The sequence below is a fragment of the Barbatula barbatula genome, assembly GCF_947034865.1.
Source record: "Barbatula barbatula genome assembly, chromosome: 16".
NCBI lineage: Eukaryota > Metazoa > Chordata > Actinopteri > Cypriniformes > Nemacheilidae > Barbatula > Barbatula barbatula.
Window position 1 is genome coordinate 14,556,118 of NC_136779.1, and position 121,896 is coordinate 14,678,013.

General features: G+C 37.8%; 6 protein-coding genes across 12 annotated transcripts; 3 read left to right on the top strand and 3 right to left on the bottom strand.

Annotated features, from left to right (window-relative positions):
- The first annotated feature begins 22,600 nt into the window (after positions 1-22,600).
- On the top strand, positions 22,601-32,089 carry gsg1l2b (gsg1-like 2b). The gene is made up of 5 exons (XM_079477325.1): positions 22,601-23,060; positions 23,519-23,566; positions 25,461-25,613; positions 30,240-30,351; positions 30,504-32,089. The coding sequence occupies exons 1-5, from the start codon at positions 22,760-22,762 to the stop codon at positions 30,802-30,804; spliced, it is 915 nt and encodes a 304-aa protein (XP_079333451.1). The 5' UTR covers positions 22,601-22,759; the 3' UTR covers positions 30,805-32,089.
- A 295-nt stretch (positions 32,090-32,384) lies between these two features.
- Positions 32,385-43,821, bottom strand: hs3st3l (heparan sulfate (glucosamine) 3-O-sulfotransferase 3-like). Its single transcript, XM_079475769.1, has 2 exons — positions 43,079-43,821; positions 32,385-33,661 (listed from the first exon to the last, which is right to left on the bottom strand). Exons 1-2 carry the CDS (start codon positions 43,513-43,515, stop codon positions 33,043-33,045), a joined length of 1,056 nt encoding a protein of 351 aa, XP_079331895.1. The 5' UTR covers positions 43,516-43,821; the 3' UTR covers positions 32,385-33,042.
- A 15,015-nt stretch (positions 43,822-58,836) lies between these two features.
- Positions 58,837-65,981, bottom strand: dhrs7cb (dehydrogenase/reductase (SDR family) member 7Cb). The gene is made up of 7 exons (XM_079475789.1): positions 65,732-65,981; positions 63,722-63,878; positions 62,279-62,391; positions 61,013-61,223; positions 60,820-60,912; positions 60,306-60,467; positions 58,837-60,050 (listed from the first exon to the last, which is right to left on the bottom strand). The coding sequence occupies exons 2-7, from the start codon at positions 63,873-63,875 to the stop codon at positions 59,839-59,841; spliced, it is 945 nt and encodes a 314-aa protein (XP_079331915.1). The 5' UTR covers positions 63,876-63,878; positions 65,732-65,981; the 3' UTR covers positions 58,837-59,838.
- Positions 65,982-66,731: 750 nt separating this feature from the next.
- LOC306906175 (myosin phosphatase Rho interacting protein) lies at positions 66,732-102,449 on the top strand. Of its 5 annotated transcripts, none has more exons than XM_079477320.1 (25): positions 66,741-67,630; positions 73,678-73,755; positions 74,004-74,069; positions 80,373-80,524; positions 80,994-81,078; positions 81,187-81,361; positions 81,526-81,970; positions 83,230-83,359; positions 84,485-84,592; positions 86,983-87,039; positions 88,436-88,504; positions 88,627-88,716; positions 88,961-89,070; positions 89,703-90,237; positions 90,330-90,467; positions 92,000-94,612; positions 97,629-97,776; positions 97,892-98,009; positions 98,545-98,704; positions 99,233-99,337; positions 99,491-99,577; positions 99,655-99,817; positions 99,904-99,989; positions 100,327-100,390; positions 101,458-102,449. In XM_079477320.1, the coding sequence occupies exons 1-24, from the start codon at positions 67,508-67,510 to the stop codon at positions 100,357-100,359; spliced, it is 5,874 nt and encodes a 1,957-aa protein (XP_079333446.1). In that variant the 5' UTR covers positions 66,741-67,507; the 3' UTR covers positions 100,360-100,390; positions 101,458-102,449. The 5 variants fall into 5 exon arrangements, with proteins under 5 accessions (XP_079333450.1, XP_079333446.1, XP_079333448.1 ...); XM_079477322.1 differs by having other exon boundaries at positions 92,000-92,053; XM_079477324.1 differs by lacking the exon at positions 92,000-94,612 and having other exon boundaries at positions 66,732-67,630.
- Positions 102,450-102,619: 170 nt separating this feature from the next.
- Positions 102,620-113,356, top strand: LOC306905756 (uncharacterized protein). 3 transcript variants are annotated; one of them, XM_079476634.1, is made up of 6 exons: positions 102,620-102,860; positions 105,127-107,642; positions 108,688-108,781; positions 109,339-109,388; positions 111,236-111,273; positions 111,373-113,356. In XM_079476634.1, exons 1-5 carry the CDS (start codon positions 102,842-102,844, stop codon positions 111,251-111,253), a joined length of 2,697 nt encoding a protein of 898 aa, XP_079332760.1. In that variant the 5' UTR covers positions 102,620-102,841; the 3' UTR covers positions 111,254-111,273; positions 111,373-113,356. The 3 variants fall into 3 exon arrangements, with proteins under 3 accessions (XP_079332760.1, XP_079332762.1, XP_079332761.1); XM_079476636.1 differs by lacking the exon at positions 102,620-102,860 and adding an exon at positions 102,869-103,325; XM_079476635.1 differs by lacking the exon at positions 102,620-102,860 and adding an exon at positions 102,869-103,168.
- A 671-nt stretch (positions 113,357-114,027) lies between these two features.
- bsk146 (brain specific kinase 146) lies at positions 114,028-121,498 on the bottom strand. The gene is made up of 4 exons (XM_079477270.1): positions 121,270-121,498; positions 117,927-118,149; positions 117,483-117,685; positions 114,028-116,975 (listed from the first exon to the last, which is right to left on the bottom strand). The coding sequence occupies exons 2-4, from the start codon at positions 118,096-118,098 to the stop codon at positions 116,184-116,186; spliced, it is 1,167 nt and encodes a 388-aa protein (XP_079333396.1). The 5' UTR covers positions 118,099-118,149; positions 121,270-121,498; the 3' UTR covers positions 114,028-116,183.
- Between the last annotated feature and the right edge of the window lie 398 nt (positions 121,499-121,896).

Below are 121,896 nucleotides of genomic sequence, written 5' to 3' on the forward strand. Positions count from 1 at the left end.
TACAGTCTTCCAATCTGATGTGCACAACTGACAGCTCTTGGTCACTCTTCAGTCCTTTTGAACTCCTCCCCCTCAAATTTCCTGCAATAGGACAAAAAATATTGAGTACACCATATTGTCCTTGAATACATATGCACACAATTAAACCGTAGCTATAAAATAAAGAGAATACATGTGAACTACTATTGACCTCTTTATTATATAATTTAGTTTTTTAACCCCAATCAATACTTCCCCTTAAGGCAAGAAAATTTGACTTGATATCATAGCAGGTTATTTTTGCAGTATATAAAAAGACTTATTCAAGATATATTCAAGTATATTAATGATAGATAATCCGTGCAAGAATTAATACATGAGTATACATGAACGTGTAAAGAGGCAGATCTGTGCAGATTACAGAACTTCAGATCACACCGTTAATGTGACATGTGCTAGAAGTTTCAAACTAGGCCTATGTCTCTCTGCACTTTCTATTTTAAAACGTTTACTTCCAGCATTTTAAATGGCGTGGTCAATAGCTTAGTTTTATTCACAGGGCAGCTAAACCTCTGCAAACCAACAATGTGCATTGTGTACCAATGCACAGCAACGTAAACGTATATGTGAAGAAACATTTTGTTGCTGCGGTCGGCCAGGGACTATTTATTCCAGCGGAAGGATCGCCACTAGTTATTTTACTAACTGAGAAAGCAAAGGAGTTGCAGGCGCGACGCGAAGCGGGAAAAGCCCTTCAAACATGATTTATTCACGATACAACAGAGCCTCTCCTAACCTATTTGCTTACTTTAATGCTCCTTACCTGATCAAATGTATTACTGGATGATCGATCAGAGGCTGTGGAGGCCGTATAGTAGGAAACAGTTAAGCAGCGCAGTCAAGTTAAGAAACATGTCAGAATATCCCTACACGCGGGTTACTGCGCAAGGCACACCGCATTAACATTAATCGGTTAAACAGCAACACCTAGCCTAGCACACTCAAGTAACGGTAATAAGGAGCGAGAGGACGCGGAAGATAAAAGGTCACACATAAAAGTTAGCCTATCGTCAATTTTCATATTCAAAAATACAAATGTGACGCAAAATATAACGTTACTGTTGCTCATCACTGCTGTTGTTCATTCAGTTGTCAGAGTGAAAATAAAGAAATGCTTCTGAAAAACATTGTCGAATACTTAAATGTCGAAAAAGACAACCTGTCAAGAAATACACGACAACCTAGTAAATTAGGCTACTGAACACTGCAAAACAGTTCTAAAATACAGTGACATGGACCCTAACATTAGCTAAACATATATGAACGAGAAATAATAATAAATATATAATATAAAACATTTAGAAGACAATTAACTTTAAACATACCTGCTTGTGTGGAGGATGTCCGCTCCCTCAGAAACGATCCCTCATAAACGACCCCTGAAATGGCGGGAGTCACGCGCATGCGCATTGATGAATCCTTAGAGAATACTCTTCTGTAATATATCTGTCTAGAAAATATCGAACTAAATATAACAAAATAATTTGCCATTCACTTGTCTGACCAAAAATTTTAAAGTACATCGAAAAGTATTTCGAAATGGCACCATTTTGGTTTGTTCAGGTGCGCTTCAAAAAGAAAAATGAAAAACTCTATAACACCTTTTTACGTTATTATAAATACTTGAGTAATCAGTGTTAATCCAACAAACATTACATTTTAGTATTTATTTATCTTAATCAATACATGCACAACGTAAACACCACGGTAGGTTTTACTCAACATTTTAAAGTTCACACATCAACTAACTTTTTTATGTAGAAATACTTTAGTTTTTTAAATAAAGTGTACTACCTCAAAAAATCATTTTTATCAGTGTGGCTTGGCTTTAAGCTGATAGGAAATGTTTTGTAGTATTTTATACAGATTACATGAAAATATGTCAAATCAATAATTTGTGTCAAATACTTTATTCATGTGTCAAGTAGCTGTGCAATGTGCATCCAGACAGTTGTTATGAAAAATAATCCTCCCCACCAGATCAACTAATTCCGTATGTTACTTCTATAATACCTTGCTTGTGGTATAGAGTTTTAGCATCACCATTTGGTTCATATCATGATGATTCCACACTTTCCACACTGTAAGTACATCGATCTTGCACAAACAGTTTTTGACAAATACAAATAGGCCTACAATAGAACGTTTTGAAACAAATAACAATAACTTTCATGACAGCAGCTATCAATGGCATACATAATGTCATTATTGTCACTTCTTGGGACTATTTAATATCCTCCAGGGCTGTGATAGGTAGCAAATAGGAACACAACAGAATCATTGCTTTCTGCTGATGGTGCACTGCTGTCTCATAAAAGCACTAAGCTGAGCCACATCATGGTCATAGTCACGGCTTATATGTTGAATGTCACGTCACTAAACCGGTAAACAGGTCTCGTTACATCCGCTTCTTGGTAAAAGTGTATTAACAGTGTTAACTATCAGCGATATCTGAGGATTTTTAAAGCAGCACTACAAAACTTTAGTTTACAGGTTGCCCCATGTGGTTGATAAGCGCAAAAGTCGCTATATAAGCTTCTCTGTGGGCAGCACAATACACCTGAATTTGATTACTTAGCCAATTAAAACCCAGCGAAAAGAAGAAACGTTGTTTGGAAACACGAACACAGAAATACAGAGTGTGATTATAGCCGCTATGAGGCTGATCAGGTAGCAGCGGCATAAGAATTTGTCCATTTAAGAGTTGTTCTACCAATGAAATAATTTTAGAGACATTATGTTATCGTCGAAAAACAACAAAGTGTTGCTTTAAAGTATCCGCTAACCTAGCTAGCTTTATGCTATTTTAAAAATCAAATGTCTGTGAGAAGAAAAATAAAAAAAACTTTTTTTAAAACCAATCTGTTTATGTGATGGGCATGGATTTTGATCATCTTAGGTTCGTAGTTTTAAGGCATTTTGAGTAAAACGTAATGAAGCGCAAACTAAAGACTTAAACCGGATGCGATGAGACTTGTTTTCCGGTGTGATATTCGTCAAAAACCCTATTTAGCACTCCCACACGTCAATACGTACGTTTGACATATGACAATCACATAAAATGTCCAAGCAAATAATGTTTTTAACAGTGGAAATCGTGCTTGTTCTTTGGTGAACTGGAAGCTAATGAAAAGTACTGCATGCCAGAGGAAAAAACTGCTAGACCTCCTATAGGAAAACCTATTAAAAGGGCAGCAGGGTCTACAGTGCAATTCCCTTGGTCAGGTCAGGTGAGTTTGGATCTCGTCTATAGCTCAACTTACTGGACTTTGGCTTACCCGTCCAGTAGACTGAATCATCTCATTAGTGCTCTGTAAGTGACCTTTTATCTCTATCTGCAGGGAGCAGTGACCTACTTCACACATTCTGCCACAGGCCACTGAGCGATGACAAACCAAGAGCAGAATCATAAAGCCAGTCACGTTTGTTAAAACAGGTACTCCTCCATAAACTATAAAGCAAACTTTTTCTCTGCCTTACCTATGGAAGAAAATAGGCAATTATGTGGTGATGTTATAGCACACTGCAAAAATGCCAATTGTTACAATTCCAATAACAATTGTAGCAAATAATCTTGTTTTACTGTTTGTTACAAAGCTTTATAGTGTCCTTCTTAATGCAGTGTACTGTAGCTTTAAGATACAGTATTTACAAAGGAATATAAGTCAGTAATGGCCCACGTTTTAAATCCTTCAAGAAAACAAAACTATTCCTCCCTATTTATGGAAAACAATTTGTTGCACTGCAGGTATTGATAAGTGTTTTGGGGGCATATAGGCCTTGTTCTTTGTTTTTACACAGGGCCCATGTAGAATGGGGCATTCACTTATTTGACATCTTGAAAAAACATTGAAATAAAAAAACACTTTATTAACTTAGATTAACATTTACATTTTTCAAATGGTACATTATTGGGATGAAAAAGACAGGAACCAGTAAAGAGGGGGGTGTCGTTGACAAAATAAACTTTCCCTCAGATCATTTTCCTGGTTGTATTCTGAGTTGTGTTTTTATTGTCTGTGGAGGGTTTCATGAGATTGACATGCGTTCAGCAGTCATCACACTTGCTCGCTGGTAGTTTCTTTTCTTATTTTTTTGTTAGACCCTGCTCAGGAGAAGTAAAGAGTCATTTATTCCTCCAAATAATGTTCCTGAATTAAAATTCTTCCAGGTTCCTGTGGTGCGAACATAATAAAGAGCGGTGGGATTTCGTGCAAATAGTTCCGGAACTACGAAATTATTTCTGCGGTGGGAATGAAACAAGATGAGAATGTAAACAATAAAACCGTGTATGAGGAGGATTCAGATGCTGAGATGTATTATTAAATGCAATTCTTCAGAGAGGTTCACAAAAGCTTTCTGTCCATCAAGAATAAAAAGAGAAAGCATTAGCTATAAATGATTGAGCATGTTGGGAGTTGCCTCTCAGGTAAACCCATCCTCTGAAAACCATTTCCAAAACAATTGTTAAGTGTGCAATAGAAATGACAAATTGAAGCATGAATATGCTTTAACAGATTTAACTAAACCAAATAGAGTTGAGCAATATTTCCGAACAAAAGCAAACAAACCATCTTGAATTGGATTAGTTCACCCAAATATAATGTAATCATTGACTCACCCTCAAGTTGTTCCAAACCTGTATACATATCTTAGTTATGATATGATATTTCAAAGAATGTTGGAAACTAAACAGTTCTCGGGCACCATTGACTACCATACTAGTCTTTTACTACTATAGTATAGTCAATAATGCTCCAGAACGGTTTGGTTACAAACATTCTTCTCTTTTTTGTGTGTTCAGCAGAACAACGAAATGTGTACAGGCTTAACAATTTGAGGCTTAGTAAATTATGAGAATATTAATTTTCAAGTGAACTGTTCCTTTACTTAAAGCAAAGTCCTCATTCGTTCTTCCTTAGGGGTAACGTGTTGGAACAATCGAGCAACAGTTGCTGTTTGAAAGCAAATAATGCAGACAGATTGAATAAATGATACTATCAGTGGCCGCAATTAATTCTTGGTGAATTCCCCCGTGTGTCACAAATGGAGAATTATAATAAGGGTGTAAACAAGTCCACACAGACTCTCGGCAAGATAACACAACTGTGCCTGTTTATTAGACTTGCTGAACATGCCTCAGATATTAAAAAGCTTGTTTTATGTTATTTAGCCCATTTGGTTTACTCGTTCTTGGATCCTGCTCTGGATTGGGTTCAGCACACCATTAGCACAGAAAGGGGAAACTGATGTGGGCCAGTTTGTTTGTGAGCTGATGCAATGTTGGAATGTGAGAGTCTTGTTTTAATTGGGCTGAATGCTGAAGCCCTCACAGGATGTGATCCACATAAAAGACTGCACATGGATCACACATTAAATCTCTGTCCAGCACACAGTAACAAGCAGAAGAACTCACAGCAGAATCTTGCGTTCTGTTTTGTTAAAGAATCAAGCTAAATTACTTAAGCAGAGAATCATATATAAAACTATTCTAGTATGAAATAGCCATTTTGATGATTTATTACCACTGTTTAAATATGTAAAAGTGTTGCAAATGTTTTAGTTTAATTCAGTACTTTTCTCCTGCTTTGACAAAACTAAATAAAACAAACCCCCAGGTTAGTCTTAAGAAATAATTTGTCTTACAGTAATAACGATGGTGAGAAAACAACACAATGTCTTTGATCCTCTGTAAAAGGTAGTATGGCACAATACAAAAGCTGTTACAAGCTCTCCACCGCCGCTAGCCACACCCACCGCATCAGCACCTTCACCCATCTTCACCCCTTCACATTCTCCTTATTTCTGACATCACGGACTACACTCCCGATAATCCCTTGCACCTGATTTCCCCTTGATTCAACTGCATTTAACTCATCTATTGCACTGTAACTCTACTAACTGCATCTACTCATTTATTGCACTGTAACTCTACTAACTGCATCTACTCATTTATTGCACTGTAACTCTACTAACTGCATCTACTCATTTATTGCACTGTAGCTTCAATGACTGAATTACTCATCTACTGCACTGCAACTTTATTAACTGCAGCTACTCATCTACTGCAATGCAACCGTATTAACTGCATCTACTCATCTACTGCACTGCAACTTTATTAACTGCATCAACTGATCTACTGCACTGCAACTTTATTAACTGCATCTACTCATCTACTGCACTGCAACCTTATTAACTGCATCTACTCATCTACTGCACTGCAACCTTATTAACTGCAGCTACTCATCTACTGCAATCCAACCTTATTAACTGCATCTACTCATCTACTGCACTGCAACTTTATTAACTGCATCAACTGATCTACTGCACTGCAACTTTATTAACTGCATCTACTCATCTACTGCACTGCAACCTTATTAACTGCATCTACTCATCTACTGCACCGCAACCTTATTAACTGCATTAACTCATATATTGTACTGCAACTTTAATAACCGCATTAACTCAACTATTGCACCATAACCTTAATAGCTGTATAACTCATCCACTGCACTGTAACTTCAATAACTGCATTAACTCATCTATTGTACTGCAACTTTAATAGCTAATGTCTATAATTTATGCACTTGCACTACTGTGTAGTCTAAATGATTATCTGCTCAAAGCCACCTGTACATTTCTGCTCTTAGTATATAGCCAGCTGTATATATTGTTCAAAGTACAAATCTACTGTCAATTTCTCAGAACATACCTTCTGTAAAGTATTTTCTTAGTCCATGCTTACTGTATAGTATGTTTCTAATATTGTATTCTGTATTTATGCACACTATATATCCTGCACTTGCTAATTGCACTTCTGGTTAGACTTGAACTACATTTTGTTACACTGTACTTGTATATGTGTAATGACAATAATGTTGAATCTAATCTAAAAAAATGATTTCACACGCACCTGACACTCTTTGCCTGGATACTATATATGCCATGTCTTTTGATGGGTTCTTTGTTGAGTTTGTTTGCTTGTTCATACCTTTTAAATATACTTAACCGTGGATGCTATTTTGTGTTTATACCTGTGGGTGTTGTCTGTCGGTTCTGCACCTGCTGTTTCACTTCATTAAAACCTCTTGTTCACTCGAGTTCCCTCGTGGAGTCGTTCATCTGCCCAGAGATGTTACAAACGCAATATTTATTTATTTATTTTGTACACTATAAACTGCTTTTAGTTATTTACCTTGAATCAAGATATGGAGATTTGTGATCTTTTTTTATTGAATTATAAATTCTATGAAGATTTTTACCGTCTTAAGCACAAGCACTAGTTGTGTGTTACATTGATAAATTAAACGTTTCTATGCGTTTTTTTTTGTTGTTGTTACTGGTTACAAAAAGTATGTATTTATATCATGGTATTTGTTTTCACAATATGAACAAATCTAGTGAAATGTCCCTGATGAGACTATTGATGGATTATCTTGTGTCTATTTATACAGTTTTCTTCCCCAAATGCAGCAGCCGATGTTCACTCTCCTAAAAAGGGCGCGACAGAGACAAACATTTTCGGGAAAATAACTTACAGAGTCTGTTTGATGAGAGATGATAGAGAATAATCTAGAATGTCATGTGGATGTATATACTTTTTCTCCAACTGTACACTTTCTTTTCTATCAGTTCAAAAACAAGCAGCAGAATAACACCGTTAATATGCGAAAACACATTCCAGGGCCTTAAGGTGGGATTTACAGGACGGTGACGGCCCATCAACTTCAAAAATCCTGCAAGTGGGACTACACTCTCAGAAAACACAAAATTATACATTTTAAGGTTCAATAGTCATAACTTGGGTGGTACCCTTAAGGTGTCCTTTTTGCATGAACAAATACAAATCAAAATGTTGTACCTTTTTGGGTACACAATTGGACTAAAAGGACCTGCTGTTTATCGCAAACTACATTTAAATGTTTTGTTTACCTACGAACCAAATTATGTCCACCTCTATTATCTTGAGTTTTTAAAACTTTTCAATAATATGTTTTACTTATAATGTTATGGATCAAATGCAGGTTGAGCTGGAAAGGCGATATTCTCTCACTTGTGGAATTAGATGACTTATTAATATGCACAAGGAAACTCAGCACTGCCAAAGACGATAAGACATATGACACGGGGCATTTAGTCTTGCTTCATTAAGATCTCTATGAAAAACTAAACCACACTGAGGCCAAATATATAGAATAATAAACAGAAAGATTGTGATAATAAAACATGATATACTGAAATTAATTTGTAAATACCCATTGCGTTAATACATTCGTTGGAAAACATAAATACTTGGAGTGGAGAAAATCGATTACATTGTTTACTACTTTGCATTTTTAATTAACAATGCAAAAAATACTACAAAACGGTAAAATGCGAGCTAGTCAGCGGAACAGATATCTCTAGATGATGAATGAGCTGTCAGGTCCAATCGTTCCAGACCCTCGATCTCCATGACATCCGTTCCATCTCTTGAGTGCTAAGCCACATGGTGTTGGGTGAGAGGTCATCAGAACATGGTAATTTCAGAGGGGTAGCAGGTGAACACTTGGCCAAACTGAGGTTTTAAAAGGAATTTCTGACTTCGCTTCATTTTGTATTGGTAATGAACCTTCTGAGTGGATTCACTCAACCCCATCACTTACCACCTGTTTATGTTTGTATGACTGCCTGTGTGTCTGTATATCTTACAGTGAATACATCCCCTTTTTATTAGGGTTGCACGGTGTACCAAATGCTACGGTACCATTACAGTGCTAACGCTGGGGATGCCACTCTGTTTTGTTGCCATTTTTGAGTCAGTTGCCTTTCTGTTGTGCCTTTTAAGGATACAAAAGGCTGATGGAATGACACTAGTAAGAGTTTTTCTATCTGCATAATTTCTATAGTAATTGATGCTATACAGTTCAATAAACACAAAGTTGGTTATAATCAAAGCAATATTGCTGTTGTTTCTGAACAACACAACTGTGTTTCGTTTCTAAAGGAATCCATGGTTTGAACGATTCTAGCAAGTCAATGATTCATTGAGTCATTCATAAAAACCTTTCTCAATTCAAAAAACGCAAAGAACGAACTTGTGTTCTCAAGGAGACCGGCAGTGCGTTCCAAATGGAATATATCTTCCTCCGAAGGCCCTTCGGGAAGGGGGCACCATACAAAACTTCACTCCAAATAAAGAGAAAACAACAGTGTTTGTATTGCTCCTTTTGCCAAGTGAATTTTTAGCGGAAGAATCAAGAGATACAATTGCGTTTTTCCCTTCAGAGTTAACACATCAAGAGCTTTTCTCTTCAAAGGGAGTGGGGCATAGGGATGATAACTTCGGAATGGAACGCAGGTCAGTATTGCAAGGCAACATACAACACCTTTCGTGAACAAATCGTGTGAATGATTCTTTGACCTCACGTCACGAAATATTGCCGCCACTTACTGGCTGTTTCAGTTTCATGTTTAAAAGCATAATCAGTTAAAAGCATAACATTTCATAAAAACATGTCATGAAATATCTCACACATTGGACTAGTTCTCAAACCATGAATGATATATGTTGTAGTTTACTTGCTAAGGTAAACTTGAGTGAAATGCTTAATGTTTTTAGTCTTACCATAACAAAGTACAGTATACGTTTCTTGTATCAGATTGGGACTGTTTTCATCTGTGTATTTAGGACATTTTGGTTTATTTTGTAGATCTGTGATACTACTTTGCATTGTGATACTTCAGGTGGTATGGTTTTGCAAGATATGTCTATGTCTGTCGATATGTCCATTTGTCCATCCAGCATAGCATAAATGTTCCACATATTTTAGATGTTAAATCATAATGGCAGGATTAATTACACAAAAAATATTTATTTTAGGAAGTGTGAGAATAAAAGACAGAATCACTGCATTTACTGCCTTGAATATTTGATTTATTATCAACAATGCGGTCATTCTTTCAATTGCTTGCTCTCAGAGAGAAGTGATTCTGCCTACATCATTCCACTGGTGTGAACAGTAAAGAGGAATTGATCCCGAATGGATGCCACAGTCGGGTGATTTTGTGCTTAACCGGGAATTACAGAACACTGCTTTGTAACAGATCACTGGATAGAGCGGTCTCACATAATCCTCACAAGCTGGATTCAGAGCTCACAGCTCCACATTTAATAGCGCAAATATTTTGCTAGCCTTGTCCTGTAAATCCCTCTGTGACAGTTTTTATATTTTTGCATAAGTTGAATGCTGGGACTATTTGTGTCAACTGGGTTTAAAGCAAAGTCTGTAGTTTTCATTACAGGCGGTAGATACTGAATCCTCACATATTCTTGCCATAATAATGTTCTCAATATACTCAATATATTCTTGAAAATGGGATTATGAGAATCATTCTTTAGGCTAATTAGAAAGTGGAGAGTGCATACAGCTACACCTTTGGAACCAGGTATATATGTTAAAGGGAAAATATATAAACACTATATAACTGGACAAGCAGGTGTAAATCTGAAGGTCTTCTCCATATAGTAGAACCAGGTGTCCATATACAGCACATCTCAGTTAGGTTTTGTATGTTGTAACTTCTTGTAACTGTTGCAACTGGTGTGTGTCTGGGTTTAAGTTATTAAAGCAGATATTTCAGAGCTGTTACAGTAATAGCCAGAAAACGCAGTTGTACATTTTTAATCAAAAGATAATAGCAGACTCTTTAATACATTTTCCAGCCTGCTCTCTAATGCCTTTTCTTTTACAGCATCCATGTGTCATTAAGACTCGCTATGATATGGCTTTTAATTTTTATTTCAGTGTATTTGTTGTTGATGTTATTGCACAAGTTTAATCTCACTTGTATGTTGAACCTAATGCACTTGCAGACAGTCTCTTTTCTATGAATGTATTTATTTACATTACATTTCAATAGACAATAACCTACAAATTCAATTCGCACACGCAACACTGAAACATTTACAATAGAGTGCAGCTCTGAATATAGTTAAATATATAAACAGTATACAATAGCATACTGAATTTCAGTTTTTGTTGAAATTTCTTAAGACTACTGAGTCGTGGCTGAACATGTGGCATGAATATAAATAAGTTGTGCTGCTTATCTTTATTGTTGTGAGCTTAGCTTGTTTGATTCTAGGAAAATATTCCAGCGAAAAGGGCTGAAAGATTTCCTCACTGATTTCTGATTACAGATCGTGTATTCGCATAAGTTATAAATGCACACAGTCACAGAGAGAATATTAAATATCTCCCACTATGTCCAGAGTTCATCCTTTATTATATTTGAACAGATTTGGACAGATGCATTCAGCATTCTTTTGTTTTTATTTATTAGAATGTAAACACAAAACGCATTATGTGGTCTGGTAACGCAAGAGAGCTTTAACGTCGCACACATTCTGGTAGCACGATTGAGCAATGTAATAAGCATATGTAATAAATTACATGTTTTTATTGTAAATTTGCAGTTTATCTGTAATTTAACAATTTTACCTGTATTTAAAAAAAAACGCTTACATTTCGCAGTTTACATTTGTTTAAAAATAGTAGTCTGCAATAACATTGTTACATATACTGTAGATTAGCTTATATGTGATCTATAAAGTACAACATTTATCTATTTTTGATCACATGATCTTGAGCATGTCCATATAATTTATCTTATTTTACTTAGTTTCTGCTATTTAAACCCAATGTTCTTTTTTCATATTAGTTTTTTAACGTTTGTTTTAAACGCCACAATGAGTGCATTTGTTAGCTAAAATACTACTTTTGACAATACTACATTTTAATTACTTATATCCTTCATATTGGTATGATGCAATCATATTAACTGTACAGATGTGCTGAAACTGTGTATGTTAGATGACAGACATTTTGTCAATGCTGGAAATTAAAACATGCAACATCCTACCAAATCCAACCTGACATTTTAAAATTAGCAATAAGTGCTACTGTATTATAGATGATAGATTATGGGTTCTAATATCTAATTAATGTCATCTCAAAATAGTTTAAGCAACATACTACATTTATGTATTGCACTTGCTTGATATCTTCAGACTCCAAGAATGATTTTAACACTGCATGTGGATAACCTACAGTCATGCATGACCTATTTTCCAAACAACAGACATCCTGTGATGGGGTAAAATATGGCAGGTCTGAAAAATATGCTTTATGTTATATCAAGGAAGACACTGTTTGTCTTCTGCTGTACCTGTTGAAAGGTTACGCTCCATCGCAGGCTTTTCTAATCAAAATAACAGCCCGGCTCTCACGCTGATAAATTTAGACAGTCTCCTCAGAATGACAATGTTGCAGTAAATGGTGTGTCACGTCTATCTCAAAGTGCTTGATGGGAAAACATCTCTCATGCCCCTCCGGACAACACCTTTGACAGTAATCCTCGCGAGCTGATTTACATGTCTCAGTCAACAGCCCTGCATGCCTTTGTAAATGTCAAAGTTGTCCTATCGATCGCATAACATAATTCAATACCGTACTTAGTATGTACGTGCAAAGTGTGAATTTGCTAACATCCTATATTTGCATTGACGAGAGTGCTTTTTATATATACAATCTTGATGGAAAATTGGGTCTTCATATTTCTTTATGCACACTAAATTAAAACGAGATCTAAAAGATATTGTTGTCCTGTGATTTACTCTGATAATAAACAAGAACAAGTTAACCACAAGAAATAGCTACCAGTAAAAAAATGTTGCGAAGACTTTGCTAACAATCCCATTAAGTTATGAAAACATTATTTCCACAGGAATTTGTACAATTTTATAATTATTATAAAGGAAAAACAACTATATGTGAGTAAATGAACTGCAAATGATAAAGTTGCTTCAACACAAGTATTTTTATTTCCAGAAGAACTGTTAAAGTTCATTAATAATGACCTAATTTTGTCTATGAAGTTTGGAGAAAATGCAGGGTTTTTAGACAAAGTTCATGTGTTGTGTCCCTTGACTCCGAAGCAATAAGTAGGTCAAAGCTCTTTGACTTCAGGTAATGCTTAATGATGTCAGCTAAACTCATTGAATAGTCCCGGTAAGCCAGCAAAGCAGAAATTTGTAGTAATTAGTCTACCAGTTCAACCTAAAAATAACAATGAAATGGAGCGAGGTGGTGGATCATTCGGTCCATGACGTTGAATCCCTGAAGCATGGCTGAAGGTTGGAGAGCAGCAAATTAAAGGTCTCAGGCAATCAGCCTCTCTCCACACACGGACAGTGCCCTCAGGAAGCCATTCCATTCCAGTGATGGAGCAGTAAGCAGCTCCGCTGTGCACTGGCAGATAGCGAAGTGTGATGAAGTGGCTTCCACCAGGCCAACTGTGAACGCTCTTGCCCTAGGGGCGAGGGTTCACGTGCTCCGTGCCCTCACATGTTGTAGCAAGAGTTCGCCTTTGACAATTTTAATATATCATGAGTCTTGACAGTTTCAGCGGCCAGCTCCTGTAAGATCAATGTGCGCAGTGTCCCTGGTGTGCTTTTGACATTCATGTGTTTCTTCTTTATCTGTCACTCTATTTTACACTTGTTCTTGACCCACATCAAAGTTTTGGATGAATTTCTTATTGAAAATAAAGTTAACGGAATCTATAAAAACTAAGCACGTTTCATGTACACAACATGTAGCAAGTGATGTCTAGAGTAACTTGATCTCATCAGTATTTAGATATTCTTATGTAAAGTAAGAATATCTAGCCCACTGCTTTGCGGGGCCTATTGCTTTTATAAAACGGTTATTCCATATGCATACCAAGGTTTCATCAAATAAAGTAAATCAAATGATATTTAGGCTATGTGGTGCGGTAAGCCGTTATAAATCAGGGTATTTTATAACGGCTTAGAACTCCGCTCAGCCAATCAGAATCAAGGGCCAGAATTGACCGTTTCCACTATCAACTATCTTCAACTATTGTAATAGCCTCCTGTACTTCCTTGAGGAGTTCCATTTTCGATCACAGACTTTTCTGAATAGCTGTTCCCTATTAACTGTTATTTCTCTCCCTGATAAAATTCCTTAATCCATCTTTACATTTGACCTTTAATACCTAGCTAATCTAATTTGATTAATAACCGTTCTCTCCTCATCATGTATGCTTTCTCTGTCAAAAAAGACAGCCACTAAACTCTATTTGTACTTTTCTTATTTCATGTTCTAGACACAGATGGATTTCTCCCTCTCCTAAAACCACTCCGCTATTTAAATAAATATTTATTATTTTCCACATAATACAGTAGCCTTTCAATTACCATTTTTCCATTATTTTACAGATATTAGATGTCAAAGCAATAGGTATATAATGTACTGGATTTGTGCAATCTTTCCCTGGTTTGCGTATTGGAACTATCACCGCCTTTTGTGTGTAATTCTTACTTGATACCCAAATCTTATTGTAAAATTTTAATAAAATATCCTTAGATGATTCACTAAGATGTTTTTAGATATTATTTACTAGGTCTTTTTTATAACAAGTTCAACAATTCATGTTCTGGGTTTTACCTTTTGTGTGTATTTTGTTTTTCTCCCCTGTAAAGCTGCTTTGGAACAATGCAAATTGTAAAAAGCGCTATGTAAATAATATTGAACTGAATTGAATTAAAGTAAAATGTACTATATTAACATATTGACATCATTTAAAACAAACTATTTACAAATAAACAGCTTTGACATCAAATTAGTAATGTACTATGTTAAAGCAACAATTTGGAACATTTGCTCACACATGCCCCATGTGGTTGATAAGCGCAATTGTCAGTTACTAGTGTCGTAAATAATGTCGCTGTATAAGCTTCTCCATGGGCAGCACAATACATCTGAATTTCTTGACTAAGCCGATGGAACAGAAAGATGGAACGAATGCAGAAACGTCGTTTGGAACAGAATTTAAAGAGTATGGTTCTAGGTGCTCTGAGTCTGCTTAAGTAGCAGCGGCAGTAAAATTTGTCCGGTTAAGAGTTGTTCTACCACTGAAATTATTTTAGAGACATTATTTTAAGGTTGAAAAACTACAAAGTGTTGCTTTAACACACTGACAAAGTAATCTTAAACAAACCATTAACATAAAAATAGCTTGGCAAGATTTAGTTGTATTTATAATGGACAGGTTTTATATATTTAATGACATTGCATTTATTTAAAGTAAACACATTTGCTTATTTAGTACATTAATATGGTTTCATTCTGTTGTGTGCGACTGTGGTCTTATCACACACGCTCACACATGCTCACACAGACACACACCCACACAAATGAAGACAAGTGAAACACATTTTACGATTTACATTACAATATAAACTGCGTAATGTGTTTACAATATCTAAAGTATTTTACTTATTCCTATTCTGTACACGAAGGTCACTATAAACTATCATTGTAATGGAAAATGTCTCTTTTGTGTTTCACAGAAATAAAATAACAGCATACAGAATGGCACAAGGCTGAGTAAAAAGAGAATTTTCATTTCTGTTGAGATTTTATATTTAATTGTAATATTTTTCTTCATCACAGCCGCTGCAGACATGCCTATCTGGGGATCAGTCTTCAGACTGCCAGCTCCATTCCTTCAATACACTAAATTCCCTCCAACGCTTTAAACATGCATTATTTATTTGCTCTGCCCAGTCCATAATCCAGGATGACTTAAATATACATTTGCCAAGGGCTGATACCATGGGGCTGTCGGCACATTACTGAAGCTGCAGCAGAATAATTACTGCATTGTTTATTATCCATAGAAATGTAAAGAAAGAAAGCCATACTGTTTTAGTTGTTCTATAACTGCACATATATGACTGTTTGTGTCTTTTATAAATATTTTTTTACATTGTTTCATTAACTTCAACTAAACAATGATTTTTGCATTAAGCGTTGTGTTACACCCTTTTCCAACTGCTTACACACAAAATGTTTGGTCACACAATTTCTGAAACCTGACATTCAAACACCAGAGCCACACACCAAATCGGACAAAACCATACACTAATTCTCGACATTAGACACAGTTTTCTGTTTCATAAAACACACAAAAATCTTACAGGAAGTATATTGATTTCATTTTTCAAACACAACCAAACAAAATGCCACACTAATTCATCAGTGCCTCACACTAACTCCTCACATGTGCTAACACTTGTGGCCAAAGGTCAAGTTATAGGTTTTGAACAATTTATGCAAACAATGCAGACAGTGTAGGGGGAGTTGGAGGGCGAGCCAGAGGACGAGCCAGAGGACAAGTCGGAGGTCGAGTCGGAGGACGAGTAGGAAGAGGACGAGGAACAAGAAAGGTGGTCTCGAAATAAGATTAGGGCTACAGTCATTGATCATGTGATAAACCCTGGTTTAACAATGAGAGGGGCTGGGAAGAGAGTCCAGCCAAATTTGAGTCGATTTACAGTGGCAGGTATAATTCGAACCTTTAGAAATGAGAACAGTTATGTAACAATCTACTGTTCTAATGTACACATACTGTCTTTCAGCATAACAGACAATAGGCTATAATACATATTGTATATTATATAGTAGTACCGTTGCATTCATTTACTACAGTGCACTGCATTGGTCACAGTCTGGCGAGGTATCAAACTGTACAACAGTACAGCCGACTGTGATAAGACATTCTGACCATATTGTATAAAATACTATATTACAGTATGTTACCGTTTATGGTACACACTCACACTGTTCCTGAATCTTCTACAGAGTGAAAAGGTGAAGGTTTCGAGGTCACATGTTCACTGAAAATCAAGAGATGGCTAACGTGAAATTGGTTTTGGCCAAAAATATTTGAGAATTTGTTAAATACGCAACCACATCCATGCCACAATTTTTCCGAACATAAATGCTGTGATTTCCTCAACAATACATTGTGTCTGTCATGATCCTGCCTTCTCATGTCTTGATTTCCTAGTCTAGTAGCAGGATCATGACAGATCCACGTGTTTTGTGTGGAGAGAAAATTATTTTTGTCAGTTATGACATAATATGCGTTCTCTCCAGTCTTGTCTCTGGCCTCGCCCCTCTCGTTTCCTTGTTAGCTTCCCCTGAGTAATTCATTACCCACACCTGTCCCTTGTTAACTATCCTCTGTTAGTTTCCCTATTTAATGCCCTCATGTCTATTGTCTTGTGCATGTGCCTTCTATCTGTATCTGTGCTTGTATCTGTATCTGTGCTTGTATCTGTATCTGTGCTTGTGCCTTGTCCAGAGATCCGCCGTGTTCATGTATTCTAGTCTTTGTGAGTGTTCTGTTTAGTCTAGGTGTTTTATTTATCTTGCCTGTTTTTTCCCATCGTGGGAAGTTTTTGTTTTCAGTTTTGGATTCTAGTTTTGGCAGTTTTTTTCCCCATCGTGGGTGTTTGTTTTGTGTTTGTCTTATTATTGAAGCATGTTTAACCCCTTCACCGCTGCCTGCGCTTGGGTTCACCTTCCATCCCCTGACAGTGTCAGTGCGAGTACTGTTATACTGTATTCACAACAACAAATGCTTCCGACAAAAAATATATAACTACAGTAAATAAAAAGTTTGGTTTCAATCTTGCATTTGTTTTTACAGTGAATGTTCTCTCTGCCAACTACCTTCAATCTTATACAGCAATGTACAGAGGATCTCAATAAAGAGCTTTGGGTTTTGAATTATTCTGTGATATTGATATATCCCAAAATATGACATTATGGTAAAGGTGTTTACAACAGAAGACAAATGTTTTCTTGTTAAATGTATTTGTGATTATTTGAATGTAGTGATTCATTTTTATCTGACTGACATCGTATCTGCAACCTGTTGTTTTTATAAACAAGCTGTGTCTCATCTTAACTTCTGATTGGCCATACAACTGTAAATAACACAAGTAAAAGAAATAGGCACTGTGATCAGATGTAATAAGACACTTTATTCACATTTCATTTGAATCGTAACAGTTTTAGTTGTATTATTCAGGGGCATTTTTTGAGGTTTTGAGGATTGTTTTTTATACATTGGTAGCCCCTGTTGAAAAAACAGCCTATGCTTGGTTAGGTATGTTTCAATGCTGGTTTGCTGGTTTTTGCTGGTTTAAGTGCTGGTCATGTGCTAGTTCCTCACCAGCTAAAACCAGCACATGACCAGTAAAGGACCATCACATAACCATCTTTAACCAGCATGTGACCAATTTAAACCAGCACAAACCAGCATCAAAACATACCTAGCCCAGCACTCTTAAAGAGACACCGCACAGACAGTAAATAATGAGAAAAAAAGCTACATTGCTGAGTCTCTTCAGACTTGAACTGATAAATTTCCCAATTCCGGTTTATTTTTGATCCTGCAGCATTAACCCTTTGCCAAACTTACGATGTCATATCAATAAAATCTTGAATCTTGAAGAATATGTTGAGTCTCTTCAGGTTTGTATTGACAAAAACATCTGTTAAAAATGACTGTATAATGATTCACAGCATTAACATTTTGTATTTACTGTAGAATTTTCCAGCCACCAAAATGTACCCACAACACTTTGCAGATCTACAGCAACCTACTGTATACAGGTTCTACAGTAATAATGCTGTAAAACTACAGAAATGTGTTACAGTGTTGGAATTGTCTGTATATTTTTTAAACAAAGAGACAAAGTTTTGAAAATGTGTGCAAGAAGTTGAAATAATCTGTAGCAGATACGCTAAGACTGTAAACGATATTGCTCTCATGGTGTACACACCTATCTTTGCAATTCCAATTTATTACATTTATTATTACAAGGTCTCATCTGCACTAGAAAACTGTTAGTTTTTTTATTGTATTTAGCTAAAACTAAATACATGAAAACAACAAAAACGAGATGAAAAAAGGGAATCTGTGTATCACCAGCACACTGTGTTGAAGCCTACAGACACTAACAAAGAGCCTGACACAATGATCTTCTCGCCACCATTAAGAACGGAGAGACATGAGCTGTCCAAGAAGACAGAATAGTGGCTACCATATTAAATTTAAACCAGATATGTCAATCTGACTTATTTCCTTTGGTATCAATGGTCTCCATTAAAATGTGTTCCTGACATGAATAAACGGAAAGGTTTCTGTATAGACGTCTTCAACAAGACATATATAAATCATGTTGAAGTGTGATCATGGTACAATGTACGAATCCAAAGTTTATTAGGAGCTTTCTGATAGGATTACCTCATATATCTCATTTGATTGGTTATTGTAGTGTGTTCTTCTGGCGGGTTACACACACATTTCTCTACTTTTCCCTGAGATTTTATTTCATTCAGCACGGAGATGGAGAATACTTTTCATTCCCGTTGGGATAATATCTGTGAAGTGATTGGGAAGACTGTTCGGCCACCTGTGGCCCTCTTTCAATCTTCAGCTCCCATTGAAAGAAGCTCCATTCAGACTTTAGAGAGAGATGCATTAACAAACAAAAAACAAACATAATTATTCTCATGAGTATCTGAGTCTTAGATCATATTAAAATTAGTCACCTCAAGCCATTGAGCCTCAGTGATCGCACAATAATAGTGTTTCATATTCAAAAGAATTCTCCAATGCCAGCTAGCAATTGTAACTCGCCATTTCTAAAAGATTGAAGAATGACATTCTATTATAATGAGTTTGCATGATAGCGGACATAATAATGAGTTCCACAGCTTGATTTGAAGGAGACACAACTAGGAGCCCGAAATGTCTCCATTATTGTCAATGATAACGAGTAAATAATGCCCTATTGCCTTTAGGGGACCCAGTTGATCAGAGCGGCGCACAATGATATTGCAGCAGAAGCAATTACAAAAAACAGACTTTAGATGAAAATTCACTGCAAAAGCAATTTGATTTCTTTCCAGCGAGTGATGTGTACCTTATTCTGTTGATATATACCAAATCTCCCCCATGAGGTTAGAAAAAACCTCTGCCCCTCCCATCTTTGTTATAACCTTGAGCTAAATTGTAAGAATTTTTTTCTCAGGATCAGTATTACAGGTGTATCATTAGGAACAGGCTGAAATCATCTCCAGAGACTCGAGGGAAGGCAGAGGGATGGACGTGTAGCACGGAGGACATTAGCACTTTGTGGTTTTATGACCCTAACAAAATCCACCCCCATCTCTGGGCAAAATAACGTCTTTGTGCTGCTAGCAGTCCAAGATGAAACACAAAATGGTGCCAATGTGTTCAAAACAACTACCAGCCAACAAGATGCTTGTTAAACTGGGATGGACAATTAAATATATTGGTGGTGTCCATCAGCAACTAACGTACAAATGTTGTTTTTGGCTCTTTATGCATTCCCCAAAGCATTCAAGTAGACACCAAAAAGGACTTTGTTTTCAAGATGAAGGGTGTGTTGCATTTTCAAGCAGGCTGAATTTTATTTTTAAAGAAGAGATTTTGTTAGAGTTGAAATGAAACATGAACAAAAGAACCTTAGTATGAAGACTGATATTATAATAGTAAATAACCAAGCAGGCAAGCTATAGCTGCTTGTTGACACACACCTGTTGGGTTTCAATGTTTTATGAGGATTTTCCAGGAAAGCGAATTTGACAGAGAGCTGTCAAAATATGAAATATTTGCTCACTTAGGTTGGCCATCCCACCCGTTTTATTGAAAGATGCATTTCAAATGACTCTCAGATCACTTTTAATGACTGTTAAAGAAGCTGATCCTTCAAATCGAAGACACATGAAATCTTGCTTCTCGGGTTACATTCAGATATAGAAATCTTTGCTATCACAATCCATATTCATTCAACCTACTCACAAACCTTCTCATGCACATACATTGCACCTTTCTCCATTACGACTTTTCGTGTATCCTTGTTGATTTCCCAAGGGTACAATAAACAATAGTCTAACCCCAACATTCTTCTACTAGATAGCATTTATGCTATTCATATTGTGCTGGCCTTTATGTTTATCATAAGGTCATAGATACATTAACTTAATGATGTAAATTCTAAAACACAATTATTTTTCCTGCAACACAAGCTGGCATTTGTATGCTACATATCGCAGGCAATTTATTCACCAGGTACAGTGACCGAAATTGGTGCAGCAGTCCATTGCACATTCACAAATCCTAAACTGTTGGCTCGGGCAAACCTCCATTTGATTAGAAGTACACTATATAAAAGATTAGAAAATAATTCAGAAACAAACTATGGTACACTTAAACATGAACAATGGAGTCTATTGGGTGTAGAATAATTGCATCTCATAGGCATGAATTTTGACCTTCGGTGTGAAATTATAAGGAAGGACTAATGCTTGTGAGGCCCATAGCGTAACACTGACGTTATCCTCCAGAGACTTTGCAGAGAGGAGGGTTTTTCAAATTCTTCAACGCACTGTCACTAATATTGATCGACTTGGCTTACATATCCAGCCAAGAGAAATAAATGATGTCGTAAATGAAGCAGTTTGTTTCCACATGGTTAACAATTAACAGTGTGAAAACATTGTTATTGATAAACAAATAGTGTTTGTGGTAATCACAGCTGCCATTGCTTAATGATTTTTAAAAATCAATTTCATACTTTTAATCACGTTGGTTCCACAAACAAATGGTACATTTACTAAATAACAAAAACTAACAAAACAGTTTCAAAGATAACAAAAACAGATATATCGTAAATGTTAAAATTGCGAAATTTCCTTTTGCGTAATCAGTACATTACAACTAAACACATTCGAAAAAGATTGTTATGAGAACGAAACACAACAAAATGCTCTTCTTTCAATGTAGTCGATTTGAACAACAAGTAACCCAAAAAGCCATATGAACGGTACTGGAAGGCACTACAGTACATATAGAAAATACATTTATATTGCCTACTGTAAAAAAAATTATTTTACAGAATTTTACAGTTTTAACTGAATTTTCGTTTATTTTTTAAATGCTGTGAAAAATGTCAAATTAAAGATATGTCCTTCAAACTTGCACTGCGGATGTAACATAACATGAAAAACAAGTTCATTTTATTGAATTTTATTCTTGCTGTTCCAAGTACTTTTACACCAGCATTAAATCCTAAATTCCTGTAATAACTTAAATGTCTTTTCAATGGTGTTATAGATGAAAATTGAGTTACACCTTTTATTTCCAACACACGAAGAGAGTTTGTTTTTGATACTGTGAACAATATACACACACTTTACAGTATCGTACATGGTAAAAATATATTCAGTTATGCTGAATTCCTGCAGATCAATTAGTTAGAAATATTTTCCTCAAATCAATTAGCTAGAAATATTTACAACATTTTACCAAATTGTTCCAAGATTCCAGACAATGACACTGTGTAAGTCAATGGTGATGGTGTCAGAAACGACATTTAAAATGCAAAGCTGCTTGCATCCTACTAACATCCTACTATCTACACACAAACGTTCATTCAGTGAGGGGAAAATAAATTAAATTATTTTAAATCATCAAGTGCCATTTTGACACAGCCTTTTATTTCCACATTTGACTGATAATATTTGACTGGGCACAGTGACCTCATGACATTCATCCTGTGTGACACGACATGAAAAACGAAACGCTCGGTGTGACTGTGAGAATCATTAGGAGGGAGGTGAGCGAAGGGGAGGCTGATACAGCTCAGGATTGCGCACAACGGTCAACGCACAAACCTGCAGGACCTTTACGTGACAAGCACGATTTACGGATTTGACAGGAATTGCAAAACACAACACCAGGCAATCTTTTCAGTCTACTCGCTACAATGGGGATGGATCGGAAGCGGAGAGCATCCCTGGCGCTCACCTTGAACTTCATCGCGCTGATGCTCGCCATATCCGCACTGACAACCAGCTACTGGTGTGACGGCATCCGAAAAGTTGTCAAACCCTTCTGCACCGGACCCGTGACAAGGAAACAAACACACTGCATTAGGTACAACAGTTCGAACATCAATGACAGCAGGCTGGTACAGTATATATGGGAGACCGGTGAGGATAAGTTTGTTCTGAGGAAGTTCCACACCGGCATTTGGTTTTCCTGTGAGCAGAATGTGGACCTTATTGGTAAGAATGTGACTTTTAGCCTACTTCCTAACATCCAAACAACAAATTCATATTTTTTGAAACGGTAACCACACGTGCGTAATGCGTATTATCTTATTTTATAAACGCCCTTCACCAAATAAATTCGTGGCGACGACTGTATCCCACAAGTCTCTTATCCTTATCTTTTTTGTATTGTTTAATTTAATAGTCACTAGACATAATCTGAACTCTGGGAAGTGTTTTTCGCATAGGTTTTGTTGGAAATCTATCAACATTTAGACAGTTCACTTATATATTCATCACACGGATTGGACGCTCTAAACCTACTGACACAATTTCTATCCATTCAGAAATGTTGTCGAAAACAACTGTTTTCTTCAGGACTTACATTTGTATTATATGGATTCGGTCTATGCTACACCATATGCTATACCATTTTGTAAGCGGCTCCTTTTCCCATTCTTTTCCTCTTGCAGGCGAGAAATGCAGAAGTTTCATAAACGTTGCCCCTCCCCATGAGAGAGGTAAGATCTGTCATTCTTAATAGAGAACTCAGGGGAATTCAGATTTTCCATCAAGTTTTAAAGTGGGTGTCATATGTGGCTCATCGACTAATGCAATTCTCCTGGTGTCTGCTGGATTACATATTCCTTACAAGCTGTCTGGAGGTCCAGTCAGTTCTAATTAAGTTTTCATCTTTTCACCAGCCATGCATCTTCCTCATTCCTGTGGGTATTTGAACGTGTCAATAACATTTCATTCTCCCAACAAACAATGCCAGCCTCTTCAATCGCTTCAAAGCATATTAATGGATGCGTGATGTCAGATAAAATGTTAATGTCAGTTGTAATATTTAATCATGACATTAAGACACTTAATCTGGCTATTTACAGTGTTCCTCATTACCCATTTTTAGATTTTGTAACTAAACACGTCTCAGTATAATGATATTCCTAGATTATTACACGTGATGCTCAAGTCAAACCTCACCTCCTGAATGAAAGTCCATCAATCTTTATTTACATTTTATTTACATGTGTACCCCATAGCCTAGTTTTACCTCAAATTACATATCGTATTAAATTACATATATATTTCACAGACAAGATTTAATGCAAGTCCACGACGAAAATGAATGTGTGACCTGCCTTAACTCAATATAACTTGGCCAGAAATATCCAGCCATTGTTTTGTCTCACGATGCACACCAGTAATGTGTTCTTCTAAGGCATTTTTATAAAAGCGACATAAATATCACACCAAGACATAGTCCTGGCTTAAACTAAGACGTGTCTGTGAAACCGGGCCATCGTTTCTACAATACACTTACTCTTTGCTGCTGCAAGGATTAAGGCATCGCAACATGTCCAAGTCTTATTGCTTTTGAATATTTTTTTTAAAGCAACTGTACCCGTTTCTGACTAGAATTACCCAGAATCTTGAGTGTGTGGTTTAACAGGTTGATTTAGAAAAAGGTTTAATAAAAATGAACTAAAAATAAATTGAGTAAATTATAAAAAAAAAATTTAAAAACTAGTAGGGTTGAATTAATTTGCGCAAGTTTTTGCACACAGTTTTTTATACCTAATAAATTATACCACATTTTTAAGTAGTGTTTTTTAAACTGTACAAAAACTTGCGCAAATAACGCAAAAATGTCAAACCTACTAGTTTTTACAGTTTTTTTAATGCAGTGAAGCATGGCCCCTAGAATATTTTCTTCCGTGAATGCATGACAATACACCTCATCAAATGAGAACAGAGCCTGTGCTTAGAAACACACAAAAAAAACAGTTGTTCTTTGTTATCTCTTGCCGAATTTGCTAAATTCTCTTTAAAAATACAACATTCTGAAGAAAAAAGAAGAATTTTTTTTTTGTCAAACATTTCATGATCAAATTATGTTTTCTTGGATCTGTAACTGCTTTACTCTGTCACATGTAAAGCAGCACCCCCTACTGTATAACTATGACAACATGGGCTGTTGGAAAGACTAGTCATAAATGACAGAAAATGTATCTATTGCAGATAACTGGCATGTGTAAATGACAAAATATATAATAAAATTCATTAGCAGCTTGGTCAGGGTGCAAGTGTTTTATTGTTATTGTGGCTTGCCATACTTATTGTGTTATTGTGGCTTGCCCTTACTGGCATTAACACAGCCAGTCTGCGTCTGGATCCGTCCTGCAAATCGTGACAGCAAGGCCCATTTTGAATATGAGCCCGAGTGGATCTGTTTTGTGTCAAAGTATCAGTCTCCATAAGCATCTGTAGCACCATGTCACCTTTATTAGGGGGATCCATCTGCTTGTCTTTACTGTGTGCTGTTCTTTATCGATCCCGGGGCGGCAGGACCTCCCTCTATAATTTCCACATACACACTGTACTCTCTCTCTTTCATTTGTTCAAACACAGGTGTCTTATGGCTGTGTATTGTGGCTGAATGTCTCTACATCTTACTATTGGCCACTGGTGGAATTCTAATGTCCATAGAGGTCTGCCATTTTGGAAACGTCGTTGATGGACTGAAACTGAACGCCTTTGCTGCCATATTCACAGTCTTGTCAGGTAACTAGCTGATTTTTTACTACTTTGAGTACTACAGTACTTTGTAGATTTGAATTTAAGTTTATTTCTATACACTCTCAAAATGTTATGTCATGCAAAAAAATTTCTATCAGGTCCCACATTCAAGATATATTGCGGACCATATTTTATAGATATTTTACTCATTTAAAAAACAGAATCAGGCCAAGCAAACAACCAACCCTCCTCTACACTAGCTACGGTATATTATATTGATGTAAAGCAATTTAAACAGAAGTCCTCAAAGAGATGCCATTATTTGTAGTGTCCAGAGAGAACAGATTTAGATTTCAATCTGCCCACATTCTGCCCTTTGCCTGTCCTTCGTGGCAAATGCCTTTGCATTTATGTGGTATCACAGAGCCCAGCCTATTCTCTAGATAACAACAAAAAACATCAGTCTCAGCATTCCATGTAAGCCTCAGAGTATTGCTAAGCCAGTATTCTTGAATGTCGTCCAGGCTATTTTTGCCATTTCGTGATTTGAGGGCTTATGCTGACACACGTGTAGACAGTGTAATTTGCTCTTCATTTATTTCAGTGCAGAATTTATTGTGAAATCCAGTTCTATTCAGTGAGATTAACAGTATACAGTAAAATCTTCCCCCGATATCTCCAAAAAAATGTAACTATTAAAGGTCCAGTGTAGGAAATTAAGCGGCATCTAGAGGTGAGATTGCGAATTGCAACCAGCGGCTCACTCCGCCCCTCCTTATTTGAAGCATTAATGGGAAGGTTTACCTCAAAATCAAAACTGTGTTCTTTTTGACTCACCCACATGATGTTCAACATGTTTTAAGACCTCACTGCATCTCGGGAACACAAATAAAGATATTTTAAATGACATCCGAGAGATTTCCAGGCCTCCTCATATAGACACCATGGTAACAGTTGTTGTCGAGGTCCAGAAGAGTACTATAGACATTGTTGAATTGCTCCATCTGCTCATAGTGGCTCAATTGAATTTTTTTAAGTGTCATGATTCCGCCATCATGTCATGTTTATTCTTGGTCTTGCAGCGGAGTCATGGCATAGCCTTAGGTTTTGTGTGAGAAAGACATGGCTTTGTTTTGATTCTGACTTGCCATGTGCTTTCTCGTGTCTCGTCAGTGTTTCCCGCCCTTTTGTCTCGTTAACCTTCCCTGAGTGTTTCAGTACCCACACCTGCCCATTGTTATCTCCGTTGTTAGTCTCCCTATAAAATGCCCTCTTGTCCATTGTCTTGTGCTCGTTCGTTGTACCTGTATGCTGTACTTGTGTCCACGTTTAAATGTTCCCTGGTAAAGGGATGTTCTTGTACCCTGTTTGTATAGTTCTTAGTTGTTAGTCCTAGTTGTTTCTTTTTGCCCCCCTTGTGGGAAGTCTTTGTTTTCAGTTTTGGATTTTAGTTTTGTCAGTGTTTTCCCCATCGAGGGTGTTTTGGTTTTTGTGTTATTATTAAAGTCTTGTGGTAACCCCTTCATCCCCGTGTCTGCCTGCACTTGGGTTCTTCCACCACGTTCCTCATCCACGATCATGACATTTAAGCAACGACACTACTTTATCTGCAAAAAGGGCAAGCTCTCCTATTTATTGTAGTCTTGCAAGTGAGAAAAAACAGACTAGAAGCTTTTCAATTACTGATAGGCTGTATTATTGACTGAAGTCTAAAACCTTAGACCTTAAATATATGATAACATTTTCTTAAGAGCAAGTAAATCATAATCTTATATTCAAAACAATATGGTCATTTCAAAGCTGCATTAAAATTGTATGAGAATTAAATGTGAAAGCCCTAAAATGGACAATTAATCGTCATAATCGCAATTATTTATTAGACAATTAATCATCAGCCAAATTTCATATTCGTGACCGCCCTATTGACAACTACAACCAAATGATGTCTATGATGAGGCCTGGAAATCTCTCGGATGTCAACTTAAATATCTTTACTTGTGTTCTGAAGTCACCGGGAGATCTTAAAACATGTTGAACGTAACGTGGGTGAGTAAAAAAGAACTGAAGTGAACTTTTCCTTTAAGATAACGGACATAGGTCTCAGATGTCGTCACATTTTCGCTTTGCCGTAGGAGATAACATATTTACGAAACACGCTCTCAAGAGCAGTTTGTCCCTTTAGAGCTACTATAGAAACAACATGGTGAATTCCATGCAAGGGGATCCGCGGTGTATGTAGATAGAAATAAATGGTTATGTATATGATATTGCATTTCTGTCAACAGATCCTCCAAAAATTACACATTGGACCTTTAAATACTTGAATATTATTACCTTTGATTGCACCGCCTTTTCAAACGTAAAACAAAAAATGAAATCATGAAAGCAGTCCATCGGGGGACATAGATTAAACATTAGCATACAGGGAAAACAAAATTTACTCATGCTTACATGATTTCGAAACTGTATGACTTTGGTTTGAATGCAATCAACAAAAGATATTTTAAAGAACTTGGGTATGAACACAAAACCAATGAGACATTTCTTAAAATATAATCTTTGTGTGTTCCACAGAAGAAAGAGTAACATACAGGTTTTGAGCAACGTGAGGGTGAATCAAAAATTACAAATTTGTTTTAATTTTGGGTAAAATATCCCTTATTGATCAATCATTCCTTAAACCAAATGCCTCAATATTGCAGGGTTTCTTTGGAGGATATAGGCTGTGCTATCATGGTTACTGCTTCATTAATTGTTCAGATTAGCAAATGCATTTTCCTCATATTTGTCAGATTTTGGCTCTGTGAATATTTCTGATGTCTGCATAAAGGCGCCTCACTATAGTTGTCATGGAGACATAAGGTTTATCAGTGTAATGCTCTCAGGGGAGAGAGGACGTATGAAGGTGAGACAAAGAGAGGGTTAGATGGATACATGACAGTGTGTGAACAAGACAGGGAGCATTTGAGTGCAAACTGCTTTTGCAAAACTCCCAAACCATCACTATGATCTTTTCTTTTGTTTCGTTTGTTTTTTGTCACTTTTGTAGCACATTCTTTGCTTTTGTGATTTCCCTCTTTAATAGGTTGATAGGAAATATGCTGAGTCAGTGGTCTGTAAATAACCTGTAATCTTCCTTCGTCCTTGTTATATTTTCGGTATGGGATGACATTGCTTTTTCTGACTCATGGCTGACTGGTGTTGATTATGTGTTGTTTGCCATCTGGACTTCTCTCTTGCACATAATGGCACTATTAAGCAATGACCTTGACCTGTGCTACCACTCCACACACCTCACAGCACACATTAATAACTTCTGAAACATTGGTCCATTAATGTGTCCATTAATTGATCTGTGCGTGCATACTGTGATAACAGCCATCTCGGTGACATTCAAACGCCAAGTAAGTTTACTGAATTGTAAACATACATATAAACTGGATTTAACATGTTTTAATTAACTCTAACTCATTTCCAAACAAGCTTCTACGGGGATTTGTGTTCTCATGTCAAATGAATAATGTCATTTGAGCACCTACGATTATATGATCTTGGGTGGTGTGTCATTTTGAAAACTGAGGTTATACATATGCGACGTGATATTTATACATGACAGAAAATAGTCTATTTGCATATTTTATGTTGTATTACCAAGCTTTACATGAAGGGATAATAGTACCATTTGAAATATAAAGCTTGCTTGTAGGTCCTACTTGACATGTATTTTAACTATTTTAAGGATGACATTTTCAAGATAACATTCTGATTTAAATAATGTGTGAATTATACAATACAGAGCACAGGGCGGTCTCAGATTTCTAAAAGCTCTTTCATGTGGCAGGGACATTTTATTAATGTTATCTGGATAAAATAACGTACAGCACGATTAAGTAATCTTGAAGTCTGACGTTTTAAAGTGCAAATGCATTTTGAATGGAAGTCAAGTCAGCTTTATTTATTTAGCGCTTTTTGACAATTTTCAACGAGGAGAAGAGTATTTTAGTATAGAAGAGTTAGAAAGGGTTGAAGGGGTTTTAGGTTTATGTTAAGTATTTGATTTTGCTGGAGTATTAAAAATGGCCATCATCTACTGCCTCCTTGTGGTGAAAAATCTAATATAAGCAGCAATTGTTTTCTCTGAATTTTCACGATTAAAACAGCGCCCTCTATAGTATATTCGTGTTCTCAAGGGGGCCTGAAGATGATTTAAAATCAATCGAAAACAGTGTTTTATCATTTAGTTGTATTTTGTTTTGTTGTAGCTTTATTGATATCTTGTAGTAGCTTTTTGTTTCTGTGATTTTTACATAAAATATGTTTAGGTAATATTTTCTATATATTATACAACAATTTAAAAGTCATTCATGTTCATTTTAGTTTATTTTATTTGTTTGTTTGTTGCTAATTTAATTTAATTAATTTTTTAATTAATACTTATTTCTGTTTATTGCTAAATCAACATTTTTAATTTTCTTTAGATTTAAAAAAATAATAATATATAAGAATTAATATATTCTTAAAATAATATAATAGTTTTACTTACCTATAATAACCTAGGACAAAACTAGCATTAAAATAAGATACAACAAACTAATTCCTAGTTATGTTTGTATGTATTTAAATCGTTCGTTATGCCAAAAGATTTGACATAGACTTTAATTTTATGTACAGGTCTTCTTGGTATGGTAGCACACATGATGTTTACAACAGCATTCCAGCTGACTGTGAGTCTGGGCCCTGAAGACTGGAAACCACAAAACTGGGACTACAGCTGGTCTTATATGTGAGTTCATATATAAAATGAAAATCATTGCATTGTTTCAAAGTGCTGTAGTGATTGAGAAATGTTTCTTCGAAGGATAACAATGACAAATAGTTTAAATCATAAAAGCAACTAAAGACTGATGCCCTGTTAATGTTTGGTGTTTTCTCCAGCTTGGCTTGGAGCTCATTCACTGCCTGCATGGCATCCTCCGTAACAACCATAAACAGATACACAAAGACAATCATGGAGTTCAAACACAAGAGAAAGAACATAGAGAAGAACCTGAAGATCAAGCAGAAGTTGCTGGACCTGGAATCTCCGGAGCAGGTGTGGGACATGTACATCAGCTCTGTGCCCAGTACAGCTGAGGAGTTTCTAGACCTGTCCAGTTCTGGGCGCAAATTGTCCAGCAATTCAGTCTTCCTGGACCTCAATGACCTGCCATCTCCACAAGGAGAGGAATACTGTTAAGGCCAATCCAATAGACTTAGAGAAACAAGCATTTCATTCATACAGCTTAATCACTTTGTGTGTGCGTGTGTGTGTGTGTGTGTGTGTGTGTGTGCGTGCGGGTGTGTGTGTGTGCGTGTTTATGTGTGTGTGTGTGTGTGTGTGTCTTTCATATAGATTGAAACCAATCTCACGCTAGAGTAGTTTGACACAAAGCATTAATTTAAGGTGATGTGCTAAAAGCTTATAACTCTGGTATTTGGCAAAATGTTTTGTTTGATATACTCTGTTGTTTGAAGGTGATGCTGTATGTTTTAGTTTGTAATTATTGTGCTTAAACTGCTGATATAAACGTATTTGAAGCTAAAACTGTGATGGATATACGACATGATTTTCTGAATCCCAGAAAGTCAAATGTAATATATTTTATATGAATAACTATGTGACATTAGAAACATGCACATACTGTTAGACTGACAAAGGTGTTCAATAAAATGTGAAGGGTGACAATTGAAACATAACTGTGAACCTGAGGGCATCATAAATGCATCCTATTCTATCTGTTATATTGAGAAAATTTGCTGAGTGCCTTTGTTTGTGTAAATGATCTTGGTTCTTTAACAACCATATTTTCAGTAGACAAATATACAGTGATCGAATATTAAACATGGGATATAGTGTTGTTTCCATTTTGGGGACAGTTTATTATATTGCTTTATTTTGCCTGGTTATATTCATTAAGCATAATCATATTACATTTTATAGATATGTGTCACCATGTATTTGGTAAGGTCCAAGTTGAAATAAAAAAGTTATTTTTTAAATGAGCTAGCAGCTTGCAAAAAATATAACGTGAAGCAGAATTTCAGAGTGTTATGAACACTAGGGGTGGTACTGTGTCATTTATGTGATGGAAAAACTAAATTAATTCTTCATAGTTTCATCTTATGTATATTTTACCCATTTACAGAAAAATACATATGTATCAATGTGTTGATTAACCTATTAACTGCCTATGAGTCTTTGTACTACCAAAATGAAGTGTTTACACTGTTAATGTGCAAGAAATCTTGGAGGATTAAAATGCTTTTCTACAGCAATGTACAAGCAGCGTGCAGTTACATAATGAGAAATATTGTAGCTTATGTCATTCCTCTATTATTTTGAAGTCCTTCAAAAGTGGGCTAATTGTTGGATTTGTTGGTTATTTTTTTGTGGATGAAATGTAGTTTGAGTTGAAAAGGTACCAGAAATATTTTTTTCGATCAGTGGAATATAATAAAGAACATGTCGAACAATACAGTATAAAAAATAACCTTTATAGTCCCCGTAGGCATTTCTATATTTTGCACTATTTTTTGCACTTTATTGTTTTGCCAGAAGGTGGCGCATGAGACAACGTTTCACAAAATATGTTTTGTAAGGGCTGATGATACTCTGATGATACACAGTGTGTTTTAGTTTCGTGTAAATTCGTTTTATGTAGATTACATAAGTTTGATCGTTGAAAATCCATATTTTATATTTGACATATTCTTTATACGCCAATATTAGCCAATAGTACCACACATTTCTTGTGTCACAGAACAACAACATTATTTAATCATATAAAATATTTTGAGGTTTTATTTAAACTGATTTTACTTTTTCCACATACAAATAACTTTTTGTAAAACAAAAAAGGTTCTTTGGATGTTAAAGTTTCCTTATGGAGCCATTCAACAAAAACATCCATGGCATACTACACATACTATGTGCTATAATAACTCAGTTATAAGTTGTTTTCAATACGTAATCTTTCTGTTTAACACAAAGACTGCAACAATGACCAGCTATGCTTATGCTGCACAGTTTATTTTTTATTATGACATTTTCATACGTATAAGTTTTAATTTGACTCGGCCATATAAAGACATCAAAACATAAAAAATGACAAGAGCAGAAAAGTGCTGCTAACAACAATAAATTAATATCATTGTCAACTAAAGTCAAGCTATAAAAGAACATTGTGACCTTCGACGCCCAAGACTTATTTACCGGACAAATATGATACATTAATTTAATGGAGCCATCGACAAAGAAATGTAATGATGTCAATTCATAATTTTTCCTGTTTCATGAAAACTAGCCTCCTTACTGATAAACTCTAGACCTAGACAATCAGTTTCTGTAACACAGAAGACACTCGGGTCATGAGTAAAGATGCAATGTCAATGTCAACTGTTTTTGTTTTGCATATGTGGTTATGCTTAGAAACACTCATTGCCATCCAAAGTCCATGCCTGCCATTTGATAAAACTTAAGATTATGCGGCTGGTAAAATTCCCTTAGTTTCCGAATGACCTCTGGGTCAATTTTAGGGTGAGTTCTTCCTTTGGTTTTCCCCAAACAGTGGGGTTTGCTACTGCCCTCTGGCTTTTTGAGGCATGGAAACCCCTTTGTCTTGTTAAAGTAAAAGTGTTTGTCTGTAATGATCCTTTGCAAACCGAGAAAGTCTTGCACGCGTCCCAGTTCGCCCGCCGGATCGCTTATCAGCCTTTCGCCATGGACGAAATGAATCTGGGTGAGCGGAAAGTAGGCCAACCAGCGCTCCAAGTGCTTGGCGTATAGTCCGATGTACAGGGGGCTCCAAAGAGAGTCTATCTGGCCTGTGGATCTGTTCTTAAATGTCAGGCTCTCAAAACTGGGGATATCGGGGGACTTGGAGATGATCTGGGTGTAGTCCGAAATGGCGCGGGTGATGGGGTCTCGTACCACCACGATTAGCTTGATGTCCCGCGACATGGCGTGGATGCGAGCCGGGGTCTCCGGGGTGACAAAATATCTGGGCGTCTTCTCCATTACGATTTGGCCCTCGAGAGCTTTGGGCATCATGCTCCTAAAAGAGAGAAAAGTTAGACGTTCACTTAAGTTTCACTTACTGCTGTCAATCTTGTATTTAGCTGTTTCCAAGATCTGTTTTTCTTTATAGTGCCAACACAGTATTGATTGTCCAAACCACATCACGCCCCCAGTCCCGGCATCAGAAGAGGCTCTTTAGCCCAGCCAGACCCATCTAATGAGGTGACACAGCTTTTGTCCTCAATAAAACCAGACCCACGGTCCACTGTGTCTCTTATTGGCTGTAAATGAGAAGTCAGGCAGCTCCCAGAGTGTTGTGCATTGGTAATGCAGCTTATCGTGCAGATGTGAAACCAGCATCAATCACAGAGGGTCACCAACGTACACAGAAAAACAAATGGAATTCATGCATCTCTTTCCTACCGACAACAGATGGGACTCATTTGTTTTAAGAGGCTTGTAGGCCCGCCCGGTTTAATGATCCACCTGCACCCCACCTGCCTTTACAGCATGACCACATCCAATGTCTATTTGAAGGACTGCAAGTCGCAATATCCAGCTTTGAGAAGTTAAATTAGGACCCCGCTTCTAAAAATAGCAACCTTGTGAAAAAGAAACAGAATAGAGAAGCAGTAAGCACAAAACCAAGCCAATAACAAAGACTGTCTCCTCAGCCAAAACAAATGGTCTTGGTGGCTCGCTTGGTATTAAAGGGGTCATGTCATGAGATACCTAACTGTCCACAACTTTTTTTTTCAGATAAAGTAGATTATAGGGAGCTTCTATAACAAAAATGGTACCAATTGTAAAAGAAAGGCTGGAAAATTGACAGGTAAATTAAACAACTTTTTAAGCACCTTGATCTCACAAGATTCAAAACTCACGAATCTCACGGGAATTCACAACTATTTCACAAGGTGGCTTATTGTGAACCGTACAAAAATTATAGAGTGGTGATAATAGAGTGGTGCAGAGATGACGTATCTTTGTAAGCCAATACAGAAGCTAGCGCCACACTGATTCTCTTAACCGTAAACCAATGGATTTTTCCCACAGACTTTTGGAGGATCGCAAGAAAAAAAAACTCTGTGATTAACAAAGGTTTGTGATACTTACACGTTTTGTCTATTCCAGATTATTAAAAACGTGTTCCCAAGTTATTACTCCGTGAATTAATCCCTTTCCATGTTTTTAGAGTTTTGTGCCCATGTTACATTATTTGTGAGATTTTTAAGCGTGATGACATTTATTGTCCCCACCAAAGCATGTATTTTGCATTCAACTGTTTTAGGAACCTTTTTAGCAACCGCCATTTTTAGCAACCCATAGACTTTGGGGCGGTGAAACCAGAATAAAAAATACATCCTCACTGCACCACTCTATTAGAAAACAACCATACTCAAGCCCCTCCTTGAGAATCATATGAAATCATACAAATTACCTTAAAAACTACATTATTTTATTACCTAAAATAATCGAATGCGAAAAATTCCTTTATATTTAACTAGTACGTTGTGTCCTATTTTTATGCTTTTTTATTATTTAAATCCCAAGTTACAATTTGCAAGGCGATTAGTTCATAAGAAATAATCTCATTGTTATAGTATCAACTGCCTTCGCCCCAGTGATGTTAAGTTTAAGGGTATGGTTTTATTATTGCCTTTTTCTATTACTCATGCGATTTTGTTCAAATCACATTGTACAAATTCAAATGCATTAGCCCCGTTGTCAAATAGGAATTCCCATGTGATCAGACTGGACTATTAAAAAAAAGCAATAATAAAGCCTCGCCCCGCCCCAACCCCCAAACCTAACCATCACTGGTATTAAGGAATATGAAAAAATGCAACCATTAGACTTCATATGAGTTAGTCACTTCTTAAAATAGTTACAAAAACAAATTTCTATGATATTGTGTTACTTTATAACAAAATTAAAGTACGACCTTCTGGCCTGCGTTATATATAACAATCCCATTCCCACTCTCTCCTTCATTCCTCTTTATTCCTGAATAATAAATGCAAAAGTCTTTTTAATAAAGGAAACACAACGACTACGTTTGGAATCCATTTCTTCCTTCCCAACAGACTCCATCGCTCTTTTATGACTCATCAAGGACACACTATAGTAATGGACCAAAGCAACAAAAGAAAGCCCATAAAGCTAATGGTATTTCATCCAAAAAATGACAAAGACTTACTGTTCATCATTCTGTTCAGATGGGTCATAGAGGACAGGCCATATGATGCCTCTAGTGTCCTCTGGCAGGAGACGGACACACATTGCTGTGCCAGCCGCCCCTGAAGCGCAAGCTCCTATCGATACAGCAGCACACCAGTTATGCCAATCCCCAGATCGGCCTGCATTATCAATGACTTCATCTGAGAAAGCACTTAGCTTAAAGACTTCACTGTTTACCTACGCCTATTATGGGGCAAGTCTATTAGATCCTGCCATTAATTATTCACTCACTGCAACCGATGTGACCGCTTCAAACTCGCACTGGACACTTTGTGCCTCTTACATATTGTCCTCTAGCTAACTTAAGGGTGTTTCCCGATGTCCACAGAAATCATCCCTGCATTACTTATGAGTTATTACAGTTACGAAATCCAGAGGATTGTGCTCCTTGGCGTTGCTAGCGCCATGCTCTAATCACTGAGCCACAGGAAGTTTTTACTGACTTCTTTTTGAGACAAGAACAAAGATCTTGGAGTGAGGCATGAAGTTGAAGTTTCATTCCATGATTTTTTCATTCCATTATTAGACAGAAAGAACAATTCTTTTTCAAACATATCAGAGAGATTAAATGGAGAGCAAATTGAAACTTTTGCTTAAGTATTCTGTGTCTCAAATATTTCACCTGAGAAAAAGTACCCAGAAATCTCACATATGTCTCCATAAGGATTTCAGAATAGACTTCAACATTGAGCGCATTTACATGCACCGTTTTACACCGATTATGCTTAATAAGATGATATATGTAAAGTCATGTAAACGGGTCAAACGGTTTTCTTTGATCGGGGAAAGGTCATAAACCGCCCATTACTCCTTATTTTACTATTACTTCTGTTTTAGGACTTTTACTACTGCGCTTTCAGACATGCGCACATTAACAAAACTGAGAGAAAACCGGCAAAGGTGTTTACATGCAGCGCGATATCGGAGTAATGGGCCAAAAACTACCTGAACACAAATATATAAGATTACAATACGCATCAGATTAACCGAAATGTAGATTATTTGACCTCTACAACATTCATTTATTTTGCATATGTTCTTTTGTTTGTTTTGTTTGCTCTGTCTATAAGTCTGCAATCAAAAGTAAATTTTATTGAGGATTTCCATATGAACTCAAACATTTTTCATCAAATCAACCCAAATCTAGAGTGTATTACCACTACAATATTCATTTATTTTGCATTTTATTTTATGCACATCGGTTTTCAAAGTTGTAGAAACGCATTGCTTTCCAGGTCGGAGAACAAACTGCACAATTACAGTTTGACATATATCTGAAAGAAAACTGAATCAAATATTTATTGAAGTATCAAGACTTCAGGCCTCCAATGCAGAGTCAAGACTACGTTTAGTGGACAGGTATGTCTTCGCTTGCGAAATGTTCACAGAACATACGGATCGATCCAAGAAACATGGATTCTCTGTAAGCTTTGAAGGTACTTCATTGTTTCCACATTGCTCAATGTTGTCCAATCCCAACAGCACAATGGAGCCAGCGGAATGGTCTTGTCTAATTGAGGCTGCATTTGGCTGGGCCTCTCAGAGGTATACTGAATAAACCAAATGGTGCCCAGGGTATTGATCATGATGGGGGTATGGTAATTTGGGTCTCAGCTGGTGCGGGGGTGGCAGGTGGAGTTTGTAGATGGGCTGCTCTATGGCCTCATCAGCAGCTTGCTGTGCACAAACAGATGTGAAGCAATTACCCCGTCTAGCATCAACTACAGAAATGGATGTGATAAGATGTTTTCATTCCAATGAATCTGTGTACTACGGTCCTTCATTTTTATTTTGGAAACATGCACATGCATTGGGAAACCGTAACAGCGTTCTCTTACAATAAAAAGCTGTAATGAGCCTTTAACTGTGAAATCAATGCAGACTGTGGGACATTTTATGACAAAGAACACAAAGAGAAACACAAGAAACTGTAAAAAACAATAGTTTAAATAGTGCTGCATCTTAAGTTTGGTTGATTTGTGTACTCTGGATCCTGGACCTTTTTATTATGCACTGTTACATAAGTTGCAATGTTACATATGCTGGTAACGTTGCAGCACAAGAAGACATGCCTTGCGTTCTAAAAAACACTTTTATGAAGGTATTTATGATATTAATGTAATACAATCTGTAAAACTTCGCAGTCTGCTCATCGGAGTGGCACATAAACAAGCAGTCAGAGAATAGGGATTAGGAAGGATGTTTATGTGTGTGTGTTTGGGCCCATCCATCCATTTCTTTGCATACAGAGGCCATTAAAGAGCCAGTCAGTTGTAACTGTGCCCTGTCCACTTCCCAGAAACATCCATCACAGAGGGGCTCAGACGCCACCTCCCCATCCCTGCTCCCATGAGGCACCTAATGAGAGCCGAGTATATAAGCCTTATGGTGATTTCATCAAGTAAAGCATACTTATGCCAATAATATGTGCAAAAACAGTTTTCACACCATCCCTTCTACAACTTATTGGAACAATACATATTAAACAACTTACAGTTGGATCTGTGAATGGCTTCATCCAGTCAACCATCGTTGTCCTTTTGTTTTGGTCTTCATTTTTGTCATTTTGAAGAGAACGCATTCTTTGAAAGTTATTTTATTGTCCGTTTTCATTCACATCCTATCTGTGTCATGATTCTGCCGCATCATGTCATGTTTCTCTTGGTTTAGTGGCAGGATCATGACAGAATCTCATGTTTTGTGTGGAGAGAGGCAATTATTGTTCTTATGGCCTTCCATACTCTCTCTCCTGTCTCGTCTTTGTTCCCATCCTCTCGTTACCCTCGTTATTGATTAATGCCCTTCACCTGTTTTCCTCTTGATTTGCTCCCTTATTTAATGCCCTTGTGTCTTCTGTCTTGTGCTGGTTCATTGTGGTTCGTGTGGTGAGTTCATGTGTCCTGTTAGTTTAGTTATTTGTAGTTCATGTTTAAAGTTTATTGTAGTCTTGTTAAAGTGTAGTTAGTTTGAATCCTGTCTTGTTATTGTACCCATGTTTTGTTATGTTACCCCACGTGGGTCTTTGTTTTATTGTTTATTAAATTATCTGTTAACCCCTTACCCGCTGTCTGCACCTGGGTCCTCTCTCTGTGTCTCACCACGAGAACCATGACAGAATGAACCAGCCATAATCGGACCCAGCAGACAGAGGGATCGTTGTGGCAGCAGTAGAGGCTGCCGGGTTCCCCTCCAGGGTTAGAGGCTGCCGGACTCCCTTCCAGGGCCAAGGACGCCGGACTCCCTGAGTCAGGGCCGCCGGACTCCCTGAGTCAGGGCCGCCGGACTCCCTTCCAGGGTTGAGACTGCCGGATTCCTGCTCAGGCCCGAGGCCGTCGGATTGCCTTCCAGGGTTGAGACTGCCGGTCTTCCCTCCAGGGTTGAAGCTGCCGGAATCCTGTTGCCCGCAACCGATCCCCAGCCAGGCATTCCAGGTCGGTGCAGCTGGGCATTCCAGGTCGGTGCAGCTGGGCATTCCAGGTCGGTGCAGCCGGGCATTTCCGCCTGGTGGAGCTGGGCATTCCTGCCCGGCGGAGCCAGGCATTTCCGCCCGGTGCATGCGGCCATTCCAGCCCAGTGTATGCGGCCATTCCAGCCCAGTGCATCTTGTCTGTGACTGCCGGCTATCCAGTTTGTTTCTGCCGGAGCTACCCAGTCCGTGTCTGCCCATGTTTGGACTTCCCTTTGGACTCTTGTGTGCCCCTTACCTTGGACTCTTGTGCTTGCTTGTTTTGATTTATTGTTTTATCATGTTGATTTTATTGTCATTGTCTGTCTTGTCTTGTTTGTGCCTTTAGGAGCATCAGGTTGCTGCTCCTTTAGGAAGGGCTTCTGTCATGATTCTGCCGCATCATGTCATGTTTCTCTTGGTTTAGTGGCAGGATCATGACAGAATCTCATGTTTTGTGTGGAGAGAGGCAATTATTGTTCTTATGGCCTTCCATACTCTCTCTCCTGTCTCGTCTTTGTTCCCATCCTCTCGTTACCCTCGTTATTGATTAATGCCCTTCACCTGTTTTCCTCTTGATTTGCTCCCTTATTTAATGCCCTTGTGTCTTCTGTCTTGTGCTGGTTCATTGTGGTTCGTGTGGTGAGTTCATGTGTCCTGTTAGTTTAGTTATTTGTAGTTCATGTTTAAAGTTTATTGTAGTCTTGTTAAAGTGTAGTTAGTTTGAATCCTGTCTTGTTATTGTACCCATGTTTTGTTATGTTACCCCACGTGGGTCTTTGTTTTATTGTTTATTAAATTATCTGTTAACCCCTTACCCGCTGTCTGCACCTGGGTCCTCTCTCTGTGTCTCACCACGAGAACCATGACAATCTGTGTCAGTATTTGAATGACTGTAGTCAAAATGTCCTTGTGGCGCAGATGCACTGCTCGTATTGACATAGCATCAATTATTAATCACCTTATGAAAAACTCTAGACTTTTTAATACATTTCATCATTACAAGGGCAACAAAACCCTCACTTTTCTATTATAAGCAGTGCAATCGTGTTGTGTTTTAACATACGCCTGCTGAAAAAATCCTCACCCTGCCAAAAGCAAGCTTTGGCTCCCAATCCAGGGGTATGAATTTGAATTATTTTAATGACCTCTCTTTGAAATTGCAAATGAATTCTCATAACGTGATGACATCTGATCCAACCAGAAAATCAAATTACAGCTCATTCCCAATGAGTGACACAGCATTATTTTCACAAACGCTCCACAAAGACTCTTATTTTACCCAATGGTTCCCGTAAATCAGCCTTGCACTTTTAGGTTCATCCATACCCTGTCCCTTCAGTTGTTCTTAATCAATATATTGATGATTTTCTGTGGGCTTCAAAAACTGAAAATGTACATCTATGTTTCAAAGCTCTCACCACAATCCGGGTGATTGCTAATGTTGTAATATCTGTCATCTTACCTTTGAATCCCCCCGCCCTCCTCTTCCCCCATATTGACAGATCTCTATTGCATTTGAATGATCTATCTCTGGCAGTATTGAGGGTGACTTACACCAAAGAGATTCCTTTCAGGGGAAAGTGACAGTACAGGCGCCTGAAACATGAACTTGGAGCCTCTGTGGTGATTGTGCCCAGGCAGGATAAAACCTCTTGCTAATTGTAACCGAATCTGCACCGACTGGTTTGACGCAAGCATGAACTCAAGGTCAAACATTGGGGCCGGTCAATCGGGGAAACACTTTAAGGACCAAACAATAATCTATCACCAAACCCTTGTTGCAGATCTTACCAGAGCTTTAATTTCTTTTCTCTTTGTTAAAGATCTGAATTGAGATTGCGAGGTCGGCATCCCACCCCCCACAGATTTAATCTACCTTTGATAACAAGATAAATGACCGATCCATTCCATTAGACGCGTATACGTCTGACCGTGGACGAATTCCAGCATCTGTGATTGGCCAGATATCTATAGGTCCTGCGACCATATGAAGTCCCTGGCACACATCATTATGTTTGTTGGAAAAAGTGACTCGGGTTAAAGATCAATCGACAGATCTCACAATAATGTCAAGTGGCCTGTCATGCTGTGAGGTCCATCTGCTCCCAGCAAGATGACAATCTGCCTCCTCTCGGCTCAAAGAGTTCCTCGGAGCACATCGCCCGGGGATTTGGGTGCCAACATCACACACATGCGTGCACACAAAGGACTATCAAAGCAATGTCTTTACAGGCAAATGCTGCATAGGACAATCATGCGAATTCTCGTAATATCTGAGTGGTTAGCATGTGAACTAATTCTATGGACTGGGCGAGCCAATTGTGAATTGACAAAACAATCAATCAGCTGCTTAGGGGTAAGTAATTGAGTTTTGTCAACTCTCTGAACACATCGAAGGCAGCTTGACAAACCATAAAATTGAACAGCGTAACTTTATTGAAGATTCTGACAGAACGGTCAGTTCCTTGTGAATACCATAACATTTAAATCAAGTCAAGATCACAATGGACTTGTTTAGGGTTCTATATTGTCTTAACGGAACGGCTCACCCAAAAATGTAAGTATGTCTTCATTTACTCACCCCAAGTTGTTCCAAACCTGTACACATTTCTTTGTTCTGAGGAACACGGAGAAAGATATTTGGAGGAATGCTTGAAACCAAACAGTTCTTGATCACCATTGACTACCATAGTAGGAAAAATTGCTTTATACATTTCATTGTTCTGTTGAACACAAAATACGATATCTTGAAGATTTGAGGAAGGAAAACTGGGGCACTTTTGACTATTGTTATTTTTCCTATGGTCAATCAATTGTAGCCATGACCGTCTCTTTATGGAGAAACTACTGGGACAAATGAGAACTACAGTGAGTGTTCTCAATATTAGGGAACATCTGGCATAAACTCCAGAGATAATTAACCTTACCGACGTATATCCAGTCCCACTTCAGTAGGCCGCAATGGCCAGATGGCATTTTTTCTCTAACTCGAAATTTTTTGAATATTGTAATAATGTTTTGCCTACAGTTCTTTGCTTTTGCATTAATAGGCCTTTAAAAAGTCCTGTATGGGTGAAATTCCGACTTAAGCAAAATAGGCTAAACTCTTCAAAAAGTGCTATAAAGGTTAACATCTGCGGACGTTAAAGGATCTTTGTGGAACCATGTAGCCATAAATAATTCCTCTAAATCACCTTTTTAAGAGTGTACACACAAAAATGAAGGTTCCTAAGATGCTCTTTGTTGGGCTGTATGGTTCCATAAACAACCTTTCACATCCATGGAACCTTTCTGTTGCACAAAAGGCATCCTGTCAAAAAAGGTACACTAGAAGAAAGAAATGGTTCTTTTTTTGGCATTGCTGCACAGAACTCTTATTTGCAGATTTATTTTGATTGTAGAAAACTGTATTCCTAACCTGTAAAACTTTCTCCTCCAAAACACAACAGACTTTTGTAAACAACACTGGCCTCATTTTCTTCTGTATGGACACAAAAGCTGATGTTGACATTTGTCTAAAAATCTTCTTTTGTTTCTTCAGTAAAGTTATACGCAGGCATTGAATGACATGAGGGTGAGTAAATGATGACAGAATTTTCATTTGTTTAAGTAAAGTATCCCTTTTCTTTAAATGTGCAAAAAACACATATCTGCAAGTTTAACCAAAGATGAACGCTAAAACGTTTTGTCAATTAACTCAAATATTGATCTTCACGTGGAAGCCTAGATTACTGGTAAAACGTGTATCCACTGCGCCGATATTACCTGTACCAGCTGAGTCCACGCGTGTAGTGCCTGTCAAAGAAGTGCGGTTCGGACCCCAGAGCTCGGATATCGGGGTGAAGTCTCAGGAACTCCAGAAGCGCTCTCGTTCCTCCCTTCTTAACTCCGATGATGAGAGCGTGTGGAAGGCGCCGGGTTGCGGTCCAGTCTTTTCCTGAGCTGTTAACATCCACGCTCCCCTCCTCCGCGTAACCAGACGCCGTTAATATTTCTCTTAGCACGGTCTTATTTTTGTTGTCTCTGTACCATCCGGTTAAAAGAATCGGATGTGAGTTTTGTGATTTGTCCACCAAGTCCGACTCGCAGCATCCCAGCCAAAGACAGAGCAGATATACGCATATTACGCTGAAGGAAAACATGATTACAAGTTTTTGCAAGAGTCTCCGGGTATCCAGAAGAGGGTTGTTAAAAGTTGCCATCCCTCCGAAAACACTTTGTAGACGGCCATTCTAGTTAGGACTTTATTCGTTTAACTTTCACGAAAGCGCGGATGGCGCAAGGCACCGGTCCTGAAGAAAGCGCCGTTCCCATCCCGATGAGCGACATTCTTAATTTGAAGGGAACGGCCAAATCTCAGTTTGGAGAGTTTCATCGTCACAGGGAGCTTAAATGGGCTCTTTTTCTCGTATTCCCGTGCATTGCGCGGACAGCTATCGGTTCTCGAGTGCGCCGTAATGTGACGCGGGTCCCCGTAGGATTGCAGTCTTGATGCTGCTGTCATTCATTCATGGAAGTGCGCTCTTGCGGTCCTGTCGTGTTCAAACTGACTGTGATTGGAGGGTCGCGGCTGAAGGCGGGTTTAATACTTAGAGAGAGAACATATCGATGCACAGGTGTTGGTATGAGGTGAAATATGGCATGCATTATTTGGACACAGTAATATTTTATGTGGTCTCAACAGAGGGCTTTGCATGGGTTTGTAATGAAAGATTAGCTCACCCGAAAATAACAATTTTGCGACCATCAATCATTTTGTAAACCTTATGTTGTTCCAAACCAACACCTTTTCTTTAAGGGAACAAAAAAGTCAAAATATTTGACAGTGGAAGTGAATAAAAACAGGTGCAGCCAAGCTCCAATGCGGAAAAAAAACTATGAGCTCTTACAATAAGCTTTCGAATAGCACACATATCATAGCTTTATGACACTTTCATGGTGCTTTTGTCATTTTTGAAGTTTTTACAGCGTTCCCGTTCACTTTCACTGTATGAAGAGAAGCACCGGAGACATTCTTCTATAGAATTTTGGTCATGCATTTTTGGAATGACCTCCAGGAAAGTAAATGATTATTACATTTTCAGTTTGGGTAAACTGTTTCATTAAAGACCAAAACGTATAGCATAGATAGAAATCTCTCAAACAATTAAATATAATAAACACACATTTTGCATGACAACAAACATTTGCATCTGAGCACAAGCCTTGTCTTTAGTCCACACTGGATCTGATCCTTTATAGAGAACTGTAACTGTTTCGAGATGTAAGGCAGGGTGTTCTTGATCCCATAATTGGTTTGGCAAGACGTCCATTTATCAGATCAGCACACCAAAGCCGGCTGATCGCATTGCTCTACACAGGCAAATGAGGACAATGTTTACTCTCTTACTTTGTACTCCATCACCTTTGGTGTGAGGCAGAATCATCCTTAGACATAATCCTGTTATTTGTTTGATATTATTATACTGTTCAGTTTGACAATTTTCTTTCACCCTTTGGGACCAGAAGATATGGCAAAGTGCTGGCTAGAGCAGATATAAATGGGATTTTACTACCCCCTAAAGAAGACATCGGTCAGACTCCAATAATGATGTATCAAATAAACAGAGAGCGTTTTGTAGGTTTACATTTCTGATATTTATTACATTATACATAATGCTCCTCTTGCATCATGACGATATCAGCGTAAATGCATTACATGGTCATTTTGTGGTGATTTGTCTGGTTTATGTTGTGATTTATTTTGTGTCTTCGAAGTGCAGATGTGACCAGGGTCAAAAGGTTAAATGTGCCTGCTCGTAAGAACCAAATCAGAAGAACCATACTTAGCCATTCCCCAAATCATGCTGGGCAGATCTTCTATACTAATATGATATAATAATATACAACTAAATAATAATACATGCTACAAAACAACTGTGATGTTATACAAACACATTAGTTTGGATTTATTTTTGTGAAAAGCGTTTTGTTTACTTTAATTAAAATGACCATAAATAAACCAAAAAAATAATAAAAATAAACATCATTGATCAAAAATAGATCAAAATAGAGACACTTGAATGCACCTGTAATCATATGATAATATATTTGCCAACATTTACCTGTTTTTCTATCAATTTAACTTGTTTTCAAGGATCAGAGAACAAGGTCGCCCAAATCAGTTTGAGCAGTTGCACATCTTCTGTGTGCAATCCAAGAACAGATTGCTGGATGATGAAGTAGCCATCCTTAAAAATGTGACCCCTGGGTCAGGGCCAGCGAGCAGCAAGGCTGATTTATTTCCTTCAGGGAAGAAAACACTGTTTTCATGAAAGTCTAACGAGCATTATGGCTTTATTAAGTGTGCTGAGCCATACCTGGCTTGCCATTCTCGAAATGTTCAAATAAGAAATAATTGCTTTGCTTCCCGGGCGACTTTCATTTTATGCTGTGTGTAGGCAACACACGCCCCACAAAAATCTGTATCCCGGGTTGCGCTACAAGAGATATAAGCTGTTGTTCAATCAAGGGGCAGTAAGATTAAACTGCAGACAAAACCTTTAAATCTTTATGAAGGATGGAGGTGCCTGCCATATAACAGAGAGACCAGACTCAAACACTATTCAAATATCCACATTCAAAGCTTTCTGTTGGCAGTCTTTTATTAATGATGCATTTGACATACACTCACCTAAAGGATTATTAGGAACACCTGTTCAATTTCTCATTAATGCATTTATCTAATCAACCAATCACATGGCAGTTGCTTCAATGCATTTAGGGGTGTGGTCCTGGTCAAGACAATCTCCTGAACTCCAAACTGAATGTCAGAATGGGAAAGAAATGTGATTTAAGCAATTTTGAGCGTGGCATGGTTCTTGGTGCCAGACGGGCCGGTCTGAGTATATCACAATCTGCTCAGTTACTGGGATTTTCATGCACAACCATTTCTAGGGTTTACAAAGAATGTAACATCCAGTATGCGATTGCTAAGAATGCCTTGTTGATGCTAGAGGTCAGAGGAGAATGGGCCGACTTATTTAAGCTGATAGAAGAGCAACTTGTAATATCCACTCGTTACAACTGAGGTATGCAGCAAAGCATTTGTGAAGCCACAACATGCACAACCTTGAGGCGGATGGGCTACAACAGCAGAAGACCCCACCGGGTACCGCTCATCTCCACTACAAATAGGAAAAAGAGGCTACAATTTGCACGAGCTCACCAAAATTGGACAGTTGAAGACTGGAGAAATGTTGCCTGGTCTGATGAGACATTCAGATGGTAGAGTCAGAGTTTGGCATAACAGAATGAGAACATGGATCCACCATGCCTTGTTACCACTGTGCAGGTTGGTGGTGGTGGTGTAATGGTGTGGGAGATGTTTTCTTGGCACACTTTAGGCCCCTTAGTGCCAATTGGGCATCATGTAAATGCCACGGCCTACCTGAGCATTGTTTCTGACCATGTACATCCCTTTATGACCACCATGTACCCACCCTCTGATGGCTACTTCCAGCAGGATAATGCACCATGTCACAAAGCTTGAATCATTTCAAATTGGTTTCTTGAACATGACAATGAGTTAACTGTACTAAAATGGCCCCCACAGTCACCAGATCTCAAACCAATAGAGCATCTTTGGGATGTGGCGGAACGGGAGCTTCGTGCCCTGGATGTGCATCCCACAAATCTCCATCAACTGCGAGATGCTATCCTATCAATATGGGCCAACATTTCTAAAGAATGCTTTCAGCACCTTGTTGAATCAATGCCACGTAGAATTAAGACCGTTCTGAAGGCGAAAGGGGGTCAAACACAGTATTAGTATGGTGTTCCTAATAATCCTTTAGGTAAGTGTAGATGTGGACATGTAATGATGTGGACATTTGTGTAATGTGGCGATCACTTCATATTAAAAATACCCAAATTACAACTTGAAATGACAAAAAATCTTTTTTATGAAATAACAATTTTCATTTTCATGGAATTGTATAAAAAACATTATAATGAACAGCTAAACATTAAAAGTTTTCCTTGTTGGTTCTTCGTTGTATCACAACTTTCTTCACAGCCATTTGAGGGAAAGACTGTATAGACAATATAGAAAGGCAGCAAACTTGTTGAGTGCCTTGTGCTTCAGCATTAATTTTTCACATTTGACGGTTTTGTTGTCTTAACTGAAAGCAAAGCCATCAACATTGTTGTCTGTCGTCCTCTTGCACTGTTGAAAAAGGACCTTAAAGATTGGTCCACATAGACAGATTGCCAGATGACTATGCTGTAAACTGGAGAAAGAGGTACAGGTATTTGACAGAGACACTTTGTATTAGTGCATGAAGAACAGGGACACGGGTAGTGTGCAGCAGATTGCAGTCTCTGATGCTTATGCCTGGCCTTCTGGCATCTGTTTTTCATGCATTTAGTTTTTTACTGGAAACAGGGGTTCTTCGTGATTTTATATGGGATTAAAAAAGCCAACGCTCCAAGAAAGCAAATCCATCCACAATATGACTTCAAAAAATTAAGTAATGTCACCCGAAGTGAAAGGATTGGTTTAGAAAATATCTGGAGGGGGCACCAGAAAAAAACTATAGAAAATATATTTTATTTTACACCCAACTTGTACAGTGCATAAATATATACTGTATATTGCTGTAATTTATCCACATTTCAAAAATATATTAAAGTCTGTCATATAAAATGGTAAAATTTTGTGAAATAAAATTCTTTGTCAGGCGATAAACAGACCAGCTGTCCAGGATGTCTTGGTCCAAGAAATACCTGGTAAGCGCTACCACTCTCTGTGGCCCCAACAGGGGTAAAACAATTATTTTCACTTTTTATAAAATATATTTTAACTGTGCATGCATGTATTCATGACAACTTCAGTCAGGATTTGTGTGGGTAAAACAACATCATTTTACACACATTTTAAAATTTCAGATGTCCATCTGAGTAGATTTGCTTTTTGCGACCTCGATGTGTCAAAGGGTAAATATCCTTAAGATGTTCAGACATAAACAGAAAATTAAGTTTTGCTGTATATTATACAGATACATGAAAAACATTGGACACTATTTGAACTCTTAGGCAGTACCTCTGGCTAATGCTCTCTGCAGGTCTTGGGGACAGACTGCAGGCTAATTGTTTAACCCATGTTAATCAACCATGAAAGCTGCTGGTGAACAAGCTTCTCATGGCAGCACCTGTATTTGTTGTAGGAGTAAATCACCTTACTTATCTTGTGAAGGACCAAACCCTCTTAAATGCCAGATTAACAGTAAAGACGGGCACTTTAATTCAGGACTACAGTTGCTACGTTTGTGGTGTCAGGAGATTTAATAGTGGATAACTCTTGTACTGATTGTCTCTTTGACATGCAAGATAGAACTTGTTTTTTCAGTTATTTTTCATTCATTTTCATGTATTCTGAACATCTTATCTCAAATGTTTTCAGGTTGAATATTAAACACTCAGATAAAGCTATTTAAGGACAGATGCAAAATAGTCATTTATGTTGGGGCCCATGCTAACAGGCTGTTTTTATGTTTGAAATAATTATAAATGTATGCGTTTGGCATACACCTTTATTCAAGGCGTATTCAAGATATTCATTCAAGATCAAAACTTTACTAATATTTGTTCCCTTCATCAAAACCATGATCGTGAATGTTTTCTGTTATGGTGTGTTATAATAAATGATGATGATGGAATTTACCATTACATTACACAAGATATGAACTCAAAGCAAACAGAAATCAACAAGCTATTACGATGCCAGTTTTATGGATGATTAAATTAAACATACTTCACAAGTTCATTTGAGCTCTTGATGTTTTCTATAATTTGTTCTGCATTCCAGTGCTGACACGGAAACGCTCTACTGAAACCCAGCCTCAAAATCAATACACATAAACTATTTATTTGGCAAACAGATCATATTACACTAAAATATTTGAACCTATATTATATCTCAAAGAACTGAAACCAAACAGAACAAAAAAAGCAATTATTTTTCATCGTAATGACCTGATATTTTTATATATATATTTTGTATTACTCCCACCAAAGTGCGACTGTCCTCAACACTCTTTGAAAACAAGTGACACCCAACAAGAGAGAAAGGCCTATTTTGCTTCAAAGGGAACAATTTTTTTGAGGACACATAAATATTTGAGATGGTTTTCATCTCATGCACAAACACAGGTTTGTTTAACTGGCTGGAAGACAGCGAGAGAGATAGAGAGAGAGAGATTACTACCTGCTGCATGTCTGACCTGATTCTCTTTGAGCCAGAACACATCTGGTATCACTGTTTAATAGGAGTGTTGTAAATAGTGAGGATTACAGATCACTTAGGAGTGGCACATCTGCTGTTATCCCTTCTAAATCTGCTTGTATTTGTGCCTGACAACTCTACAAGATTAATGAGTATTGAGTTATGGGCCGGTAATCTGGTTCATTGTTGGCGTCATCTTTCGTGCAGTGCAGGACATCCCTTAATATCCCCTTCCAGACCACTTCCTGTGGTGTCCCATTTGTGGTCTCTATGGGTGCTACGTTAGATTAAGTTTTTAAGTGTGTCTCTAAAAATGTTGTTCAGTGCATATCCTGCCGTACCTTCTATCCAAATTCTGACTAATCGGTTTATTTTGCCTAAAAATACAAATACAGTCATAATGTTTTTATTCTCATGTAGTTCAAAACCTGTATATTGTTGCTATTGTCATATCTCCAAAGCTGCTATACTTTTCAGAAACTGTACTATTTTGTAATAATTGTGAAAGTTGACAAGCTCATTTCAATACATTTATTGTAATAGAGAAATTTAAAGGGTGACCAGCAGTCATGATTTATGAAAGAAGATATGCAGATAAAAGGTTTTTACCTGACAGCAGTGGAAAACAAAACACAACTAAGATGTACTGCTTTTGCACATCTGCTTTCTTATACAGTACAAGGCACTTAAGGAATTGAATAATAATTTAAAATATGTACAGATTTCCAAGTTTTCTAGTAATGTTAAAATGGGATAGGAAGTCGTTTTTCCAAGAATCTTTACAGTAACAACTGTAAAGTAACAACTTCGCAAAACAATGGGCTTTTAATTTGTAAATGTTACTTACATATATGTATATTTAAATCTTGAAATATTTGTTTATATTTAGATTTCTTTATAATGTTCTGTTAGTCGTTTGTGTAGTGTTAAAAAAATGAAATCTCTGAAAGGTCCTCTGGCCCAGCGTTGCATTTTCCAAAGTGGTCTACACAGCTAACCATAGAAAATCTCAAACTAATCTTAATCTCTATGCAAGTATCAATTATTCACATTAAAGTTTCTTTTCGTTTAGTTTTCTTCATTCATTTTATTTTTATGTTTTATGTTAAGTGTATGTTAAGCATATTATAAGATAATAGAAGATAATACAATTGGGGTGGTGCTAGCACAGGTTATTGTTAAAGGGTAAGTTCATCCCAAAATCAAATTTTGATGCATGCACATTCGGTTGGGGCAGATGCAGGCGTTCTGGCTGACAATCCAGAAGCAGAAACACGCTGTATATAAGCTCTTCGCAATATGTCTGATGATTTTGATATTGAGGAAGATTTACACAACCGAATGCGCATGCGTCGAATGTGCTCTCGTGAACGCGCACCATAGACTGACAAGCCAGAGGAGACTATATCGATTAAAGTTTTTACTTTTAGTTTGTTTTTCGCTCATAAAGTACTGTCGTCGCTTCAAAAAATTCAACTGAGCCACTATGAGCAGATGGACCAGTTTAATGATGTCTTTAGTTCTTTTCTGGACCTTGACAACAACTATAACCATTATGTACGAGGAGGCCTGGAAATCTCTTGGAGGTCATCTAAATATCTTTATGTGTGCTCCAAAGACGCCAGGAGGATTTAAAACATGTTGAACGTCATGTGGGTGAGTAAAACATCACACAAATGAGATTTTTGGAACTTACCCTTTAAGAAAAGGTAGCCCATTGGTCACAACTCATTTTCAATGAGGGAGGCGGTGGGAGGAACAGAGAACCTGTATCTTGTGAAACTGTTGAGTAATTGAGATTTGAAGGACAGTTTGGTGTGGAGATGCTTTGCCTTAACTTCGGTTTACAGAGAGAAATATTCTGAATACTAAGCATATTTTTGTATCTTTACCACTAGAAATTCTTAAAAAATTTAATTCTAAAAAAGATTACAATCCATGACTCTGCTTTAACTGGAGAAAAATCTTCAATGACTTTTCTTTCTTTGCTTTGTTTTTAACTTCTTTGATGTCTCAAAAAATCTATCTCTCAATTTTCATCAATCACATAAACAATCAATAACACATGTGACAGGTTCAGAGGAACTCACGTCTCTAGGTCATCCCTCATAATGGTGATGTTTAATTGTTACTCCCCTTTGCTGAGAAGTGATGACCTTCATTTGGCCAGTCCCATGTGGCTTTCTGCTCAATGTTCTTATAAAAGCTACTGATCAAGAGACATCATAGACTTTTAAACTACACTTTCTGACGACGCTGGGTTGCAAATAATAGCTTGTGTAAAACTATGGTCGCTATGGTGTTATGCATTTATAAACTTAAAAATAAAAGTATTTATAAAACGATGAATTCCAGTCCTTGATTCTGATTGGTCAGAGTTATAATGAGAGCTGGATATGATTTTACACACATGTGACTTAACATACAGTATGATACTCTCTGTTTTAAATCTTTGATATTCAGCATCTATTCTCTGCTCTTCTCTTTCCATATACATATACACCAAAGGCCAATTCTACATTGCATGTCTCCATATGAGTTCCCTATGGTAAGCAGATGTAGACAGAATCCCTTGTGAGATCACACACCATCTGACTAAACCTTGGCATATGCTCCACAAACCTAATGGACATTAGACTATACTGGCCATTACTATTGATAAACAGCCTAGCGGTTATCTGATCCTCCCTTTGTGTGGTGTGTTTTGATGGGTGCGCTGATAGGTTAGATTAAACCTATAGGGTCTAAATGTTTGTAACTTGTTTCAAGAAAATCTCCTTTTCAAAGTCACTCTGGTTTTAGAGCAACAAATGCTGAAACAGAAAAAGCGTTCTGGTCTTAGGATGTCTAGATGGTCTGGTTTTAGATGCATTTTGAACACCATCTCAGCCGGTCAACCAGCTGAAACCAACAATCCATTTTTGACTGGCATTTTTTCTTTAGTTTGTTATACAATATGCAGTATGTAGTTACAAGTGTAACAGAACACATTGTTGCACCTTTGATGCAACATCAGATAATGTAAACCCCAAATGGCACGCATTTCAGTGCACAAGCTTTTATCAGCCTAGAATTATGTGTTTCTGTCTGAATACACTTCACCGGCATTACTGAGAGATGACAGCTTGTGTGCTCAAACCTTCAGGGAAAGACATGCTCGTGATTCCACGGGGCTTTTTGTTCTCTCTCTCTGTGTGCCTACAATCTTTTTTATGCAGCCACTAACAGGTCTCGGATCAGTGATCCCAAAACTAATGTATGAGGATCTGCCTTGTTTGCCCTGTCAGAGAGCCGTGCAGTGTTTATTTTTAACATTTGAATAAGGGTTTTGTTCCTGAACCCTGAAAAAGAGCTGTTACCCAAAGGTGGCTGGTGTCAAGTTTGAATTTACATTTTTCTTTCCAGTTCACATGATGTGAACACACAATAAATAGACACTTTCTACATTGTTTTGTCACAGATTTTAAGACATGCTTTCAATTTAGTACATTTTTACTGATATGCAAAGAACCGTGAGGCGCAAAGGTCCACAGTGAAAAGCTTTGTATAAATGTTTGCATAAATGAAACGATAAGGGTTTTAGGTTTTTGAACAAAGGTTCAGGTTAGGTTTTTGCTTCCATTGAAGAATACATCTATGGGACATCCTCACATCATACTGGGATAACATGGATCATCAGGTTTTGCTCAGAGGGTTCAAATTCATATATAATTACAAATAAAAAAATGTATGAAGTAGGACAATAACAAAATAGAAGCGTTCGCACTAGTGGTTAAAGAGCTTCAACAATAATTTACACTAATTTATCATATGCATGCATGCATATGAATATGCACCTATATTATTTAAAATAATATTTAATCCCTTCAAAATATCTAGATCACGTAATTATAAACAAAATAAATATATTATATAAAAATAAGCAATGCTAAAATATTTTAAATCCTTTTCAAATATTTTAATCATTAACATAATTAAATGTGTAATTGTGTAATAATTATATTAAATTAAATCAAAACTATTCAACAGTTATTGATTCTTTGCAGAGTTACTGATTCTTTGGTCAGGTCTACCAGAAGTTACGTTTGGGACACAAAGGCCGGTTTCACAGACAAGACTTAAAGTGATAGTTCACCCAAATATTCTGTCATTATTTAGTCACCCTTATGTAATTTCATATCTTTATAAATTACGTTGTTCTGATGAACACAAAGAAATATGGAAATGTTTGTTTTCCTACAGAAAGATTCAATGTTTTTTTCAATTTTTTTGTTAATGATGACAGAATTTAAATTTTTGGGTGAACTATCCCCTTAAGGCTAGTCCTAGATTAAAATGAAAGTCTTAGTTGTTCTAACTGAATGCCTTGACATATCTTAAAATATGTCTGTGCTTTTGTTTTTTCTCAATATGAACACCAGTAATGATTTTTTTATGAAAGGAACTTAAATATCTTAATTTAACTCAAGCATAGTCCTGTTTTAAGATAAGCCTGGTCTGTGAAACCGGGCTATAACGTTTATGCTGTTGCCACTGAAACCGTCTATACACTGTCATAGACTGATCTATTTAGCAACCTGGCTATAACCTATAACACCTTATCCTGTTGGGGCAATATAACATAGGATCAGAGAGTAGATTTTTAACAAATGTTTTTGTCAGACCAATAATGATGACTTATTAGAGATCTTTGGAAGTTCTAGAATTGAATGTCTCCTGTCTCAAGCGCTAAAGCATGTGACAACTTCATCACCCAGTCTGTGACTGCTTTGGTCTGTTGGTTAATGACACGTTTTATCTTTACCATGGGGATCATAAATTTCTGCCTGTAGTTTTGCTGGTGTATTCACTGAGTGTGTAACAGCCCACCATATTGGGCGAGTCTTTTCAAGCTATTGCATTAATTACAAATTACTTTGTTATTTTTCGATATTGCAAATATGTTTTTAAAAGGTGTATTGAGGAATTCAAACAATAAAAATAACAAATCAATAAAAAATCTATAATAAAAATACAGTATCTGACGTCAACAGTGTCCTATGGGTTTTCTTTTGTCTCTGAAATCAAATAAGTGATTCATTTTAAAATATGGGCCTGACAATTCTTTCAAGAAATGTTCACAGATAACACATTTTCTTACTAAGCTAAACAAAAGATGAGCAGGCCAGCGCCCTTTGAACTGTGCATCACAAGTCCATAAGTCCACAGTTTTAAAAGGAACTAGACTGCGGGGTCATCCAGAGGTCATGGAGACAATCATTCTTTATGAAGTCAATCACAGTATCCAACACGTAGCGCATGTCTCCGTGGGCTCTGAAATAAGTGTCGAAATGAGTTTCTCTATCATTCCCTAAAATCACATAAAAGATTCCACGATCCAAGGATACCATCATGGAAATTCGATTTCTACCCAGCAATACCTTCTGGTCTGATGTAATGAAACACACCACATTTCATTGTTCCTTCTGGCAATAACCAAAAATAAAAAACCGAGCCTAGAAACAACAATAAAAACAATTTGACCTGTGTGAAGCGAAATCTTGGATTTTTGTGCTATGGATTATTTCAAATAGACCTCCATTGCTCTTCCCCAGCACATGCCCGAGCCTTCCTTGTTTTATTACCAGCTTCTCCCTTCACACATAACCACAGCAATTTAATTTCAGCCGGGGTGGAATAATTTGCCAGCTCCGCAACATTCCAGGAGCCAAATCTGTTTTTATGGCCCTATACGGCATCAGACCCGATGACCCCTCTAATTACACAGAGTCAATATTGTTGCGTTCTAATCTTATTCCAATCACAAACAATGGCTCACAGCCATGAATTCATGCCTCTAGACTACGTATGTAAGAATCTCCATTTAATCTCATCAGGACCACAATGTTACCATTTCTGGAATGCTTGTAAAATGCTTTCACACGAGTGCAGGTTCATGCATAAAATGTGGTCGTTTTTCTAATTTGCAGCTTTTTATTGTTTTATTCTCTTTTATTGTTGAAACACTGTAGCTATGACATGCAGAACACCATCCTTATAGAGTTCGGGGATTGATAATGAGTGAACCAGTCGATAGCAGGAGGCTCTGACTTTATTAACGTCTTCAATTAGACATGAGGATCAATATCCACTCTGACATCCTGCCAATGTATGAGAACATCTGACACAGTGTCACGCAATGGCAGACGGTCACCTAAATTTGACAGAAAGAATATCAAACCCTATAACAACGGAAGATGGAGGTTGAAACAGACGGTAAATGTTGGGATGTCTTTCTCAGAACGCTTCATCTTTATAGGAAGTCATTATTTTGTGTGAATTGTGTTTTATTTCTTCATGGGATACAGTAAAACAGGCAATTTTTTTATTTTAAAAGTATTTTTCATCATTGTTTATTTAATAAAATATTTGGCCAGTGTGGTATAATTCTGTAAGCAACTGATGGCAAGTAACATAAGACGAAAACCCTGCGCTTGTGTTTTATCCTTCTTTCATAATCACAGTCGGATTCAACGTGGTATTGGATTAATGGAGCGAAACACAAAAGCAAATCTCATAACATACTACCACTGGATTAACAAAGACTAGCCTGTAGTAGATCCCGTTTTAGGGACCCAACATTTTAGCTCCCGGCATAAAGGCACACCTGTTCATCTGGATCTTATGTAGATGTGCTTTATAAACACATATCATAATTCTATCCCAGACTGAAAAACAGAAACAATAACAAATCATTAGGAGTTAGTTCACAGAAAAACTGTGAAATTTCATCATTATTTGGTCCAATATGTACAACAAATATGTTCTTTTTTTGTTGTTATGAATTTTGACACAAGATGTGTATTTTTGCCACAGCTAAAAAAAGGACTGTACTCCAGAGTCAAAACAATTGTGGCTTATTACATTTAATGTAAACCCTCCTATTTTCAAAACTAATAAACATAGTACATATTTTGTTGTATGTCTTAAAAATCATTTTCAATGCAATTGTCTTAAAATGAGTGATAATGGTTCAATTTAATTTGTATTTGTGTCCTGAAAGAAGATGCTTGGACCTGACAGCTGATTAGATTCTCTTTATCCGGATGGAGTGATTCAGCTTCCTGCCCTGTGTGAGATATTTGCTCATTAGTGTAATTAATGCCACTAATTATAGGACCATCATTAATACAAGCCTAATGACATCGGCATGAGCAACAAAGACTTCATTTACAGCATCTGCTCTCAAATGAATTCCATAGTCATATTTGGCTTACATCCAGACCCATGATAAAGACATAAAATCACGATACAAAATGAAGTATTCACGTGTGTTCATATGAAATGTCTAATAACTGTAGTGTCTCATGCTTTACAGCGATACAATAGGCCAAGTATCCTTTGAAGCGCAAGAGTTTAATAAAGATTATGCGATCCTAAAGATTAAATTCTTATCTGGGATAAACTATCCGGTGGTACGGAAGAATGTGTTTATTTGCACAAGTCATATGAGTCAAGCTCAAGAAGATGTCTGTTTCCCAGCATGCACTTGAATTCTGTTATTCATGAAAACTGCAAGGACAACCAACAGCAGTGATATGTGAGCAAATCAGAAAGCATATTTTAATTCAATACGCAGGTGTGCTATCAGGCGGTATGCTTGATTTAAAGAGCTGCAATTGGCCGTCACTGCAAAGGATTCATTAAGTCGCTCCCCACATCACCCTCGTAAATCAATAAATGTAGCCTTTAAATATTAATAAGATGGGCTCCTTTCTTCATAAAAAACACTCTCTGGTGATAGAACACATCCCCCAGTGATAGTTTCTGTATCTGTCATTTTCGCACAGCCCTGATTTATGCCACACAATCATCTACTCAGCGTTTTTTTAGTAGGCCATTTACCAAATCACCAGTGAAGAATGACACATAATGTGGAAGACCGTTTCCTTTTTATTGACTTGTATGTGTCAGGAGCTTTATATTCTGTAGCGCAAAAATATTTGTATTTGAAGTTGCAACCAAAGATACTCTTTTTATACTGTATTGCTACAGGAGATACTGTAAAAAATGTTGATTCAACTTTAAAAAATGGTTGCCTTAAGATGTTTGAGTTAGTTAAACTTAAAATGAGTAGTTAATTCAATGATTCTCGTTGAGTTCATTAAACTCGTCGAGTTTAATATTGAATTAACACAAAATTTGTACGAAACAAGGCAGCTTATTTTTTAAGTTGCATCAACAATTTTCAACACAACATTTCTTTTTCTGCTTCATTACTCCATGGACCACACTCAAAAAATACATTTTTTAATCGTTATTGTGTGTAATGCTAATTTTCACATGTAAGGTGTTGGTAAATTACCATTATTCATTTGGCTGTCAGTTTGCAGTCTCGACAAAGCTGATGTGAAAGAAGGGTCAAATCCCTGTGGGGTGAGTGACCTGTCGGATAAAGACTCACGGAGGCCAGCTGGACTTTAACTTGGTGTCAAGGACCCTTCTCATTTTGGATTTACATAACAACGTAAGAGACTGTATTCATTAGAATCAAGCAACCATGTGAGTGATGTGTACGCTGTCAGGCATCTGAACCTGAGGCTGTTATTGACCCCTGTAAAGTGATACTGTGACTGATTTCAAATTTAACTGAATATCAATGTTGGTGTGGTGTTTACTTAGTACAAAAAAAACTGCAAGCAATATAGACCACTTCAGAAGACGTAAACAATGCTAATCCAATTTTGCTGTTTCATTTTTTTAACTCAAACGTTTAAACAAAATGCATCCAACATGAATAGCATTCATAACTTTAAGATTGATGAATATCTTTAAGATTGATTTTGTTTTAGAGGAAGTGAAAAAACACTGTACTTATTAAATGATAAATACTGTATGGTCAAAGTTGACAAGGACTTTTCAATACATTTTATGGTTGGATATTTGCAAAACCCAGTGACAAACATAAAGAGTGACTAATAATAATGATTTATGGCAAAAAATGTAAATCATGAAATATGGAGATACATCAGCGATACAGCTGTGAGGTTCTGGACGAGTGTTTAAATCATGCGAAGTGGTCAATTCAAATCTGGAACCTCATTGACAATTTTGAACACTGACAAAAACATTTAGGTATCACCTGGTTCCATTTTGGTATGTCGGAGCAATCGAGAATTCCATGGGTTGGGTTGAAGAACTCTAAATAAAACCTCTTTGGCCAACAGCATTTACCAAAATCTGATGATACTGAAATTTGAACGAATTAACAAAAACTTTTCAATGATTGTTTTTTATTTAAAGAAAGTGACCACCATTATGCCTGCAATTAGCTGTTTATATAATATGATATAATATCCCCAAGTAAAGCCCTCTTTTTGAGTTTGAAGCATATGTTTTAATTGGCAAACATCAAATACACTCTAAAGGTTGGGTTACTTCAACCTAGCTTTGGGTCAAAGATGGACAAACCCATTTGTTGGGTTACGAATGAACCAATGCCGGGTTGTTTTAACCCATCGTTGGGTAAAATATAAACATTTTCTGGGTTAATTGAATCCAACCGTTGAGTTTGTACCTTTTTGTCACAAAGCTGGGGTGAAATACCACCCAACATGCTGTAATGACGTAGAAAAGGTCGAAACAATGATAATGTGTCCAAAAAGCATGTTTGAAATAGTTTTTCTTCAGAATATTGTCCTGGCAGATATAATGTTGCTCAGAATGTTTGAGGCTTGTGAACAGTGCCATCTACAGGTGTAACAACGCTGTACATAAATGTGTATTGTGTATTCAAATGTGGCCTATATGTGCTGATAGTGAGCTGCGTCTGATATAATTCATTTAGAGAATGACAATCAAAGGATCTTGCATTGGATAAATAAACAAACTGAGACACAAACACATTTATATCATGCTATTTTAAGATGTATGTTATTATTTATGTTATTTTTGAACCACTAAAAATGTTAAAGCATTAAAATGTGAGAATTTTAGCCATTAAATACTGCATACCATTTAACACATTTAAATCATGTCATGTCAAAGGCTTTATTATTTAAACATGGATGAAGAACGTCACATTACTCTGTAACTGTGAATTACAGGATATAAAGACTTTTGATAAAGATCTTTTGATTCTAACAGATCAAAAATCAATTTATTTTTACATCTGCAATTCATGCTGTGTTCTGTTAGACTAAAAAGGAGTTCAACGCTCAAGAATCAAACAACAGGGATTCCTTGGGTCATTCTTTTCATTGGCTTTCTCTCTGCAGCTCATCTATTGCAGCTGCTCAGCCATGACTCCATCCTTCACCCCGGCGGCCACCACAGCAAAGAAGAAAGTGGGAACCAGAGAGCGGATGCAGAGGGCTACCCGAGGGATGGGGTGAGCGAGGAGCACCTCTCGTCTGTGCCAGTTCACCGTTCTTACAATCTCGTGAGCCAGGGCGTTGGAGCTCACTCCGTGAGTTGTCAGCTTGCTAGAGATGTCTGGTGGTAAAGGAACAACAGTCAAGGATCTGTTTGAGTGAAATCGAACCAAAAACAAACCATTATTTAGAACATTCAGGCAGCAATGGTGATTCAACTACTGCCTAGTCAGAAATGTGTCCAAGGGTGTGTGTACAGTATGTCTGCATTTTTATTAAACGCTGTGAAATAGGAACAACTAACAAGGTAAATGATTTTGATAATTATATGTTGTTACCGCTATGACAGTTATTCGGTGACTGGGTGATTACTCACATGCCCAGAGGGGATTGGTGGGAGGGGTTTTGGAGGGAGTGGTGTTTTGTGGTACAGCATTAATGAAGGTGTGACTGATTGTACTGACAGAGATCCCAAACTCCTCCACCTCTGCTCTCAGACAATCAAAGAATGCCTGGACTGCATGCTTGGAGGCAGCATCTTTAAAACAACCATGTTAATAAGAAGATGCAGCTTTAAATAAACACCCAAGAAAAATATTCCTTTAAAAGCATTATATATAATATAGTAAATATTAGTTAACAAGTGATTTATTGACACGAACGTCCGTGTTGTGTCATCATAGTTATCTGTGCTGAATCCATTCCCATACAGAGTCTTTTGCTATTGCTGTTTTGTTATTGAATTATTGAATATAAATTGACTATTGTCTGAATATACTGTATAGCTATTATCCAGAACTTTAGATTCTGCATAAATATATTGCGGTTTCTGCAAGAAATGTATTGTGGGACTACGTTTGATCTATTCAGCTGTGATGTTTCAATCTTACAAGAGGTACGAAATGGAAGAGACAGTTTTCCCTGGATGCTGTTGACCAAGACAAATTGGCCTGCTCTCCTAGTGATCATTAATGGGAGGAGACCTGTAGAAAATAAGACATTTAATCTTTTAATATTTTTTCTGCCAATAAACTATTATTTTTCTCACACTGTTGCCAGATTTTGAGCTACGGCCTTCTATACCTTTGGCCAATGTGATAGGCCCAAAGTAGTTGATATCCATCATTGTTTTGTCCATGTCTAGAGAGAGATTCTGCACTGGTGCTTTAACCTTCATGCTGCTGTTGCAAATCAGGACATCCACACAGCCGTAGGACTCCTCAATCTCTGTGATCATTTCTAAAATATTCTCCATATCGCTGAAGTCCAGCAGAACAAGCTTGGGTGTAAAAGTCTTAAACAGGCAAACAGAAACAGTGCACTTCAGTGGGATGGAGGTCACAGTCAAGGTGACAATAAAACAACATTCTGACTTACACTCAAACCTGACAACTTCTGAATACTCATACCTGACCTTAACTATACCATTAAGTTATACCATTAAGAAATACATTTGGAAGAATGCTTATAACCATTCAGATGTTGCCCCTCATTGACTACCATAGTAGGAAAAAATTCAATGGTAGTCAAAAGTGCCCCAGAACTGTTTGTTGTCCTACATTCTTCAAAATGTCTTCTTTTGTGTTCAACAGAACAAAAAACAATTATAAAGTCATGTTTCCTACTATGGGAGTCAATGGGTGCTAGATCTGTTTGGTTACAAGCATTCTTCCAAATATTTTTGTATTCATCAAAACAAAGAAATGTATAAAGAACTCGAAGGTGAGTAAATGATGACAGAATTTTCATTTCTGGGTGAAGCATGTGACTAAATATGGTATGTTTTATGGCATTCATTTCCTTCCCCTAATGCATTTATTCAATTCACCGTAAAAGGTTAATACTGTACATATTGAATGTACTGTTTAGGGTTAAACTGTCTCCCAAATGCATAACTGAAAACAACATTATCCATTGTTTAGACTGCTTATCATTGCATTATATATAAAATATTGACAAGAATTAGTCTAGACCAAAATTGTCTGGAAAGCTTACAAGTGCAAGATTACATCCGTTTGTGTTAGTAAATCTGAAACTGAAATTTGCTCTCTACTTGCTCTCTACATTTTCATCTGTTTAGGGGAAATAACTATCAAAGAGATCACTTTTGTGATTTTTTTAGTCCTGTGGGATTGTGGAATAACATTTGAATGAGATTCATGGACACACAGCTGTCAGAGAGGATATCCTGCCATTGTTCATGACAGAGGAAAAACATTGAGACACACGGACATGATTAGAACTACTATTGTAATGAGTATGAGACGAACCTGTTGATGGATTCCACGCTTTCAGATTTTTTACTTGCAGGTAGTCTAAAGGCTTTTTGGTTGTAAAATGTATACTCACTGTACTGGGGTCTGATCCATTACACAGTGAGTCATGCAGAGATTCAAGCTTGTCCCAACTGGGGCCGCACAAAACCAGCCTCGCCCCACCTTCATGAAACAGTTTAGCACATTCTGAAAGAACAGAGGATGAGCAAAATGTGAGTAAACGCAGTCTATCCTTAGTAAAACATGATAAAGGAATCTTTTAGTTGCTTTCGGAAGGGAATGCTAAGAGAAAGCTTTCTGACGACCCAAACGTATTGATCCGGTAGCTCTCGCAATCCCAACAATCCTTTCTCTGTTGTGTGAAAGCATACAGCTCACTCCCTATCAGTCCGGTGCTTTATTTGGTGGGAATGCTGCTCTTTGCTAATCTTAAAATACTTTCTTTAAATATTGATTATCTGTATTGTCAATTTGATGTCATAGGAATTGGTAACTATTTTACAAGGTGGCTAAATTGTATAAATTTGTACGTGAAGTGAATCACTCTAAAGCGTACGATTGTTTTAAAATAAATGTGTATTGAGTATATTCAAATTTAACTTTTCATGCACACATTGATATTTCTTGTGTAATATATGAATACGTTTCATCTGACACACGCATCTGGCACAAACTTCAGGTCTTTGTTTGTTGATCAGTCTATCTAATGGCTAATAATATAACTATTCATATTTAATTTATGTAAATATTAATTTATATTAGTATTTTATTGTATAATAATTTTGTTAGATTAACAATTTGTTGAATAGGTTGTTTAACTTTTTTGCATTTAAGTTTAACCAAGTAACTGTTCTTCAACCCAAAATAAAACTGGCTAGACATACTTTTACTTCAATAAAATAAAGGTCCTTAAAAGGTTCTTCACAGCGATGCCATAGAAGTCAAAGGTTCTTTAAAGAACCATCACTTTCTTCATTTTTTTTATTTGAAGAATACATTTTTGCCACAAAGCTCCTTTTTATGACACAGAAAAGTTGTTCAGATGTTAAAGGTTCCTAATAGAACCAAACGGTTCTTCTGTGGCATTCTATGGCACGAGTAGCTAATGTCATTTACTTGTTATTTATTTTGTTTGCTATCACAAAAGCGTGCATGTGTAGTAATGTTTGTTGATGTTGTTGCTTTGAACCCGTCTATATCATAGCTAAATTAAATCAAAGGTTATAGATGTTAATACATGCCGCAGTTCTATAACTTTGAATGGGGAAGTCTTACAGACTCTAACCGTGGAAGTCCTGCCTTCATACAAAAAGAGACAATGATCTTTTGTGAAAGACAATCTTCTGTGGGAGAGGTTCTGTAAACCTGCCAAATTTTGCACACTTTGATTATATATATTACTGTTTTTAGCTTACATTATGGCCTGCTCTGGACAAAAGGCAGTTGAACGTCTAAGACTTTGAGTAAATATAATGTATTGTGGTGAAGAAGTCATTTATACATCATTAAGCATTACCACTTCCCATTCCGGATACAGCATCTGTGATTACCACCACTTTGTTCTGAACCATGGATTTGGACATGAATCGCATGACCTCATTGTAAACATAGTAAACTCCAGCAAAAACCACTATCAGCAGAGGCAGAATCATAACAGACGGGACAGCCATCTTCTGTAAACCAAGAAAAACAGGAGTTAAATGACTGTTCGTCCTTTGAGATATAAAACACTAGTGTGAGGTCAAAATGAATGAGTTTTTAATCATGCATAACTTTCTAAACTTATCCCGTGCTAGACTGGTGGGATTGGTGGTGTATGAAAGGTTTGTCAAGCTGTGAAGAACACATGCTTCCTGATAAACTGTCAGAGACTCATTACTTTTGGCATGAACATATTTAAAAGTGAAGTTTGCAGAGGCAAATACACAAATACAAACACATAAACACATACTTATATATATTAGTTAGGTTTCAAAGATCTCATGTTGAAGAAAAATCATGTTTTTTACTGTGCATTGAAATAAATATCAGTCGAACTGAAGTTGGTTTGTTTGTTTTAATTTAAGATATAATAACTAATAAAATACAGCTAACTAACACAATAAAAACATGATAACATAATAATAAAAATTATTTTTGAACCATTTAAAAAACTGAGTTATCTAATTTTGGATCCAAACTCTTCATATACTGTAAATGCTGCATTATATTGAATAAACAATGACTCTGGAGTGAGACTATATGTTTACCTTACTAGAAGAAGATAGTCATCAAAACATTGAAAGGAGTCAACATTTTTAGCAATTCTTCTCAATTGCTAAAGAAATTACTCACTTCATCTTTAAAAGTAATATTGCACTGTAGAATATACTATAGTCAACTTTTCACTGAATGTAAGAAACGGTGCGTGCATTCTTCAATCTTTTTGTTAAATATATACATGCATGCACATGTTTGTATTTATATAATTAATTATTGTACACGGTAGTCTATACACACAGAGATTATGTAAACAAAAACATTTATATTGCATACGCTTAGTCGACACATGGACACATACTGTATATCACTACTGCAAAGTAAATGGACAACACAGATTAATAAAAAATGGGAAAACTTAAAATCACATGTCCCCAATTTATCCATTTGTATATACATAAATGTCCTTTGTTGTTAACCAGTGTATTTGCGTGATGATCTGCATTTGTGTTTTTTTAAGATAATAACAGACATTTTATACTTGTGCTACCTGTGCAACTGTTTGGCCTGTGCTACAAAACTTTAAACCTCTATAGCATCAGTGCTACGTGCAAAAAAGTTAATGTACAGTATTTCAATTCAGATCGTGGACCGAGATTCTTCGTTATGAGGATGGTGGTATGCTTTTGTGGGAAGATTGCCTAGCCCTACTCACATTGGACAAAGACAGAATGTGTTCATCGTATAAATAGCATAGTAATGGATTTCAGTCACAAGTAGGCCTACGTCTAAATAGGAAACACATTTGTAGATTGATTTGTCATTCAACAGTCTGTGTAAAGTCATGGACTGTTGCAGAAGAACCCCATATATCAGCAGATAAGTTATTTGTTAAATCATCAAATGATCTAAGTGTTAACTTGAAAGAATCAACAAGCAAATTAACAAATGCAAAACTGTTGTCTCTTTGATCATTTGTCCTTGCAATCTACGTAGAGTAACATTTGCTGTCATTACTTCCATAAAAGTGAACAGAGACCAAGTTCTAAATATAAACTGCTCTAAGCCACTGTCCCTGACACCTCCAGCCAAGTCACCCATGACACTGACATTAGATATACCGTACGGACATATTAAGACATTCATAAAGAGAATAAATAACACAGGATAATTCTTCCAGCCAATAACCATTTTTGTTACTTTTAACAAAACATTTCACAGTCCAACACAAGCAACAGTGTCTCAGATAGATCACACTGAAATGAAGCCAAACAAAGACACACACACTGCATGCGGCTGTAATCTGCTGTATTTTCAGTGTACTTACAGTCTGTATAGAGTTAATCCAGATTTCAGTGGAAATGTGTGTTAGTTTCCGGTTATATAACCAGATTGAACCCTGTCACTTTTCTTGTTCATTCAGACCCACTCTCGCCCGCAGTCGACACAACTTCTCAGGATCATGGATCTTTATATAGCACGCGGCCGAGTTAGTGACATGTCATGTATGTTGTGCCTTCAGTAGTTTCTAGGGCATGAGGAGTGACTTGTCTTCAGTTGATCTCACTTCACACACTGTAGATAGGGGTGGGTTTCTTTCTATATTCGTATTCATTTGTTGTAAACTAATACTGGATGCGAGCCAGTAATAATGCAGATGTAAGAATACATGTTTAAACTCTGGGATATGAGAAAGATGAAGAACAATATCAAGATGTTTCTACAAATAAACCATTTTACAGTAAACACAATTTACAATAAATTAAAGATTTGATTTAAATATTGTTAATTATTTGCTTTTACAACAAGTATTACAGGATTGTAGGATTACGTATTCAGAAAAAATCATGCCTTTTTAAAATCTTGATTCACAATTTGAAATGCTTAAAAAATATATATTTATTTCTTATACATACACTTGCAGTCACAAATGAACTCTGGGATTATGAGAAAAGAAGGTAACAGTTTTTTATTGAAAATTAATTTGAAGTACGATATCCTATCCATTTAATTTATATCTTTACATTTATATTTGATTAATTCAATTTAGTTTGTGTTCAGCGTGTTTTTGTTATTAATAGCCTATACAAACAATTTCACATCAAACAAAAGTGGAGGATGTCTTCCTAGTTCTGCATACGAAAGGTTTTTTTTTTATCTTGAACCAATGACCTATTTTATTGTATCATCCAAGGAAAGGCGTTAAATTATAAAGATGTTTTAACCGAGTTTATGTATTGTATATATACAAAATATTCAGACAGTGGCCACAGGGTGGATATCTCTCCCATAGGACCGTTCTGCACGAGAACTGCCAAACTCTCGCGAGATAAAATGAAATTCCAGCAGCAAATCTGCGAGCTCGCGACCTCCCTCCATTGGGAAAGAGATCGTACCCGATTGAGGGGAGAGAAAACAGACCCTCTTTAGCCCTGGAAACCCTTTTAAACTACGCGTTTATAAAAGCACATGGAGCCACAGCGTTCGAGTGAAGAAATGAACGCCACTGGAGGAGGACAAAATGTCAGCTTTACCGAACGCTGGGATTTGTAAAGCTCCGTTAAACGAGCAGGAGGAAAGGCTTCATTAGCGAGCTAACAGACGCTAGCACGGCGAAGTGGGTGAAAACTTCGAGGCTGAGATCATTTCCAATTGGGATCGAAAACCTAACGACCTCGCTAACCCTTCGGCTTTTTCCTCACCAATAAGGTTTTTGGCATCACCTCACTGTGGGATCGGCTTCATTTGAACGGAGGAACGCACGAAATAATCGCTTTATTTACCGCTTGCACAATTCCAGCATTGATTCTCGCAGAAATGAGATTAGAGAGGAGTCGCTTTGTGAGGGCAGGCCATGAACTCGACCACATCACGCAAAACACAGAGCAGGCCTGTTAACTAGAAATCTGTTGATTTAAACTACTAAAATTCTGGATTTCATTGAGGTTGCGAGGTTTGGAAACGAAGATTTGCATCGGCTCTTAAATGCCATGTTTTGTGTGGTGACGACAGTGACAAGAATCGGATGAAAGAGTACCAGGAGCGGTATTATCGCCTTCTTTTTATTTGTGGGATTTGAGACGAGCAGACACGGACGAATAAGATGTCTAGTGCGAAAGAAAACACTTGTAGGAAATTTCAAGCGAACATTTTCAACAAAAGCAAATGTCAGAACTGCTTCAAGCCTCGGGAGCTGCATCTGTTGACGGATCAGGATCTCAATCAGGTACGCGGTGTATTTCATCACTCTCCGTGTCAGCTGATATTCGCGTATTCACGGGTCATTCATAAAACTGTGATGTTGACGTGTCGCCCAGTTTCACATTGTTTCACAAGTCACGTTGATAATTGGTTTTCATTAACAAACAACACTTTTTTTTTGACTAGTTTTCAGTGAGCATTGATCATACCTTTACAAAACGATCAACGTATTGTGTTCACACATATATTGTATTGTTTAAACGTGGTAAATACTTAGGTTTACGTTTTATGAATTATTCAGATTTGCCTAGCTATAAACACTGCAGTTGTTTCTTCAAGACATTATTGGTTGGGTTGAATCTGTTGTGTTCCATTACAGTTGATCTATTACTACCCCTCCTTGAATAATCCCTTTACTGTTGCATCCATTTGGTAAGAGCTTCCAGTTGAACATTTGTGAGTTCTAGGAAGGCAGTATTTTCCTGCTAGAGGGCTTTAGAGAAAACCTTATGCTAAAGTTTGTCACAACTAACTCCACGTGATTTGTTTGCTGGATTTTTACAAATAATCGTTTTTTTCATCTTCACAGTGTTTGAGGTGAGCTCTTGGATCCCGTAGTAGTTCAATTATTAGAGCATTGCATTAGTGGCACAGATTTGATTCCCAGGGGTCACACATACTTTTAAAATGTATTCCATGAATGCACCGTAATTTGCTTTGGATAAGAGCGTGTGCATACATGTTAATATAAGAAAATTCACGTTGGAATCCAATTGTAATTTTTCCTTGAATGAACTCGATGCATGCGGCAGAGCATAATTCCATATGTTTAAAAGGAATAAATGAGAGCAGTTACATGAGAAGTTAAATGAGAGAAGGCCCATAAGTGCCTTTTTTAATTGATACCATACCCCCAACCCAATGGTTAACAGCCCTTTTAACCCATTGAGCTACGTCAGCATCCTCCGGCATGTGTGTGTTGTGGTTTGAGTGAGATTACCAAGGGTTAACCCTTTATCGGCAAGTTTTCACGAGTGGCATCACTCACTAATCTGGTGAAGACGGTCCAGTGGTCATTATTACATCAAGGCCTTGTGCTTTTGCTGATATTGTATAACAGTCCTCCTTTTAAAAGTTGGATTTGTTTATATTATGTTAGGTGTCAGATAGAGCTGGGTATCGATTCTGATGTTTTGATTCGTTTCCGATTCACAAGCTTTCGATTCGAACCAATGATTATGGATGTAATACAATTCCACTAGATATTTCTAAAAAATGAATTAAATGAAGAGCCACTAACCTTTATATTAAACTTTAAACATACTTGAGTACATTGAAACGGAACAAGTTCTTTTATATTTAAGATTTAACAAAATTAGCTGTAAAGCGGGGCTGCAATCACATGAACCGCTGCCTTTCATGTGAAGGTGATGTTAAATTCGACGACAAGCCCGCATCCGTGTTAATTAAACAACGAATGAACGATATCCGCCTTGTTGTAACATCCACCAATTGTAGAAAGAAAAGTGACATCTAGTGGATAGTAGTAGCACTTAAATTCACGTTAATGAATGTTCAGTCCTTGTGGAAATATGAAAGATAAAAAATAGATTTACAGCTTTTGAGAATCGATATTGCATCGACCGCATTTAAAAGTGTCAGATGATGTTGTGGTTGTCAATTGGGAGTCGGGACTGACAACAGAAACCGTCAATATAAGGGGTGGAACGGTTCACAAAATCCACGGTTTGGTTCTTGTCACAGCTCTGTGGTCACAGTTTTCTGTATAGATAGTTAATGTTTTTTCTCTAGACTCCAGAAATACCATACATCAGCAGAAAATATACAGCCTTATTATCCACCATTTTGTGGATACAGGAAATGTAGGTTGGATGTTTGAGGACAATATGTGCTTGTCAAATGTGCAGCGAGAGTGACCCCTCGTTCACATTACAAGCAGCAAAGCGACATGATCCCATTCATTTCAATGGAGAGCTGGCGACTTCCGGTGACATGAGCAGTAGCAACCCTCAGGCAACCACTAGTGGGAACGCCCACTAGTGACCTAACCACCAGACCCCTAGCGACTTGCAGCGACAAAGTCGCCTATAATCTGAGCGCGGCATGATTTGTGAGAAGATGGCTCCGGGTGGCTCCCGGTTGCTGTGATGATGCGTGTTGATCGTCTGCGCAGCATTGCATGAAGTCCAAAAAGCCCTAATGCTGAAAGAGTGTTAGTCAATGCATTGAAGAAAATAGCCACCATGGATGCAACAATGTTGCTTGTCAGATTCCCCCAACAAGCGACCATATTTTTTTAATAAGCCCCTCAATTTGACAACAGAAAAAGAAACTCAGTCACGTATTATAAGCGGACATGGCAACTATGCTGCTAACGTTCGCCTCTGTCTGTGCCAAATGGAAAAAATGCATGTCACGCTACGCATGAACAATACATGAGAGTCTAGAACTGTGAAGTGAATAAGGATTTTTTTCTGAACCGTTCCATCCCTAGTAAATATGAACATGAGAACAGCTTTATTGGGTTGTAATATGCTTTATAAATATGCAGAAGGTTCAACGAGTAGAAGCAAATATACAACAGCTCAATCTGAACAGTCTCTATGAGGTGATGTTGGCAACTGACAGACATTCTTTTACGTCTTGGGGTTGAAAAGCTTTCAAACAACTGCAATTTTCACAGATGTATTCTTTCAGGAAGGTTCTTGATTTGTCTTAGGGCCTTCCAGAGGAGCTCTGTGCAATTAAAAAACAATATACAAACACAATTAAATCTTAAAAATATAACTTTCTCTGAACCTGTACACAATATAGAAGTTAGAATGATTATACATTTCTGACAACCCCATACATAAAACAACACGAAATTATATATTTTTTACATATTGCAAAAATTTAATTTAATTTGAGGTTCAGAACAGTACACATTCTAAAAATGGAAAGTTGAGTCAAGCTGCTTAAAGCATCCCAGTGCGATTCTCATGCAGAGGGAGGTCTTGCTTTGACAGGGCACGTGAGGGATGGGGGCTTGTGAAAGGAAGTGCGTGTTGGGAAAGTGGAGCAGAGTTTCCCAAAGGTCGCTCCCACTTCAGAAGCTGTGGTTCGGCCTGGGGAGGGTTTGTGGGTGGGTGTTGGGGAAGGCAGGGGGGGTTTTGTTGAGGTGGGGGTAGAAGTTCAGGGTGAGGGCATCCAGTGTTGAGGGGGATGTAGGGATAAAGTGAACCACTGGGACCTGCCCGCCCCCAGGCTTCAGCCTGGGAGGAAATTAGAAGTTAAACCTGATGCGGACAGTAGGGCCAAAGGGTTAGACATGCAGCTAGAGAGAGGAAGCAGGTCTTCAATGTGTGGAGGAAAACGCAGGGGTGTGCCACCTAGGGCTGGGCGATCTTCCCAAAAAGCATATCACGATCTTCATAACAAAAAAATCTCTGTCCTCGATCTGAATTGAAATAAGGGCTGTACGTTAACTTTTTTGCACATAGCACTGATGCTACAGAGATTTAAAGTTTTGTAGCACAGGCCAAACAGTTGTACAGGTAGCAATTTATTATAGCTTTAAAATACAGATCACCATATAAATATACAACAAAGGACATTAATGTAACATACAAATGGATCACTTAGGGACATATAATATTTTGTTTACCCATTTTGTATTGTTTTGTGTTGTCCGTGTTTTATTGGATAATAGTAATATATTTGTCCACATACTGAAACCATAATTTAGTAGCCTATAGTATAGTATTTACTAGGCCTATAGTAAACTGCAGAGAAATTCCTAGACAATATAGTGTTTTTTGAACCTTACTTAGTAAATATAAATATTAAAGTATACTGCAGTTGATCAATTTAGGACAAGAATACCACAATTTGCTAAATCTAATACTATAGAACGCTACAGTGTTATTTCATTCTAGTATTATGACATTGTGTGTAGTTCTGTGATGATAGTTTTTCTCAAACAATGAAAAGGGCTAAATGCACCTGAAGTAAAATCTCAGGGCATCTCTGGACATGATGTTCATGTCATATTTATGTCCACATACAGTGAGATACAAATTCGTGAGTCCGTCTGTCAGCATCACGGAAATCATAGGGCTCTAGATATAGTCTATATGAACTCCGGGAAACGAGTTTCAATCACAAAATAGACAATAACAAAGTACATTTCCGGTGCGCCTATACTTGTGCTGGTGTTCGGTAATACGGTGCCCCACGTTAGTAAAAACCAACGGTAGTGTTTCCGCGGGCACTTCAAATCACCACAAAGAACAATGTCCTTGTTTTTTTTCTTTGACTGGTAAAAAAATTACACTGCATGCGTTCATGTTGTGGTGTCATATGCACGTGCACTCTGATGTAAACAGCCTCACGTGGAGAAGAATGGAGGAAGGCGCATCGCTGCCGAGTCCGACCTAAGGTGAAATATGAGTTATGTAGTCAGGCCACTTCTCAAGTTGCCGATCTAAAATGTCAAACGAATCGCATCCATTTGCATTCCTGACAGTTGAAGAGTTAGCTTGGTCAGCTAGCCATGGTAAAGTTTGTGTTTCATAATTTAACAAATAAAAATACAGTAAGCAAGTTATGTAGTTAACAATGGCAGTGTGGCAGAACAATTATTTTGATTTCAAGTTGAAGATGGAACTCAAGACTATCGTATTTTACCACTGAGTGCTGCTTCTAACGTGCAAGGTAAATTTTCACAGGGTCATTGGTGCGAGTGAGTAAAAAAATATTTCCCCGCAAAATATTTATTTTAACATTTAATGGGATTTATGAGTGGTGAATGACGTTCTTGTGATAAGTGCAGGAAAGCAGAGAGCTCGTGCACTCCCCCTGTCTCCAAGCTAAAGTGTGTGTTTGACTTCATTTGGTATTGCGCAGACCGAGCAGCATTAAAGCAATGTTAGAGCGCTACATCTCATGGAACATTGATGTCATATTCCGATCGTTCTGAGCTTAATGAAGCCGGAACACGTCGGTGTTCTCTCTCCCTCACCTGTTTATCAAAAGTAAGGTCGGAAGACCGAATCCAATTAGCGCATCAATGTCCGCTAATGACCGATAAAATAACAAATACAAAGTTTCTTCGCATTTATTTTTGATTTATTGGGCTCGCAAGTGTTAAAGCGCAAATATGAAGCGGTCTATAGCCCACTATTTTGAAAGACAGTGTTACAAATGAACAGAACAGATTCATAAACGGAGGTCTCAAGGCCAATTATGATTTCTATAAAAAAGGGAGCGACCAAATTGTGAGAGAGGGGGTCGCACTAGTGTGACCAGAGTCTAGAGCCCTGCATGAATATTAATGTTTAAATTGTATTTGACTGTGTATGTTGAATACACTATTGTACAGCAAAAGTAAAGTGGCATCTTTAGCTTGATCATCACTTTTACATGTGTTCCTCCTTTACTAATATCTTGGATTCCATACTAGATTTATTAATTGCAAAGAGGGCCTGATCTTTGTTGCCAAAAAATACTTGTGCTTTTCTATTTGATGATGTGACAAAGCTCCTTAATTTGTCAGACATGTCAGCTAAAATTATTGGTTCACCCAAAAATGAAATTCTCTCAATTTTCCCACCCTCATGCCACGCCGCATGTATGACTTCCTTTCTTTTGCTGAACACAGACTCCGGGACAGCAGTTGAGTCTGAGAATTTTTGGGTTAACTATTTCTTAAAAAAAGGTCACATTTTTGATTCCAGGTGAGACGCGGCTTGATATTACATTCTTACCCTTGGAGGCAAAACATCTGCTTGTCTACACTATAGAGAAGCTATATTTACATGCCTAGTCCTGTTCAGCTATGTCTTTTCATGAAGCAGTAGCCTACATTTTCAAAGTAGTCAGGCTTGTTTGTCAAAAAGATCATATTTTCCAACAAGTTGCCTTTGTGGTTTGCATGTTCTTGTTCCAGGATTTGTTTTGAAAGATGGAAAGAATCAACACAATGAAGCCCAAAATTGTTTGCCTTTGACTTCCTTAAACATGTACTATTGTTTATGTAGGAGTTGATATAATATTTTTGTTTCGTTGCAGGCCAAACCAATCTATGGGGGATGGCTCTGTTTGGCTCCAGAGGGGACAGACTTCGACAATCCAATGCAGAGATCAAGGGTAAGAGAATGGTTAGAAAGTGATTCGGGGGTTGCTTTCAGGTTGGTTTAGTATGGCATGCATGGCGTGAGAGGACAGATGTAGAATCCCACGCATCAGATTATATTTTGAGTTGATGCCTACTCTGCCTGTTTAATATGATAATTTGGCATTGATGGTAATAACTTGTACATGTAAGGTTTGAACACTTTGTAATTTACTGTTTGTAATTCACAACTTGACATGAATTATTTCTTATTTTCACACAGAAATGGCAACGGCGGTTCTTTGTCCTATATGAACATGGCTGCTTGCGCTTTGCATTGGATGAATCAGTAAGATGTCATTTATTACAGTTTTGATCACACAGTTTTACATCAAACCTATGTGTAGAAGGCTCACTGCTATCTTTTGTCACAAATGCATTTTTTTCAAAGCTGGCTCGACCGTTGTTGCTGTTGGTCTTATAGGCAACTTTGATGGCTCCACAACTGGTCCTTTCCCAACTCTAGATCAACCAACCCCAATCACCTCTTTCCAGCCTGTACTTTCTTTTGAAAATATAAGATGGCACATCCCAAAAAACACCCACCTCAATGGATTCTTATCAAAAGACAATATAACCATATAAGAAAATTATATATAACTGTGAAATAATCCATGAAACAGTTTGTTGCTTCATCACCAGTTCTGAGAAAATGAGCTAGTAAGTCTAGGCAGATGTGATGTGATCCATCGGAACACTGTCCTGTGGTTAATGAGAGCCTGTCTCGGACTGTTTGTTTCACAGGAATGTGACATGGGTGACCAAATTAGCTGCCTGATCTGGCTGGAGATTACAGCGTTTGTATGTAAACAGTGAGGCCCACACACAGGCTCTTCACTAGAAAGATTGAGAGCTCCGGAGCCCCTAGTGCGGTGTCCCTAGTGACCCTTGACTCCTATTGCTTATTCTACATTGGCTGTATCACATTCAGTTACTACAGAATTGCTCGCTTATAGCAGCGCAATCTCTCATTCCTGTGTGTAAAAGTAGGCAGAAGAAGATTTGCCTGGCTGTTGTCACATCATTGTGTGAGATGGCAGAGAGAGGACATTGTTTTTATTTCAAGTGAGGGATGAAGACAAACAGCCCTAGTTCAGGGTACTACAAGGTTTCCTGCAATTGTTTTGCTTTCAAAATGTTGTCAGCTCTGTTGTCTTCATAGCCTTTTAATCTGTGCGAGGGGGATTTCGAACATACTTTAAAGTAATGTCAAGAAAATGGCCACTTTAGGGTATTTAAACAGCAGTGTTCTGGCTATATGACATTTTCTATTTAGTGTGTCGAAGGAACAGTAGCAGTTTTGGGTATAATAGAGGAATTTAATTGATTATTTGTAATTTCAATCCTAATTTCAGCTGTCCCCTTTGACTTTCATTGTATGGACGCAAAATCACAGTAGGGCTGTAGCTAGCTATTATGTTAGTAATCTAGTAGTCTACTGATTTTTCAATCGACTAATCGAGTATTCGGATAATAACTTTTTCTGTTTAAGAGCATATTTTTCTGTAATTTATTCTCCAGCGTCTTCTGTGTTTACATAAACGCTGGTCAGTGGGGAAACGCAGTGTTCCGTTTGTGCTGTAGTTAAATGGATTAAGTGTTGATTCGAGGCAAAAAAAATAGCTTCAGTTATTTTTTTATTCTTATTACTCGAGTTACTCAAGGATTTGTTTCAGCTCTAATAAACGTTTTGAATAACATGAGGGTGAAGAAATGTTTTGGGTGAACTATCCAGTTTTGTTTTGGGTTCCATGAACGTTGGTTCAGATCAAACTTTCTTCAAGCATGCTCTTTTCACTCAACATAAAAAATAAGCAGCTTCTCTAGTAGCGTAAATACAGTAAGCACCTCACACTCTCATGGCGTGTTTTTACTGTAATGACAAATATAAGTACGCACTCTGATTCGTCTCTGCCTCAAACTGCAGTCGTTTGTTTTGTTTCAAACCTGTCCAGTTAAGATGTGTTAAGCATACACATTAAGCATACTTATTTGGTAGAGATGCGCTAAAAATAAAACACATGCTTTGAAAATTTGAAGAGAGATCTCATGTGTATTTGAACCACCAAATGTTAATATCTGTGCTGTTACCATAGTAAAAACTTATGGTAAAAACAAAAAAATTTCATGGTAAGGTTGACATTTTCATAGAATTGCCCTCCCTGCTTTAATCCTAGTACATCTGCGATCATTTGACACAGAAATAATGATTGTGACGTTGTTTCATACCTAATGATGTTGATTGTTTTCTCTGCTTCAGTTGCAGCAACAACACAGATAAGAGCGTTTTGACTTTAGTCGTTGGTGTTATAGACACAGGAGAATCGTGGGTTTTCATTAATGAGATCGTGTGGGTGTTTGAATCGAGACTGCGATCTTTTGACGATTGATCGTGCAGCTCTAGTCAGATGTTCTGTACTGAAGTCTAGGCTCAGGATTGCATTCCCCCAATATGCCCTTATTTGGAGAAACCAAAGAGGACTGGTGGTGACGCTGCTATAATCTGAGAACGTTAGACCCCCAAAACCACATCGAAATGACAAATATGCTTTGAAATTTACATTCCGCAAAGGCCTTGCCACAATACCTACAATGAGACGCTGGGTTTAGAAAGGCCAATGAAAATGATCTCATCATGACAGCTAAGGCCAAATGGGTGCATCGTGATATTATTTATTTTTGTAACTCCAGTATGTGATGTGGTAAAGACCAGTGGTTCTCAACTGGTTTAGCTTTAGGATGCATTACTTTGGTCATCAATCAGAAACTCAACACTGTGGCTAAGTTCTGTGTGCGGAAAACCCCCACAAATGTCCTTAAGGCACATTTAAGGTCAATGGTCAAAAATATGCAAAATTATAAACCTGAAGTGATTTTGCAACAGGTGATGGGTGTTATCTTTGATGCTCAACATATAACACTGCAACAATGACAATATGATAAAATACAACAATGGTCAGTAAAAAATAGAGATTACATTAATTGTAGACGGTTAGCTGTTGGCACATTTATATGGTTTCCGATTGCATTTATTCGCTTTTAGAACCGCTCTATCTATTTTTAAATTCAGGAATGTCAAATATATTGGCATGAAAAAGTTGGATTGGATGCATGGTAGGGGTATGACGAGATTTAGCAGTGTCTACACACTGTTTATTACTGCATAACATAATTCATTAAAATAGTAGTTTATTTTGTTTCATAAAGTACAAGTTGATTTTATAATGCCAACATTTTTTGTGCTTTTAAGTTACATAAAAGACTATATCCCCCTATATATTTCATCATTGAGGATTTATTTAAAAAAAAGTGTAAAAAGGTGCTCGTTCTCGTGAACCCAGTCTCGTGGGATGTGTCCCGTCACACCCCTAATGCATGGCTTTTAAGATACTGGAAGCGTTTTCAATTAGTTCACATCTACTGACACTTAGTTTTTGCTCTATAACATAGAAGAACTGCTGTTTGCCGGGTGTTACATGATGTTGTGTTCTTCTATAGCCTTAAAATATAAGAATTAGAAGGATGATATAGATGCACTCTCTTTTTTTTGTGACTGAGGTCTATTACTGGGGTGTTTTCAGAGGATCAGGAAAGCCATGCTAAAGGGATATGATTTACTTACGTTCAGAATAAAATGTTAGAGTTGAACCCAAAATACTGCTGTCACGTTTAAAGCTTGTCCATCTGGCTTTTTTGTATTTCAACCCAAATTCATAAGCACACTGAGAACTTTATATTAAGCATTATGTAGCTATCCTTTGGTTGGAATATGTACAAGGAGTTTCATTGAAAGATTTCCACATGATAGCCTTGTAAGCATTTCTAATTCATCAACCAAAATTAACAGGTTGTGATCCAGAAGAGAAAACGATAACTTGGATTTGAAACCAAATAAACGTGAGGAACTTATGGGAGAATTCTTTATTTTGGCAAACTTGTCCACTGACCTTTGTTTAACCGATGAGTATTTACTGAGACGCCTATTCAATAAATCTTGTTTCTATTGTGTTCGACTCTTTAATAGTTTTTTTAGGAGAAGTTGGCAAGTAAGCGTGACTATGTTTATTTTATTACAATTCTAAAAATAGTTGAGTGGTAATAAAGCCAGACAATGAAAGGAAATGGGATTTGATGTGTTGTTTTGGAATCAGAACTTGGATAATGTGAAGCGCATGAATGGTGGGCTTGGCAAACTTATACTCTGTGTTGTTGCCAATATCAAGCTCATGCCTTTTATGTATTCACTGGCTATGAGCACGTTTACTACTAAACATTATAAACTGATGTGTTCATTGTAGGAAACATTAGCTTCTGGCTGTTTACTTTTCTGTTTTGAGCATTGCCTCATATTTTGCTCCATTATCTGGAGATGTCTTATTTGTGCGTTTGTGGCAACTGGCAGTTTTACAGGAATTCATTCTATATTTTTATTTTAGTTCTCCTCTGGATGTAATATTATGCAGTTAGATAACTGATACATCAAGATGTCTCAAGATTTATGGCGTTACAAAAGGATACAATTGTTTCATGTTTTCAGGGATATGCTAGGAGTGATGTGAAATGTGTTGTCTTGTCTTCTGTTCTTACACTGCTGGTGTCTCATTACTGAGATTTTTTTCCTCAGCAGCACTTTAGTGAAATAGAAACACTGCTGCAGTTTAAAACTATGACACTGTAATTGCCATATTTGGCGTTCCCTGAAGTTTACTGGCTGCTTTTAATATAGCTAGATCACTTAAAATGGCCTTAAATGGAATCAGGAAAAGACAGCACCTGTTTCACATCGAGAGTCGGCGGAACGTCTGATAATAGCCAGGGCAGAAATTACGAGATGGTTGAGTGTGACTATAAGGATCTAAATTCGCAAAATTCTCAGTCTGGTGCTTTAAAGGAAACGTTCATCCAAAAAGTGTTATCGTTGACTCTCTATGAGAAAGCGTTTTCTTCCTTTCTATTACACAATAAAAAAACATTTGAAGAATGTACTGGCCTGTAGTATTTTTCCATATAATGCTTGTGTCCTCCTACAAACTTTCTTTCTCTGCAAGTTACTTTAGATAAGTGTCTGCCAAATGCATAAATGTAATTTTATATTACATTCCTTGTATTAGTTGAGTTTCAAACTAATACTTTTTCATCACATTTCAGCTTCATCTTTATGTTGTCATATAGTGAAAAACTGTGGTGAAGTCTTAGTGGTGAAGTTTAATGTTCTCACCTCATTACTGGTCAAGCATTAGAAAAGGAGCATTCAGAATGAAGGGCCAACACTTAAATTATTTGGAGTTGCCAAGAATCAAACACGATTTGATTGTGTGTTCATCACATTTAAGTCATTACCTTTGGATTCACTGGATGTTCATTATGTAAAGTGTGTTCAGTCTGGTGGCTTCAGCTATTTCACTTCTCTGTAGTGCTTTTACGGGTTGTTTGTGATGTACACCACCACTGAAGTGGTAAATTTGATGATATGGTAACCGGATGCCTGGCAACAGTTATTGGCATATGGGTTGTTGACATGAAATGTCAAGCAGTTTCATTTCAGTTTCAGCATCCTGCATGTTACAGTCCATTGTCCAATAAAGCTCATATTAATTTAAATGTTGTTAATTTTAACCCTGGAAGGTGTACTTTTTTACTGTATTTTAACTGCAAGTTTAAACGTTTTTGGTTACAACATTTTGAAATAATATCAATGCCAAATGGAATAACAAAAATGTAACTTTGTGTTTAACTTGTGACTGAATTAGTTTGAATAGTTCGAAGTTTCTTTAAACTATTGCATTTTCGCATTTTCAAAGAAGCAATCTAGAATATGTAAAACTGTACATTTAGCAATTTGTGAACTGGTTTCTTGAGGTTTCATTCCCTTTGATGTTTTGTAAACAGTACTGAAGAGTTTAAATCTATTCTGGGCTCTTATTGGTTGCTTTCTTTCATTAGTCCAAGTCCATCGATTTCAAAAACATTTTGCTAAAATCTAACTTGTCTAATGAAAATTTTTTTATGTTTGGCATGCTTGGATTTTTGCCCAAGGAAATAATTTCACACATTTGATTGTGCACCTTCTGATTAAATAATTTTTCCAATTTTATGGATATATTATTTCAACTATGGAGTGTACACTGTTAGGAATGAGGGCACTGTTGTTCAGTGTAAAAGACCTTGAAGGAGTCATTGGTTCTGTCAGTCTAGGTCTTTGATACAGTGATCAAGTTTGAGGAAATAAATGGATAGAGGCGAATGAACAGCATTTTAACTGTGCTGTTGTATTCTGAAGTGTTATCCTGCAGGTGCCCTGTGCTGACTCGTATTGTTTGTTATGGGCACATCATTATAGCTTGTTGATCGTCTTTTACAATTCCATGTAACAGTAGTATGCCAAGTCTATTCGCTGCTGTCAGCATTTTTCAAAGCATTAAACATATTCAGTTATAGCAGCATTTGGAATTATGCATATTGTATATTGACACGGTGATGTGTGTAAAATTGTGATGTCATGTTTTTGGATCTCTTTTTGACTGAATGAATTTATGAGCAGATAAATAAAACAACTGTACAAATATTTTTTCTCATCTGATGTTTCTTGCAGCCAAGCACATTGCCACAAGGAACTGTCAACATGAACCTCTGCACAGACGTAATAGACGCTGAACCCAGGACTGGACAGAAGAACTCGCTGTGCATCATCACCCCTGAGCAGGAGTATTACATCCGAGGAGACAGTAAAGAGATCATCAATGGGTATCTGATGGTTCAGCTCACCAAATTATTGTTACGCACAAATGTCACTCGCATTTTTGTATTTATTGCAAATGGAAATTGACCGGAATTGACAAAAATCTGCTAAACACTTGCGCAGTACTCCCAGGTCCATTTATAACTGAGGGTCCATTTTAAAGGTCCCATTCCCCTCAATCATATTTTAGTTCGCATTTTTCCATCACAATCAACCTTTAGTTAGTGTGTAATGTCGCTGTTAGAGCATAAACAATACCTTCAAAATTATAAAGCTCAAAGTTCAGTGCCAAGTGAGATATTGTGAACAAAAGACTTGAAATATGTGAAATATGACGTTTTGTTAATCAGAAACATTAACATCCATTGTTAAACACCCCAAAAACATAAATACATAGTATATAGAAATGTTTTTGCAATGAGAAGGTGAGCATGTCATATGCCATCAGTGCCATAACCTTTGGTCTTTCATCAGATGGAGTGAACAGCTAGTGGTTTATCCAAGAACCAATAAGCAAAATCAAAAGAAGAAACGCAAAGTAGAACCAGCAACCTCACAGGTATGTGTGGCCTTTAGATTTTTAGGCCAACTTTGGTTGGATCTTTTTTGTGTCAGCGCATCAGCGGCAATAAACCATATATGAATGAAATGATGGATTTGTTTGTAGGAGCCAGGCCCTGCGAAGGTAGCAGTGACTGGCTCAGGCATCCCTGATCCTGAGAAGACTCCAGACACCAGTTCTATCATATGGCAAGAGGAGCTGCAGAACAGAGAGGCGGATGTGTCCCAGTCGTGGTCCGCTACCGAAATGGCACCGCTTGGCTCACAGCTGCCCTCTGCAGGTATGGAAGTTCTTAAAAAAAACTTTTTGTGGCTTTTAGCCTAGTTGTATTATACTTGATGTCATCTATATGCTAATGTTCTCCCAAAACAAAATTAGCCTTTAGCAGAGCTTTGTATTTATAATCATGCCATTTGCTGACATGGTTTCATTATATTCTTATAGGTGAGGGATCAATTCTGAGTCGGTGTTCAGATCAAAGTTCTGTAAACGGGGACGAGGTGGACCGGAGCGGGCTCTCCTTCCACTCAGCAGTTTCCCAGACCTCTCACGGCCCCCTGTCCCCCACAGGCAGCTCTTCCAGCAGGCACAGCGGAGAGCTGGGGGGCATCCCCCGCTGCTTCTCCCCTGCTCCCAGCGATCCCTTCCCATCAGGCAGCAGTCTGCTGTCCAACGGCTCCCATATCAGCGGCTCTATGAGTTCTTTGGACTCGGATGCCAGTGGCAACACCGTCACCAGCACCGACAGCCACCCGACCGAGGCCACTGGCCGCGTCCATCGCACTCTATCCCGCCGCAGTGACGGTGAGGCACGCAAGGCGGAAAAACGCAGCCGTTTCCGCAGTCCTGAAAGACTGGATAAAGATTCTGTCTTCAGCCCTGAGAGAAGGTGAGCATGGGCTCTTTCCCTGATACGCCCTTTCTCTCTCGCTTTAGATTTTCTCTCCATCTCCTTTTAAAGGCATTTGCACATGAGCGTTTTCTCTAGACCGCACAGAGACCCAAGAGAGCTGTGTGTGTGGATAGGACCAGCAGAGAAGATAAACCAACATGCGCCTTATTAGGCCAAATGAAGGCAACTAAATACCAGTCTTTTTGCAACATGGACCTATTCATAGCAGAGAAACATATTTCTCGCTCTGCTAACGTTGGTAGCACTTGTGATTGAAGTAACATGTCACTAAATGTTATTTACAATGCATTTAACATTTTGGGGAACCTTTTGATGGAAGTCTGAACAATCATTTAATCACAGAACATTTCAAATAAAAATGAGTGTATTTGCCATTCAGCGAGCTTACTTTTTCCCCACAAGGAGACCATTCACAGATGAGCAGGACTGAAGAATTCATAAACCTGTCCAAAAGAAAGAGTCTCCACTTTGATTCTGTTCGGGTTTTTGGGAATTGTGCCACGTTGTACCAAGAAGCCAATGAGGCTGTGAGCAATCATGTGACATCAATACCTCACTCACTGGCTTTTTTGCTTCCTTTTAAGGAGGGAGACAATGGTGCGCATATCCCCAAAAAGGGCAACATTTTTAAAAGTCATTCAATATTTTCAGACTTTGTCATTGTGAACTGACTTCCTCTCTGCAAGAGTCAAGAAATGGTTATGAACGTGGGTTCATCAGAATCGTGAGGAGGCACATTCACATTTAACCAATTTCTAATATTAATTCCCTTTTTTAGATTACTGTGACTTTATGAAGGTACTTGGGCACACTTAACATGTAAATGTGTTTTTATCATATCACATCATCACCAAAGCACACTCATTAAGTGTATAAACCTTTTAAGTTTCTTAGGTAAAATTATGTTAAATTCTCATTCTCCCCTTGTTTTTTTACTGTGTTTTTTTACTGTAAATCCGAGCCCATACGAAGTTGGTCATAACCTTTTATATTATTTCTATCTTCAAGCACACTTATGAGAAACAGACAGTAGTATGTATTTAATGGATCCGTAGTATTTCTGGCCTGACAAAACACATCTCCACAAATATGACAATGTATAAATAAATATTTAAAAATATTTACAATGTTGTAGTAACCAACTCGGTGGAGAGTTGTAAGGCTGTGTAAGTTTCACTTATTTTTTGTTCGTTTTTTGAGTCACTAACACAGTCTTTCTCATTTTGAATTCGTAGTGGGCGCTCAAATGTGATCGAGAAGCTGGAGGCGTTGGAGCTGGAGCATGCTGAGAGAATGGAGGTGGAAGAGACACGCCGCAGTGGAGTCAGACAGGGCCGAAGTGAAATGAGACGGTTCCAGCGGGAGGTAATGAATACTTTGTGATGCTTCCAGTGTTCATACACACTGAGACACTGATCGTTTTACAGCCAGCACTGTCATCACTCACTTCCTGGAGAACCAGCCCGCTCACGCAAGTTTCTTAAGGAAGAGTTCACCTATAAATGTACATTGTCGCCCTTGTTTTGTTCCGGTTCATATGACTTGCTTTTTCTCAGTGAAATGCTAAAAGAGATGTATGGCTAAATGTCAGTGACTCACAGACTATTCACTTCAGTGTTTGGTGTAATAAACAACATTCTTGAAAATTGTATAAGTGGGATTAAATGGACAAAATGTCATTTCTCCATTGAGCCCTGTAGTACACTTGAAACGCTTAAGTTGACTTTTAAACTTTTTTGTATGAAAATTCAGCTCTTTACCCCATAAGCTTTTATACGAGTAACCTTTTGGTCTAAATGAGTTTCCACTTTCCATAATGAGTTTACATTCTCCTGACAGTTTCTTTCCTTTCTCAGTGTGTTCTGTGCTTGAGGCCAAATAAATTTTCCCTGACAAAAAGAACGGTTGCCATATTTAAGTGCTTCTTGCCTTTATGGCTGGTAGGTTTACATAGCTACAGTATCTTGTCAGGCTTGTTTTTTTTTTTTTGCTACCCGCCCAGACTAAAATCCTCATATCATGCACACATGATGAAAGCTGTTCACCTTTCCTTTTGTTTCTGTTTCCACTTATGCTGGTTCATTGCAAGGCTTGGTGGTTACTCGACAATGTGGACGATACAGATTTTGATCAGGAATCTTGTTTTTATGGCATTCTTTTGTGATTTTATCGTGGAGTTTTACGTCTATGTGGTCATTAAAGGAGCATAGACACCATTTGTTTACCAGACTAAACTTCTCTGAATAATAACAGGGATTATTTTTGCAAATGGCTGCATTTGTCAGTATGACATAAGTTTTAAGCCGAATCTACAATGAGGCTAAGAGTTGCTCGGGCTGAAGTTTGGTATTGTTTGTGTTGCTTTCAAGGTCAGCCCAGGGTTTTGATGTGATACAAAAAGCGTAACTGAAATACAGACATTTTCTGTATCATTCTAAACGCAATCTCAAGGTGTGAACGTAACCTGTCACTTCATTAATCCCATTTTAGGAGCAGAAGCAGGACTCCGCACAAGGTTCAGACTTCCATCACTCAACCCTGCCGCCACTGAGGAGAGCCAAGTCACTGGACCGCAGGACTACCGAATCAGTCATGACAGTAAGACAAATCTGTCTCTCTGTTTTCTCACAAAGACACTCGACAGTCTGCTATGGATTTGAAATTGTGTCCTGCTTCCAAGAAGTTTTAAGAGAGGAGCTTTGTAATCAGCGAACATTGTGTACTAAGGGTGTGAGGTGAACCGCTTCCAAATCCTCCATAATGCCTCTGTTGTTCTCTGAAGTTCAGAGGTTAAGGAGAGCAGAAGGATTTGGCATGTTTTGAAGCAAAAGATGGACTACTGTTTTGGAATATTTCAGTCAGCATGATATAATTAACATTTTGATTCATGTAGACTTTCAGGCTTTTGTATTGAGAACTCGCTCGCTGCTCCCCAATTTTTTGTTTTTCAGGTTACACAGAGGTCTATGAAAAAGTCGATGTTAATTTTCAGGATTCAAGTGCGATTTTCAGTCTGGCTTTAATACTTTTGACCCCACTTGATGGCTGCAATTATTCAGGCAGTCAGTGGTACACAGTAGTACATCATTTCTAATGGATTTCCACTGGTTTGTCTACCCAAACTAATACTGACGGCCATCTTGTTTTTCTGTGGTATTTGTTTACTATTGTTATAAGACCACGGACGTCCTTTTCCTCCCACTGTTGCTGTCGGGTGTAGCGTACTGCTCTCTCCTACCCAGGTCATCTCCACCTCCTCGCTGCATCCAGCTGTGCATTCCTGTTCTCTTACTTCCCATTTGTTCTTGTGAGAGCTTGTTTGATTAGCGAGTGTGTGCGTTTAGGCGTTTCTGTGTACTTATGTATGTTTTGTTTTGAGATCCGTGTGTTTGGGAGCCAGTCTTTATGTCTGTGCTTATCTGCGTATGTAAAATGTGTTTGGTTTGGTATTGCATTGTCAGTGTGTGTTTGTTACACTGTCCAGCACTCGCAAAGTAGTTCAACCAAAAATGATGTGATCATTTGCTGCTCGTCCTCTTGTCATTTCAAACCTGTATGACGCTTTACTTCTGCAGAACACACGAGAAGAAATTTTCAAGAATGTTGGTAGCCGAACAATCTTGACTTCTATAGTATAGACACAAAAGCATTGTGTCAATGGGTACCGCAATTGTTTGGTTACCAACATTCTTCAAAATATCATCTTTTGTATTCTGTGGAAAAAAGAAAGTCATACTGGTTTGAAATGACAAGACGGTGAGCAAATTATGAGTTTTCATTTTGCGTGAACTATCCGTTTAACTAGGAATGGCTTTTGTAGTTAACTACTCGAGTAAAAAATTTCATAAACATCATTTAATATAAGCATTACACCGTGTCTACACAGGATACGATGCGACACACAGTTTGTTTCTAATGGGATAGTTGCACCTCACCGTGCCACATCCGGTGTGGACACAATGTTGAATTATAATGGGTTCTAATGCGTTCTATTGTCTCTTGTCGCACCGCATCCGCTGTAAACAATATCTCGCTGCATCGACACAGTGTTAGGATGAAAAAACAACCACTTAAAAAACATTTACACAGGACTACATTTTACTTTTATTTTAATCGTTTCAAGTTTATAATCACAAGCCACGCAAGAAGATTAAGTAACCATCTTTGCCTATATTTAGGTTGGCTGTGACATCATCCTTACATGGTGAAAAATCTGATACTAAATAAGACGATCTAATTAGAACAAAATATGTCAATAAAAATGTATTTGTCATTGTACACATGAACATGTGATCACAGCTCATCCACTTGATGTCACATTGCACCACACAATGTATTCATCTGAAAAGATTTAGATGAGGGATGCAGCGCAAACGTGTGTTTGGAAAATCAGTGCAACACCAAAAACAAATGATAAGAAACCTTTTTACAAGTTTACAGGACGGTTCAGAATGAGTACTTCACTAGTCAATTACTCAGACATGCACATTTGTAAACTTAACACTGTTGGACAAAATACACAAATGGCTGTTGTGTTGTTTCAACTGTGTGGAGTCTTTGTTGAAACCAAAAAGTAAAAGCTGAAAAGTAAAAACATTGGCATGTGGACTGATGCAACAATGCAAATCAGTTGAGTAGTCCAGTGATTTAATAGTTGAATCAACTTTTTCTGTCACTCAAGAGTGTGAAAGAACTACAGAGCATGACACGCTTTCTGTTGGTTGTGTGGTTATGCTCTTGCAATACGTAAAATTGGTGAAAAGATTTTAGATTCCTGATCCTAGGGTTTCTCCTAGGTATAGCAAATTGTCATCATAAACTGTCCCACACAGATCTTAGTGGCTGTTCTTCTCTCTGTTCAGATGCCACCTGGTATTTGTTCTACTTATCATGCATGGAGGCTTGTTTGAACTCACATGTATGCTTTAAAGACAAATAGCTTGGTTATTTCTGTTTATTTTAATATCCTTTTCCTGTTTGGATTACAGCCAGACCTGCTGAACTTCAAGAAAGGTTGGATGGTGAAACTCGACGAACAAAGCCAGGTAAGCTCTTGCTCATATTTCTTTGTAAACAATCTCTCGCTGCTCATCCACCTTTTTCTTGACGTCTCCATGGAGGGCGCCAGAGACTTCCTGTTTGATGCCCCGCACGTCCGTTTTGTTACTATGTTGGAGGACATGTCTGTTAATGGCTAAAAATTACGATTCTCGAATAATTTTTGCGGTAAAAGGCTGTCACAATAGCCACAGAAAGCTCAAAAAACCTTATGAACGTGTGTTACCACGTGACACAACAAGAGCGTAAAGTAAATAACATTTAAAGACAGCTCGGCATTCTGCACCTCTCAAAACATCACAATATATTGTTTACTTCGTTATTTACTTTATTGTTTTTGCATAGTACATCACTATTGACACATGATGCAAGCATCCAGAGCCAAGTGACATTATCATAATATCACTTATTAATTAATTCCTATTTATTATAATAACTAATGAAGTTTAAGTTAAATATTACAGTTGCCCTGTATTCAAACATAAGTATTCACATTGGATGACGCAGGAAATACACACTATTTTAAAGTATTTTGTATGTAATGTATGTATTTAAGTGTATGTTTGGCCAAGTCAGCATTGTAGCTCTATAAATAAAGGCACGTTTAGCAACACAGCAGCTGTATCGCTACATTACATACAAGAACCAGTCACACTGAAGCATCCAGATGTCTCCAATGCTGTGTTATTTTATAAAAGATTAAACGTGATGTGATCAGGTTTATTTATATCTGGCGTGGGTAACAATATCTTCCAGTTAGATTATGAGTTCATATGTACATTAAATGACATAAAAGTATTATAACGTATGTTTAAAAGCTTTCAAGATAAGTTGGTTAAGCATAACTAATGAGATCAAGCGGTGAGCCGGAAGTCTTAAGCATCAGCTCTACGTGCATACGCAAGGCATAATGGGTAATTTCGCGCATTGCGAAAAGGTAGATATCTCAGAACTGTATCGTGTCGCTAGTTTTCGGATATGAAACATAGAATTCAACATCAGAGGGTGTTTGTGAGACAGAAGTAAACGTGAAGGGTAATGTGAATCAATAAATCATTGTTAGCATGTGCTAAAATTGTTAAATGATGCAGTGTTGAGAAAATACAAATCTTTGTTTTCCTGTCATGGTGCTGATCAAAGTTACTTGGCTCAAATGTTTGCCCTTCACTCAAAGCTTTTTAAATGGCATATTACACTTTGATTGTACTGCTTCAATAGGTAAAAGTTGAAAGCATATAGCCTCTCAACCTTTGCCCCATGGTCTTTAACGCAGGATAAATGTCTTGAAAAACCTGTCTATACATCAGATAGATACAGGAGTTTGTAAGACCAAGAGGTCTGTGTTGTGATCTGACAGTTTTTATTTTCATCTTTTTGATTCAGTGGAAGAAGTATTGGTTTGTGCTGACGGATCACAGTCTACGATACTACAAGGATTCTATTGCTGAAGAGGTAGGGAACATTTTATAGCTATTTGTTGTGTTTTGTTGCCGTTGACTTCAGGAATATTAGTAGTTATGTGCGTGTGATTGATTTCCTTCAATGGTGTAATCTTTGTTTGTATGTATCAACAGGCATGTGATCTTGATGGAGAAATTGACCTCAGTACATGCTATAATGTTACGGAGTATCAAGCTCAACGCAACTATGGCTTTCAGATTCACGTAAGTGTGCAGAAGCCGAATCCTGATTTTTTTTTTCTTCGCTTTTATGTTCGACATGTTATGTATTTGATTTGTAAGTGATTCTGATGTTATCAGATGAAACATGTCTGCTTTTTATCAAAGCACTGCAGTTTTTTGGTCCTTTAATGTGCAAATAAAACAGTCTTTGTACTTATTTCCAGGGGTTTGGAATATCATTCATTCTTCTTCTGATCTTTTTGTGCTCAAATTTTGTTTACTCCAGACTCAGGAGGGGGTTCATACACTCTCTGCCATGACGGCAGGAATTCGACGCAACTGGATCCAAGCAGTTTTGAAAAACGTCCGGCCGTCCACCGCCCCAGATGTTGCCAGGTCTGTTACTGTCCCCAATATAGTACTAGTGTATATAATATTTTTGTTTATAAAATGAATAATTACATATATATATATATATATAATTTTAAGCTTAAATGTAATTTACATTGTCTAAATATAAATATATATATATAGTTCAAATATATACATGTTTGTGCATTTATATGTACATATAAATTTACTTAACACACAAGTATATTATATTCAGTTCAATTTTATTTATATAGCACTTTTCACCAAAGCAGCTTTACAAAGATTATAATTAAAAGGAAATAATAGTTTTACATAAATAAAACACATACATTATATATAAAACAATACATGGTATTATTGCAAGTTATTCTCTATGCAATGTACATTAATGAAACTAAATTGAAGTATGTTCTATATTGGATGGTAAGAAAATACTATGTAAAGGCAAAGATTCTTTTAGAAGATTCGAGCATTTTTTTTTTTACATAAATTCTAATGAAAAAAATTCCTATATTTTTTTTATAAACAGCCTGATGGATGAGAATATTATATACATAAACATGAACATTTATTTTAGAAACAATTACAAGCACTAAGTACAACAGAAATAATTTTGACATACATTTTATATTCCTTATTAAATTCCTTATGAACAGCCTGACAGATGACCACAGTTCATGCGGACCTTTTGAGAGTCTTATCACTCAGGATTTCAAGGCTTCCGAGACAACCTCAGTAGAGTGGGACAGCGGGGTCAAGAAGAGTCGGGTGAGGGAACGCAGACGCGAAGGCAGGTCCAAGACTTTTGACTGGGCCGAGTTTCGACCTATCGCCCAGGCTCTGGCCCAGCAGAGGGCGCACGAAGCTGACACCTTGCAGGCCGAGATAACCAATGAGCGCAACAAGAGGAGAGAAGAAAGGCGGAGGAGATATGAGAGCGTCACCGGCTCATCTTTCGATCCTGTTACTGATGGTGCAAAGATGGACTTTGAGAGTGGGGGCGTGGTCCAGGTAGATGCACCGCCCCCTTCTGTGGAGCGGCAACAGAAAGTGGAGGATGAGATAGAGCAGCGCTGGCAGCAGGTGGAGAAGACGCCCATCAGAGAGGAAAAGAGAGTGCCCTTGCCCTCATCCTTTCAGCCTAGAGACACGTCAGAGCTAGAGAAGCTGGTAGAGAGCTACAAAAAAGGGGTACGTGCTTGCAACACCCTATGCAAGATATAAATTGAAGTTAAATCCTGTTAAGTTCACAACTCACAACTGCTCTTTGTTATGGACCCTAGGTGGAAGAGCTCAAGGCCCAGTTGGAGAGCTGCCACCAGCAACTGATGGACTCCAATCGCCACAAGCTTGAACTTGAGGGTCATCTTAAACATGCTCTCGAGCGGGAACAGCAGATCCGTGCTGGTTACATTTCACCGGTAGGCCACATTTACATCATTGTCATTTTTTTATTATACCATATTCATTCAAACATGATGTTTATTATATTGAACTTATTATTAGGAAAGCACAAAAACACATGGCTTACATCTTTACCATCAAAGCTGCAAATGCGTGCTTTGCATGTCTTGAGTCTGTTGCATGTAAATGAACAGATTTGTTTCCTGCGATCCTTTTGCCCCTACTTGAAAGATTCCTCTTGCCGTGTTAGAGCGAAATGACACATTACAAGTTTCAGTTCATGCAAGCTGTATTGCATGTTTCAGCATAGACATGAATAACATTCATTGAACATGTATTAAACACTATGCAAAGATGGCATGAAAATATTCTTGTTATAAATTGTGCCCTCTAGATACATTCATACTCAATGAGTAGAGCCTGCTAAACACATTTTTAAGAAATTACTCTCAACTGTAACAAAATACTCTGAAATTGCAGTATTTCCACAGTAGTTTAATATGGTCATAAAAAGGATATTAAAATACTTTTATTAAAATAAAAGGATATTTTCAAAAACCATTTTTACCAATTTGAATGATATTACATTGAGTATTAGTATATCTCAAGGGTACTAAAATTGGATCTTCTGCAGAGAAGTACTTTGTGAATATTGCCATTTCAAGGAAACATTTGCATGATATTTTTTATTCATATTTAACCATTCATTCATTCCATCTTTAACCTGTCTTGTTCTTTTTCATAAATGCTATAGAGTATTCAAATCTGTGAGGACGTATGTGTGCTTGTTTGTATGTCTGTCTGTGTTATTGTGTTTGTCGTCTTAGTTTTGTAAAGAAAATATTGTTTGTAATGCTTTTTAAGCTGTAACTGGACGTTGTCTGTATATCAAACTTGCCTTGTGTGGGACACTTAGTTTTAAAAATTATTTTCGTACTTTTACCGTATAACCTTTTTTCTTGGTAAAAGCAAATATTTGGTGTCTATCTTAAACTTGGTATAGTTCTGAATATAAAGTTCTCACTCGAAGAGACTATCTGTCCAGGATACAATTTCATCTGCACCTAGAACAGCATTAAGGGTTGTTGTTTTTATTCACGTTCAAAAGGAATATACTGTCGAAATAAGGAATTTGAGCAGATTATTTGAAACAGTAGTGGTTGCTTTAGGTTTCTCACTAGAGCCAGTGTAATTCAGAACAATAGTCTTGTATGAAAAGCTGTATGGCATGTAACTGTACTGGCATTTCTAGCTAGCACTAATTTTGCGTTACTTACCCCAAGAAATGGCTCTCTAACCACTTAATATGCATGGATTATTATGATTTACTAACCTCTGCCATTAATTTTTCTAGCGTTCTAATTTGCATCATTCCATAAAAGAAGCTAAATGTATTTACTCTCTCTTTAACCTTAGTCGTATGACACAGATGATGTAATTAAGTATAAATTTGCCTCAAATCCTCAAAACGTAAGGAAATTTAATTACAATCTACAAATGATTAGCATTATGCTGTTTGTTAACCAACTGTCTGGTCCCCTTTTCAAAGCTGGAGTCACCTTTGAGTCTTGAGACAGAGCCCCAGATGAAGAGGACAGAACTGGTTAGTTCTCAAGCTCAGAGCTTAACACAGAAGTACCAGGAAACCAAAGAACTCCTGCAGCTGCAAGAACTGAAAAAGCGCAACATGCAGGCACAGCTTGGCCTTTCTCTCTCACACTGGTCCTCAAAGGAACCTTACCTTTCTGACACCCAAAAAACTTGCACCTCAGATATCTGTCCCTCAAATTCCATTAAAAAAACTGTTGGTTTTACACTCTTTGATATTGAGGATAAGATTAGAGAGCTTGAGAACTTGATTGATGTCAGTAAGCCTCTGACACTAAGGGAGCTGATAAAGCTGGTACACTCGCATAGCGAATGTATTTGGCTACAGTGTACTCAAGGACAGGAAAGAAAAGAGCACAGTAGGTCAGGGGAAATGACACCATGCCAGAAGCTGCAGGAAAGCATTAAGAGCCAACAGGAAATTGAGAACGAGACGCTGAGGAAAAGCTTGGAAAAGGCTGGAGATTGCATCCGAGATTATGAAGCCCGTTTGGTCACCATGGAGGACATGCTGGGACAGGTTCAGAGGCAGAAACTAGAAGGTCTGAAGATCCCTTATACATCAGCTTGTTCTAGAGAAGAGCGTCCTGAAATCTTAAGCAGAAATCTGTCACAGAAAGTTGAATTGCTTGAGAATGAAAACGTAGCTTTGAACCAGCGTTATCAGGAAATTGTTAACCAGCTAAGAGAAGCGGATAGAGAAATTGACAGGCTGAAAGCAGAGCTCGATAGACTCCGTTGCAGGCAAGGCCACGTAATCCAGGAAACGAATGAGCAGGATGATAAAGAGACAGAAAAACATGTTTACGAACAAGCACTTGGTGAAAAATCACAGCAGCTCCAAGAAGCTCTCATTAATTTGGAGGTACTTGGTAATAATTTGAAAGAGACGGAGAAAAGACTGCAACTTAAAGAGGCTACGCTTAGAGGTCTTGGGTTTCAGGTGGCAGAAAATAACGATGGTGACAAGTCACCTCCCGAGACGGAAGAACTCAAACAACAAATTGAGGTCGTTCACTCCAAGCTTTCGGTAAAGGAGCAGATGCTTCATAACGTTGAGCAGATCTGCAGAGAACTTACGACTCAGAATACAGAGCTCATCACCAAAAATGAAGAAAGCACAAGGATGTTTAGTCAAATGTTTGAAGATGCTCAGAAAGAAATTAGGACGTTGAAGGAGCAGGCTAGCGCGGAAGTAACGTTTGGTAGTAAATTGGGAATAGAAAGTGAGTGCCAGGAGTTGATGCAGCGACATGATGATAGGATTGAGGAAGTAGTTGAAGAGTTCAGGAGAAAGTCTGAGTCACTTAATCATGTGCTTGATATGTTGGTGAAGGGTAGTGAAGTTAAGAAATGCGATTCATCCAGTTTTGACATGGAGGCCATTTTGGGTGAAAATCAGGTAGGATTAAAGGAAATGTTTGAGAAAAAGATTCTATATAAAGTTTTAGAAGGTTTAGAGGAAAGTCAGAAAGGCTCTGGGGGTGAGCAACCCCTTGGCCCCATAAGGAATGTTGTAGAGCACATGCTAATGGACATTAAATTGCTGCTTTTTATGAATACAATATCCAACCCTAAAGACATTCAAGGTAGTGTAACGCCTACAACTTGCACAGAAGAAAGCACTGGAAGTTTACAGAGCGACGAGACGACCCAAAAATCTAAAACATGGAATTACTTGTTTGGCGATGACGCTTATTCCTGCATCCTAAAAAGTCTTGCGCGCGTTATAGGAAAGAAAGTGATCTCATTAAATCAGATAGCTTCAGGTATTAGGGATCCCACAGATGAGCGGCTCCAATCTTTGGCTTTGACCCTTTCAATCAATGGATCTCGATGTTGGTCCGAGTATATTCGTGAGGCTGTCTTGGATGTGACGTGTACATACTTGGTTATTCAACTGAACATGCTGGAGAAGGAATATTTAGAAAAGGAGACACATCTACAAGTAGGTGCCTGTGTGAATTGTTTTGATTTGAGAGCACAAAACCTGAAGCTCCGATCTGAACTCGAGCAGGCGGCCACGTCAAATTTCCAGAGCTCAATCACAGGGGACTCGACGGCTGTTACACACATTCATATAGAAGGAGAACCGATCGACTCACTGGACAAGGCCATTCAGCTTCAGGACATGGTGGCTAGGCATAAACAGGAGCTGCGAGCATTAAAAGAGGCGTATGAGCGAGAAACCGACAAGTTGAGAGAAGAAGTGGCCAAAGCTGGCGAGACTCTTAGGCTGAGGTCAGAGGAGAACGTGAAAGAGATCGACTCCCTGACATTGTGCATGGAGAACCTTCAGAAGAAGCATGAGATGGAGTGTAGCAACTTGATAGCACAATTCAACCAAGAGATGGAAGAGCTTACAGACGCTGTGGGCCCCCATGATGCCGAACCTGGAGAAGACGGCAAGCCCAACTTGGCTTTCCTCAAACTGCGGATCAAAAAGCTTGTGTCACAGTTGACGGAATTGTCAGAGGAAATGAGTCAGCGAGATCGCGAAGGGGATCCGACATTGCTGCGTCTGAAATACCAGAAAAATCTGGAAAACATTAAGGTCAAGGAGTTCCGTGTCCTTGCTCTTCTCCGTTCGTAATGACTTCTTGTGGCAACCTTAAACCCAACCCTTTCTTTTCTTATACTAACCCTTCTCTGTTGTGCTTTGATTTAGCCTAATAACTGTCACCAGTGACGCATGGCTGTTAACATTAGGTATGCATGATACGTTATCATATTAGGAGTGTGGATATGCCTAATAAGGTAGCAATAATTTAAAACACTCTCACAGATATTACAAACTTAATATTAGTCATTTCGCAGCGAAGCCTAAAATACTTAACCTCTTTGCCTGTTCTGTGCATAAATTGCTGCTTATAGTTGATGACTGCAAAATGCCAGCTGCTTAAAACACAGTATAGCAAGGTAACAGTTTGATTTCAAATTATTTTTATGACAGTTCATATTTAATGTACAGAAATGCCCTGCGTACCAATTCACATACAGTCTATCCTAAATTTCAAAGTATTCAAAATTACAATTAGTAGTATTCCCAAATGACAATATGTTAAAATTAGTATTCTTGAAGTACCTGGATGGTCTGTTTCCTGTGAAAAGTGCACTAAAACATAAGTGGGCAGAGTTAAGTGACGCTCTACTATTAATAGAATTAAGTGATGCATCACAGATTCCATAAATAAAAGTATACAGTAAACATTACATACGAAATAATGGTCACATTGCTGCCTAGACAACAACGGAAATTCTTGTGTGCTATAGAGTTTTTTTGACCTTACTACAGTAAATGTTAAAGTGTTTATTAATGAACTACAAGTCAATTATTCTTTTCATCTGGTTCGGATTAAGCTGACTTTCATTTTGGCGGGTCGTCACAAAGATGCTTTAGTGTGTGTTTGAGGCAGCTTCACTCAGAGTTCACTAGAGTTTACACATTTAGAGCTTTACTCTCAGAAGGGAGTAGGGCATAGGGATGATCACTTCTGAATGGAACGCAGGGAGTGAAACGATCTTAAAATAAACGTAAACATATGAACTTCATCCACAGAGTTGTTCTATGTCCTCGTATATTCAGATGCATGCAAATTTCCACGAGTTTTCATACTTGTAACATGTTAAAGTCTGCAACTCATTCACTCAAGGACACACAGAACAGGCAGAGGCCATATTTAAAAGGTTGAATTCCGCTTACCTGATTCCTTCCATGTTTTCCCACATCACGCAGATCATAGGGCTCTAGATAAAGGGACTCATTTATCAGCAGCCGGGAAAACAAGTTTAAATGGCAAAAACTAATTATAAACCAAAATAAATAGTGGTGCGCCATTTGTTAACCTCACACACAAACAAGCACAATGATAAACGCACTTCACAAAAAAAGTGTCTAATGCTCCTTCGAATCTTTATCGCATGCTTGCTACACGATTCAATTTATTCGTAGCACAGACCGTTTTTTTCGCCGCACTATACAGCCCTGTTTTAGTGCATGTTATAAGTATGGCGAATTGGGACGTAGCATTTGTCAATTGAATTGAATTTTAATGGAACATTTCCAAGTCTTGACCAACATCTTAAAAATCTAGAATAGAATATCAATATACTGTTTTCTTCTCCGTTTCAGTTAGGGTTTCAGTTGTGATTCAAATATGTTAACTAGGGAGTATTTAATGAAATAGTATGATTGTTTTTTTGCTTCGTGATAATGTGACCATGGAGTCAGTTTTTAGTGATAAGCGGGGTCATCTTAAAGAGACCAGCATTAGTTTCTTATTACAGTGTCAAATTCAGTTTTTTCTTGTATTGTATTTTTCAATGAGATTTTCAGATGTCCACTTAAGATGAAAGTGTACTGGATGTTGCACGATCCAATGTCCCCTGTTAGTGGTTGATGGCAAAGTTCCACAAAACCCATACATATGCAAGAAATGACTTTGAATAGTCCTCCGTAGTGAGCTTAGAATAAACATAACATTATAAATGTTATCGGCAAAGTTATCTTTATAGTCATTGTTCTTAATATAAACAGACCTTTACAAACAACAATAAGCATTAGGGACATAATAATATTATCGATATCATGTTATCGCACTAGCAAAATTGTCTCAATATTATCGTGGTCACATGACTGTATGAAATGATAGGTCTTCCGGGCCTAACATAGAGCATGTTTTTTTTTTGTGGTAAATTGACCACACTTATACCTCTAAGCAACAGTTATGATTATAGTACGAGTTAGAGGATAAAGAAAAGATGATGCTTATGTCATGTTTCAAAGTCTGTTTTAAATATAGCAATAAACATCCTTGGTTACCTAGGCTTTACACCGATGTAATATCGAACAGTGAGATTTTGATAGTGTTACATCCCATCCTAAAAGCTTTGAAGTTTATGTTTTCCTTCTCACGGTTACATGTTCAGGGTTGCGTTTTATAATCATAAACTACATTAATATGACACACGTACAGTTTGTTTAAATTCGTGTATTTATTGCTATTTATATTTCAATCCAAGATGTTGACATTGAAGGTTATAACTAGAATTTATTTTACTAAAGAGGAAATTTGTTTCCAGCCAGAGAGCTGTTTAATAAACAAGTGCAGGTGTGGTTGTGATATGTGGACCGGAAGCTGTTCTACTCTCAGCAGGAGATGTCCTGCTGTAATGCACTGGTTCATGAGACCGACCTTGTTCATGGAATTTAGCCCTATGAAAACAACAGTTTCGCTCATCCGATCAGGCCTACAGACAGCTTAACAGTCTACTTGCAAAAAATAGCACCAGTGCTGAAATATTTTCTGAAGCCACTAAATAAGCAGTCACAGTTGCATTCCATAGTTCCACTATTGTGGACGGGATTATGTTAGCCATCTCTCACTGGCCTATGTTCCCCCTTTATGTTCATCATCATTTCTAGCTTTGTGTAGACACCGTTGTCTACACGCTGCTAATCTGTGTCGTCTGTGTAAGTGTCGTCCTTGTCCAAAAAGTGTTAGTGGACTAGAATCTACCCAGACAATGTGGACCAAACTCATCCTTGTTGTCTGATTCCACCCCTACAGGCTACATGTGAACGGGGCTTTGCTGCCATGGAGGTGTCCCACCAGAAAGTGATAGATGAGCTGCAAAAAAAATACCAGCGGGAACTGGAGAAGCTGCAGGAGGATAAGGAGAGACTGCTGGCTGAAGAGACGGCAGCGACCATTGCTGGTTAGCCAGGATAAAAAAAGCTTTTTTGTGGCTTGTGTTTGGTTTGTGTGTAGTTTCTAACATTGCATATACAAACTAAATAATCAGTACAGGTTTTTTTCAATTATTTTATTAGCTATCGAAGCAATGAAGAACGCACATCGGACAGAGCTCGAGAGGGAATTGGAGAAAGCACGCAAGGCCAACAGCAACAATGAAAACGGAGACATTGAGGAAATCCGCAGGCAACACGAGTCAGTTGTTACTCCTTTGTTGTTCAGTGAACCATAACAGGCTTGCAGTTAAATCTACCACAGCCACACCTTATCACTTCATTGCAGATTTTTAATTGTAGATAAATTACACAAATGTACTCTGAAAAGTGTACACCTGAAAAGCCACATCTCAAGAGCCAAACATGATCTTCACACTGCTATTGTGGTTTCATTAGTGACACATTCCTTGTATTCTGTTGAAATGTGTTAAGCAAACACTTCTGCGTACTGTGCCACATTAATATAAGTGGATAAAAGTTTAAGACAAGTGCCTGAATCTCAACTGCATGACTGCCTCCAGTTGCCAAGTCCCTGAGATGGTTATGCCTTGCCAAATCAAGAGCGATTCCAGAGTTTCTTTCAGAGCCATTGTTTGTTTACATGCCTATAATCTGCCCTCAAGCTCTTGGCTGTACATCTGTCTAGACTTTAGAGCCCTTGCTCTTTTATCAAAGGTTGACACCTGAAAGTATATGAAAGTAAAAATAAAAGCTTGTATGTACGTACGTTGCAGGGAGGAGCTAATGTCGTACCAGAGGGAGATTGAGGTGTTATCGGAACAGTACTCTCAAAAGTGCTTAGAAAATGCTCACCTGGCCCAGGCTCTCGAGGCTGAAAGACAAGCTCTCAGGCAGTGCCAACGGGAGAACCAGGAACTCAATGCGCACAACCAGGTAACCATGGTCATTGACCTGCAAGGAGAAAGAGTGACTTTTTGCATCCTTAGTGGCACAAAACAGATTTGCCAAAATAATGATGCCCCCTTATCTGTCATGGGTAAATAGAAAAATATTCTCTTCATAATAAAGTGGAATAGAATCCCTGACTTCAGTACTATTCCTGCTTGTAAGCATAGCTTTGTATTCTTTGGCTTTTAAGTGATATAATACATTTAAACACACAATCAACATATATTTTGCATTCTTTCTGGGAAAGCAAAGCCTCTCTCTCTCTCTCCCATTCACTTATTGCAAACCATTTTGATAAGCATATTAGGATATGAACATTTGCAAGGTTTAGATTTTTTAACTCTTACGTAAATGCTGAATGTTTACTCATTTGTATGCGAGCGTCTGCTAAATTAATAAATGTTAAAATAAGAATTGAATCAGTGATCAAGTTACTTGAATTTGCTGGAAAGGCAAATGTAAGATGACAATCTCAATCTTGCTTCAAAATGTTTTGTTTCACTTGTTGTCAAGGAGCTAAACAACCGTCTTGCAGCCGAGATCACCAAAATGCGATCGATGACGAGCGAAGATGGTGGAGACGTTGTCATACATGGCAAGGAACTTTATGAACTAGAGGTGTGTATTATCATCATCACCACCACCACTTCTAATATATATTGTATATATTGTATTATATATACAATATATTGTATATATAAACAATATATTGTCTAAGCCCGTTTCAAAGCATTCTGGGAAAGAGACTCAGTGTTCTGCTTTGGATTACAGGTGATGTTGAGAGTGAAAGAGTCAGAAGTGCAGTATCTGAAGCAGGAGATAAACTCTTTAAAAGATGAACTCCAAACTGCCCAAAGAGTAAGTGTTGCATCCTTATGTTGTTATTAATGCCTATAAAAGATAAGAGATAATCATGTCCAACTTTGTGGTCACAGGATAAAAAATATGCAACAGATAAATACAAGGACATCTACACAGAGCTAAGCATTGTAAGGGCCAAAGCAGAGCGGGATCTGGGCCGACTTCGAGACCAGCTACAGCAAGCCCATGAAGCACTGGGAGAACCCACACTGGAGGATATGGAACGCAGTGGTTACGGTACCATCTCTAAAGCTTACATCAAACCAGTTGATTTAGTTCCAAAGAACTTTCATTAACGGTTGACTGTCATTAATGTCTTCCAGATATCATGAAGTCAAAGAGCAATCCTGACATTTTAAAGATGGCGGCTGCCGCTGCGAAACGCTCTGAGCGTACCATGAGGTCAAAGGTGAGTTCTCTGCACAAATTTACACAGTCTTAAATGTTTGCATCTTGTGTTCAGACAGTCATTTGGCAGTAAGGGTGCTTTCTTTTAGTCAACACTGCCACCCTCAGGTCACTGGCTTTATTTTTATTCTATAAAATCCCTCTTGTGGCAAATTTTGCCTCTTTATTTAGATTCTCCGTTGGCAGTTGCACAGTTTCAGCTCTTTGTATGCTGTATGTTCTGTCCAACAGTAGAAAGCCTGATAAATGGTGGTAAGAAACGTGACTTTTGAAACATTCCCCTTTTCTAACACACAGTGGTGTGTGTTTTTGTTTCCTCCCTTTCCCTCTGTTCTCAGTCTGTGAATCGTGACATGCCCTGGGACAGCTAAACCATGAAGACCTTATGACTTCTAATTTTAGGTAAATGTCCTTGAAAAGGACGGTACATGCCAACTCCTTGCTACATCCCTTACATGAAGAATTAAAACATGTGTTTCATTAAGAGGGATTTATATACCAGCTGTAATGTCATTTACAGATCACTGTATTCCCAGATGTTATTTTGTTTGCTGTTATGCATTGATCCCAAAATCTTGATCATGGTATTTTTAAGTAATTGTATATTATGGTAATGATGTGTTTATGTGTAATATTTAGAAATGATATATAAACAATATATTGTTTTTGCTGGAAATTCAAGTCCAACATTTTTTTTTATAGTCAGTAGCTTCACAAACTTCACTATTTTTGCGAAAGCGAAGTATAATATAGTATAATAATTTTAAATGGATAAGGGAAGCTCGTAGCTTCTTTAAAATGCCCAATATATGGTCACTTTCACGTATATTATATTTCCTTTTTTAACGCACCAAGTTGCTTGACATCAGTAAACCCCCTACACACACCTGACACAGGTAGTGCAACACATCTTAACTAAATCAAGTCCATTATAATAAAATAAAATCCAATCCAAAATAAAAAGTCATTTTCTGCTTGATGTTTTTTGTTATGCTGAAGATATATATAGTACTGTTCATGTCATCTCGCTTATTTATCCATCCTCTCATGAGAAGCACTGTCTGTCACATGGACACAAGAGCATCACGACATGCTGAATGACTTTAGAAGCATTTCGCTACGTCACTGGGATGCACTCTTTGGTGGTAGTTTGTCAACAAGGAATTGACTAAACTTAAGTTTGAAGATTTAGAACTGCATGTGTATGGCATGCTTCTGTTTTGGTTTGGCATTTGGTACGGGTGTGGTTTTGTTGTGTTTTTTGGTTGGTAACAAGAGCTGAAGGGATTTGTTGGTGGCACAATGGGTTATATAAACATGTTTTGTTGTTGGGTTAGTTCACCCAAAATGTTATTTATAGATTTGAAATGGATTATTCCGTGAAGTTGCATCACGTTGACATTATGACAGTTTAAAAATACTTTCGATGTGTATCTGACTATGTTGTTTCTCTTTCGTTCTTTATTTAGAGTCTCAAGGAAGGTTTGACGGCTGAGCAGAGACTTCACTTGTTTGACAACAAGGACACAAAGGACACGAAGGACTTCTGACATTGACGCGTCGACCTGCCTTGCTGCATGTTAATGAGACCCACTATGTTTTAGCCCAGTAAACAATCACATAAGAGACACACTGGTCACAGCATATATTAAACATGGTATGAAGTTTAAATTGTATGTCTATAGTCTGCATTTCATGCACTTCAGTTACTGTGACATTGTTTTGTTTTCATTGCCATGTCTTAGTGTAAATACATTGTTTTTAACGGAGCATCTATCATGCATACACTAAACATGACTGCGTAAGCTACTGTTTTAACTCTTTAGTTTGTGTGAATCACCAGTGGAGTATGTAACTACGTAATGACTTGAGACTACAGATTATTGGTGCATTATACGCATTTAACAAAGAGTAGATATAACTATGACATCAGGCTCGAGTCACGCTAGATGTGGTCAGTACGCACATTCTCTCCAGTTTCAGTGAAATGGGATGGCTGGCTGCGTCAAATAGCTTAAATAACACGACACAACGCTTGCATCAATAAACTGCTGACTTTTAATAGCTTGACACTGCTTTAATGCCTCAAGTGTTGGCTTGGAAGTGTTCATTTCCAAACTTCGAATGTTTTAAATATAGGACCATTTCATATTATAGTACAATAAAGACTGTTTGAATGAATAAGAATACACCTGGAGGGGTTCGTGCTGGTGTATATAAACACATTTATGTTTCCATTATACAAAATAATGGTCCACTTAAGTTGAATGGGAGTTTTGTTTTTTGGAGTGTTTCAGCAAGCTCATAAAGCATATAGTGTTCAGTGGCAGTCCTTTGTATTTATTTAAATGTTATGGATTTTTGTCTCACATTTCCATTCCTCTATACGTTATTGTAAATATACTGCAAATGTACACGAACTGACAACAGATTTATTAGCAATAAATATTTTTGCACCCTCTTTTGCACCGGTTTTTGTGCGCACACCTACATAGTTTAAGCTATATTCTAAGCAACCCACATGCCTACATGTCTATCGTGGATGTTAAAGAATATAAATTGTTTTACACACATTTACGGTGTATCGACATCAATGTTGACTTTACGCGCTACACTGAATCCCATAATCCTGCGCAGTGGCTCCATCATGACTCTTGACAGCTGCTGGCTTCCAGCGACACCACTGCTTTTAACCGCTGACGTTGGACTTCAAAAGTATGAAAACATCCCGTTTCATGCATTATTCAGTTGAAACTCTATACACCATTAAAAAAAGACGTGGTTGCGACTAAAAGAGTGCGCTTACTGTCAGCGGGATGGAGTTTGCGTTGGACGTCACGTCTTTATGATTAAATGCATCTGCTATGTTCGGGTAAGTTCACACGCGCTCTCTTTGTTTGGCGCAGCTAGCTTCGCGATGCTAACGGCTAGCTGCTAATGTTTTTCGCTAAACCCAATTGCGCCGTGTTTTTAATATATACAACAACTATTCACTGTGGCATTCATTAGTTAACAGCTGCGTGGGACTCGTTTGTGAAATAGTTTGAGTTTGAACAATTTGTGGTTGTCGGAAAATGATTGACCTCCATGCTAGCGCAATTCTGTAACTTACATTGCGTACACCGAAAACGTCAACTACTGTGTTACTGTCCTGGAAATGAACCAAAAAGATGTACAGAAGTAAGTGGACCTGAAATAAAAGTGGTTTGGGCGATGATTAGCAGTTAGCTTTATCAACCGTGGTCATGCCCAGCTAACCCGGATGTGTCAGAATCCGATCTGCCCGAAGACAAACATTTTGATAAATCTGTTGATTCCACGAGGAATGAAGTAAAAGGTGTGTTATAAGGGTCAAAATGTTGATGTTGTATAAATGAGAAATTGTATTTAAACATGTCACACTGTCTATTCAAACAGTTGGTTTACAATAAGTTACTGTGGTATTTTGGTATTTTCATGGTATTGTTTTAGGTACCATCATGGTCCTACATCCCTACATTCCTCCATGTCCTCACTATAGTTACTAAAGTGTAACCATGACATTTGTAGTTTCACAATGCTACTACTAATACAAATGGTCATAAATATGCCAAAACAGGGTTTCTACGCTTTGTTTTACTATAATAAAACCATAGTTAATTTTCCTAAGGGATGAATGTGGTAATCCTAGAAATCCACAGTGACACATATATGACGAACACTAGTGATGATCTGGAAAGGTCTTTTTAAACTTTCATTCTTGACTTTGACCTCAGGAAGTTCTTAAGATACACCTGAACATCTGGGTTAGATCATGTGTGAGTTTTGTGTTGTCAAGACAATCTTTACAGAATTGCGATCTGTGTTGTTGGCACATTGCAGTGTGGACAAAACAAAATGTTAACAAAGCTATTTTTTTAAATAATTGTGTTTTTAATATCAAATCCGGTGTCACATATAAGCTATTTTGACCACAGTTTCTCTTCAAACTAATATAGACCCAACAAACATTATGTGACCCATACTTAACTTTCGGTGGACCTCCACAATTAACGTACAATAAAATGTTCACATTAATTCAACGTAAAATAAATAGTTATATTACTAGACACTAGCTAGACCGATAACCAAACACAGACCAAAAGGTAACCCCAGGCCATAAAACAAAAGTACAAAAAGTGACATGTCTCATTGTGTTGCATTGTATTTAAAAAATAAGTCCTAAAATCCATTTTATGTGGTCTGTTTGGTGTGTTTTATACCCCTGTCTATTTCCTAGATAGACAAAGAAGTCTATAAGTTCTTACAGGTTTGTACAACAAATACCACGGTGTTTCTATTAGCACTGTGACGGTGGCAGGTTGGGAAACATACAGTATTATGTAAATAATAGATAAATATAGTATTTAAATTATTAAATTTGTGAGTATCAACCACATGACGAGTGGAAGTAAAATCTTTGTTTAAATACATTCTGAAATATGATATATGAAATAAATGAGGATGAAACATCCATCCTTCTTTAATGCGAATAACCGTCAGTGAAATGGTACACTACATCATATAAACATTTCAAATAAACATCCGCAAATAATGGAAACTTAAATAATATGTGAAATATTAAATAAAAAAGCATCAACTTGTCTACACTCCGACACGAAGCAAGCGGGTTATACCCAGTTTAGATTTTATGTAACTGTACATTTCACAATGAGATCCATTGCAGAACGCGCAGAATAAACTGGGTTTTGCCAAGCAAGCCGCGCACGCATGCACCAACGGAAACGTATGATAATACTTTGTTTTAATGTCAAATTTTAAATAAGACCATCCACAACTAAAGGCTATGAATATCAACCTTATCGCAACTGTTATTATTATTACACTTATATTTGTCGCAATGTGTGGCAGGCACTATACCGCCGGTGGCAGTCCATCACCGCCATGGCACTTTACCATCGCGGTGGTGTGGTTGTTACGGCCACCGTCACAGCACTAGTTACTATCAGAGTTCATTTTAAGCCTGCTAATATCAAATCTCCTATTTAACAGAGCAATAGGCCTTGCATAATATTGCATAATAGTGATGTCATCCAATATGCACGTAAGCGTGTTGATCATTTAGAGTAACCTTTTAACACATTTGTTTCTTCTTCCAGTTGATATGGAACAGCCTCCCAGCAACTCAGACAGTTTCCAGCCTCAGGATCTTTCCTCCACCTGCAGCCTACCCAATATCTTTGATCTGTCGAAGAATGGTGAAGAATGTCTGTTGAAAGCGAATCCTTTAGATGCCTTGCATGTCGTCCAGACGCCAGGCTGGTTTGTAAATCCAGGGACCAGTAATGGGTTGTTACTTCCAGAGAACGACTCTGATCCGTTGCCGCTCCCCCCAGACCAGATCCAACCTGACAATGCGTTTTCCAACACCACTGTCACGCTCTCGTACGTCAGCAGGTCACACGTTTTCTCCAACTCCAACAGCCTTTCTGATCATTCCCCAATTTATGATGTTCCACCCTTAAGCAAGGCTTTTGTTCTACATCCTCCTACTTTTGATGGTACCAAGCTAGCACCAGACACAGGAGATGCAGCTCTGTCATTGGATATGGACCAACGCTGCATCCAACAGGTCTCCTTACCTGTAGGACTAACATCCTGTGAACAATTTGGGTTCATGTCCCCAGCTCAGGTTGTTGAAAACGTAGCCGCATTGTGCTACCTTCAACAGCACCCTGATTTAAGTGGCTTGCAAGATGTTGAAAATATTGCTTTAGAAACACTCAAATCTTTACAACAGACCAACCCAGCCGATTGTAGGTTTCCTATCAACGTGGATGAACTTCAAAACGGAGCTGCTAACGGTTTATGGAATGTTGGACCTTTTGAGGAAGGGTTTACGGAAAGGCACGCTGCAATCTCAGAGGGATTACACAGTAACGGCAACCCTGAGGTGGTCTTTCTGATATCTAGATCTGAAGAGCCGGTCATGCTACCGAACAACCAGGACTCTGCGAGTTTTGCGGTATCATTAAACCAAGACTTTATTAGTCCGTTAGATCCAGCGTCACCACCTGCCGCCTCAGTGGATGAGATAGATGATGTTTTCTCCTTGCCACAGGCATCAAGTTCTCCAAGTGGACAAAATTCATTTGGCAGAGAAACAATTGATGCTGAGCAAGAACATTTGAGCAAAGTGGAGTTTGATCCCAAAACATCTGACGTGGAGAAGATAGATTCACATCCTGTATCAGAATTTATTACTAGCACTAATGAGAAATATTCAGGGAATACTGACAAAGTATGCAACACTGAACCTGTACAGGTCAATGGGATATCTGAAGGAAAAACAGACACGCTTGAAAAGACTGGAGGTTTGCTCACCAAAAAGACGACGTTGGAAAGAAAAAAACTGCCCCCGAGAACTACGAGAGGGATGAAATTAGGAGCCATTGTTCAAAACATCCACCCCACCAGGTACAAATTAAGTCACGTCACCAACATAAAAAAAGCTCAGGCAAGCAAGATTTCCCATCTGGATGTGTCATCTAACAAGAAAAACCAGCAAGTGCTGGAAAAAGTTTGCACTGCGGCGTTTGAATCTAATGACAAGACCCCAGTGCATTTACAAAAAGAAGAAACAGATGTCAGAGTTTCACCCAAATGTAAAACCATAGTATCTACCTCTTGTTCCAAAAACAAACATGTTCCTAAACCTTCATTGGATCACAAACCTACAAAGACTTTTCACAAAGACATACTGTTCAATTCCAAAAATAGACTGCGGAAGAACGCTTTTAAAAAGCCCTTAGCGGGCATGGGGAATCTTAACTCATTACCAACACTCAAAACCTCTGGAAAAAGTCAGAAACCAACTTTAGGTCCATCCGCTGCAAACAAACCTCATGCATCCAAAAGTAAAAGAAAGAAACCCAAGTTTAGCCACGCTTCCCTTTTTGCGCCCCAGGAACCAGAAATTAAACTGAAATGTTTGAGTTACAAAGGTGAAAGAAAGGACGCGCGGGACGAGTCCTTCGCCCCATACGTGCACGTGAAGCTCCAAGGTATCCCATCTTGTACAGTTATCAACTATCCTGAAGAAAGCTTCCGACTCAAGCATGGAAAGCGTCATGTGACGGCCGGCTCAGTGTCCGGTGTGGTTCCAGCATCTCCTTGTTTGCAGTATGGACGAGTGTCAATGGATGGCACGCAGCGGGGTGCTCTAGTGTGCTGTCTCTGTAGAGGCTCCGCCAATGCCATGGAGCTTGGTGACCTGCATGGGCCGTATTACCCAGAGGTGTTCAAGTCTGCCTCAAAGACTCTTTCCAGTCCGCAGGAGGATGAGGAAGAACGTAGTGATTCCGATTCATTTTTTTGTCCTAAAAGAGGGAAATGGGTTGGAAGCAGTTGGACTAGATCTTTGCACAAGCTGTCAGAGTCTGCTGCTCTGATGGCCTGTCAGAAATGGAGCAGTGACTGTGAGCTGTCTAGTAGTCCTAATGTTAAGCGCCAAGGGGGGGACGCCGGCATCGATTGGTACAGCCCGCCCGTGGTTCCTCTGGACGGTAGCGAGTACTGGCTCCATGAAGACTGTGGCATATGGTCAGCAGGTGTCTTTCTGGTTAAAGGAAAGCTGTATGGACTTGAAAACGCTGTCAAGTTGGCAAAAGTGTCGGTGAGATTTTAAATTTGCAGACATGTGATTTTGCTTCACTGCATTTGGAATGCAGCACTTATCATCTTAAATTTTCTCCTGCCATCTTAAATGTATATAATGTCCTTTCTGCAGTTTATCATTCACAAATAATGTTATTTAAAAGTGTTTTCTTATATTGGATCCAGAGTGTTGATGTTTCCAAAAACGCATCTATCATTAAAGTCATCCAAATGACTCGAGTGGGTTAATAATTGTCAAATGATACATTGTAAAATGATACATTTGTGAGGGAAAAACTATTTACATTTTGAGTTTTAGTGACACAGACATCAAAACAAACCCATAAAGTCACAAATTCAAACATCACACTTGATAACATGATGAAATATCACATAAGTAGTCAGGAGACGTGCAAGAAACTGAGATTTGAAGTTCTTAATGTGTCAACATGTGTGAATTTAGAGCTTTGTGTTTCTCTTGGTTTGAGTTTCATGGAATAAGCTCCAAATATGATTTGTTCAGAAGACGTTTATTATTCATTTACATTTAGTCATTTAGCAGACGCTTTTATCCAAAACGACTTACAAAGAGTTCAGGGATCAATAACCGATATGTCATACAAAGAGTAATAGTACAATAGGTGCTAATACAAAGTTACTAGTTTCAACCAATGCTAGACCACTACCTGTTGAGAGAAGAGGGTTAGTGTACTTTCTTTTCATTTGTCTGTGGGTTTTTTTCCTTTCATTTGAATTCCTTTAATGATTATTGGATGTGCTTTTCGGAGATTCATTTTGGGTTCTGTATAATAAGATCATGTGTTTTAAAAGTCCCCTGTAGGATTATTTTAAAACTCATCTTTGATCAATAGTTTTATATATTTATAATATCAATTGTATATAGATTTGGATATTAAATTATTTGTTTGTGTCCAACTGAAGAAAGTAATTCATATACATTTTCGATGGCTTGAGGGTAATGTTAAACTTTTCATTTCTATCGGTGAACTATTCTTTTACGAATCAACATTAACAAAGGATGTGGTTGTGGATTCTTTTTTCAGATATGTTCAACTTGTCAGAATAAGGGGGCAACATTGGGCTGTGTTTTCAAAGGCTGCCCCAACAAATATCACTACACATGTGCAATGCAGTCAGGTAAGAAACTTAAACAGATGTCGCTTCTTTATGATTCTTGTGTGTTGTGCAACAGAAGACAGAAAACTGCGATCCTCACATAGCATTGCGGTTTTGAAATATCAACGCCAGTTTGCCTGACAGCTTGTTGACAGCTGCTTTTGTGTCAACATTTAATAAACATGTTGAAACGTGGGCAGACACGCATATACACAACAAAGTGCCAGCAGGAGTGCGGAAATAAACTTGCCCGAGAGTGAAAGTAATAAAATAAGCTTTATGCAACTCTACAGTTGAAACGTCCCATAGCGGAAACATTCTGTAACAGTGCCATATGTGTTTGTATTGTTATTGCAGTTATCAAAATCAAGTTTATAATTTTTTAATTTCTGTATACAGAAATAGACAGAATGTTGTTGTTGTTATATACAGTATGTAATATTGTTATGAGTTGTTTGAGCTCATATTGAACAATTCTATCTACATTTAGGGGAGATACAGGAGATCATGATATCTATTTATCTCTTCTCACTACTGCTATCAGGTGTTACTAACATCTTTTTCTTCTTTATTTGAAGAATGTGTATTAAATGAAGAAAATTTCTCAATGAAATGCAGAAAGCACAAGGTATGTGGAATGTTTCATTATTACCTTTTTAAGACAGCGAAATTACAGAAATGCAATGACATAAAATTTATAAAAATAATTCCAGATCATTATATGGATAAGAAATGTCTTGTTTTACATAATAATTTCAAATATACATTTAAAACGCTTTGCTTTGACACGTTCAGTATAGACGTCAATGTGTTAAATAAATCCTTAATGAATGCATATAGTTGTGAAAATGGGAAAGGCGTCAGATCTGCCTAGAGAGACAGCTCTTAAAGGGGCCGTATTCTTTAACATGCCGCTGTGACTCCTGTCACTAATGTTTATCAAAGAACTAAAGAAAGAAAGAAAGAAATGAATGTGTTTTGAAGCGAGAATACTTCTGTATTTAATTTAGCATGAAAGACTATAAAGTGTTTGAGAACATTATTCAGTTTCTGTATATTTCCTACCTGTTGGACATGAGTTCTATTGCACTTATGATAAAAGCGTCTGCTAAATGCATAATGCTCCCTTAATTTAGCCTGTGTGACCTCAACATATATTTGGGATTAATATAAATCGAATACTCATTTTAAAAATGCGGTCGATTCAATATCGATTCTCAAATGCCGTGTGAATATTTTTTATCTTTCATATTTCAGCAAGCACTGAACATTCATTAACGTGAATGTTATTGCTACTACTATCCACTAGATATCACTTTTCCTTTTACAACGGGTGGATGTTACAACAAGGAACATATCATTCATTAATTGCTTAAATATCATGGATGCCGGGCGTGTCATCGATTTTAAACAGCCCCTCTTTACAGCTAATTTTGTAAAATTTTGTTTGTTATACTGTATCTTAAATGTACGATTATCTGATCCTGTTTGATCAATGTATTGTTCTGACTGTTCTGTTTCAATATAATTAAGTGTATTTAAAGTTTAATATACAGATTTGTGGCTCTTCGTAAAAAAAATTATTCACTATTGTAATCTGATATTTACTGATCGTTTTTTGAAACATGAATTTGTTTGAAAAGGATTTGTATTAAAACTATAATCAATAACGATTCATTCGAATCGAGAGCTTGTGCATCGGAATCGAATCGGAACATCAGTATCGATACCCAGCCCTATTTGGGAGCATTTGTAGTGGAGCACATTTTGTTGTGGTGCAGAACACGCTAATAACTGCACAATGTATGTGCGAACAGTGACCGGCCCGGCCATTGGACAATGTGATTTACCATCCCGCTGCGCTAATTTCCCACCGTTTTTTATGTAAACACGCGCTAGACGGACGGGTGTCTATGGTGTCTGCGCGAGTGTTTAACCGATGTTCGCGCTGCCGGCAGTGCTTTGGGAGCGTGCGGCTGTTCAGCACAGTATAGTAATTGCAAGTTCACATTAAGTTATTTTAAATACATTCACAGACAAACCTCGTCTAAATCAGATCATTACGTCCTCTGTTACTTATGTGCAATCTAAGCATTTAAAGGTTACATATATAACACGGCTCCAGACGAATTTTCTTTTCTTTGCCGACCCCGGTATAGAGAGATGTTTGGCTTAATATATTAACAATGGCAATGACTTTATATTAGCCCCATCAGCTAATGACTGAGGGAGAGAAGACAATAGGCTAAAGTCAAAATCAGGATAAAGGACATTTATATATGGCTAAAACATTGTTTCATCCCTGACTTGATTAAATGCCATGAGTACATTTTCTTTACATAATTCCCAAATTTACATTTGTGTTAACAGTCATCTAAACTATTGATATGAATATTAGTGTAGTCATATTTGAGAATAAGTGACTCAGTTTTGTGTCTTTTAAAAATGTCTTAATTTTCTGTTCTTTTTCAATAGAATAAATTCATCAAATGAGAAAGAGATTTCTATGCAAGGTCTGTGCTCACTTTCACAAAACATTTGAAACCGACTGAATGCATGTGTAGTAATGTTTTATTTCAAAAAGTCTCAATACAATTTCTGTGTCATTCTAGAGTGAGGTTGACCTCTTCAGCTCCACTGGCGTCTTCCTGTGAGTATGCCAGTCTTCATGAGACCTTCAGAATCTCTCTGTTGACAGAAAAGCCTCTTCAGAATGCCAACACCCATATACCTTAATGGTTTTTCTATTGCACTGTTCGTCACATCTGTCACTGTCACACAAATGGCACTTTGTAAGACTCACACTATTGTATTGTGAGATTTTGAGGTTTGGGGTGAATTGCACATTAAGGGGCTAAAGCAGAAGATAAATCCTCTAAACCTCCAGCACAAAGTCAGTGTCCTAGTTTGATTTGGTCATTTCATTTTATGTTAATTCTTAATACAATCTTATTTATATTTTGGGGCAAAATTATTCCTATTATTTTGTTGCAAATTATAGTTATGAGATCATTTTGTTCATTGTTAATTTATGATGCTAAATTTTTTGGCTTTAAAATAATTGACACAATAGATTGATTGAAGAAGCTTAAGTGAAGGACAGTATGTATTTCTTCCAAGAAAGTTATAGTACCAGTGTATATGTAAGTACATGAAAGCACTTTGTAAAGGCACATGAGACATACATTTTTCCTTTCGAAAATGAGTTTTGAATTACGACCCCAAATAGCTTCTGTTAGACATCCCTACAGTATAAACACATTTACACACTAAGACTGAAGTCCAAGATACATTTTGTACAAGTGTTAACATGCATTTTTTAATTTTAGATTTGATGTAAATGAACATAACTACAAGCATCAAGTTGCATACTCCATATTGAACAGTTTCTAGTTCAACAGAATTTTGATTTGGGTAACTACTATATTCCAACCACACAGTGGTGGTGGGTGTATTGTTGATTCTATGCACTTAATGCAGTTTCTTCATCTTAACATGTTAAAGACAAACTCGGATTAGATAATAAAAGGCATCTGCAATAAATGGGCCTTTTCTGTATGTTCCATCTGTAGGCATCAATCGGCATAAATTTTAAACAAGATTTAGCACCTCTGTATGAGTAGTATTCTCCTGCTCAGCCTATAGTAGTGTATCTACTATTAAGCAAAAAGGGCTGGATCGTTGAGTTAAGAACATCTTTGATGTTGAAGCATCCTTGAACAAAAGAGTATCTTTCAACATTCCTGTGGTCAAGATGTATTAGTGGGGATTTTGTTAAAGCATAATTGTTTTTCTAAGTGATCAATCTGCGTGTTTTGTCTCCTTTGTGGCTGCCTTGCTCAGACAAATCAGTTTTCTTATCATTTCCTTGAAACCATGATGCGCTTCTATAACACATGATTTGTTTATATTTGAATGAAATGAAATTCCAAGGATCATTGTGTGAATGTTGTGATCCATCAAATGTCATTGTTTGTGTCTACAGGCTATTTAAATGTAAATTGTGCTAAGTTTAGGACTGACGTGAAATCTGTGCCATTTACAACCTGGTGTACATTGGCAGCTGATGATGTGTGGGATGGTTAAATCTCACAATGTCTATCATCTCTGTTTGTGTATCTGTGTGTGCCATACTTGGTTCCCTATTGTAACCGTTCAAATTTTGTGCAAATGTCATTTCTTTTTTATTAATGGACTCGCATCTTACTATCAAAACAAACGCACCAAAAAGTTTTTTTGAGTGTTTTTCCTTTCAAATGTTACGTACGTTCAAATCTTAATCTCAGGGCTGAGAAGGGTTGTTTTGCATTGTTGCTGACATTCTTACCCCCAAAAATGATTAATCCATTACTGACTTAACCCAGTTGGTCAGTGTAATAAATTGGCTTGTTTTATTTTGCCTGGCTAGCTGTTGGTCTCACACTCATTATTTGATAACCCAGTGTTGCTCTCCTTCTAAATGAGGCAGACTGGGGTTAGATGTCACAAGAGCTTTATTTTAGTAAGGTGGGGATTCGACTTATTACACAAATGTATTTTCTCATGCAGTGGTTATGTTTGCTTTAAAACCCTCTTTGAATAAACCTTATTAGAATTAAACTGCTTTAATTTTTTACATTAGTTCTCCAATAACGTTCTTTGGTAAAAGTTGTTTAGTAAATGAAACGCAGGAACAAGAAAGGGCAGCACCCCACGCCTAGTACCCCATGTTTTTTACTCCTTACTGTGGAAATGTTCAGTAGTTGTTTTTGCAGAGATTAGGGTACAGGACTATGCAAAATATCACCTACGTGATCTCCAACATGGTGTCTGTGGACAGTTTTTCTCATAATACTGAGAAAATGAGTAATTTCCTAGAACAATAAACCATGTAGTATAATTTAAAATATAATGCGATTTACTAATTAAAATGTTAAATGTACTTAAAAATTCTTCTGGAAGGATTCCTTCTTTATTGTTTACTAAAAATAAATTGAAATGCGTGTGAGAAATTAATTATTCTTTTTACATAAGTTAAGAATTAGATGCTTAAAAATATATACATAACACTTTATATTTTAAAATGATATATTTTTAGTGTATTTTAAAGACCATCGATTTAAACGAATGATGAAAAATTGAAATATTTACTGGATTATAAAGTGTGACAAGTTGCCTAGTCTGTGTGGCTGTGAATATGTAGACAAAATGATAGTTCCTTAGTTATAATGGTTGTATTTTTCTCTCAGGGCTCAAGTGTTGTAGAAAGTGTTCTTAATGGCATATTTAATCATCTCACCATCTTTAATTATCATAAGATTGGGACAGTACAGCGGTTCATTCAGATTTGTCAATGGAGTATTTCTTTATAATGTTACATTAAACAATGAGCTTTTAAATGAGGTTTTCCTGCTACACAACATAAGTTCATACACTTGTAAAATGCGATCCACAAGAAATCAATATTACCAAAACCAGTCATTCAGCCCTTAAAAACATGCACACTTTTCGTCGAGATTTATTTCTGAACAAATCTTAATTTACAGGAAGACAGTTGTATTGCAAAAACAGGAGTTGGATGAGTTTCAGAGTTTGTCTCAAGATGACTGATAGCCAATCGAAAATACCACCACAAAACAAAGCTTGAGCACAACCAGCAGAACAAAATTCAATTCATAGTCAAATCCTCCTTGTCCAGCTTCTGAAGATTTGAATGTTAATGGGCTTTTCACATCTAATCTGATGGTCAGGAAGCATAGATGCAGGGATTCCAGCAGAGTTGCAAAATACTTCCTGCATGTAAAAACAGGATTTTATGCTGATCTCTTGTAGACCAATGGTCCAGATTTGAAGCAAGGTGATATTGCAATATCTCAACTTTTTTTCTTAGAACAAAATCCCCACACACGTAGAAAGATCATGCAGACATGTACACGAAAATAAAACACACATAAACACAAATACATCAATTCTAATGAAAAACATTTTCTTTGTCTTCAAGGCATTAACTTAAACAGCAAACTGAGTTTCTCAGCAAGGCTCAAGTGTGCCCTCTATAGTTATTTAAACCTCTCCTGAATATTGCGTACAGTACCGGCTTTTCCAAGTAGTTCAGTGAGAAATAAACACATCAACAGCACACAAAGACGACACAACAAAACAAACAATTAATCATTAGGCTCGATGTTTAGCCCTAAGTCATCTACTACAATTTCACTCTGAATCATTATGCAAGAAATTGTGACGGCAAGAATTTCACATAACAACAGTTTTCACGTATCTTAAATGTTTTTTCGTCAATAAATGTTTTTCGTCATCATGCAATTATTAGAATGTGATTGTGTACATCTCCAATCTTTAGAGTTTGTGTTTTTTAAACCAATGTAGAAAAAAACAAAGACTTTAAAAGGGGGGAAGAAGAAGAACTCTAATGAGTTGGCAAAATATCTTCAAAGAGATATGTTTACAATTACACTTGATCACTGTTTTTGCAAGAGAAATTTCACCACGAAGAAAAATGTCAAAACACAGCACTTTCAGAAACGATAAAGAAAGCCAACTTCAGCTATCAAAAACTATTTCAAGAAAAAACGAGTTTTCAAATTATAGTGCTGAGAAATACAAAGTGAATTTGGCACGACTGTGTCAAAAAGTACGAAAATAAATAAACGTAAACATCCTCAACTACTTTACAACTGAAAAAATATATTTCTCAATTCTAAGAATCCTGATAAATGAAGGAAATTCAAAACAACAGTCTACAGGTCAGAATTACAAACACTTGAAGTAGGCCTACATGCATTACCCGTGACATGACCGAAACATGTCACATCCTCCTCTGGTTTTTTGCATGTACTGAACATTTCAGTAAATCAAAGGAAATATTAAATTTCACGCTCCAACTATCACACCCGCTCACATGCTACCTCGGATATCATGACATCAAACATTTTAAGTCCTCCTGATTTGTGTTTCTTGGTCACGAAATGATTTTCAACATATTCCTCATAAGAACATAGATCCCATCCTTTTTTGCTTCATGTATTGCTGTAGAGAAGTTTCAGGGAAGCCCTAATACATCTTCCCACAAACAGTTTGAACTGGTTTCAAGTTTATAAATCTTCATCTCGATCCACTCTTTTATTGGCTCATTGCTTATCCATGAGTAACAAAGTACAACCTGTGGAGTATTTTTTCTTTTCTGCTGAAGTGCATACATATCTGTCAGGAATGTTAACAAAGATGCACAGCTAAAGGCAGCTCTCAACTCACTGAACTCTAAAGAATCAAATACTGACTAAACTAAGCTCATGTTCATTCACTGTAAATGAATGCCACTACATTAATCTGCGAAATCCTTCAAGTAGGTGTTCAAAAGTTTTATTCACACGTGTGTCTGTTTTTGTAAATATGTGAAGCTGTGAATGAATTTGTGGGGTTTAAGCTAAACGCAGATCTCTATAGGAGTGGTGACCAGTATGCGGCTGCTAGGAGGGCTGTCTCTGGCCGAACGCTCGTAGCTGTTGGTGGAAGACACCGAGCTGTTGGTAGACACGGAGGTGAAGTGGTGAGCGGCGGTCGTGGCGGGCTCCACCCCGTTGCTCTTGGCCGGCGGAGACAGCGTCTGCTGTTTCATACGGTCCACGAGCAGCTCCTCAGATGAGGAGTTCTGCACAGCCTGATGGTGACTTCCACCAACCTGGCCATCCAGCATCCAACGGTGGCCAAAATGAGCCAACACCTCTTTGACGGCGCAGCGCCTTTCCTGCTCCAGGGACAAAAGCTTTCGGAACATCCGCAGGGCTTCGTCCGTGAAGCGGCGCCATTGCGACGGTACCGTGCCTGTCCTCCTCCTCTGCCAGCGCACAAACTCTTCATAGAAGGTGTCGGATGGCATGGCCTTCTCCCAGGGGAAGTTTCCGGTGAGCATGCAGAAGAGCAGAACGCCGAAGGCCCACACGTCCGTGCTGTAGTCCACACAGAAGCCCTCGTGCTTGGACGTGTCGCAGAGTTCGGGGGCCGTGTAGGGGATCGTTCCGCTCACACGTTTCACCGGAGAGCCGGCTCGCCTGGTCATGCCAAAGTCCGACAGTTTGACCTTGCGGCATTCCTTATCGAAGATCAAGATGTTCTCGGGCTTGATGTCTCTGTGCACTAGCTTTTTTGAGTGGAGATAGTCCAATGCGATGGCCACTTGATGGACACATCGCTTAGCTACAGGTTCGGGAAGCCCCACCTAACAATAAAAAAGTAAATATGTTATATGCGCCTATTAGATTTATTGGAAGTACTTTGCTAAAGGAAAAATGTAATGTTACCTCAAAAATAAACTTAAAAAGTTTAAAGCACTAAAGTTATAATAATAAACAAAAACTAAAATAGATGCATCTTATATAGCAACATAACAAATACATTAATTATAATATGACAAAAGCACATACCAAAATTGCTAAAATTAACATAAAAACAAAAAATATCAATAAAACTCATATCACACCTATAATAACTTGGAGCCCCATTACATCTCGGTGCTCCATATTTCGTGATTTTGTTTGCCACAAATCAATATTATTAGTCAGCCTTTATACAATATTTATCACTGGGTTTTGCAAATATCGAACCAGTAAAAAGTATTCAAAAGTGCTTGTCAACTTTAACAGAATATTTACTATTCATTTAAAAAGTACATTGATTTCCTGAAAAACTGCTCATATTTTGATGCTATATGATGTAATATTAGTACCTGTGGAGGAATGATGTCAAATAGGTCACCAGATGGCGCATACTCCTGTGCAAACACATAGTACTCCTCCGTTTCAAATGCAATGCCAAACATGTTGATTATAAAGGGACATGGAGACAGGTAAAGAGAGATGCTGTACTCCCTGAGGAAACTCTTCAGCTTGGTGGTTTTCTTCTTAAGAAATTTCAGAGCCATCCGGGTGCCTATGTATTAAAAAAAATAACCAGAAATGTCATTAAGACATGAGTGTAAACAAATCAAATTAGACATACATGTGTTCTTTTCTAATTCCGACATCACCCGGTAAAACTTTACAAGAAGGTTGTATTTGTTAGTAAACACGAACTAACAATGAGAAATCTAGCATTTATATCTTTATCAATGTTATTTAATGTCAATATAATTGTTCATGTTAGTCCGCGGTGCATGAAAACGGAGCAGTACCTCTGATCTTGTGGATGACAAGGTCCACCTTCCCATAGGTGCCCTTCCCAAGCTCTCGTATGACCTCATAGTATTTGTTGGCCTCCACTTTCTCCAGTTTTTGAGCTGCAAAGAGCTGCAGTTCCTCTAAGATGTCGACGGACACATGCGGGATGATGGGAGAGGAGCTCATTCTTGCGGGGGAACAGGCGCGAACACAGCTGCCGACAACCGTTTGGCATTACTGTAATCGAAAACAAGGCACCGAGTCAAGCAAATGCATTTCCATATCAAAACTACCCTCCCCTATTGAGGATTGATCGTTCAGCGACTGGAACATTGCTGTGGATTGCCTTGTGTCGCGTTCTTGCCACAGGGAATGCAATTATCCTGCAGATAAGAAGATGTTCTCTGAGGGGAGAGATTTCACTTTCCCTTATCTAACCTGTTAATCCCTCAATGGTTCATGCGCCGGCAGTCTCACCATCTCACAGTGTTTGGGTGCTGAGGCCTATGTTAGAAGTATTAAATATGGCCTGTTTGGTCTCTAAGAATTGTCCTTTATCCAACGTTCCATTACAGGGCTTTAAATAAGATGGTGTTTTACAAATGAAATGGGAGTCTCCCGAAAAGGAAAGTTAATCATTTATTCAACCTCGTGTCGTTTAAAATATTCATGCAGTTATTCTTCAGTGCAACACAGAAGAAGATATTTAGAGAAATGTCTCAGTGGATTTGTGTCCATCAATGGAGTCAATTGTTGCTTGGTAACAAACATTCATCAAAATATCTTCTTTCGTTTTCAGCAGAATTTAAAAGCCATACAGTTTGAAATGACAAGAGCGTCAATTTATCAGAGTCATTTGTCAGCGCTACTTTTTGGTTCGTTCAAGGGTTGCATTACACCGCACCGCTTTAACAGAAACCGGATTCTGACACTAACTTCCCTTGTTTCTCGTCATTACACACCCATTTAAAAACGTGGTCCAGAAATGTCTCATTTGTAATCTTTTTATGTCTGTTGTGCCAGGCCGTTTTACGTATAGAATATTCATGTCGTTCCCGCTCTGGAGGTCTCGGGTGGTGCTTGGGAAAATAGCAACACATCTTCCCTGCAGAACACACTTGGTTTCTTCACTGACCCTGGAAGACTTCTTATCCTCTTTTAGCAGGTGTCTGCTCATACTCTCTTATCAAAGAAGGTGAACAATTTTGATAGTATTTTGAGAATACGTTTTCTAGTGAAACGTGTTAAATGTTGCTGTGGTGGTACAAATCATCTGATATCTGACCTGCGCAAATGTGGACGTTTCGCAGCCGAAACCGCATGTGATTCTATCAGCTGACATCATGAGATATCATTTTTTCTTAAATGTTCATGGCATTCAGTCCATGTCTGTAAGGTTAAGGTCATATGCTAGTGCATGTCTAAACATTGACCGTATAGATATGCACATTTAAAATGTACTTCATCTCCTGGCCAAAAGCACTGATGACTCAATTGGCACCTTCATATATTTTGTCCATTCTGTTGCTCTCTGGTATAAAAATGTGTACATTGAATACATTCAACCGTAATTCCACGTTTAAATCTGAAGTCTTATTATGTTTGTTGTTTATTGTCAAATCAAATGAGCATCCATATGAAGCTTGTGACAGCTGTTGCATCTGCTACACAAGCATCTGCTGGGACAACACTATCTATATTTGTTGATGCAGAAGAAGAGGAGGTCACGTGGGGCAGCTCACCACCTGAGTCATTCATTAAAAAATGCGACTCTCCCACCTTGTGTTAAAACCCCAGGGGTGTGAAAGAAGGCCGCTGTTCACATTCACACGTTCACTAAACAAAACGATACGATGGAAGAACACAACGGTATGATTATAATGGAGCCCGTAAATCCTTATAGCACATCGCCATACATTTCTAGTTAATGCGCAGGGTGGATGGTGCAGGGTGATCATTTATAGTGTGTGTGAACACTTGCATGACCTACAAACACTTCTTTCTTCAAAACAATTAACCATCTCATAGAAATCATTATGATGGGAATAAAAATAATATTCTCGGTTAAATAATGCTGGGTTTCATAAAGTAATATTCTGGCAACTCCATTTCGGATGTGACATGTTCAGTCGAAATTTGACATATAAATTCAGAGAGTGTATTTATTACCAATATATTGAACATTCTTTTTTTATTTGACTAAACCAGTGTTTGAGTCCATACATCAGACAAATATCCGTCTATGCGTGAGGTTTCTACTTTAAAAGAGGGGAAAATGAATGGGTTACGGATGTGACGATAAAGGATGCATGTTTTTGAGAGACGACATACTTTTGTAGGATTCTCGTAGATTAAAATGTACAAACCAGGAACAATAACACCCAACACATGGAGAACGGATGGCTCTTCGTAGAACATAGAATAGTTACAATATTTTAAACTTCACGTGCCCATTCCCATGAGTAATATGAACTGTAACGGATAGGCCATCTCACTGAAAAAACACTTCACGTGTGTATTTATACCAGTAAATAATGACATCTGATCAGTATGGCTTTGGGGGGGAAACTTGCATGGAATTGCTCCGTTCCTGCAGCTCAAATGCGAAGTGCTGCATCACCAGTGCAAAACTTGTAGGTTTCCTTCCCAAAGAACACGCATTCTGATTCAAATGTGTCCTGTGACTGCACTGGAAGCTGCTTTGGTTCGAATTCATAAATGTACAGTAAATGCAAATCGAGCCGAAGATAATCTGTTCATGTCACACCATCTCAAGCAGCCACGAATCTCATTCGTTCGGCTTTGCTCATGGACAGTTCCTGTAAATTGCACCGGTGGGCAGCATCCGCTAGAGGATGTCAGCATCTAAACAGCGCATGTTTTATCCCTCGAGCCAGTGTGCACGTTCAGCAGCACGCTCATTTTTCATCGGCTCTCTGACAGCATCCATTTAACGGTGTTGAGTTCCCGGTGACCTGCGGATACCTGCAGACTCATCCTATCCGCACCGAGAACCACAGCAGCGGCAGCAGACACATCATACTCCTCGCAGCATCTCTCTCTCTTGTAAAGGGGGATACATTTCCATTTTGAACTAGAGTTGCATTCACATGTCTAATAAATACGAGCAAAACACTTGAATGTGCGAGTCTTAAATATTAAATTGTGGATTTTATTGCCATTTCCTTCAAACAATGCCAGCGTTAGCATTTTTCTGATGTGTTGTATAAAGTCGACTGGTCAATCCATCCTATAAATAAACAGCTGTCAATCACACATAAAGTCAAGAGTCACCAGCCTCTGTCATGTTGCGATAATACCGTCCGTGTCGACTGATTCACGCAGGAATGTACTCACCATGTAAACCGTCCGAATCGCCAGGTCTTCTGTCGCCAGTCTGAAATACAGCGGACCGCAGTGGTGACAGTCTATTCTCATGGTATTTTCGTGTCTCTCTCGTGCGCATTTGGGGCTCTTTCGGTGCTGTTGCAGAATGAGACGGTCAGCCGGCGGTATACCGTCCTGCGCTTTTTTTCTATTGTGCGCTCTCTCGTAATGTGCTGCTGGGTAAAATCACAGCTTCCGAGAGGACTCGACGAGAGCTCGGCCCACTAAAGAGCGTCAGCCAATAGAAGCGCAGCTTCGGGTCGTCTGTCACACACACCCCGCCGACTGTGCGCTTCAGTCAATCACAGCACGTACAGCGCGCACGCTTCAGCCAATAGCAGCTCAGGCCGCTAGATGTGCATCAGAGCGGCAGTTTATTATGGGGATAAATATGTTAGGGGACTCATATAGGCTGATTGATATCGCAGAATATCGTGCAGGGAGATACATTAGAGAAGTATTCAGAGAACAGTTAGTATTTGGTTTCCGTTTGGTCATTTTTGGGAACCTAAGTAAAAACGTATTTGAACGTGTTTTTTGTAAAACTGCAATACCTCTTAATTTTTGCCTCCATCTCTGTCTGAAACATCAAATATC

What these genes read in the sequence shown, in the direction of transcription:
- bsk146 (XM_079477270.1), bottom strand. Translation starts at nt 118,098, where the DNA reads ATGAGCTCCTCTCCCATCATCCCGCATGTGTCCGTCGACATCTTAGAG. An exon ending in TGTCATCCACAAGATCAGAG is followed by an intron (nt 117,686 to 117,926) that starts GTACTGCTCCGT and finishes TTTAATACATAG; the next exon opens with GCACCCGGATGGCTCTGAAA. An exon ending in TTGACATCATTCCTCCACAG is followed by an intron (nt 116,976 to 117,482) that starts GTACTAATATTA and finishes TTTTATTGTTAG; the next exon opens with GTGGGGCTTCCCGAACCTGT.
- hs3st3l (XM_079475769.1), bottom strand. Translation starts at nt 43,515, where the DNA reads ATGGCAACTTTTAACAACCCTCTTCTGGATACCCGGAGACTCTTGCAA. An exon ending in CGTGGACTCAGCTGGTACAG is followed by an intron (nt 33,662 to 43,078) that starts GTAATATCGGCG and finishes TCTCTCTTTTAG; the next exon opens with GAGCATGATGCCCAAAGCTC.
- gsg1l2b (XM_079477325.1), top strand. Translation starts at nt 22,760, where the DNA reads ATGGGGATGGATCGGAAGCGGAGAGCATCCCTGGCGCTCACCTTGAAC. An exon ending in TGCCCCTCCCCATGAGAGAG is followed by an intron (nt 23,567 to 25,460) that starts GTAAGATCTGTC and finishes GTTCAAACACAG; the next exon opens with GTGTCTTATGGCTGTGTATT. An exon ending in GACTACAGCTGGTCTTATAT is followed by an intron (nt 30,352 to 30,503) that starts GTGAGTTCATAT and finishes TGTTTTCTCCAG; the next exon opens with CTTGGCTTGGAGCTCATTCA.
- LOC306905756 (XM_079476634.1), top strand. An exon ending in TCAAGTTGGCAAAAGTGTCG is followed by an intron (nt 107,643 to 108,687) that starts GTGAGATTTTAA and finishes TTCTTTTTTCAG; the next exon opens with ATATGTTCAACTTGTCAGAA. An exon ending in CACATGTGCAATGCAGTCAG is followed by an intron (nt 108,782 to 109,338) that starts GTAAGAAACTTA and finishes CTTTATTTGAAG; the next exon opens with AATGTGTATTAAATGAAGAA.
- dhrs7cb (XM_079475789.1), bottom strand. Translation starts at nt 63,875, where the DNA reads ATGGCTGTCCCGTCTGTTATGATTCTGCCTCTGCTGATAGTGGTTTTT. An exon ending in GCCTATCACATTGGCCAAAG is followed by an intron (nt 60,913 to 61,012) that starts GTATAGAAGGCC and finishes TATTTTCTACAG; the next exon opens with GTCTCCTCCCATTAATGATC. An exon ending in CACCAATCCCCTCTGGGCAT is followed by an intron (nt 60,051 to 60,305) that starts GTGAGTAATCAC and finishes CTTTACCACCAG; the next exon opens with ACATCTCTAGCAAGCTGACA.
- LOC306906175 (XM_079477320.1), top strand. Translation starts at nt 67,508, where the DNA reads ATGTCTAGTGCGAAAGAAAACACTTGTAGGAAATTTCAAGCGAACATT. An exon ending in TAGAACCAGCAACCTCACAG is followed by an intron (nt 81,079 to 81,186) that starts GTATGTGTGGCC and finishes ATTTGTTTGTAG; the next exon opens with GAGCCAGGCCCTGCGAAGGT. An exon ending in AAAATCTGGAAAACATTAAG is followed by an intron (nt 94,613 to 97,628) that starts GTCAAGGAGTTC and finishes CCACCCCTACAG; the next exon opens with GCTACATGTGAACGGGGCTT.